The sequence below is a fragment of the Callospermophilus lateralis genome, chromosome 4 (assembly GCF_048772815.1).
Source record: "Callospermophilus lateralis isolate mCalLat2 chromosome 4, mCalLat2.hap1, whole genome shotgun sequence".
Classification (NCBI taxonomy): Eukaryota; Metazoa; Chordata; class Mammalia; order Rodentia; family Sciuridae; genus Callospermophilus; species Callospermophilus lateralis.
Window position 1 is genome coordinate 8893516 of NC_135308.1, and position 144179 is coordinate 9037694.

At 42.2% G+C, this 144179-nt stretch overlaps 2 protein-coding genes across 3 annotated transcripts; one reads left to right on the top strand and one right to left on the bottom strand.

Moving 5' to 3' along the window:
* Positions 1-5763: 5763 nt before the first annotated feature.
* Positions 5764-87975, bottom strand: Elp3 (elongator acetyltransferase complex subunit 3). 2 transcript variants are annotated; one of them, XM_076852270.1, is made up of 16 exons: positions 87848-87975; positions 85954-86144; positions 84756-84855; positions 81553-81691; positions 74191-74261; positions 73412-73475; positions 72316-72384; positions 69951-70105; positions 58361-58522; positions 56160-56286; positions 47103-47296; positions 33862-33952; positions 31815-31880; positions 30124-30351; positions 29014-29095; positions 5764-6942 (listed from the first exon to the last, which is right to left on the bottom strand). In XM_076852270.1, exons 3-16 carry the CDS (start codon positions 84830-84832, stop codon positions 6866-6868), a joined length of 1602 nt encoding a protein of 533 aa, XP_076708385.1. In that variant the 5' UTR covers positions 84833-84855; positions 85954-86144; positions 87848-87975; the 3' UTR covers positions 5764-6865. The 2 variants fall into 2 exon arrangements, with proteins under 2 accessions (XP_076708385.1, XP_076708384.1); XM_076852269.1 differs by lacking the exon at positions 85954-86144.
* Positions 87976-98521: 10546 nt separating this feature from the next.
* Positions 98522-135549, top strand: Nuggc (nuclear GTPase, germinal center associated). The gene is made up of 18 exons (XM_076852271.1): positions 98522-98598; positions 101301-101405; positions 101953-102061; positions 103359-103581; positions 103942-104172; positions 105402-105611; positions 109970-110145; positions 111745-111763; positions 111945-112034; positions 118907-119012; positions 119632-119765; positions 123527-123691; positions 127081-127238; positions 128684-128822; positions 129585-129693; positions 130324-130460; positions 132746-132836; positions 135261-135549. Exons 2-18 carry the CDS (start codon positions 101327-101329, stop codon positions 135392-135394), a joined length of 2310 nt encoding a protein of 769 aa, XP_076708386.1. The 5' UTR covers positions 98522-98598; positions 101301-101326; the 3' UTR covers positions 135395-135549.
* Positions 135550-144179: the final 8630 nt, after the last annotated feature.

Below are 144179 nucleotides of genomic sequence, written 5' to 3' on the forward strand. Positions count from 1 at the left end.
GGCTTCAACATGAATTTTGGAGGACACAGACGTTCAGACCATGGAGGTAGGCTTCCTGACTGTGAGTTTTGCTGTGGCACGGCCCTTCTGGCTTGTTTTTTGAGGAAATCTATATGCAGTATCTTTAGGTCCTTCTTCTAGGCTGGTCAGATTCTCCAGAAGAGCCTTTCAGTTTCCTGCCTGACCAGGACACATTGGGAAGATGGCCTGAGCCCAGGTGTTTGAGACCAGCCTTGGTCAGATAGCAAGACACCATGTTCAAAACGTAAACAGACAGGTAAACAATAAAACAAACTTCCTGCCTGTAGAGATGGGGTCTAGCTGCCAGCACTCTGAATCTGAGTTAGGAAGAGGGCTGAAATCCAGTTTGAACATCGGGTATAGGTAGGATCACTGAATCCTAGGTTCTGTTATCCACTCCCCTGGCCTTGACTCACTCAAATCCTGTTTGGGCCTTGCTGGAGAACAAGCCCAGCCTGCAGCAGTCACCCCCCACCCCCGGCCTGTGGTGTTCACTGCCGCGGGGGACTAATTCCTCCTGTGGGGCTCCCCGCAGTCTCTCTGCTGCCTGGTCCTCCTCGGGTGGGCAGACTGTCAGCTCTTGGGCTGCACTGGCTAGGGCCTCCTCTGCTGCCCACTCTCGGGGCTAAGTGGCTGTCCCGCGCTCCTCTGCTCTGCCATTCTCTGCCCCCTGTCTTCGTGGGTTCGATGTGTGCTTTTTCCACACTCATGCACAGTCCAGTCTTGTTGCTCTGGGAAGGAGCGTAACCCCAGGTGAATACTCAATCCTCCTTTTAACTCAGAAAGTTCCGTGATTTTCTGCCACAGTGACTTCCAGCGCCACTTCGTTTCAGCCTGTTTGGGCAGGCTGGTCACTGCCACGGCTCCTTGCACATGGTGCCCACTCCCATGCTCTCTGTTTGGGTGCAGGTCTGGGTTCATTGCTTCATGGAGCGATTTTCAAAGTGTGTATTGGCAGTTGTGGTGCCAAGAAGGGCTCAGGCAGGCGGGAGGGGCACACGGGGTCTGCAGGGCAATAGCTTCCAGACCAGTCCTTTCGCCAGCCCCTCGCCCTGGCCTTAGAAGCTCCAGAGCCCCCACTGCTGGCGGGCAGGAGTCCTTGACTGCACATCTGCCAACGTCAGCTGGCTGCCTTGGCACCCGGCTCTGCACCCACGCACTCTGTGGCTCCTTTGAACTATGATTCTGCTTTGCAAAAGGAGACCCCGGTTCCTACCTCTGAGGACTGTCGTGAGGGTGCTCCAGGAATGGCCACTGGACACACACGACTTCCCTTTGTCCCTGTCTCCTGTCTTTTCTTCCTCCAGGTAGACACAGGTGGCCCTGTGGCTGCTGCCCAGCATCGCAGACACTCAGTGACCCAGATCTGTCTGCAGGGTTGGGCCGAGGCAGAAGCAAGCCTGGAACCCCCAGAACCCTGGTGGCTGGACACTGGGCCACTTCCTGGGGACAGCAGTCCCAGTGCTGGGAGCCCATCCCCTGCCTGCCCTGACGGCACAGCCAGGGGATGTCAAGTCTTCCTGGAGCTCTCAAGTTCTAACCTCACAAACAGGAAGGACCCGGAGACCACAGGATGGCTCCTCTGCAGGGCTGTGGCTGCGCAGGAGCCAGCCTCCACAGCAAGGGAGGGAGGACAAGGAAAGGCCACCTCTGACCTCAGTAAGAGATGCTCACGCTCCAGCGCCTCGCAGCCAGCAGGCGGGCTGACATTTTGTGTGATGGGGTTGTTCTGCGGCTACCATCTGAATGAAAAAGGCCTAGCGCCAGAGAGCCCGCCCGCCCTCACCTCCACAGGGGTGTCAGGAGGGAGGCTGGAAAGCGTGGGGGGAGAACATCTCAAGGGAGGACACGGGGACACCGGCTTGGGTGCGTGAATGCTCGTAGATGACAACTGGAGGGAGCACGTCTTAGGATGGACTCCACACACCTGTGCCGCCTCCATGCTGACATGTGACAGGAAACGAAAGGGTCTGCGACACTGAAGACCTGCCTAAACAGATGGTGGCACTGTCCTATCTGCTGTGTGCTACTGCTGTGCCCTGAGACGGGGCGATTCATAAGGAAGAGGTTGGTTTCTCCCAGCTCTGGAGGCTGGAAGGCCAAGGTCCAGGGGCCGGCGCCTGAAAGGCCTTCTGGCTGCGACCTCTCAGGGTGGAAAGTACCAGGCGAGAAGCATGAGCGCGGGAGAGGAGGACAGGGGCCAAACATCCTCAGTTTAGGTTCCCACTCCCAGGACCACCAGCCCGCGGCCCACCTGGGGGCAGAGCCCAGTCTCCTCTGAGTCTCCAACGCTGTTGCATCGGGGGTTGTTTTTCCATGGCATGGACTTTGGGGGACACATTTGAGACATGGCGAGCCTGCAGACAGTGGACGGCAAGTGGTCACCTCTAAGGATGAAGTAGACCCGTTTGACACCCAAAGACACTCTCTTGACCGCTGACTGTGTGAAAGGCCGAGCAGCCCGCACAGTGTGTCCCATACGAAACTCGAGTGTCCACCTGGAGCGAGGGGCGGCCGGAAGGACCTCATCTGTGTTGACCACAGTGTCTCTGACGTGGGTTTCCAGGTGACCGTCTCGTATGCATTGTTATAATGAACATATGAATTTTTTAGAAGCCGATCAAGCTATTTTGATTTTTTTGAAGAGCAGACTCTTCTTTCCTTTGCCTTCTCTCGAGGAGGCCATTTGCTCTCTCCACTGCAACTGTGGAAACTGTGATGATGGCGGCAGCTCGTTCCTCACAGGCTGCTGTGCGGGTGGACGACCTGAAAACAGGAAGGGCAGACTTGCTGCTCACTTCCTGCTAGCACCCTCTTCAGCAGAGTTGACTGGAAGCTTTTTTCCCCTGAGAAAGGAAAAGTGGTGCAGAGTGGGCCGGGAACGGCCGAGTCACCGACCCGTGTTTGGATCCTTGGTCTTACCAGCATCTCAGTGGCTGAGACCAGGGCTGGTGAGCAGGGCCACTCGGGGACCTGCTCATGCTGCAGCACAGAGTCTACCACTGCAGGAACGGTGGTGACCGCCACTGGCAACACGGTGGCCGTCTGCCATCTCAGGCTTGGACACCAGGACACCAGCCTGTGCCCTCATCTGATAAGTGTAAGACACTATCCTTCACTTTGAGGATGGCCCTAAGGATTCCTTGAAATCGGAAGTCACCTTCAGGACCTGCGGCAGAGTCCAGGACATGGTGGGGCTTCAACCAATGCTTGTTCCTCCGAATGATGGTAAGAACATTTCCAGGCAGACAGCAGGGCATTCTAGGGCCAAGGCGGGACAGGAGCAGGAGATACAGCTGCCTGTAAGGGTAACAGGGACGAGAGGAGGACATAGAAAAGCAGCTGACCTGTTGCTTGATTCGAGTCTGGGTGTGATGATTTGTGTGTTTTAAAATCAATTTCCTTAAAAGGTTCGTCAATCTGCTTGTTGGATTGACGCTGCTGGTGCACACGACTCCAAAAACAGGCCTGCCCCTTGCCGTGGAAGGCAGCCCTGCTCCCTCGGCTCACATGGCAGGGGAGCAGGGCACACCGACATTGGACAAGCTCCCAGAGTTACAGTGGCATTTAAAGATGGTTTTGCCACTGTAATCCCAGCTAGTATCTTGTCCCCTAAGGCAAGTCTCTGACAGTCTGCAACCACAAACACTATGTGAACGAAGAGAAAGATCAACCAGCGGATGGAGGGGACAGACACGCTGTCTTTTTGACACTGGCTTCCAAGAAATTTAGGTTCCAGCAAAAAAAAAAAAAGGAGATTCTGTTTTGAGCAGATTTAAAACTCCCTCACTGAAGACACTGTGCCCAATATCACGCTTGTTAGATGGTAGCAATTAATGTCACACAGGCCCTGCTTGAAAAGCAGGAAACGAGCCCAGTTTATCCTCTCAAGTACGGAGGGCGGGAGGCACTGTTACCATTTTCATCCCACAGATGAGGAAACTTGCAGTTGATCTGCCCAAGGCCACACATCCATGGAGAAACTGCTCATTAGATGGCAACAGCTTTCATATAACTCTGGGGTTTATGTGCTGCCTTCAGACAGGACCACGTTTGACCCTCTCACCTGCCCAGGGCAATGGCTATTTTTCATTAGGAATGGGGGGACCGAAGCTCAAAAAGGTGAGGGACTCACCCAAAGCATCTCAGTTAGTGAGCCCAGGTCTCCAGCTCTGTCTGTAAGCTCAGGGTTCTTTTTTTATAGAACTCTCTGGCCTCCCACCCTCTGCTCCCCAAAGTGGGGAAAAAACCCAGGGGTGTTCTATCACTAAGCTATGTCCCCAGTCCTTTTTTTTTTTGAGAAGGGTTTCACTAAGTTGTTGAGGCTGGCCTCCAACTTGCCATCCTCCTGACTCAAACTCAAGTGCTAGGATTACAGGTGTGTGGTTTGTGAGTTCCTTAAGAACAAAACTTAATTTCTACTAGATGATAACCTGTAAAAATATATCCCCAAACACCTTTGGCTATGAAAATTTGGAATTAGAAGGATGTTTACATAGAAAGGCTTCGGATTTTAAGTTACATTTTTTTTTAGTACCCTTTCAGATCAATAGAGATGGAAAATGAGTCCATTTGTTCCTAAATCTGAGAAACAATTTATCAGCTCTTTTGTTTGGAAGTAAAATAGAATCTACTATTTCATTTTCTTTTTTTTAATTTATTTTTTAGTTTTCGGCGGACACAACATCTTTGTTTGTATGTGGTGCTGAGGATCAAACCTGGGCCGCACGCATGCCAGGCATTTCATTTTCTATCTAAACCTATCTGTTTTTGATATGGCTTGATTTTTTTAAAACAAGTCTTCGGTGACTTAGCTCAAACTTGCACTGAAAGCACAACTTCCCGACTTGCTGTGGGTGGCTGCTGGGATGTCATCACTGCACATCAGAAACAAGCCGCAGTTTTGCTGCTTTGCCCAAGGATCAGGCCCATCGGATGACTGGTCACGGGCTGCCTGAGGCTGAGCAGCACAGGGCTCAGGAGGGCTAGACTGGCCAGGCAGCAGCAGCACAAAGTGCCCCCCAGGAAATGCCCTGGCAGTCCCGGAAAGCTGGAGCTTCTCTGCTGCCGCTGTGCACAGCCACGAAGATTCCTGCCAAGGAGGGTGGAGGCCACCTGGGAAGTGTCTTCTGAGCCCAGAGGGGAAAATCAGGGTTCACCAGGGCCCAGCGCCACCACAAAGGAGTGGGCTCTTCAGCAATTTGGTTTTAAGATCTTGTTCCAAGTTGTCATCTTTTAAAATGAGCACCACACGGGCTGGGCTTGCCTTTGCCAGTTTCAAAAAGGGCTTTCTGGTATACTGTACATTTAGTTCCATTTGGGAAAACAGGGGATGAGAAGTGGAGGCCCAGAGATTCTTGTGTTCTTTGGGGCCCGCTGCAAGGGGCAGGCCTCAGCCCTGCCTGCTGGCCCAGCATGTTCCAGGCTCCTGAAATGTGTGTGTGACAGTGTGGGCTACGCTTTATTAGTTTAATAGTTTTATTTTTATAGGGGAAAAAACCCATCACTGAGAAGTAGCTAAATTCCCTCAACTACACTCACGGAAAGCCGCAGAGCCTCAGAAGACCTGCAGGAAAGCCACTGCCACTCGTCTCCGAGCAGCTTAATGAAATGGCAAACAGCACCCAGGAGGAAATGAACAGTGTCACAGGCTGGAAACTGAAACCTGTAAATTCATGACAAATGTCACTGCATTTAAAGGGAGAGGAAAAAGACCCCATAGGATTTCTTTGTATGTTAAAGACTTTATTTTCAGACCTTTTAGAGGAATCAATTCCATTAAACAAACCTTTGCAAGTGGCACAGGAGCCACGGGGTCTTGGGAAGCTGTGCTCTCAATTAGGAGCTGACCTGCTGAGTCGGGTCTTCTTCACAGATTACCTGGAAGTTTAGAGGCAGCTTTGTAAGACAAACCTTTGAAAAAATCCAATCTTTCCCCCATTTTTTGCTAAGGACCTATTTTAGTTTTTTTTTTTTTTGCTTTCTCCACTTAACACAAGCCAACATCCTTCTTAGAGAACTGACAGGTTTCTGAGATTGCAGGCAGGTCCTGATTTAGAGCCACACAGCCTCTGACCATGCAGGATGGACTGTCCATCAGGACAGACAATTGGACAGGCCAACACTTTCTGGAACCACACCTGGGGCTGCCCCCACTGTCTGCAGCCGTCATGGGTGTGGGAAGAACACAGACAATCACGACTGTGAAAAAGAGGCTCTGTGACGACAGGCTCAGGGTCGTCTGAGAATGTGAATATCATCACAAGCCACAGTCTCATTTCAAAACATCGGCACAGTGACCAGAATGATTTCCATGAAAACAAAAGCTCATTTTCTTAACTTGTGGGCAAATGCATATGTAGCTAAAGGCCAGAGGTTTAAGTCTGACAGTTTTCATATGTCCAACCTGACTTTTGTCCCTGGAGTATATAAATAACTACTCCTGAGGCTGCTCTTCAAATGACAGTCACGAGTCTTATTTCACAAGTTATGCTGTTCAAATGAATTGATATACTTTTGTCACTGTGTCTGAGCCAAAACAGGTCACTTGCAGGCCTCATGCAGAATGCAGAAATTGGATAAATGATTTAAGCCTCAAAAACTGAAGTGACTTCTTGGGGACACACAGGAGATGACTGCTGCAGGGCTCGGTCAGCAGACATCTGGCCCCAGCTCTGAAAGCAGTTTCCAGTCTCTGCAGCCACAGGATGAGGGTGAAGCTCCTTGCCAGGGGACAGTGTAGGTCCATGGGCTTTGTTCAGCCTCTCTGCTGAATTTTCAAGAACTCCTGCTTCTCTGTCTTCTGCCAGGGAGCAGACGGCATCAAGGTGGACTGGTGCAGCCATTATTTGAGCATCTTTACCATATATGGGCCTTGTAATCTGTAGCCAATCTTTCTATAGTAATTCCTGGTGCCAACCCCTGCAGAAAAACCAAAGTAAACAGCGTGAAATCAGCACAACTTTAGTAACACTCGAAAGTCAGCAACTGTGTCCTCAGCCTCCCCTCCCACTCCATTCACAAACCAAACTACTCCAGGCAGATCTCGGTTTTAACAAGCTTGGAACATTTTTATTACACTGAATTCAAGCTGTATGCAAATAGAGAAACTGCTGCCCACAGAGCAGCCAGCCTCCTCCCTGACTGCTAACACATGCACGTGCACGCTGGCAACTCTGGGGGCAGGGTACTGCTTTAGGTGCTCTGGTAAATAAGGAGGGAGATGTGGTGTGTGAGGAAGCCTGAGGATGCCACAGTTTCTGGGAAGTGAGGAGAGGTGGGAAAATAGGGTCTCCATGTAGGAGACCACATAGGTGGCAATGGTGCGTCTGCTCACCTAGGCTGGTGTCAGAACTGCAAAGAGGAGAGAGGCGGTCACAAGAGAGTGGGTTGCTGGGATGCGCTGGTGCACGGAAATGTGGCTTGTGGGGAGGAAGTGGGTTCCCACACCAAGTGATTCCTGATTCTCCGTGGACACCAACTGGGCGTCCTACAAGTTGACTCAACTCCAGTGCTGACTATGCTGAGCACAGAGCCCATGGTTAAGAGCTCAGGTCCATAAGACTGCCCCCAGGCGCAGACCTCCCTTGTGAATAGTGGGTCTACCAGGTGAGTTCTGTTCAACCTGGCTACATGGGGTTTCCAAATCCCATCTGATGAGAGGCTTTGCTATGATAGCTCAGAGAACTTGGGAAGCATTTACTTGATGTTTACTGGTTAAAGGATGTGTCAAAGGATACAGAAGAACAGGTGGATGAGGTGCATGGGGCGAGGTCTGAAAGGGTCCTAGAGCTTCTGTCTCTGTGAAGTCAGCAGGTGCCACCTTCCCGGCACATGGATGTGTTTGCCAAGCTGGAAAACCCTCTGGCCCCAGTCTTGGGGATTTTATGGAGGCTTTGTCTTATAGGCAGGATCAATTATTAACTCAATTTCCAGCCTTTCCCCTCCCCCTTGCTGAAGGTTCCAAGCTTTTAAGCCCAGTTTGATCTTTCTGGTGACCACCCATCAAGGAGCCCACTAAGAGCTGCCCCATTAGAACAACGGAAATTCCAAGGACCTTAGAAGTTCTGCGTCAGGAGGGGGACAGAAGCCAGTTATATGTTTCCTACTATGCCTGGGTATTTAAGGAAAATTAACTAATTTAAGCCAATGCCACCAGTCCCTGGAATTTGTTTTCCTTTAAAAGGGATCCATGTTTGGGAAATACTACCTTAAACAGTGCTTCTAAAACAAAAATGGGACGGCACCTGAGAAGCTGAACTTGCAGGGCAGAGCTGGCTTCCGCGCTGGGCACAGGGGCTTACGAGAAAGTGCTTGCTGACACGGACCCTGGTCCGAGACCCAGACCTGCCACTTTGGAGACGTGGTTACTCCCCTCCCTGAGCCTCCACCTCTTCCCTGGTGAGCTGGTACCTGTGTCTCTGGTGCTCTGAGGAGGAAACTGAGAGGAACCAGCCCTAGTCCAGAGCCAGTGAGCGCTGGCTGCTTGCTGTTATCCCAGAGTGCTCTGGGCACCACCTTCCCCACTGTGCTCCAGTCGAGCTGGAGTTCAGTCTCCAACCCCTCTGCCGACCCAGAATTTCTCCAGCTTCCAGTCTCTGCTCACGCTCTCCTCAGCTCCCTGTGGACCACGTTCCTGACACTGCTGCCCACCCCCGGCCCAGCCTACTGTGCCACTACGGCCAGTCTGCGGCTCTGGAGCACGGGTGCCTTCCCGTGCCGGGCTGCAGGGATCTGCTCGTCACTGTGCTCCCAGCGATCAGTGTTGTGCCCAGTAAACATTTACCCAACAGATCAAATGGAAGGCAGAAGGTTTCGCAGGAAACCAGTCCCCGGTCAGCTTTCTCAAGTCTATCGGAATCTTTAATCCAAACAGTCCGTATTCAGGAGTACAATTTCCCACCATATTTTGTTTTACAGCCACTTCAAAATTTAAATTTCAGGAAAATTTGAAGAAAGGTAAAGAAAGTGGGCCTGAAGCCAACATGATGGAGGCAACAGAACGGCACCAGGGACAGCAGGGCTTTCAGCAGGCCTTTCAGCCAAGATCACTCCGCTCCACCTGCACACTTCCACCTTCTGTCACCATCAGTGCTGCTCGCACGAGGCCGGGTGCAGACCAAGGGAGAGAACACTGACCGGCAGCGGGTGTGGGACAGCCCAGGCTCGGTGAATAATCGGGAAGACCCAGAGCCCCGGGACTGGCGCACCGTGCGTCCTCCTTTGCAGTATCTCCCTGAGTTCTAGGCCCCAGGCACACCCTCCCCCCAGCAATCACACTCTCCAGTGAAAAGAGAAATGCTGTGTCCCAACAGAAGACATGCGCCGAAAAGAAGTGACCCTCCTCCATGGGAAGAAGAGGGGTCACCTGGTAGATTCACTCAGGGAACCTGAAGGAGTGATGCAATGAATATAGAACTAACTGTGGGTGAAAGAAACCAGACACCAAACACTCTGCTTGCTGGGCACGGTGGCGCACACCTGTAATCCCAGCAGCTGGGGAGGCAGGAGGATCACAAGTTCAAAGCCAGCCTCAGCAAAAGCGAGGTGTTAAGCAACTCAGTGAGACCCTGTATCTAAATAAAATACAAAATAGGGCTGGGGGTGTGGCTCAGTGGTTGAGTGCCCCTGGTACAAAACAAACAAACAAATAAAAAACAACAAGCCACTGTGCACAAAGTTCAGATCCAGACAAAACTGATTTTATAGTTACAGAAGTCTCTCCAGAGAGTGGTCACATTTAAAAGTTGGCACAGGCTAGTTCAGGAGAGCCTTTCAAGGTGTTGACAACGTGATATCGACCTGAGTAGTGGTGACATGCACACATGGTATTGATCAAGCGGTCGACTTCAAATTTCACACTCATTCCATGTGTGTTACATTTCAATCAAGAATTCCTCTGGAGGGGGCACACCCTCTTTTTTTTTTTTAAAAGAGAGAGGGAGGGAGAGAGAGAGAGAGAGAGAGAGAGAGAGAGAGAATTTTTAATATTTATTTTTTAGTTTTCGGCGGACACAACATCTTTGTTTGTATGTGGTGCTGAGGATCGAACCCAGGCCGCACGCATGCCAGGCGAGCGCGCTACCGCTTGAGCCACATCCCCAGCCCACACCCTCTTAACAGGCATTTCAGTCAATGTGTTCGGGGAGCTCACTCTACCCAGAGAACTGGCACAAAGAGGCAGGAAGGAGCAGATCGAGAGGTGGCACTCAAGGCGCTGTCACCAGAATAGTCGTGGTGCGGTTCACAGTGCCCGAGTCATGCGTTGCAGTGCTCCCATGTCTGGAATCCTACCAGCCAGAAACTGAAGTTGGGTGGTTCCAAGCTGACTTTAGTTTCTTCTAAATCATAAGAATTGCAAGTTCTATGCTTGACTAAGTACAAAAAGGATCAACAGAGCTACCTGATGGACTTCCATCGGAAAGGGGTCCCTGTAACTGCAGCTTAGAGAACAGAGGAGAAGCTCCTGGTGGGGAGGGATTTTACTTTGACTTTGTTGAATGCAGAACTGCTGGTGCCTGGGCAAAACTCAAGCAACCAAGGGCAGAAACAGGAAGGCCAGTTAGGAGGTGACTGCGATAATCCATGTGAGAGGGGACAGTGGCCCAGGCACTGTCACAGTGGTGAAAGGGAGTTGGAGTCAGAGAGATGTTTTAAACACACAGGTAAAAGAACTTGTGGATGCATGTAGGGGTCTAAGAGGACTCCAAGGGGTTTAGCCCAAGTAAAGGAAGCGGCTGGAGACAGAGGAGTTGCCATCTGTTGAACTGGGAAAACTGGGAAGAAGAAGGGGAGGGAAACCAGGAGCTGGGTTTTGGTCATGGGACATGTGAAACGGCTGGGAGCCACCCAAGTGCAGATGCCAAGTACTGCGTGGCTCTGGGAATCCTGCTTAGCTCTCAGTAACAGACACAGGGACCGAAGGTCTCTTCTCCTGGACGCTCCCTTGGCAGTTCTGAAATTTCTGGATGGGACAGCTATCTTAACAGGGGATAAAGGGATATGCAGAGGTGGCAGAGAGAACATGGAAGCAGTTTGGCTTTTTGACAATGCTGAACCTTGAATTAACCAATCCCAAAGCTGCTCCACCTGCAGGTTTGCCATGAAATAATGTTTTTCCATTTGGTATAAGGCCTATTTTGTGGTGTTTTTTATTGTGATAAAATATACATAAAATTATCATTTTAACTACTTAAAAGTACAATCCAGTGGCATTACATACATTCACACTGCACAACCATGGCCACTCCCCAGTTCTGGAACTTTGTCATCCTAGAAAACTGAAACTGCATCCATGAAATAACCCCCCATCTACTCCCTGTCTCTATGAATGGCTCCAGGGGCGTCAGGAGTGGAATGGTGCAGTGCTCTCCCTTCTGCCTTTGGTGACTGGCTTATTTCACTTAGCACAATGTCTTCAACATTCAATCATGTTGAGTTTAAACCAGGTTATTAGTTCATTTTTCATCATCATAATGAAATAGCAGAGGCAGGCTAACTTTATAAAGAAAAGAGGTTTATTTGCTCACTGTTTTAGAGGTTCGAGGGCACTAACTCAGTTCTGGTGAGGACCTTCTTGGCTGTGTCACACTATGGTGGATGTCAGTGCAGAGGCAGAAGCTTAGTCAGAATGGGCAATCTCATCCCCAGACAAGGTGCCGGGGGAGAAGTGGATGGGGCCCAACTTGCTCTTTTTATAACAACTTTTTTCTCAAGATCTAACTTGGGGGTCCCACTTCAGAACCACACTAATCCTTTCCAAAGGCAGAGCACACAATGACCCGAGGCCTCTCCTCTTCCAGGTTCCATGTTCCCACATCAACTTCTTGGGGACCACACTTCCAACAGAGGAGCCTTTGAGGGGCACATGTAAAACAGCCAAACCCTAACAGTCATTTTGAGAAGAACTGTCTTTTCTTTGTAACTGGCATAAACCTGAGGACAGGAAAGGGAGGCTAAGGAGGGGAGGGAAACCAGGAGCTGGGTTTTGTTCATGAGCTAAGCCACGAGGTCACGACTTAGTCACCAATAAAATAGAAATCAGAGTCAAGGGTGAAATTTCTGACCGCACTACTTTCCAGTTTAGAATTGCTAAAGGCCTGTCCCAAGAAAAAGCTCCAATTCCTTAGTCTGAAACACGAGGTCTTTCACGGACCGACTTTTCAGCTTTGGTGCCTGCCAAAATGGACCTTCACTACATTTTAGTCCACGGCTAGAAAACCAGGCACAACATCACAAAGCTGATATCCCGGTGTGGCTGTTGCTCGTTCAGCGCTGCCCCGACACACTCCACTTGTCCTCCGATCCCCACTGTGGACACTACCAGACACCCTGGACAACCCCCAGCCCTGTAAGCTCGGTTCTGTTGCCCAGTCACCTCGCCCTGCTCCACCTGCCTGTGCACCTCTCCTCACAGAAGGTCAGCTCTTCAGTCAATGGCTTCTATCATCAGACTTACTGCAGCGTCTGGCACACAACCAAGACGCGGGAACTGTCTGCAGACCCATTACATGCTAGTTATTTTTACGTTGTGGACACACAGAGAAACGTGCTCCTGGAGGACATATTAAAAAACGTCTCTACCTAAGGTGCTGCTTGTTGTGGGAAGGACTCCATACCTAAGGCACAAAGGGTGGGGCTCCCTAACCTGACAAACTCCTACCTTGTTAGCCAAGAGACTTGAAAGCAGTTTTCTGATTTAGCACTATTATCTCTATCTAATAAAAACCACCCCAGGGCTGGGGATGCAGCTCAGGGGCAGAGCGCTTGCTGAGGATGTGTGAGTACCTGGTTCAATCCCCAGTGAAGCAAAAGAAAAAAACAAAACAAAACTGTACCCAAATCTTTCAGAAATAAAAGCTGATGTGTTCTGGGGAGGAAGCTCGACCTCTAGCCACTCTGGGCCCTGACCTCTTCTCACCTAAACAACGAACCAAAAATAATCTCCACATCTGTTTCTTTGTGCTGCTGGTGTGACACCAGCTTAGAAGGGAACACGCCATCACCTGGTGGGCGATGCCTCGCTCTGCTCCCATCTCCCCTCCGTGCTTCGGAGGCTCCTAGAAAGTCCTCCGTCACGGTAACTTTCCTTTTGTTAGTCAGCCAAGGAAAAGCAATTACCCTTCAGAGCTGACGTCAGCCAACCTCCTGGACTGACGTGCGCGGGCTGTCTCTGTCTCCCAGCCCTCAGCCTGGCTGCTGCCGCCTCCCCTGAGAAGAGGAACAGGCAGAGGGTGGTGGCCGTGCTCCGCCCGTCCATGGCCTGCGTGGGATGCTACCACATCCATGGGCTGGGAATGAGCAGGAACCAACCGTGTAGTGGGCCTCGGGGAGCCCTGCTGCAGAGCCTTCAGTTGTCACCACAGCATTAAGGGTGGGACGAGGGCGCAGTCCACACACTTGCTGTGGGGGAACAAGGAGACCTGGGGGTCCTGGGGGACAGGCGGTCCACCCTGTGCTGGGGGCTTCTTCCTGTTCTTAGGCAGGAGATACGTTTTTATCTTCACCGCTTTACCAGCTATGACGACGACAAAACAAGTGGAAAAAGAACATCCTGGAAGTGTCCAGAGTGATATTCTGAGATTTGGCTCTAGTGACCAGCCTCTCAGGTCACCTCTCTGACATCTGCCTCTGCCCAGGACTCACACCTCTTTTGGGAGAAGAAAATAAATGCTTTCGTGTGAACAGACTTTCCTGTGTACATTGCAAATTAAGCTAATAAAACAGCTCCAGCGGTGTCCCCCAACCTGGACTGAATGCAGACCCAGGGAAGGAGTTAATTAAAGGCAGAGGACACGGCTTGCCGCTGGATGGGATGAAGCACTGCTTAGCTTGGGGAGGGTCCCTTCCCACTGCTGATCTGTGAGACTGGCTGCCAAGATCTGCTGGCCTCTCAGGACTCCAGCCTGAAGGAGACCAGAGGGGCAGAATCCCTTTCTGAAATGAATGAACCTGAGACTCAAGTCCCCAAGGGGAAAGAACACCTCTGCTTTCCATTCCCTCTCCCTACCAGCAGCTCAGGACACAGGCTTCCCAAACGTAAGAAAGGAAGAACAAAGGAAATCGGGAAAGATGCCTCCGCCAACAGCCTCAGGCCCTGCTGAGGAAGCAGGCTGTGGATTCCAGGTTGCTCAGAGCTGTTTAAGTGTGTGGGTGGGGGGTGAGGGGCAGAGGGTTCATGAAGCTTACAAAGGTGAACCAAAGGCAGAATGGAGTGAATCCAGTGTTTGCTCAGTTCTGCTCCGATTCTGTTTTAGAAAGAAAATGTCAAGGAAGGGAGCGAGCAAACAACCAACGAACGGGTGGAAGTCGACTGCTCCTCTAAGTTACCACAGCTTTTACTATTAAGGGGATTAAATTCAACACTGAAGTCTCAGAACACTGAAGGTGAACACTTTTCCTTTAAAAGAGAAAATAAATCAAGAGTAGGAAATGAACCTAAATGCTACCAAGCTTGTGATTCTAACTCCATTTAAAAAAAAGGCGGGGGGGCTGGGATTGTGGCTCAGTGGTAGAGCGCTCGCCTCACATGTGTGAGACCCTGGGTTTGATCCTCAGCACCACATAAAAATAAATAAATGAAATAAAAGTATTGTGTTGAACTACAACTTAAAAAAAAAAAAAAAGAAAAAAGAACATAATAGCTGAGTGACTATAAGGTATAAAGCTAGGAGGGAAAGACAACCCTTCTGAGCACTTAAATGCGCACCAGGCACAGCAGAGTAGAGTAGGCACTCTACACATACCACCTTATTTAAAACCTAGAGAGGCTGGGGTCACCATCCAGCAGGAGTGAGAACTGCCAGGAAGCGGAAGAACTGCAGTCAGGACCAGCCTTTGTGGCCTGCCCGTCGGACCTCCCCCACGCTGCTCTCCAAGTGGAGTCCGCCACGGGTAAAGCACTCTCCTGGTGCAGTACGGGAAGCACTTCAGCTTGCCTTGATCACCTTAACTTTCTGTGTTTGTGTCTGGTTTTTTCAATGTCCTTTGATAAATCACTAGAGAAACAGACAGTGACCTTACTTTGATTTCAATAACAGGGATCAGTAAGAAACAGAAGAATAAATCATAAGAAGGGTCAGATAACACACACAGGCAATAAGAAACCTTACCAACAGATGTGGCTTACAAACGACAACTGCTGGAAAGGGGCGTCCTTTCCAGGAACGCCTGGATAAACTGAGGTAACCATTTTAAAAATCATAAGAACTACAATTTAGGTTTAGGGGGATTGTCTTTGTAACAAAGACGGTGAAATGATAGAAACTAGATACTAGAGCAAGGGCAGAAAAGCCGGAGGATTTAAGCTTATAGAAAAGATGACTTGGGCTTGACTGGGGAGACTAAATGGTTAGCAGGTTAACCAGCCCTCCAGCTGCTGACAATGAAAGTATGTGGGCAGAATTTACAATGTGTCCACTAAAAATCATCAAAGATTCGACATTTATTAATTATCAGGCTGAGAAAGGAGAGAATGTAAGCTTCCAGCAGGGAGTGGAGGCTCTTCTGCCTCAGCAGCTTTGCCAATTCAGGAAGGGCAGGAGACCCATGCAGGCTGGATGGGGACAAGTGGCCTGGCCAGGAGTAATGTGGCCACCAGAGCAGAGAACCAACAACTGCAACACCATGCTCTGGGAGGCAGAGAGGCACTGAGGGGCAGAGTTGCTTTAGAGGCTCAAGAGGCGAAAGAACGGAGGTCTGAATTCTGAGCGGGGACAGACCAAGACCTTCCAGGTGTACTCTGAAGAGCTCCACTTGAAGCTGGGGAGGGACTGCTGTGGGGTCTCCCCGATGACCTACAGAGACCAAAAGCCTTGGTCCTGGCCAAACAGCATGCTTAGGGGTGTAGTAAAGAAAGAAGAGTCCCTCCCTAGGGAGGACTAACACATCTAGGTCCCAAAGCATCCCTGCAGCAAATTCTCATGTAAAATGCTCAGAAAATTGTAAAACAAGATGAGGTACTTTGAGATAAGACATGGCAAGAAACCACAGAGTGTGGACAACAGATAGAAACCGTTGGACACAGACTGCAAAAGGGCAGTGCTTGCTATGTTCATAGGAGGCTGAATTTAAGTATGTTAAAAACAATGAGACCATCAAACAAGATGTGGCAGAGTTGGAAAAGAGCCCAAACAGGGAGTTTAAAGATAAGTAGGACAGAGGCACTGGCAGATGAGACACAGCTGAACCAGCAAACGGAAGGTGAGTCTCAGCAGTCACGGCACAGCACAGCACGTAGAACATCACGGAGGGGAGGGGACGGGACGTAGGGGATGGGACATAGAGGACGGCACAGCTGGAGCCCCGGAAGAGTGGAGAAGGGGAGCCTGTGTGTTATGAACTAGAGGCTGAAAACTACCCAAAACTGCTTAAGAAGAAGAAGAAGAAAAAAAAGAAAAATCAACCCACTGATTAAAGAAGCCTAAAGGCTCAAGAAGGGAGGTCCACACCTAGGCCACAGGGGGCTTAACCAGCGTGAACAAGGACAGTCTGAAATCAAAGTCATCGCAACATCCTGAGGAGTGTCCTCAAAGACAGGGCTTCGTAACTGTGACCTGCATTATTAAAAGCCAGAACATAGGATATAGATTCAAGGTGTGAAATAAAAACAACTGTAATTCCAGAATTCCCTACAGAAAACTTCCTTTAAGAATGAAGCAAAATAATGACATTTTTATTCAATCAAAACAGGAATAATTTGCTACCAGCAGAATATTACTAAATTAGTACTTGTGGACTTCAGGAAAACTGTCACAGCCACACTCACACAAGGGGGAACTTGAGAGGCCACCTAATGGCCCATGAAAACACGAGGAGACAGTCCTCAGGGGCAAATCAGAACTGCAAAGGAACACCCTAATACTCACCAGATTGCCCTAGCTGAAGCCATACAGCCCCGGTGAGAGAGAAACTGCTTGGCAGAACCTTCCAGCTGAACAATGTGCTCCCTGAACCCCAGCAATCCTATTTCTGGACACATATTCCACAGAAATGTATGTCTATATGTCCCAAATATATACACAAGAATATTCATAAGCTTAAACTAGGAACTACCCAAATATCCAATAAGAGTAGGACAAATTGTGGGACACGTGTATAACGGTGAAAATGAATGAACTAAGCATACAGAGGGACTCAGTTTTACAACGGCGCTAAGAAAACGTAGCAGAAATAAAAACTGCACCTCAATGATTCTGCTTATCTAAAATTAAAAACTTTAACTATATATCTAAGGGATACATGATTAAGTAGTGAAAATAAAGGCAAAAGAAAATACCAAAGAAGTTAGAGGAGTCTGGAGGAAAGGAAGGCAAAAGGGGGGAGAATCATGATTGGAAGGGCCACAGGGTGCTGCTGGGATGCCGGCTGCTCCTGATCTGTGTGGGGTTAGAGCTGCAGTCTGACTTGCACACTCCAGAGATAATGAGCTCTGCTCCACTGGGACAGAGGTAGGGCCTTTGGGAAGTGACTGGTCAAGTGCGCAGTCCTGTGAGTGGGATTAGCACCCCTACTGCCCTTTGTGAGGACTCACAGAGGAGCCATCCCTGAGGAAAGGCCCTCACCAGATGCCAAGCCTGCCGGTGCCTTGATCTCGGACTTCCCAGCCTCCGGCACTGTTAAGAAGTAAGTATCTACTGCTTATCAATTACTGGGCGTAAGGTCATCATTACAGTGGCCTGGTGGCCTAAACACAGGCGTGGCCAAACAAGTCACTGTTTAATGTTTATAGACTTTCCTGTCTTATGTAGTTTATAGGAAAAAAGTGAAAAAAAAAGGGCAAGATTAAGTAATTTTAGCTATGTGAGTCCTTGTTTAAATGGGAAATAAATCAATCTTTCATACCTATAGAAAAACAAACAAAAGAGATTTGGGTTGTGATTCCAAATGGACAAAGAAGGAACACAGAATTGTAAATGTAATTAACACAGGAAGAAATAACAAAGAAAGTTTGATCAAGTATTTACTGGAAACTGATTTTACCTCCTGGAATTCCTCAAGAAAAGAAAAACTTGGGCCTCACAATTCAGACATTCTTGTGCTGACACAGGAAAGGGAGTGAGACAGCCGGAGGTATGCTCCTGTTCTTGACAATTTCTTTGCTAGGACACCAGACCGCCCTTTATCACTAGTCAGGTGTTAGTAGACCAAATTCAAATTTAGCCCACATTATACTTTCACTGCCTAATTTGAAAAGAGAGAGGAAAAATGTGCTAAATCTATCCTTTGAAACGTAAATCTGATTTTTTATTAGACATAAAAGATTTAAATGACGATTCATGGTTGTTTTATAAAAAATTTAGTGGAATAAAAACAAATTATAGAAATTATTTTAATTACTTTTGGTTCAATTAATCAACTATTTATTGAGTGATATATGCCTAGCAGCATTAATACAAGGAAATATATTCATTAGTTTCATTTATTTGCTATTGAATCGAGAGTTTATTACATCTCATTGATCTCCTGGAAGGACGGCAATATTTTATTATTCAACAACGCACACTGATATAAAAGATGGGGAAAGGTTTTGTTCTGAATGTTTAAAAATGAACCAATTAACTCAGAGACCCTAAATCTTTTTTCCTGTTCTGTTAAAAAAACCCCACAAACTTACAAGGATGATAAAGGTTACCCACAGGCAATCTTGGCTCTTCAAAGCTACTGGTTATGCAAGTCACCAACAGATCATTCTCCACCACCTTGGATATGTACAGTGCATCTCAAAGAAGTCTGCTACCCAGAGGCCTAAAGATTCCCCTGTGCATTTTGAAAGGGCTATATCAAGACAACAGCAGAGTAAAAATGAACAACAACAATGAAAAGGCAGATAACTTATAAAGGAGCTATAGGGGATCTAACAGAAGCCATGGCAGTGATTTACAGGCGGGTGATGCGGTGGGTCCTCTGACAACACTCATTTCCTCTTATCAGGGAGTCTAAGGTGGAGGTCCACTGTCTCACAAGAGGAGTGGCCCTGTTGTCACCAGTGCAGGATGTGTGCTGTGGCACAGATCATTCTTACTACTGTGCTCATGGCCCAAATACCTAGGGTGTCTCCGAGAAGTTAAAGTCTGTGCTATCTTACAGCCTGGTAGGAAGAGCGATCCTTTCTACTGATCATCCCTTTAAATATAGACTTTAAGAGGAAAAATGGGGCAGGTAGCAGTGGCACTCTCCTATAATCCCAATGACTTGGGAGACTGAGGTAGGAGGATCAAGTTTGAGACCAGTGTTGGGAATTCAATGAGATCCTTTCTTAAAATAAAAACCAAAAAGGGCTGGACAAATAGCTCAGTGGCAAAGGGCCCCTGGTTCAACCCTCAGGAACCACACCCTAAAAAAGGAAAAAATGGCAAAGTAAGAGTTTTCTGAGGTGAGTTCCTCCACTGAAACAACCAGTCAGTAGAGAAACAACTATGCTGGAATGCTGGAGCCCGTTGAAACACGTATAACTACTAGAGGTGTGGTTGGAGAAGAGAGAGGCTGCTGAAATGGGGTCAGAGAGCAGAGTGCACAACCACCTACCATCCCATTCCTTGGCCCCATCACAGCCGCAGGGATTGCAGCCTGTGCTCCTTGGGCAGCTGCCTGGGACAAGGGTGGGCAGAAATCCCCCAGGCTGTGCATTTTGTTCAGTTTGGAGGGACCAGTGAAAAATTTTTTGTTTTGGATCCCTCTGGCTGCACTGGCTTCCCTGGTAAGGTCTACTGGAAGATCTGAATAGACACATACCCTGATTGTTGGATACAGATAGTTAAGGAAATCCCTCTTAGGTCACAGGCTGATCACAGAGATAAGAACAGACATTTCAGTGACCACGCAGACAAAGAATATAGGCACTGCAAAAATAGTTTGGAAAAGGCACTAGACAAATGGATGAATGCAAAAAAATCTGATTTCCAGAATTAGCATATTATATACTAAAATGTCCAGTTCTCAACAATAAATTATAAAGCATACAAAGAACTTGACTCATTCACAAGAGAAAAGAATTTGACTATTCCTCAGACTTTGAAATTACCAAACATTAAGTCAACTATATTAATGCTCCAGGAGCTAAAGGAAACCTTGGACAAAGAACTAAATGATAACAGGGAAACACTGTATGAACAAAGAGAGAATGTCAATAAAGGGATTATAACAAGAAACCAAACAAAAATTCTAGAGTAGAGAGTTAAAATAGCTAAAAAGAAAAAATTCACTAGAGGGCTTTTGATGGCAGTTATGAGTAGCCAGAAGGCAGAATCATTACACCTAAGGATAATGCAATTGAACTGATCTACTCTGAGAAGCAGAAAGTAAAAAGAATTTAGAAAAATGTGAGCAGAACCCCAGGGACCAGTGGGTCACCATCAAGGATACCAACATATGCATCATTGGAGTATCGGGGAAGATGAGGCATAAGATGTAGGAAAAAACAGTAAAGAAATGATTGAAAACATAAAAGACAGAAATCTATATGTTCAAGAAGCTTAGCAAATCCCAAGCAGGATAAACTCAAAGAGATTATAAATCTATGTTAATTGACACGTAGGTATATAATCTGTGACAATAACAAAGGGAGAGGGACAGAGATGTACTGGAGCAGAGTGCTTGCCTACTATGCAGAGCATGCCACCATCAACAACAGAACACACATCTTTCACAAGTGCACAGAGGGTGTTCGTTCTCCAGGACAGATCATATGTCAGTCCATAAAAAGAGTTTCAACAAATTTAAAAAGACTGAAACCAGACAAAGTACCTTTTCCAATTACAATGGAATGAACTAGAAATCAACAGATGGAAAGGTGAAAAACTCATAAACATGTGAAAATTAAATACCATCTTAAATAGCCAAAGAAGACATTATGAGGAAAACATTTTGAACAAATGAAGAGAAAAAACACAACATTCCAAAACTTAAGAAATGAAGCAAAAGCAGTGCTCAGGGAGAAATTTATAGCTATAATTGCTTATGTTGAAAGAAAAAAAGTCTCAAATCAGTAACCTACCCTCTACCTTAAGGAACTAGAAAAATAATAAACTAAACTAAAGCTAGCAGAAGGAAGGCATTAATACAGGTTAGTTATAAACATAGAATAGAAAAGCAACAGAGAAAGTAAAAAAAATAAAAAGTTCCTTCTTAATGAAACTGGCAAGGCCTTATCTTAGGTTGGCCTCCCAAAACCAAAAAAGAAACTTATTGCTAAAATAGAAATCAAAGAGAGGGCTGTACTATTGACTTTACAGAAATAAAAAGAATCCTAAGAGACTATTATGAACTCTGTAAACTAACACATTGGATTACCTAGTGTTATGGACAAATTCCCAGAAACCAACTATAAAAACTGACTCTAGAAGAAATAGAAAGTCTAAATAGACTATAACAAGTAGAGACTAAATCAGCAATCAAAACTTTTCCAACCAAAAAAGGGGCCATGATCAAATGGCTTTACTGGTGTAAATTCTATTAAACAATTACAAAAGAATTAATATCAATTCTTCCAAAGAGGAAGGATACTTTTTCTTTGGTATTAGAGTAGAGAAGACAAGTCAAAAAGAATCAAGGTGTTTTTCCTAAGCCACCCCAGCTGAGACCCTCAACATCATGGGACACAGAGGAACCATCTCTTTCACGCCTTGCTGAATTTCTCTATAAGAGTTATTAAGTGTGCAAGCACACACACACAAATAGGTTGCTATTTGAAGGCTCTAAATTTTGGGGTGGTACATTATACACCAATACATAACTAAAACAACCAGTAATTGGTATAATACACAATAAAAAGCAATGAACTACACGGGGTACAGATGTGGGGCTTCTTGGGCTGTCATACTGAATATTTCTTTTTCTTTTTTTTTTTTTAATATTTATTTTTCAGTTTTCAGTGGACACAACGTCTTTGTTTGTATGTGGTGCTGAAGATCTAACCCGGGCCGCATGCATGCCAAGCGAGCGTGCTACCGCTTGAGCCACATCCCCAGCCCCATACTGAATATTTCTAAGGGACAGACAATCTAGAAAACCAGCTGCTTAGAGAAGCTCAGGTGAGATGCATAAGGAAATTATCCAATGGCCACAATCTAAAATCCTAAATCCAACACTTTAAGCCAGAATGCCTGAGTTAAAAATTCCCTTGTATGACCTGTTGATATTGAAATCTCTAAATTTATAGGCTCTATAAAGTCACTATCTTGAAGGCTGCTATGGAAGTAGCACCAATATTTTAAGCATGATTTAATATCACCTAAAGGGGAAAAATCTGTCAAATTCCTGCTTCTACAGGATCTAATATGAAATGCCTTTATGAAACTAAATGGGTTAAGACAATGTCAAGTGTTTAGAGAATAGGACAGTACTATTCCTAGGAGAGTTATGCAGCAGTGAGGAGCATGGCAGCAAGCCATTAAAACAAACTTCCTGATGGACAGGTATGCAGGAAAGGCCACCTTTGAAGAGGGGCTTCCTTACTCAGAGAAGTCTGTGAAGTATCCAACTTCATAAAAGTGGCAATCATTTATCTTTAAGCTCCCAGACTTTGCAGGAATGTTATCAGAGACCACGTGATGTGCCCTGTCTCCTAGGCTAAAGCTCAAAACCATCATTCCAATATTCATAAGCAAAGAGGAACAAGACAGGGGAGAGAAAGTCTAGGAGAGCAAGGCTAGCCTTTGAGACTTTCAGGTACATATTTCTGAAACAGAAGAAGGCTAGACTGCATGGATTGGGAATCAGCAACAGCACTTGCCAAAGGCTGTTCTTCAGGTTCTGACAGGCCACTACAAATTGATATCACTAGCTTTTGCCAAGGAAGTGTCATGAAAAATTCAGATGCCTACAAGATCAAATAGCAAAAACTCACTGGTGGCCTATTCAGAAATATTCAAAACGTGTGCTAATGAATAGCGTCATGTGATGCCAAGTGAGGAATGGTTTAATGCATTTGACATGCAAAGTACTACAACTGGTACCTGATTCACCTATAAATGAATAAGTGTCAACCAGGGAATAAGAATTCCTGAGAGGAGACATGCAACAATGTCCCCATGTGGAGCCACAACACAGACATCAATTAGCAAATATGTAGCTAACTCGTTATCTAGCAAAGTCGAATTCTCCACTATCAATGCCAGTCTGATTAATAATGATGCTGAAATTAATATAGATCTTATAGTATCATCTTTATGTTGTATCTATTGTTTTTTAAAAGAAAGATACTAATAATGATTTTAAAAAGTCTTATTGGAACATGTGTTGAGAAAGAAATATGTATGATCATTTTGAGAATACCAAAATGAAAGGAAGGAATGAACAAAATCCAGAAAATGTACATTTAATTAGGGGCCATTTAGGGGATAATTTATAAAAAGACAAATTATGTAAAGAGCTGAAGGAGAGTGAACAAAAGAGGAAACAATCTTTTCCTGTCCTTTCTGATAAGTCCCACATTAACACAAGACGCCTGTGGCATACACTGGTTTGCATTTGGCAGGTTTCCTGTGTCCATTAGCAAAGAGCTACGCCATAATGAAGAAAAGCTTTTCTAGGCACTTTGGTAAGGATTATGAGTCCATTATCAGACAGACCTAGCTACAAATGTACCCTTCCTTTCAACTAGACTATAATGCAAAGAATAAAACAACCTTCACCTGAAACTGAGAGAGATGTGTAGTAGCCTGGAATACAGGAGAAGTCTCTGGGGTCCAGCAAGTAAGTCTAAGACACTTGTAGTGTAAGGCAACAAAACTGCTATGTTCTGTTCACAATAATTTTATTAATCAGTGGCTATGGGGAACAAGACCATTAATTTGAGTCCTAGGAAGCCATACTGGATTATATAAGGCATAAGCACATTGATTTTTTGACTACTGGGAATTGTAGGCACAGCTTTAGGGCCATATGACTGTGTATCATGATTAAGAATGATCTCATCTCCATAGTGACTTGTTTAATCACCCTATATTTAAATTCTTCCCCCCTCCCTTGTTCTTGGGCTTTTTAATAGATTTAAACAAAATGGCTATCAGCTTCTGACTTCAGTGATTTCTGTCACTAACCATTCAGACGTTTCCCTCCTTTCTCACCATTACTGTGTGATCTATCAACCTTGTACCATTCTTGGCCAATGGCCATATTAATTTTCTACTTGAAAGAACACAAATAGAATCCTGCTTATGACGAAGGCACGGGGAGCTTGGGGAATAGCTGTTCATCTTACTGCATAGCAATTAGCTCGACAAATGAAACAGTGACATGACTCTGATACCTAGCCAAAATTGCCAGAACAAAAAACTCATTCTGTAGGGGGCGTTAAACGGCTTTTTGAATAGTGGCTATTGACAGTTACATTTGCTCTTTTAGAAATGGTATGGGGAGTATGACATAAGAGATCTCCAGTTTCCATGGTGATTATTAGTGATGGCATTTTAAATGTTGTGGCTAGCTTCTACAGTATAATTCTTGCACCTCACACTCTACATGAGGGAAGAAAAAAACTGCCTCATCTTGACAGGTCTGAAGGAAAGAATGAGATCATCCAAGCAGATAAACAACATGGTTTTTAAATAAATACGAACTGTTAATCTTAAATAGATGTATGTTGAATGAAGACACATGGGTAAATGGGCAGGAGATATTAAAGCATTGGACTGAATTGGGAAGAACTGCTTAGACACTCAGCAGTAATTTATTGTTATTTCCTGCTTATACATTATTCTACAAATTGGTCGTTCTTATGACACTGATTTACCCATTTCTACAAATAGGAAGAGATTATCTTCTTAGTCTGAAGCAAATTAATCCCATGTGGAGAAGTCATCTGGAGTCTAAGTAGGGAGAAAGTGGTCTTCCTCTGAAGGTGAAGACCCAGCCAGCCAGAGCCCCTGGGCGCTCCTGAGAGGCAGCAGGGCACCTCACACCTTCGTGCCTCTGCTTGCCCTTCAACACCTGCAGCAATGTTGATGTCATTTTTGTTTTATTTAACAATATTCACATTTAAAAATTATCAACTTTAAAACACAGTTTATTAAGACAATTATATGTAGAATGAATATACCTAAAAAACTCCTCTAAAGAAGTACTTCATTTGACTTTGATAAATGCAGAAGTTTTCAATTTTCTCATACAGATTAAAGGTAGTACTATTAGGTTTTTTTTTTTTTTTTTAAAAAGATGATCAGCTATAAAACATTCAGTGTATACCTATAAATAAATAAAATATACTGAGTTATATTTATTATACACTATAAATAAAATATCCTGAGGTAATACAGATAAAAAGCAATTTTGTTCCTTAACAGGGAAAGCAAGAATATAGTCATTCTGACTAGAGTTTCAAATGAGATCTACTGTGCAGTTAATATTGTTTAGAGTTAGAACCAAAGGTCATAAATCTAAACTAAGAAAATCTCCTGGCAAGATGAAGGGAAATTAAAATGAATCTGAACACAATTTTAAAAAATTGTACATAGTGCAGTACTTTTACAGACAGGGTAACCAAAATGACAAATGATTCTGTCTCTTCTTTACTCAAGTTATCAGTTATGCCAAGAGAGAACATCTAGGTCACCACTGTATATGACTTACAGGAAAGCTGGCAGACCCAGAACAAGGATGGATTTGCAAATTAAGGCCAAGGTCAGAGAAAAATGTAGGCCAAATAGGTCACAAAGTGTCACCAGCTGTGACCAACATTAATATATGTCCATGAATTGCAGACAGGATTAACTACCCATGAGAGACCTCAGCATCATCATTATCATCATCAAATGCCCAACCTACAATGGGACTGAGATTCATTACTGATGAAATTCAGGGTCCTCTAACATGCTCTCAGAAAAATAATCTACTTAAACTATAATTAGGAAAACTTAAGTGGTCATGTTGAGGAGTAAAGAAGTGAAGATTCTAAGGGACAGAATTCTAGATAGGTAGAAATGTACAAGATATCCTAATTCATTTGCTTTTAATAAGAAAATAAAGCCCATGGAGATCTAGTAAAATTATCCTAGGTCACAAGGAGGGCCACTGGCCAAGCAGGAATGGAATCCTGGCCCCCTGCTCCTCCCAACCCCCATCACTGTCTCTTTTTGTATGCTAGCTATAATCTAATGGGGCACTGTGAATATAATGTAGCCCATAAACACCAGTACTATCATAAAGAGGTTTTCATTATAAGGACTGACATACAGAGACTTTTTACACAAATTAAAACACACACACTCACTTCTCATAATTATTCTTAAATCAGAAGAACCAAAATCAAAGTAAAGAAACATGTAAAGAAAAAGAACACTGTACATAATAAACACTCCTTCAGGTTCTGAATAGACATCTCAGGTGTCTGAGGAGAAACCTGAACAGAACAGTAATATATTGCTAAACTGGAGAAATTAAACCCAACATCCACAAAGCAGAAGTTCTAGGTATTTTCACTAGAAGGATAACCAGAGCTTGAGTCAAACAGAAGAGTCAAGGCCTATGTGGTTCTCTACAGGGATCAATGGTGGAGCTCCCAGGCCAGAGTGACACCCGCTTTGTCCTTTTTTGGGAAGAACTAGAGTTCCAAGTGGGCATTCCAGGGCTCTTCACCTAGAATCCCACCGGCCAAAAGAAACCCCCTGAGCCGCACGCAGCAGAGCTGCTGTGCTAGCTGACACGGGGAGGCTCTTTCCTGTTACCGCGGAGGCCTCTTGTTATTTTACAAAGTCTCCATGAGGGTGATTTAAAACTGAGCTATCATTTAGATTTGGATAAAAAGCGGGAAAGGGACAGATGCTGATTTCCACTCGGAAAAACACCCTGCTCGGACAAGCAGAAACCGATCTGAGGCTCTTATGAGCCACTGGATGTGACCTCAGGCAAGTCAGGGGCCTGAAACATTTCAAAGAGAGACAGATGTCATGAAGACAGATAAAATAATGTCCAGCAGTGATGGAACATGGACACTCTTCAGCTTTAAAACTGATTAGGTTCCCACAGACACCAGAAAATCATGCAACTGCGTATCAGTCGCTCCCTTATCAGTAGTGCAGTGCTGCCAGGGTCACAGAGTCACCCCCACCGTGATGACTAGGGAAGGACATGTGGAAGTGAACACTAAAATCTTGCTACTCAAATGTATTCTGAAGACAATGATCAGAGGTATCACTCAGGAATGCTCAGAAACATAGGTCCTCACAGACCTAAGGAGTCTGGATCTGCATTTCAATAAGCTTTCCAGGTGATTGCTAAGCACAATCAAGTCCCAGAGTTCTTTAATGAAAACACTGATGGTGCTCTGGCAAAAAGACTCATGGAAATTTCAGGTGTTATCAACCCTACAGAGATGCACATGCAGAATGGGTTCAGTCAGTGTGGCCTTATCCTGGTATTATCCACAGGTAAAATGGCTGAGAGGTAAGCACTTTTTACTACAGGTATCAGTATCAGGTAAACCTCAATTAGACATCTTCTTTGTGTAATTAAGGTAACATAGAAACATACATATATACATATATATACATATATACATATATATACATACATATATATATATATATATATATATATATATATATATATATATATATATATAGCTAGAAATGGCAAGAAATGCTCTATTAACCTGGATAACACCAAAAGTCACAGCCAGACTAAATGACCAAGTGAACCTGTATGATTACATTTTCATAATTATAATCATTAAGACCTGGGAAAGGGTATGGATTTAATGATTGGCAAAAACATTGATTTTTTTTTAAACCTCATTTCAAATTTCATTTTCAGAAAGACTGTTTTCTCCGAAAGTGTGGTTAGCTTTTGGAATGTGGTAGTCTGATGGGAAAACAAAATACCACTGAGGAAAAATAACCTATATTGATCCTGGCTTTCACTATTTTGGCTACTACTACGAATCAGCCACTTTCTGTAGGGATACAATACTGAAGAATAGAAATGAAAGAGTGTTCATTCACATCAGAATTTCCTTTTCATGCCCCTTTCCCCAGTACTTGATGTCCTGGTTAAGGAACAGGGAAGTTCCTGATGAGGTTCAGAATGCACTACCCCCAGACTGGTGATTTGGCACTGAAAATTTTAAGCTGAAAAAAGATAAGAAAATAGCAGGTACAGGAAGGCCTCTCTGACCTTCCCCTACCCTTCTCCCCTGAAGCAGAGGTAAGGCCCGCCCTGAACTGGGGAATAGGAGCATCCTTACCTCTGAATGAACAGGGCTTGCTAAGTGCCCCTGCCCCCGTTTCTTACCTTTAGCTCATTCTCCCTTGTCCAATCATTTCCTCATGACTTTCCAATTTAAATCAAGTACCTAGTATCAAAACACTATATCAAGTAGCTAGTATAAAAACTCAGGCTTAATAATTTCTTTGGATCTTCATTTCCTTATGAAGGCTCCTGTGTTCTGCAAAATTTACACTCTATAAATCTGTATGTTCTTCCCCTATTAATTTGTCTTTGCTGGTTGAATTTCAGATCCAGCCAGGGAACCGAAGACAGGTGAGGAAAAGTTTGTCCTCCCCTGCCCTCCCAGACGGGGGAGCCCTTGCCCAGGAATGAATCACTGAGGACAGTACTGAAGGAGCAAGAACACTGCTTTTACCCATCTTACACTGACAACTGAGGCTCCATTTTAATTTTCTGAACAACACTGATAATCTCCACACTGATTTAAATTTTTCTTGAATCCATATCATCACATTCCATTTCCCTAGACAAAGTAACTGGGCACAAAGCACAAGAGAGATGCTGACCACAACGACCAGTGTGACAGATGGTGAAGAAGAGAGGATGCTGATAACTGGCTCTGCACTCTCAGAGAGGGAGCATTTCTGATAGTTCCAGTTCACCAAATTGCTTCCATGATTTTTCTGAGTGTTTAGGCACAAGTCCTTCATTGTCAGTCCCAATTTTAAACATAGTAATTATAAATGGGGCAAGAGAGCACTGAGGTAGACTTCATAATGCTACCAAATTTAAAATGTGGATGAATCACGAATTTCTCCTTCCCCAAGTTACCTGAAATAACAGCTATTTTCCCAGATCCGTGTTCTTCTCGAGCTATTCTTTCTGCCTCCTCCATCAGCAGCATGCCAAATCCCTAGAAGGAGCAATAAAGAGGTTGGGGGATTAAGAAGGGAGGAAGTCCATCAAAAGAAGTCCACAAAACAAGAAGGTTACAATTTTTTAGTTGCTAAAAAATCTACTTATGTGAGTAAGAAAGAAGAAACCATTCAATTATACCAATACTTGACAGCTGACAGATGGAAAAGGTTTAACTTTCCAACTAGAGCTACCAAATGGTATTCTGTGGAGGATATAATCTAGTCACAGCAAGGGGACAATGCCTCACAAGAGCCACATCTTTTCAGGTAAGTTCTAGGCAGTCTCCAGATGATGGAAGTCTGGGGCTGTAAGTCTGATTTGTCATCCTCCACTTTCTAAAGTGGTTTAGAAATCAGGCAAGGTCCTTTACTTCGCCAATTGTGGGGCTTACCCTAAATCCACTATTGGCACTTTTAACACATTTTTTCTGAATTTTAAAGAGTGAGTTACTAATTTTAGGTTGTCTGGGGTCAGAACAGGGTTCCACTGAATAAACTACAGCTTGCCATTTTTGAAGGGCTTCACTGTTCCTTATGTGCTTTCACGTCATCCTCTCACTTGAGTGCACAGTTGACTCATAAAATTGTCTGTATTATGAGTTCTGACTTCCACAAGCAGAAATTTCACATGGTTCAATCTGATATATTCAATTAGCTGAATCTGTTTGTCCTTCCTTTTGCCCCATCACTCCCCAGAGGGAGCAGTGTGGAGGGAAAACATGGTGGAACAACTGAAATGTTGATTCTTTTGTTCTTAATACTCCCCTTTCCCCTTGCCTCTGTCTCCAACACCATTCCTTTTCTCTTTTCCTACCTTGGGCAATTTCTTTTTTTCTTTTTTTTAAAAAAATATATTGTTTGAGTTGTTGATGAACCTTTATTTTATTCATTTATTTACATATGGTGCTGAGGATTGAACCTAGTGCCTCACACATGCCAGGCAAGTGTTCTACCACTGAGCCACGACCCCAGCCCTTGGGCAATTTCTGAATTATAAGCCAAACAAAACCAGAATACAGGATACCTGATGCTGAAATTTAGTAGGATCCCGGCTGCTCACAGGGACTACACTTCCATACACATGCAGTTCCCGGACTATGGACACACCTCCACCCAACTCAAAACGGAAAGTTTCCTCTGAGCACTTTCGTAATCGCAGAAGGCCAATCAGAATGTCTTGATCAGGATCTTCATATGACAAGAATGTTTCCCAGCCTCCATTTGCAACATAATCTCTCCTTACCAATTCAACCTATTGATCAGAAAGTGCACAAAAATATTTTTCAAAATTAAAAACCAAGTTCATTTTTATAATCGTATGTATTTATTTAGGCTAATATTCAGTTAGGAAAAAAGAATGAATCATCGTTAATTATGTTCTTTTTACTGGTCTCCTCTCAAACAGTACCAATAAATAAGAGTTCATGCCTTGATCATGAACTGTTATAAATGGAAAACCATTTAACAAATATTTGAAGTTCATTAACCTGAGATTCTTCCAGAAATCCAGCTCAGTTAATGCTTCTATGTATTTAAATCTTTGATCTTCCATGAACAGTCTCTAAGATAAAATTATAAATTATGTCTTAGGAGCACTTGTTTAGTTCCAAATTCTCCGATGTTCAGTGGTTTCCTTTTCTTTTTGGTACTGGGGATTTAACCCAGTGGCACTTAACCAATGAGTTACATCACAAGCCCCCTCCCCATTTTTTAAAAATATTTTTTTACTTGTCAATGGATCTTTATTTTATTTATTTATGTGGTGCTGAGAATCAAACCCAGTGCCTCACGCATGCCAGGCAAGCACTCCACCACTGAGCCACAACCCCAGCCCCACCATGAGCCCTTTTTGAAACAGAGTCTTGCTAAGTTACTGAGGCTGGCTTTGAACTCACAATCCTCCTGTCAGCCTCCCAGCTGCTGGGATTACAGGTGTGCACCAACACTCCTGGCAGTGGTTTAATTTTCTAGATCTTACTTCCTTCACTAGAACCTGTTGCGGGGGTTGGGGGTAATCCCTTGTATTGTGATGAGGTTTAAGAAAGTATGACATCTCACAGAGATCTTAAATCGTACCTAGTTATGGAACAATTATATTAAAGAAAGTTCAATCACTGGGCAGAAGATTTTACGGCAAGTGTTGTGGTGGGAATCTATAAAGAGTTATGACTCTTCAAACTCATTGTACAAATGGCTCTGATACTTTGCATAAAAATGAGCAGTATGCAATAATATGCATATACCCAGAAATCTACACGTTTGGATATAGGTACAGCATCTCTTCATTTGTTTATTCCCCAATGGGCAAGAGTTGATAAGCTCTACCAGAAGGTAGCCACTACAGATGTGTGGCTATCTACATTTGAATTAATTCAATAAAACTAAACCTTCAGTTCCTTATTTGTACTAACTGCATTTCAAGTGCTCAAAAGTCACATTTGACTAGTGGCTACCATATTGGACAACTCAGATCACAGAACATTCCCTGTACTACAAGTGAATTCTGATAGACAGTAGTGATCTAGAATAAGATGGAGTCTTGTTTTTCCTAATTGGCTCTTCTATAATTCAGTTACCTTCATATTTGGCTTTCCTAGCTTGACATCTGTATCTAATCTTCAGTTATTCTCTGCTCTGAGTTATTCATTGACTTTTAGGACTTGATACTCTCTATAAGACGGTGGGGGTCCAGGCTCGGCAAAGACATAAACTGACCTGATAGGGCCGTACTTTGTGATGAATTTCTTGGATTCCAACCTCTCTGGTTCTCACATCTCGACACTGCAAAAACAAAACAAAAATAAAAAAAAATCAGCAGAGATTGCAGGAGAAATTAGAGAAATTAAATCTGCAACTAATTCATTGTTTATTTAAACTTCTCTTATTTAAGCCAAACCCTGGGCTGAAAATTAAGTTTGGATACAATTTACACTGAGATAAAGTAACTGAACTTAAAAAGGCCCATCTTTAATAAATTTGAGAATGGAGGAAACCAGAATGACAAATTTATGAATTTGTATTGTTTTACTTTTAAACTAAATTTAGACTTTAATTTTGCTCAAGGGATATAACTATTATGTTCCTCTGACTTAAGAACCAACTACAACCTATTGTATTAATATATTTCTGAAGGACTGTGACATGTGTGAAATTCCATGAAGAAATAAGAGTTCATTATTTAGTTTTCAAAAAACAAAGCTCCTTCCAGTTAGGAAGGAAACCCCAGGAAGCAGCCCAAGATAATATTCTGTTGATGCAGACTGCAAACAGGTTATCACTTCCTGTAATTACTGATCTGTACAGCAGCTTGTATGTGGATGTGTTATAGTTACATGCTCTCGATGAACACTGCTATTGCTTTCTTGCATGCTTTTTTTAAAGGCAGAGATAGTCTGTGCTTACTTTCTGGGAAAGTCGTTGCCTATGGGTACTACGCGTCTTTGACTCTGATTGAATACTAGTCTTCAGACTCAATCTCAGTCTACTTAATGAGCTAGCGAGGCAGGAAGGGTTAAAGAAGAGGAACGGACAAGGACATTGTCAGTCACCAGGCCCTGCAGTGCCCTCAGCAGCGGTACTCTTAGAAGCCAGAGACGTAGAACAAGGACGGCTGAAGAACAGAGTAGGCACACAATCTTGTTTAATCACTCTAAATGCATTTACTTCTTTTATAGAACTTAAAATTGTTATTTTATTTATTTATTTTTTTTTGTAGAATAAGCCAATGTTGTTTACAGACTTTCTTTGGACAAAAAAATCTTCGGAAAAAATTTCTTTTCTTTTTTTTTTTTTTTAAAGAATTTTAATATTTATTTTTTAGTTTTTGGCGGACACAACATCTTTGTTTGTATGTGGTGCTGAGGATCGAACCCGGGCCACACGCATGCCAGGTGAGCGCGCTACCGCTTGAGCCACATCCCAAGCCCTGAAAAATTTTCTTAATAATTATTTGAGAGAAAATACAAACTATCTTAGGCAAGTCCACAATGTGAAATTCTTGGAACAGAGTTTCTCAAAGCATGGTCTAGGCTTGAACTGTGCATGAGAGCCAGGTACATAGTGCAGTGGATGCCTGCGCCATATCCCCACCCACTGAATCCAAATCTCTGAAGACAGAACCAGCCACCAGTGCCTTGGGTAGACCCACTCCTGTCCTCTCTTCAGCAGCTCTAAGAAGTATCTAGGGCACTGAATTTCAAACCTTCCTCTGACTTAAGAACCAACTACAAGGAGAGAGACTGTTAAGTTACAAATTCCTCTGTTCTTCCAGCACCAGCAGAGAGGAGGTGATTAGTAAACATTTGTAAAATAATAAGTGACTTAAATAAACATGGATGGGGTGAAGGAGCAGGTTATGTGGGGCAACAGCACTGTTTGGTAATTATTTCCTACACATAATCCTTGTTTCTTCAAATTTCTTTGGGGAACCACATCTTATTCTTCTACAGCCTGAACACCTAATACTTCAGAAGAAAAATGCTTTTGAAAGCAGGAGTTGAACACATAGTTGGCAATCAAAGCAGGTAGGAAAAACAACCATTCAACTGAAAAGCCTATAGAGGAAGGCAGAGGGGATGAGGGACAGAGTGCAGCCTTCACCGCTGTGTTTTTACGCTTCCAGGTTACACAGAACACCTTCCGTGCATGCAGGTGTTCTAACCTGCCTGGTAGGAGCAGTCTGTAAGAGGACTGTCACAGAGCGTTTGCCTGTGAGGTTCCTTTTTCCTCAACAGTGATGGACTGACAGCCAAATCACTCTCACCTGTATTCCAAGGTCCTTCATTCTTGCAAACGCCAGCTCCCTCAGGTTGCCATGCTCCACTCCTGAGCTGACCAAGGGCATGGGAATATCTCTGCAGGAGAAAAACATCAGCTGTAGCAAAATATAAATCCTTTTCCATCACAGTAAGACAGTGGTATTAAAAAAAAGAAAAAGCAAAGAAAAGAAGCAAAAACCCTATTTGCTTATTCTTCAATTTGTTTTGTTTTTAAATATTTTATTAGTTTTTAATGGACCTTTATTCATTTATATATGGTATTATATTATAAGCACTCTACAACTGACCCACAATCCCAGCCCCTTGGTTTTTTTTTTTTTTTTTTTTGCTTTTTTAAAATCTTAGACACTGTATCTTTTATATACTGATTTTTTTTTTTTTTTTCTCCAGGAGGGTGTTGGGGCGACTAAAATGGAACTCACAATTTCAGTTTTTGATTGACATCTCCATGATGCCTGGCACTTTATACCAATGCTAGAAATTAAATTTTATCTCTTCTCATCTTTAGGCAATATGCTGTTCTTCTAATGAGTCACTTCTAATTTCAAATGAAATTAGAAACAGACAAGAAAACAGGCTGAATATCAAAATAAGAAGTAGAATCAGAGCTGCCCTGTACCTCAGTTTTCCATCCATAAAACCAGTTTTCATCAACTTCTTGGTTTTCTGTGAGAGACATCTGACAGAAATCATTTTATAATATCACAAAGTACAAAACCAAGCCCAAAAGCCTAATAACCATTAGTACAGATTTTTAGCTGAAGAGACATTTGTACTAAATAAAACAAGAAATAATTTTTTTAAAAAATAAACTTCAATTTGTTTAATGAGGAGAAATAGCAACTTCTATTAATGCACTGCTTTATAGCTTACATTTTCCCACATAGTAACTGAATGACAAAAGTAACCAGGAAGCTCAAAAGCCCAGTAATGATTGGTCTCAAAGAATATTTTTTCACCTCATTTCACAAAAATAGAAATTAGAAGTGATGCATTAGAAGAATATCATATTGCCTAAAGATGAGAAGAGATAAAATTTAATTCCTGGCATTGGTATAAAATGCCAGGTATCAAGGAGATGTCAATCAAAAACTGAAATCATGAGTTTCATTTTAGTCATCCCAATATCCTCCTGGAGAAAACAAAAAAATAAGCAAACAAAAAAAATCAGTATATAAAGATGCAGTATCTAAGATTTTAAAAAAATAAAAATAAAAATAAACAAAAATACCCAAATTGAAGAATATGCTTAGCACGTCCGCTTTCTATTCAAAGACAAACCTCAAATTTGTTTTGTCTAATATTTGGTTGATCAGAAGAAAGATGAAAGAATATGTCAATTATCTTCTATTCTCATGTTGCTTTTGAATAGTGTCAATTTTCACCTGTCTTCGTATGTTAAATACAATTAGCTAATTTATCTACTTGATTCTAATAAGATATTCCTTACTCACAAGTATCAAAAGCCAATCAATTTGCACAATGAGCTATACACAATTAAGTTTATTAGGCTCTGGAAGCCAGCAGAGTTTTCATAAAACACTATAAAGACAAAGAGGAACGGGGGTTCAAAGTTTAGAGTGATATCACACACACACACACACACACACACACACACACACACACACACGCATGCACACACACGAGTGATCAAGTTTTAGAGTAGAGTGATATAATAGTATATGTGGTTGACATATAGGTTTTAGTGAAATAACTTTCTATTTTCAGAACTATAATTCCTTAAAATCAAATATATTTTAAAGTTAGTAATCAGATGAAACTGAATGAAAGCTATTAAGGTAAAAAGTATGTTTTAGCAAGGAATATATATATATATGTTTATATATATAAGTAAATATATATTGCTTTATATATTTTGCTGTTTCATATTATATATGCCAAAGGTAAAGTCCTCTACATGTCCTTTTTCACCCTTAAATAGTTTATAAAGAATTCACAAACATATGAATATATTAAACATAGAACTACACATCATGTAAATAAACACAGAAAACAAGAAACACCAGCAGCTTGGAGTAAATTTTCAAATGTTTGTATAGTGGTGTGAAATTAACCTGATAACATCAATGGCAATTACACATTTGTGTCTTGCTGTTCGTGGTAGTGAGATGTTAAACCTGCTATGAACACTGACCCAGATGACCCTGAAGCACTGCTCCTGGGGAATGCAAGGGCTGGGTTCCTGTGTGCCCCTCAATGCTGCCTTCAACTGACCAGGACTTAACTTTGTTTTACGTGTGCCTCTGTTAAAGGCACCTATCTGGCACACAGCTGACTCAATAACACGAACTTGTTATCATAGCACTATAACTCATGCCTCAAAGAAGCCCACTTAACACACATTTTTTTCTTGAAGGCACATGAAGATGGCATGTTAAGAACAGGGGAATGTAAGTAGAAAGATGGAAATCCAAATAAAGAACTAAAAATAAAATGTTAAGAGATCCAAAATACTGTAACAAATTAAGAATACATTTCATGGGATTATGAGTAGTGGATAGGGTTGAGGGAAAAAAAAAAACTTTGAGCCAAAGAATATATCAACAGAAACTTCAAAAACTGAAAAGAAAGGAAGGAAGGAAGGAAGGAAATCCAAAGACTGTGAAACAACTACAAAAGATGTACTTATGTGCACTGTGAGAATAGAGAAAAGAACAGGGGAAATATTTGAACAATATTAAAATAATTTCTCCAAATTAATGTCAGACATTGAACTACAGATCTAGGAAGCTCAGAGAACACTAAACAGGACAAATTCTCCCAAACCTACATGTAGGCTTGCCATTTTCAACATATAGAAAATTGAAGATAATGAAAATGTCCTGAAAGAAGCCAGAGGGGAAAAACACTACCTACCAAGGAACAAGAGTTATACCTAACTTCTCTTTAGAAACCATGCAATCAAGTATAGAGTGGAGCAAAATATTTAAAAACCATCAACTTAGAATCCTGTGTTGCATGACATCATCCTTCAAAAGGATAAAAGTGGGGCTGGGGATATAGCTCAGTTGGTAGAGTGCTTGCCTCACATGCACAAGGCCTGGGTTAAATCCCCAACACCACAGGTGGGGAAAAAGGGGGTAAAAGAGAAGTAAAGACTTTCTCAAACAAAAATTGAGGGAATTCATTGCTAATTGATCTGTTCCACAAGACATATTCTAACGCAACTACTAAATAAAGTAAAAAAAAAGAAGTACAACTGATATAGTAAGAAAGAAGAAATGATGAAATTGTATAAAAAGATCAATTAAAACCATAAAAGGCAGAAAAGGAATGGAAAACAAAAATAGGAGCAAAGAATAAGGGCAATAAAATCAGTGTTTAGAGGAAAAATTTAAGCATTGAAAAGAAGGGAAAAAAATCTGTTTCCACCTTAGGAAATGAGATAAAGAGCACATTAAATTCAAAGTAAGCAGAGGAACAGAAATAACTAAAATTAGAGCAGAAATCAATGAAATTCCAACAGGAAATCAATAAGAAAACAAAACCGAAAGCTGGCTCTTTGAGAAGATCAATCAAATAAATCAACATCTAGCTAGAGTAACTTTTGGGAAAAGAGGAGGGCAGAAACGACTATCAGAATGAAAGAGGGGGCATCACTGACAGATCCTGTAGACACTGAAAGTATAAGGGAATTCTCCATGCGCTATGGTTTGGATAAGGCTTGAATGTGCCACAAGGTTCCACTGTGATTGGAGGCTAGGTCTGGGGAGTGAAACTGGGAGGTGGCAGAACCTTAAAGAGGTGGGGCCTTGTGGAAGTTAAGGTCATTGGGGTGTGCCCTTGGGTGGTAGTTCTCCCAGGAGGAATATCAGAATGAGCAAACCTGACCCCATCTGGTTCCAGATGTTCCCACACATACTCCTGCCACTGCTCTCTACACCATGAGGTGATGCAACCAAGGATGGCCTTATAATGAGCCAGTGTTCTGCCACTGCCTCTAGATCCTGTTGCTATACAAACTAAGACATTTGTGTATGTGTATCCACATTTATATGCACACACATAAATATATATATGTAACTACTACATATATATAAATTTGAAAATCTGCAGGATCATACTGATAATTCCAATGCTAAATTAGCACCTCAGGGATCTTTTCAGTCTTGCACTTTTAATGTTCAGAAATCCCTTCAGATAGTGAGAAAGAAGTCTCTCATTATCTTCAGCACATTTACTGATCTGATAAATCAAGTAACTTATCTGTTCAATGTAACCAATCTTCCAAGACCTCCAGCTTCATCTCTGCACTCCTGCTTTACCTCTCAGCTGTGTCAGAAGCCAGGAACACAGTGTCAGCCACCTCTGTGGCACTGCTTCCACAGGCAATGGGAAGGCAAGAGAAAATGGACTTGACAAATATATATAGATTTATTTATTTTTCCTTTTTTATTTATATATGACAGAATGCATTACAATTCTTATTACACAGAGCATAATTTTTCATATCTCTGGTTGTATACAAAGTCAAATATATTTTAACAACAAACTAGTGTTTTTTAAAAAGACATTAGGGCTGGGATGTAGCTCACTGGTAGAGCACTTGCTTAGCACGTATGAGACCCTGGGTTTGATTCCCAGTATCACATTAATAAATGGCACAAAAAATCTCAAGAGAAGTAAACTCTCTTTATAAGACAGTGATGGTACCCAGCAGACTGCTACATAACTTGTGGGACAGTGCAAAATGAGAATACATGGCCCCTGATTAAAAAAATTATTAACAATTCCAAGATGGTGATGGTACAGCATTAAGCCAAGTGCAAGACCCACAAAACTGCACAGGGAACATGTTCTTGAGGCTGGCCCTGATGACCATAGAGGACCTGGTGACACAAGGATTTACAATGATGCTGACAGTTCATAAATGTCCTTAAATTTATGTTTGTCACTACAAAAATGGTCTTTGGCAGTGACATGCCTTGAGTATACCAGATGGAAATTTTCCTTATTAAGAACAGAAATGTGGCAACTGCCATTTTAGTGAAAAAGTCTTTTTTCATTGAAACCAAGGGAAAACAATTCTACATAGGCTGAGCATCTTCTATATGCAAAATACCACGTGAAGCAATCCAAACCATATACTCAGACACTGTTACAATCATCCAGGAACTCAAACCCAACGAGAGATTACTCACCATTTGAAATTACTATACCCATCTAGGGAAGAGTTAAAATTAGTTTTGGGTTTCTCGATTTAATTCAATCTAGTTTTGCTTTCTGGGCTTTGAGAGGTTACATATGAGAATATTCTTTTTCTAATCCTATGGGTAACATCTCCAGCTTGGAGGTGCTGATATTTGCAATTTGCTTATCACAAACCCTTCAAAGTGATGTCGAGAGCTGTTTTTGTCGGAAGTTTCTCACTTTTCTGGCATGTTTTGGTTGCAAATTGGTATTCCTATTCTAATGCCTCACAGTGATTTAAATATCATATCAAGGCAGACAGCTGTCGAATGGCCTGTGGGCAGCAGCAGTTTAATGTGGCTCCATCATGTGCCTGGACAAATTTTTACACTTAATCACTGAATGCACCCTTGGGAGTGAGAATACAGAATCTCCTATAAGGATGCTGCTTCATAAAAATACCCAGAAAGATGCATTGACTCACTTGTCATGAAATTAAAAAGTGAGAGGAAGGAGAGACAGGCATGCTGTGGAAAATAACCAATTAAAAGCATCAAGTAATCTATTAGAAAATACAGTAAACAAATGAGAGAAGTAACATTACATTCTCACTTGATCATCTTCCTGTCCTTGGTTCCTTTAGACACTGCCTGAAAAACAATTCCCCTCCCCAGTCAGAAGGACCCCCAGCCACCTGACTCTGCTGATCCCAGCCTCCCCCCACTCCTCTGCATGTTAGCTTTCAGTGACCATTAACACTTTCCTTGCTACTAGTATTTCAAAATTCACCCTCCAGATCTTGGTACAAGTTTCTTTCTAGGTGTTCAGACATAACAAATTCTCTCTATGTCCAAGTGCAAATTTTAAAAAATTTGAAATGAAATAGAAGGTTTTTAAACATATATGACACTGTTTTACTAGAACACAGACATCCAATTGTTCTTAAGTGCTAATAGTACTATATAAATGTGGATGTGGCCTTTTGATTTCCCAGTTTCTAGGTGAGAGGAGAGAATTCAAAATGAGGGGCAGTATTAAGAACTTTTATGAGCTATCTCCATAAAAAACACCATTTTTGTGATCCAAACTCTACGACTGGCAAATTCAATAGAATCAATAGAAGAAGCAATACAACTTTTACAAGGTAAAAAAGTTAATCCTTGCTCATACTGGGAAAATACATTAACACCATTAATTAAATAAAATTAAAAATATAGGGATCCGATTTTGTAGAGGATGTGATAAAACCATTAACTATTTACTCTAAATTGGTATAAACTCTTTGGAAATCTTACCAATTTTGTCAATACACATAGCAAAAATTCATATTTATTTATACTTTGCTGGTATTAGAAATTATTATTTTTTTTAAGAGAGAGAGAGAAGAGAGAGGGGGGGGGAGGGAGGGAGAGGGAGAGGGAGGGGGAGAGGGGGGGAGGGAGGGAGGATTTTTTAAATACTTATTATTCAGTTTTCGGTGCACACAACATCTTTATTTTCTTTTAGGTGGTGCTGAGGGTCGAACCCAGTGCCCCACGCATGCCAGGCGAGTGTGTTACCACTTGAGCCACATCCCCAGCCGCAGAAAATTATTTAAAAAGAGAAAAGATGCTTAGATCTTTCCCCAGTAGGAATTCTCAAAGATGATAGTACTGTAAGTACAGCAGTAAAAAGTTGCATGCACATAAATTTTAGTGGAAGCTAGGATGATAACTTTTGCAAAAGTAAAGAAACAGCTATTGAGGGGAAAACAAAACAAAACAAAACAAACCCTAACTAAACCCTCTAGCTTCATTTGTTCTTAATGGACTTTAAAAAAAATCTCTACTTTTGGAGACCACATAGCTGGAGGGTGCATTATTAGTCTCCCACTAGCTCTGCTCTCTCTCTCACCTCTGATTTGTGGATTAAGATGACTAACAGTTGCCTAGGTTACTCTTTGGGATCCTGAAAACCGCTTTTGAGGAAAACACTGACTCTTCACTTGGGCCTCCAGATTTTCCAAGGGTGACTAAACGGGAGGGAAAGGCGTGGATCTTGGCCTCCATGTTGAGTCTGTTTCCTTTATTGCCTTAACTTTTGTCTACTCAGGACTGCACACAGACACATTGATCATTTAAGATGTGTCATGTCCAAAACTATAATATATGGTTAACTAGACCTAGATATGCCTAGTCTTCCCTGGTCCCCTTGAGACAAAAGACACCTATACTGTCATGAGCAGAAACACCAGACCACGAAAGGAACAACAAGAGCCGAGTTCCTGGGGGATCTTCACTTGCTCCCAGTAAAGACATGATTACCCCTTCCCTTTACTGGCCTATCCCTCTCCTTCCTTATTCCTATCCTCCATAGTAGCCCCTCAACCCCATGGAATTGAGAAGATGATTTGTGAGCAAAGCTCCCTCTTCTCCATTCTCTGGCCACTGAATAAAGGAATAAAGCCTTTCTTTCTCCCTAACACTTGTCTCTCAAATGGACATTGGTTTTGCTGTGGGATCAGTCTCTGAACCTGGGTTAGGTAACAAAACCCAGAAGAAACCTAAATGTCTAACAATGGGAATATTTACTGAATGAGAAAAATGTAAACGACAGACTATTATGTTGTCTTTAAAATTATAACCATGATAATTATTCTAAATCTTTTTTTGCATTTCAGAATATTTTAATTGATAATAACTATACATATACATGGGGTACAATGTGATGTTTTGATACATGTATACATCGTGAAAAGATCAAATCAGGGTATTTAGCATATCCACCCCCTCAAACATTTATTATTTCTTTGTGATGAAAACATTCAAAAACCTCTCTTCCTATAATCTTAAGATCGTTTTTTAAAAACTATTATTTCCCACTGTGCAATAAAACACCAGAACTTATTCCTCCTAATTTTGTACCAATTTCTTTTTACTCCTTGCCCCCGAACTCCCCAGATTCTGGAAGCCACTGTTCTACTCTGTGTTTCTGTAACGTTAGCTGCTTCAGATCTCAAAGATGAGGGATATCATGCAATATCTCCCTTTCTGTACCTGGTTTATATCACTTAACATATCTTTAATAAGAACTAGAATGCAAAAACACAAATAGCATATTTGCCAGCATATAAAATGTATTGCCATGTAAGATGCATCCCGAACACACAAGAAAATTTTTGGAAAAATAACATGACCTTGTTGTTAACACATATAGTGAAGTAGTTTTTTAGAAAAAAAAAAAAAAAAAAAATATATATATATATATATATATCTATATCTATCTCCATATGACCAGAAGGGAGGAAGAAAATATAAATTCTGGATATTAGTAGTATATTATAAATTGTTGGAAATAAAGTATAAGAGGACATGATTAAATAAGAAATGTATGGAGGTCACCTGACAGTGGTACACAGCAGAAACACTTGGCTCTAGGCATTCACTAGTAAATGAGATCTTCAGGCTACACCTTGGCACTGCACAAGCCTAGTCTAAAATTTCAGTGATTACTGAGCAAAAAGCCAGTCAGAGTATAAGTTAAACGTGAATCATTTTTTAATGTAGTATAGTCATCCCTCATTATCTGTGAGGGACTGGTTTCAGGATTCCCCATAGATAGTCCAATTTGCAGATGCTCAAGTTCCTCGTATCAAATGTTGTGATATACAGATGTATAACCTCATGTAGACTTTGAATCATCTCCAGATGGTTCTGATGCCTAATAAAATGTCTATGTAAATAGCTGTTATTCAGTATCATTTAGGGGAAAATGTCAAGAAAAAAATTCTATATGTGTTCATTACAGATAGTTTTTTCCCCATATGAAAGGCCAACTATATATACAAAGTAAATTATATATATATCAAAATATAATAAATATGAATTCCTAGATAGCACCTTTAACAGTTCAGCAATATCTAATGCAAAACATCAAATAATATATTTGAAGGAATTCTTCTCATGCTTACCAAAAAGCAAATGCTCTAGTGAATAACAGTCTACAGTAAACTACATTAAAAAAAAAAAAAAAAAAAAAACCCAATGAATTCTAATGTAAACTTGTGTAACAATAAATATAAGCTATATTAAGAGCATCAAAAATATAAAATAAATTGGACAGCACTATAAAGATTTTTTTTTGTCTTTGTACTAAACATTCTAGCAAAGGATCACCTTTAAAGTTAAGTCGCTGGTCAGCCCAAAGTGTGAAAATCCAACCCTCACAGCTGGACTGCAGGACTGGCCAGCACACTTGCTGTCAGTCATCACTCTCTTCAAACCAGACCCGCCCAGGACATTACTAATTCACACTTTTAAAAAGACTTCACACTACCTCTTGCTGCACCGCCCTCCTTCAGGTCTTAGCTCACCCCTGTATCCGTGGAACAACCTCACATCTGGGTACATCTGGCAGCACCTCCCTCCGATGTTTTAGCTGAGATTTGCTGCCTTTGTTCCTCTGAATCCTTGTTTTCTCAATCGTGGGTGGGCCAGGATAATGACTCTAGTAATATTTCACAGTGTCCGTAAAAATAAGCTTTTAATGTCTCTGTTACTCTTGACTTGCTGTTGTAGCAGTGAGAAATTTCAAGCTGAAAACTTTAGAGGGAAAGAGCACACTCTCTCCCGTGATCCACGCCAGCCACACTGGGAAAGACTGGTTCTCTGGATGTCTATTCTGTGACAGCTGCTGTCACGAAGTGTCCTCACTCTTCTCTGGTAGTACACGTCAGTTAAACATCAATGACCTTTTTTTTTTTTGTCTCTACTAATGCTATTTATTGCATCTTTGTTTCCTTCTGCGGAAACAATTTTTTTGAAAAAGAAAATTTCAAAGTCACAGAAAAAATGCAAGTAACTATTTTCCCGAACTATTTGAAAGTAAGTGGTGAATGACATGTACCAACACTCTCAGAATACTTTAAACATTTCCTCAAGGATATTCTATTACAAAGCGACAAAACAACCATCTAAATCAGGACATTAACATTGATTCTTCCCTACTGTCTAATCTTTGACTCCATTTGAATTTCTTCAGGATTTCAAAAAGCACAGCAAAAGCACCCAGTTCAGAAGACTGTATTGTATTGCTGTATTGTAACTGTCAAGTTTCTTTAGTCTCCGAAATGGAACCAAATGCCCTGATTGTAATACTTTCAAAATGAATGTTCCTCCATTTGGGTTGTCAGTGCTGCCTTCTGATTAATTCAGGGATGGACTTCTGACTGAAGAACACAGAGGTGACACTGTGTTCTCAACCTGTCCTAGCAGGTGGCACATGACTGTGCTTTACACAATTTCTGATAATGTTCACTGTGATCAGCTGTTAAGTTATTCTTTCCACTTTGTTTTTAATATATTGTGTGTACAGTCAATTCTCATCAGGTTAGTAGGCAGTAAGTAATTGGTAGGTAATTATGTTCTTCAAAGTTACCACCAAAGAAGAAAACCCTGAGTCACTGATGCTATGGAAAATAGAGCATTGGATTCCTGTGAGCCTTTGGCCACATTATGTCTATCATTCATTAATACATAATCTTGCTTTATCTCTTTCAAGGCACTTTACTTAAATGTATACTGTGGCCGAATATCATATATTGTGGTTTTATATTTACTGAACTCATGGCCAGCAGCTCTGGACCAAGTTTTCCTCTCCATAAGGCAGAGCACCGTCTTTCTGCATTCAGGAGCAATAGACAGGACTTTTAACACTGTTTGGGGCTGTTTTAAAAAGCAAATCCCTAATAAACTGGACGAAATTTTTAAAAATGTAGCACTAAGTAAAACTATAAAAGGAACACCAGATCACAGTGTGAGAACTAGAAAAGGAAGATAGAGCCTCGCCTTGTTTGACCTTGGCCGAGAACATGTTTGGGGGTGACTCAATTTTTTCACTGCTCTTCATGTTTGAGAATAATTTTTGGCCAAAGAACTGCAAGTGTTGATTCTGAGTCACAGATTTTATCATCAAGTAGGCAAATATGGAATCTGCTTATACTTAAGATTGACTGTTGATATTATGTTCTTGACTCACACTTAGAAATCATTGATCTCATTAGGTACATCACTATGGACTCGTGAATTCCTATTTTATTTAGTTGGTTGTAATCTGTTAATATCAATGCTTATTTTGCTGTTCAAATTTGGCCAACAGGAACCCTCAAGCTGGCTTCCTCATCACTCTTTGAACACTTCTTTACTTCCTGACATAAAAGGTTCTAGGTTCATCTTGTACTTTCCTTGCCCAAGGGCTACAATCAGCCATTTCTCCAAGGAGCTCTAGCTCCTTTTAGCAGAGCAGGATATTTAGAAACCAAGATCTGGAAACTGGCATGCTCACTGCTGTAAACCCACCTTGGACACACACTGTATTTATTGTTATTTGTTACATTTGTATCTACTTATATGTTGAGAACCATGAGTCACACCTGTACCTTCTTTCCAAAATCACAACGTTCACTTGAATTTTCTTCTTTTTCACATGTGTAACTGCTTTCTCAGATAAAAAATTGAACATCTATCTAGGCTGGGTATGGTAGTGCACTCCTATAATCCCAGCAGCTTGGGAGGCCGAGGCAGGAGGATTGTGAGTTCAAAGCCAGCTTCAGCAGTTTAGCGAGGTGCTAAGCAATTCAGTGAGACCCTGTCTCTAAATAAAATACAATATAGGGCTGGGGATATGGCTAGGTGGTGCCCCTCGAGTTCAATCCCTGGTATCCGCCCCTACCCCCCTCAAAAAATTGAGCACCTATCTTCCTTAATATATCTACTCATTTGATCAACTCCCCTAAGTAACCAATCTTTTGTTGCTATCCCCTCTTCTTTGTACTGCTCTCCCCACCAGAGACATCCTCCATACCCTGCTCCACTATGACATTGTACCGACTGGCTCTCTGGGGAGTGAAAGCCCCGTGCACCATACACACTCCATTAGCTTGATCCATGCCACTGCCTGCTCCGCTTGAGGCACCACACTCCCCCAAAAATCCTCCCAACATGTGGACGCCTATGTTGCTTGGGCCCATCTAATGTCTTTCTTACTGAATTTTTCCAGAAGGGTTAAAAAGAAAGGAAAAGACAATATAGGTGATCTTAATAGCCAACTTTTCTATGTACTATCTCCTGAATATTTTCCTGCTATATTTCTAAAAATAAGAGATAATACAGGCAATTTAGAACCTAGAATTAGTCTACTGATTTACAAATTTTGAGAAATCAATACGCCGTACCAAAAGTACAGTGTAAATATCCTTTGACCCATTAAGAGAATCCATTATTTTATTTGTACTCTTAATAATTTTCCTTAAGTAGCTGATACTTTTCTTTCCTTAAGTAGCCTGTTCTTAGCATTCACAGTTCCACGTTACCCATGACATGATTTGGTGCTCAGGGGCTGGCTGTGTTCCCACTTACCTGTCACCTTTGGCCTTAAACGTATCATAGGGGAACATGGGCAGTTTTTGGCAGGGTGGGGGGAATGTATCATAATGACTAAAAAAGTTCAGGAATAACTTTGTTAGGATAGGAGATACACAGGCAACTTTATAGTGTTAAAACTTTTTTCAATGTTATAATCCTAGTTTTAAGCAATTATTAAAGGTATACAACTGTAAATGGTTTTCTTTTTCTCTCCTCGGAAGAAACGAATCATCTTACTTTCTTCCTGCCATCAAGAATTGCCATCTGTTCTCCACGTACACATGAACTATTTATACAGAACGACACAGCTTCCTTTTCTTGAGGCTCCAGACATGGCTACGCTCCTTCTCGCATTCCCGTTACATCATCCACACTAAAGCAGTCCTGCCAGAGGAAACCTGCACGCGACCATAAGCTCCTTAGACACAAATATCATGCCTACTGGCCTTCATGACACCATCTCCGGGCTCATGAATAAATGGATGGATGAATAAATAGGTACCAACAGTGTGGCTGGGCATGTTGTGCTTTGGCTTCCCTCCCTCTCTACTTACACAGAGCATTCCAGATATTTCAATTAAAAAAAATCACCCTCAATATGAAATCAGACTATTTCTGTTAGAAATTATTAAGATAGTCACCAATTATTTTGGGAATAAAAGACAACACCCTACCTCTGCACTCGGTACACTCGAGTCCATGGAGGCACAAGGGCTAGGATTCGAGCCACCAGTTCAATCAGGTCACTAGGAGAATAACTCTTGTATCTTCCCGATTTCCAAAGCTCATATAGCCCAGTTCCACGAATGACCAGGGTAGGGTACAGCTTCAAACCATCAGGACGAAAAGCAGGGTTTTCAAAAAACTCCTGTGAATACAGAACACAAACTGATTCTTCCATTTCTTATACAAGCATCAACCAGGGTGAAGTCTCAATTCTGGGCCAGCTTCTCGCACACTCCAGCAGGCCCCGAGGCTGCTCTTCATTTCTGTACATGGACAGGACAAGAACTCATTGTTCCCTCAGCCCCCCTGGAGCAGAACACATGTGTGCTAGACCAGGGGTCTACTCATCCATCCACATCTATGGCTACCATCTGATCTCAGGCCCTTTACCTTTGCAAAGGCAATTCCCTCTGACTGCAAAGTTCACTGTTTTTTTCATCCAGCTAACTTCATGTCTCAGCCTGACGGCTACTCATCAGAGGTCCTCCTGACCTTCAAACACCAGCTGCCCCACTTAAAAAAATAATAATAATGAACTCTGTTTGTATTACGTCTTTTGTAACAGCATCATCCTGACAATTTATTTCATGTCTTTTACTTCCAGACTATAGCCTTCTTTAACAATGCAATATATTTAATTATTTAAACTTTAAAAAAGTTTTCACAAAAACAAAGGATACAACAAAAAAGGAAAAAAGGGAAGAAACAAAATTTGTGACAAAGGCCATCTGGCTTATAAAAACCTACCATGTTTGTTACACAGCCCTTTATAGAAAAGTTGGCTGATCTCTAGATTACCTATTTCATCCTGTTTTTCAGGCCAATTAGCATCATCCTTAATTTGGGCTGCACACTGTCCATTTGTTTTCTGGACGCTGAGTAATACATCTAATTCATCTGCTTTTGACACATGGTCATATTTTGTACTACAACGTTCCCACTGGCTGCCTTATTTCTTTACTTGGATGCAGCAAGAAACATGAGGCACTCTCCTTGACATGACTTTGCTCTAATTTTGATTTTGCATGTTTCTAAAAAATCTTTTGTAACATTATTCTTGCAAAACATTCCATTGTTTAATTTGCTTTACAAAGAAATGCAAGTAGAGTTTTTGATCTTTCTCATTGATTTGGCACTCTAATATGCTCTATTCTTTATGCACCACATGGTCTTATAGATATTCTTCTGTAATTTTCTCTATAACATATATTTTAAAGATTCATTAGGTGTTTAATATATATTCTAGTCACCCAAAAACAGCACATAGAAAGCAATCTCCACCTAGAATCCACCTTTGAACATCAGGCTTCAGAAAACTACTTCAGGTTCCTGGAGACATGTAAACTGATAACACTCCTTTTGTAAAAATGAAGACAGATTCAATTGATTCTGGGATTTTGGTTAAACATAGAAAATGTTAAACATAAAAAATGTGTTTCTCTCCCTCCAAAACCACAATAAAATAACACCAAAGATCTTAAAGACGTATAAAGTTACAAGAATAAAGAGAGCAAAGGAGATAAGAGTGGGGAAAAGTGATGGCAGCATATTTGTTGAAAATGGAATAAGAATGGAAAACTCTAAACGGCTTTGCAAGTGAAGAAAAATACTAAGGAGATACTAGTGAAAGGCTACTCAGTCACATGAGAGTCCCAGAAAGGCTTAAAGATCAGAAGTACCAGGAACTGAGCAGGATGAAAGGAAGACATGGAAATAGAAAAGGGGCACCGGATCAGAGTCTGCAAAGAGGGATTTATCCCTTACTCCTGTACAGGCAGAAGAGAAAGTTCATTCCCTGGAGAGTTAGAGAGCCTCTGTACTCCAACATTCCAGGCCCAAAGAAAGGCCTGGGTGAGTGCCAAGGCTGACAATGGGAGGGAAGCCAACATATTTACTGGTGAAGCCTCTTCCCTGCTCTGTGGATGTCAGCAGCCAATTTCCTGTGACTTACCCATGCCACCCACCAGTCAAGTAAGAACTGGAGAGTTCATCTCTGCATTTATCAAATGGTCCTACATAAGGGTTCAAGATATACATTAGGAATCTTCTAAAGAAGAGTTTATTACATGAACATTTTTCAGTGAAGCATACCAGTGGCCAGCCACTCACAGCTTGCAATCTGTTTTTCAGCCTTTCATTCTTAAAGCATGAACATTTGACTAAGGATCACCAGAAAGTTGGGGAAAGCCCAGGACATGATGGAACACCAAAAGAAAAAGAAAAAAAAATGGAAATAGAGGCATTACATAAAGAAAAAAAAAAAAAAAACCAACTATAATTCCTTCAGTGAGATAAAAAAATCCATTACCTCTATAAATAAGAACAGGATGCTATTAAAAAAAAATCAAACCACCAAGATATAAGAGATTAAAACTACAAAAAAAAAAAAAAAGCATTTAGTACAAAGGTTGAAAGGTGAAGTTGAGAAAATAGTAGAAAAGCAGAATAAGAAAAAAAAAATAGATGCAAAAGAGAAAACATAAGAATATTAGATGATCAATCTGGTAAATACAATGTTTGCTTAACAGACATTTTAGAAAGAGAACAGAGACAATGAAAGGAGGGACATTATCCAGGAAAGTTTTACAGGAAAGTTTCCCTAATGGCAGGGTCTTTCAATGTCTAGTACAACTGGGGAAAGAAATCTAGGGTATATACATTTTAAGATTAAAGACTAAGGAATATAGGGGTTGGGGCTGGGGCTCAGCAGTAGAGCACTCGCCTAGCATGTGCGAGGTGCTGGGTTCGATCCTCAGCACCATATATAAAGGCATTAAAAAAATCACATCGATCTTAAAAAAAATGACTAAGAAATATAGGACTAGGAATCAAAATATTGGGTTCCATAAGAGTAATATTAATAACCAAAAAACACTAGTGTAATTCCCTAGAAAAATCTGAGGGAAAACAATTGTCTTCCTTGAATTCTGTGTAAAGTAGACCGACATTTTCAACATGCAAAAGATTTATTTCCCATGGTGATTTTTTTTTTTTTAAAGGAAAAATTTCTGCTGGAAAATGTGCTGCAGAAAAATGAGGGAGAAAACAAAGAAGATAATCTGAGGTCTCAAAAATAAAGGATCTAAGCCAAGAAAGCAGAGAAGCCCGAAGAACACACTTGTGTATGAGAAAGAGCTTTCTAGTCCATTTTGGAGCTGGAAGATAGGACCCGTGAGAGGTAAGTCTCTAGGAGCTAAGAACTTACTAACACTAAAAAGGAACTAAGAATATCTGTGTGACAAGATAATCCACTAAGGGGGCTTTAACATTGCATGGATACATTTGAAAGTTACAGGTACACAGAATACTGCACAAGTTAAAAAGAACAAGTAATGGGATGGGGCTGGGGCTCAGAGGTAGAATGCTCGCCTAGCATGTGTGAGGCACTGGGTTCGATCCTCAGCACCATATAAAAATAAAATAAAGGTGTCCACATACAACTAAAAAAAATGTTTAAAAAAAAGAACAAGTAAGGCAACTGGTAATCCTAGAAATAAATTAGGTCACTCATGAAATCTTCCTGTCACTTTTGGCTAAGTATATACAATTACATAATAAGTAGGTATAGTACATTACTTGTATGTGAACAATAATGTATATAGAAATTAAAATGTAAACACTGACTAGTAATATAACTTTAAAAAGTGATATAAAAATATTGGGAGAACAGGAAGAAAGGATAAACGTATTACATTTTCAACTATCATAACAGCAAGACAAGTGATCTACCTAAAATTGAAAAATCAAGAAACAGCAATCTAAGTACAGGATTAAGAAATGTAGAGGTAAGTATGAGGAAAAGAAAAACAAAACCCACATATGAAACTTGAGAACAGCAGAGGACTCCTACTCTTTGATATACTCTTTTTAGTATTATTGGATTTTCAAATATTATTTATCAAAGCTTTTATTACATAATATATAATAAAGATAAACATGAATTTAACAGTGATGAGTCTGGTGGCCATGTGAATGACACATAGGAAGGGAACATGGCTGGCAGCAGGGTGACTAGTTAGGAAGAGCAGGGGACCTAAGGAGAGCCTGAACCCAAGCTGTCACAATGGGGGTGAAAAGGAGGGTAACTATGAAAGGGGGCAATGCACAGGAGGGGAATGAAAGCAGCTGCTGGTATGATGTGCCAGGCATTTCCTGTGTGCTCAGTTAATCTTCCTAAGAGGTGAGACTGTAATTAGCCTCAGCGTAGGGAGGTGAGGCAGCAGGAGCTGGGGCATTGTAAGAAACAGGCTATACTCAGTTAAGGAGAAAGGGTCCTACTTTTCACTACATTTAGACTTTCATAGTTTATTTTGATACAAATAAAAAATAACTGAAAAAAAAAGAGGGAGTTTTGAAGTAGATCTATGACCTTACCGCTGAGGATTTCCTATGGATCATTCAGGCCACATGCAGTCATTCACAGTAAATCAGACTGCCTTACCTGAGAGGCAAACTCAGGCAGGCAGGGCAAGAGTGCTGGGCTAAGAGCCTGGGCTCCACCTGAGACTGAACTCTGACCCTGTAGTTCCTTAACCTCCTAAGGCCCAGCTTCCTCCTCTGCTGAGGCTACTCCAGGTGGTTTTTTCTGCTATAAAATCTGTAGTAACTCTACTCCAAGATACCACTTTCAGTGATAAGCTTTTACATTAAAAAACAAACAGCAACAAACACTATAGCACCCCAGCTAAACTCTGACTTCACTGCTTTGGCTTTTTGGGGAAAAACAGCTCAGTGAAGATGAAAGAACTGTTGAGTATCACAAGAGCAAGAAAAATGTTAACTAAGACTAAAAGATTTCTAATTATTAAAAGATTGCTGGAGATAAATTTTTCCTCAAAAGAAGGAAACACTGTTTGAACATTTTCAGCAACCCTTAGCTTGGTCATGCAGGAGTACTCTGATTTTAAAAAAATAAAATACCAAAACAGCTAAAAGTTATTTTGAGTAACAAATAGGCCCTAACTGAGGATAAATGGGAAGGATGAAGATAATGCATATCAGACAAATTCCTTGATATTAAACATTCGCCATCAAAAAAGAGAGACTTTCAGCTTTATAAGAAAAATAAATCTGATCAAGTCATCTTACTATAGTGACACATGCATACCCATGTTTATGGCAGCACAATTCATAGTAGCTAAACTATGGAACTAGCCTTGGTGTCCATCAATGGATGAATGCATAAAGAAAATGTGGTATATATATATATATATATATATATATATATATATATATATATATATATACACACACACACACACACACACAATGGAGTTTTATTCAGCCATAAAGAAGAATGAAATTATGCCATTTGTTGGAAAATGGATGGAACTAGAGACCATAATGTTAAGTGAAATAAGTCAAAACTCAGAAGGCCAGGGTTGTATGATTTTGTTTACATGGGGAAGCTAGAGAGGAAAAGGAAAAGAAAGGTGGGAGTGGATTTCATGAAAATCAAAGAGAGATCAGTAAAGGAAAGGGACCAGAGATGAGGGGTGGAAAGGGAGGGGGGAAGTGCTGAGGAGTGATACTGGCCATATCATATTATTATATTGTGTGCATGTGTGGATATGTAACAACAAATCCCATCCTATGTACAACCATAATGTACCAATAAAAATAAGGGAAAAAATCTGAGTTACTGGAAAATATAAGCAGCTGTTATTATAATATATAGCTATAATCACTGTACTTATCATTATCTAAGAATGTGAAAAAAATAATTTCTGGGGTTCTACTACACAGTAGGGAGACCAAAGATAATGACAGTATATTATATAGTCCACAAAAGCTAGAAGAAAGGATTTTGAATATTTTTACCACAAAGAAATGATAAATATTTGAGGAGACACATAATATTTACTCTGACTTGGACATAATACAATATATACTTATACTGAAACATGACATGTTATCTTAGAAATAAATGCGATTTTTAGGTGTCAATTTTTTTTAAATGTGAATTTACAAGAAACTGATGCAAATGAATATGATTATACTCTTAGTGATGCAGAACTGACCTACACAATAAAGTATGAGACATAAGCCACTTCTTAACTAACACATGCAGCTTAACTACATCTTAGTGGGCTGGGCAGCGGTTTGATGGACCCATACCAGGCCAAGTGATTCATCCTCTGCAGAGATAAAATGTTGCAGACTTGTGCAATTACACAAGCAGACGCTTGACTTAGCAACCCTTCCTGTGGAACAAAACACATTAAAGGAAATACATCTGTGGTTGTTAATAAGGAATTCCGGGCAAATGTGACAAAGCAGGGGGAAACACATTTTTTTTTAAATGCAAAAATCAGGGGCTGGGGTTGTGGCTCAGTGGCAGAGTGCTTGCCTAGCATATGTGAGGCCCTGGGTTCAATCCTCAGCACCATATAAAATAAATAAAACAAAGGTATTGTGTCCTTGTACAACTTAAAAATTTTTTTTTAAAAATGCCAAAATCAGTGCCTATTAGGTCAGGATAAGTTGTGAATTTCAAATAGGCCAAACAAGATTTTCTAAGCAAAAAACCCACAGTTTTGAAACTTTTCATGTAGACTTTCTATTGGGTTTTCACAGAAAAATATTAAAATCATAAGTGCACATCTTGACAATTTTTACAAAGCTTATAATTAGCACCTAGTCACTCAATTCAAGAAAAAGAACATTATCAGAATCTCACAACTCCACCTTATACCTATTTCCAGTTACCAAACAGGAAACAGTTACCAAACTTCACCCAAAGTTTCTGAGTTCACACGAATGGCTTTGTGTGCTAGGTAGTCTTCTGAATTTGACTTCCCGTGCTCAATCTTATGTTGAATAGAATTGGCCATGTTGTTGCATGAAGTTGTAATTAGTTCATTCTTATTTCCTCACATGATTACATCAATATTTATGGACTGTACTGCTAATGAATATTCAAGTAATTTGATGATATTATACACACTTCTGTTGGATGTACCTGTGGGAGATTTGATGGGCCATGCAAGATACATTTAGTTTTAGCAGATTCTGAACAGTTTTCTATCACAACCAAGATGGGGGATTATTAACGGGGATATCTGTGAATTAATGCAATCTTGTAAACAGGCTTCAGCTGTAGTCTAATAACTTGACAAATAATAAAAATTAACTTTAAAAGGAAAGGAAGAATCAATAACTTTACATGCAACATAAAATGAACTCCACTTTCTGAACAGAGCAAAATAAAAGTATTTTTGTAGATGACATAACTTGATAAATATTGTCTTTTCTCTAAAAGGATATCCCTAAAACATACTTTCCTTGTTTGAAAATTCAAAGAAAAACAAAAGGCCCAACCAATCTCATTTTCCCAAACAAAATTAACATGGAACATGGAACATGAAACTATCAAACAAACAAACCAACAAACCTCAAAGTTACAGTTACATATTAAAATTCAAAGAACTGAAAGGTTAGAAGAAAATAAAAAGGCAGTCTAAGCTCAGAAGCTAGAAAAAAAAAGAAAGATCAGTTTGACAAATGAAGGAAAAGATAAGACCACAATAGGTTGGAGAAAATACATGCAACAAATATAAAAAAACGAGCCCATAATATCTTTACTGAAAAAAAAATCATGAAATTAAAATAAAAATATTCATATCCTGGGTTGAGGATGTAGTTCAGTGGTGGAGCACTTTCCCAACGTGCACAAGGCCCTGGGTTAAATCCCCAAAACCCATGGGGGGAAAAAAGCATTCATATCCTAATAGAATAATTGGTCAGAGGAGAAAACAATTCCAAAACATGAAAGACATATAATTAGTAAATACAATCCAAAAATACAATTTAAGAATGTAAGTTTAAGTGGCACTTTTATCCATTAAATTAACATATTTTAATAATTAACATATTTTAATTTAATGGACAAAAGTGCCACTTAAACTTTACAATCTTAAATTGTATTTTTGGATTGTATTTACTAATTACATGCCTTTCATGTTTATATATAGAAAATAAACACAAGAGGATTATTTGGGGAAAAAGGAAGTCCTACTGAAAATGATGCAAAACTGTTAGAAACCTCTGAAAAGCAACTGAGTAATACAGTGAGATTCTTAAAATGTTCGTACCTTCATTAGATAATTGTACTCCAATGAATTTATCATAAAGAAATAAACCTAGGGCTGGGGATGTGGCTCAAGCGGTAGCGCGCTCGCCTGGCATGCGTGCGGCCCGGGTTCGATCCTCAGCACCACATACAAACAAAGATGTTGTGTCCGCCGATAACTAAAAAATAAATATTAAAATTCTCTCTCTCTCCCCCTCTCTCACTCTCTCTTTAAAAAAGAAAAAAAAAAAAAAAAAAAGAAATAAACCTAGCCGGGCACAGTGGTGCACGCTTGTAATCCCAGCAGCTGGGGAGGCTGAGGCAGGAGGATCATGAGTTTAAAGCCAACCTCAGCCAAAGTGAGGCACTAAACAACTCAGTGAGACCCTATCTCTAAATAAAATACAAAACAGGGCTGGGGATGTGGCTCAGTGGTCAAGTGCCTCTGAGTTCAATACCTGAAACAAAAGAAATAAACCTAAATGCTATAAAAAGTTATAAAGTTGTTTATCTGCACGGTTATTCATAATATCGAAAACTGGTGATGTCCTAAATTTTGAGAGCTTTGGAAGTAGTGAAGCAAAGCATGACAGATTACATTTAATATGTAAACATCTTAACAGAAATCAGGATGCAACTGGATAAATTCTTCTTACAACGTTAAGTGAAAAAGCTATGAAAGAATTACCATCTCTACACAACTAAGCATAAGGGTGCCGGTGTCATTATGTGCATAAACAACCTCAGCCCTAAGAAAGCCTAAGCATTAAAAGATCCTGGGAAGAACATACAAAACAGAGTGTGTCTGGGCTCTGGGGACTTCTCTTTGCATTTCTATTGTTCTACGGTGAGGAGGTGCTGCCTCATTACACAAAGAGGGTATGAGGAGCATGCAGAGGCATCCTACATTGGCCTGGGAGGAGGGTACACTTACTGTAAACTGCTCAATGTCTCTTTCTAGTCCCACATTTGGCAGATCAGGCATCATATGAGCTACAACTTTGAATCCGGAATCTTTGGCCAGGTGGAACGACTCACATACTGCCTTCACAGTGTGGCCCCTGAGGGAAGAAAATTCATTACCTGTTACACAAATAAACGGACATCAAAGTTTACAGGGGAGCACAGGAAAACAATATATAAGCTCAAGAATCACATGGTTGAGGACACAGAATCTTATTATAAAGCCATTTTCTTTACATCCCTATCTCTGAAGGGGTCTAGAAATAAATCTTTTTACTTCTGAGATATTTCTCAAAAATTTCTTTATGCACCTATTCAAAGTTCTGGGAATAAATACTGGACTAACAAGAATTAACATATAATAAAGTTATCTGACTTAGTATCTCTATCAAAACAAGCTTACTAATGTAAATACCTATATTAAAACAAGAACAATGAGCTCAAAACCATGCAGAAGCTGCAGCTTGCTAAAGATCCCTTCCTTTAAGACTTGTGAAATTAATGGTAGAGAGAGGAAAAGTGAAACCTACAATACAAAATAGATTTAACTGATCTGTTTGGAGAGTCCTTAAAGAAAAAATAGAAGAGAGAATGGTCTAGGACAAGGTAGAATCATTTGGGGCCACGTGGGTGAATCCTCTTAGCATCTGAGTACCATACCCACAAAGGAAGTGTGCCTCAGTAACCATTAGGAGGCAACTGAAGATTGAAGCCTGTCAATCCCTTCTACCCCAGGACATTCCCACTCACCACACAAAGACCCTAGAAGCCTGGACTCCATTTCACACCCTCTGGATATTCCCATCTATTTCCATGGCTTCAATTTCTCATCTCCTTTTGCTAATGACTTCCAAAGTTCTATGACAAAGTTAGACCTCTCTTAAGACTTCTACACCCAAACCCAACACTTCAAAGTTACACTGTGCATTATGGCAGCCACTAGGTACATGTTGTTTTTCAAATTATTTAAATGGATTGAAAGGAAATATTGAAAGGAAAGTTCCTGAGTTGCATTATCCTACTGAAGAGTGCAGATATAGAACATTTTGATCCATGCAGTATGTTCTGCTGGCTAGCTCTGTTCTAAAGCAAAAACCTTCAACTGGTTGTTCAACAAAAACCTACGACTTAGCATATCCAAAATGAAACTCATCTTCTTTCTGTGCCTCTCTGACTTCCTATTCCCTCCTACTCTCATTTCCAATCAGTCACCAAACACTGCCCCTCACTTTTTTCCAGGACATCAGTATTTTCTGCTTAAATTACTCCAACAGCCTCCTAACCAGTCTGTCTCCCTTCAGCTTGCTTTTTGCTAATCTACCTCCCATACTGGAACTAAAGTGAGCTTTCTGAAATGCAGACCCGTTCCTATCTTAGCTCACAGCCTGCCTGCTGATTAGGGCCTGGCTCTGGAGGCCATCTCTCACGGCTCCTCCTAATTAGTCCTCTGCTTGCCATGCAGTTCCATCCTCAGGAATCTGATGGTATTTTCTTTCTGCCTAAAATAACCTTCCTCTACTACACAGAACTCCTCTCCTCCCTTTAAGTCCTAGTTTGGATATAATTTTCTTCAGAAAGTGTCCCTGACCTTGGAGAAACTCTCTTTGCCTCTCCAGAGACTTCTCTAGAGGGCAGCTCTTCAACAGTTTTTCTCTTCAGTTCAATGATGCATTTCTAGGGAAGAGAACTTCATTGGACTCTACCAACTCTTAATTCTTTCTTTTTTTTACACTTTCTAATTCATACCCATTGTCTCAAACTTTTTTCTACTTCCCTAACAAATGAAATCATTTTCACAAAAACCAATTTTTTTAAATGTTATCCAACTGCCTTCTTATCTAAACCCTTTTCTTTCTGCCAATTTTGCTGGCTTTCTCTCCTGCTACAGACCTACTGCTACTACTGACCTTGCATCCCATGTCCTGCTCCTCCACAGGAAAGGGCAGGGAGTGGTACCAGCATGTGTATAGGCTACTGGAAGAGGGTCCCCAGAGAAAGAATGAAAACAAAGGGAAGAGAGGATGGACTAAAGAGCGTGGACAGAAGGAAAGACTTGGAAAGGAGAAACCCAAACTTCTTTCTGAGCTAGCCAGAGAGAAGAGAGGACTGGTATGCATGCAGAGAGAACCAGTGGGAGAGGAAGGCTTGTGAAAGATCATTTGGCCACCTTACCTGTTGGTATCCCTGGCCACATCTTCATAGACACTCTGCACCCCAATCTCCAGCCTTGTGCAGCCATAGGTCAACATGTCACTTAGGTGCCGCTTCATGCAATAATCTGGTCTAGTCTCAATAGTAATTCCAATACACTTTGTGAGGCTTCTCTCAGAATATCTGTAGAGCAAATATAAAAACAACAAACCTGCTGCAGCTTTGGGTCATTTACTCCCACTCAGAGGACTGCCTTCTCTCGGTTCTATCAGTGTGAGACAATGGTTAAGAACATGGACTTGAGCCAGACTGCCTAGGTTCAAATCCTGGCCCTGCTATTCCTAACTACACAAATGGAATGCTATTAACCTCTCTGTGCTTTGGATCTTTATCTACAAAGTGCAGATAATAACGGAACTTGCACCTCACAGGATTGACATAAGTGACTAGCGCATTGTAATGTTATCTTCATTATCATTACTCTCCTCGTGCAGCATGCTGCAACAATCATCTCCTGGAAAACAGTGGTTTCAACTATGAAAACCTATTTTTCAATTCCTAGCAACCATTTTTCACATAAGTTAAAACCATCTGCGTTATTTATTTCCCATTCTGTATTTTAGAGTCATCTTAAAGAAACAAAAGGGAAAAGGGAGTTACGTGCAATGATCATAGCAATAATTTAGATTAAATGTCTTCTCTATACACAGAAATCTTTTTACCAAGTCTGTTTAATCTTAGCAATAACTTATAAAATTGGGAAACATTTTTAGTACTCATTAAAATTAGGCAACAGATTAGTATACCACTTTAGATTTAAGTTTTTTGAGTTAACAACTTTTGTGCTGGCACACAGAAGTCAGATCACTAGCTCAGTGCGTAGGTGAGGTGAGGGACAGGAGCTCACTTGGACAGAGGCCACCATCGGCCATACACTCATCAGTATGGAGTCTCCCACTAACTCTCTGTGGCATGCCCTGTCATCTCCATTCTACAGACAGACACTGAAGTTCAAAGGGAATAAATAGCTTGTCCAACCAAGGGTCTAGAGCTAATAAAATCCACACCAGGATCTGAAGCTGGGCCACCTCCTTTAAAAATCCTTGCCACATTGCTTAACACATTGCTCAGACAATGCAGCTGGGGATGCAGACCTTTCCTCCCCAACATCTCTGACCTCCTTCCTCTCAGTGCCCACTGTTACAACTTTCTCAATTCTTTGAAGAGGGTGAGAGAGACTTTCTTTTTTTAAAATTTTATTTATTCATTCATTTATTTATTTTTGCCTTTATTTCCTTCTTTCTAAAGAAGTTTGTAGCTCTTCGTGGAAAAAGTAAAAATCACAAAATTTCCCCAATTTTATAACTACTCAGGCTCATTTCTTCATCTTAATTGTTAGTAAAAACGAACTTATTTGAATATAAATAATAATTATTAAGACAGTTAAGAATCAGTGAATTGGAAGACTAACTCTAATTTAGACATTCAAACTCTTTGGCTTTTTATTTCTGTGTTACTCAGAGGCAACATGTCAAAAGGTAAACAATGAGTAGAGTTATTAAAAGATGAATTACTAGTCAAAAATGGGCTCACGTCTTATCAAATCTTGCCTAAGACAGGACACTCAGGCATTGACTTCTCTGAAACGAGAGAATGAGAAAGTTCCATGCCTCCCAAACAGGCAGGTACCACGACATCAGTAAGGAGAAGTACACAGTGCCACAGGATAAATGAAACACACCTTCCTCCAGAGCAATTACTGGGCTTGAGGGAAACTTTTTGAAAAAAATAAAAATAAATATGTACATATCATGGAGAAAGCAAACTACATGATGCTTGATGAAAACAGAAAGGGCAGAAAACTCTAAATGAGTATATTTTTAAAAGTAAATGAGAAATGTCATAAAATAGGCATTCTGAAATTATATCATAACCTCCCCTATTAACTGATATTTTTTAAAAAGCCTGCAGTATTTCTTATTTTCTTAAGTGATGCCCTTAAGTTAGCGAGCCAGGTGGCACAATACTAGTTTGTACCACTGGGATAAACTAGAGGGTAGGCAATTACACCAGCGGGAATTTGTCTAGAAGAAAGGGGAAACTTCCCAGCTAATCTTCCTGTTGCACAGGTCACCAAAGGCCCGGGAGAGGACACGTGGGGAAAGCTGCTGCAGGGATGATAAGGTCTCTTCACAAGTCAGAACACAGCAGCAAACCTCATTCTCAAATATTTAACACCATTTCAAAAATATCTTTACTCTGGGGAGGACATTATCTCCTGCAGGAAGCAGAAATGGAGGCAGAAACAAATAATTAAAGTTGCTAAAAGTCAAAATTTTAGGTTTCTTTTCAAAATTGTATTTTCACCTAAAATGCAACTAAGTAGAAATTCTTATCAAATCTGAACAACAAAAATAATGAAGGACATATTCTCCCAAAGAACACAGCTGAGGCCACGCCTCCCATAAGCTCACAGTATCTTTTTAAGAATATTTTAATGCTTTATATAGTCTAATAATTCATTAATTCTGCCAATTCCTCTATTTTCCCTAGGCCATAGACTTCTTAGGTTCTTGGGCATACAGGAAATGTATTAACTTCTAAGAGATGAAGCCAGGACTTTTCCTTCGTTAGTTATAATCTACAAACTTTTCAGTATCTATAGTCCCAAAGGACTTGTACTGGGGTGTTCTGATTCCAATTTCACTGTCTTTCTGTGGTACTACCTGGTCATTTTAATACACCTCCTATTGATGTGGGGTTATGCTGAATCCTATGCTATTTTTTTTGTATGCCACAGGAGTGATGGCGACTATAAGGATGCTTATGTTCTCTGGCAAGCATAACTTAAGTCAATAACTAATGGTAACAGAATTTTTGTATAATTAGAAGGTAGGAAGTAGGAGTGGAGAGAAATAGGACAATAACCTGGGAATTTAAAAGCAAACAAGACCTTGTTATCCAGTCTTCAAAACACAGATTAAATACACCTCTCCTATCATGCCGTCTTCCTAGAGCCCGGGTAAGAACTCTGTGCTTCCACTCCCAAAGCACCCTGTCATACTACAATAGCTTGCCTTGTTATTTATTTGTGGACACATCTTTCTCTCCACCTAGATAGGAAGCTCCTAATGGGCTCGAAGTCTAGAGAATGAATACCCAAATTAGGTGAAACTGGGGACAGAGGAGGTCTCTCCTCACTCCCACAGCAGCCTCTCTCAATCTTACCGGTTATCTTTCCTTTTATCCACCCTTAGAGAGGGACCCTCCCTAGGTCAGTGATACTGCAAACTAAAAATACACTACTTTTTAATCCCAGAAATGCTTGAAAAATCTAGCTGCAGGGATAAGACACAAAGAAAATTCTAAAAACCACTACAAAACAAAAAGCCAGAGTAGTGGAAATATAAATAGATACAGATGATTTCTTGGGAAGAGTGCTTCTATTTCTGGAAAGAGGCAAGCGGCCTGTAAAAGTAGCATCTATTATCACTTACTGTCTCCTGCACTAAAGGCCTCAAGCAGGGCACTGTTGGGAGACAGCACACTGCTTTTAAAATCCCTTTATCTTCTGGAAACCTCCTTTAGATTCTTTATAAGAAGGCTGTGGCATCAAAGAGAACCTCTCATTACTACCAATCTGCTGCAGTTCTTTCAAAACTTGGTCATTTCTGCTACTGGATGTGCCTTAGTCTAGGACTACCTGAAAGCTTAAGGAGCTCTAGGCCCAGGATCCCAAAAGGCCGACATGATGTTACCTACACAGACAACCCAAGCCCTCAAACTTAACTGCTCAAAGCAAACTGCGAAGTAAATAAATGGCACACAGAAGAAATATTTACCTTCGTTAGTCATAATCTACAAACTTTTCAGCATCTATAGTCCCAAAGTTAGTCAGTAGAATTTATAACTTCTGTGCAGAGCCAAAGTTGTCTGGATTGCAAAAAACACCTGTTTTTAATCCCTCAGTTGTAGCAAATTCCTTTTTTTGCTATGATTATATCTGGAAAATTCCTCAATAAACTATGGTGTTCCACCCAATGCTGGTTTGTGATATATGTGATTTAAGAACTGGGTATTTGATATGTTCAAGGAATTTAAGAATAACTCCCCACCCCTATTTTTTTGAGATATTGGTCAATTGGTCTTGCCCAACACAAGGTGAGGAAAAAGAGGAACAGAATCTTGGTTTTTAAATGAGTATTACCTATGAAAAACCAACCTGACGACACCGTAGCTTAGAATCTAAACTCATTATGCCTTACCCACGCTAGTCAACAAGGCTTATTATACAAAAACATCCCATGACATTTTTTATTCTCTTTCTACAGGACACACACACACACACACACACACACACACACACACCACTTTATAGTTCCAATCAACATGCTGATTAGAAAAGAAAAAACATCAGATGTTACATTCTTTATTATAACCACATTGAAATTTGAAGTTTATACACATAAAAGCATTACAGAAAACTTGTCATTGTTAGAAAGTAACTGCTAAATGAAAAACAACTTGTAAACACATCTTTTAGATAAAAATTCTCATTTCAACAGAAATGTCTGAATCACAGATGTCAGAGACAGAATAATATCAGAGACAATTTAGTTCCACCTCATTTTTATGGATAAAGAAATACAGAGCAAATAAGTGATTTATACCAGGTAATAATGATAAGTAATAACAGAAATAAGCATGGCCAGATGTAGTGATGGGCACCTATAATCCCAGCTACTTAGGAGTCTGAGGCAGGAGGATGGCTTGAGCCCAGGAGTTTTAGAGACCAGCCTGGGCAACAGAGTGAGACTCCATCTCAAGGGGGAAAAAAAAAAAAAACCCATCTAAAAACTTAAGTTTCCTAATTCTTTTTTTTTTTTTTAAATTTTTTTCTTTTTATAGTTGTATATGGACAGAACACCTTTATTTTGTTTATTTTTACATGGTGCTTAGGATGGAACTCAGTGCCTCACACATGCTAGGCAAGCGCTCTACCACTGAGCCACAACCCTGGCCCTCCTAATTCTTAATACAAAGCTCTTTCCATTGCATTCAATTAACATTGAATTAATTAAGACATAAGAGATCCTCTTAAGACATAAGAGATCCTCTCTCTTAAGAAGACAGACCCTATTGAAAGATATAGGAAAAAATACATTATATGGAATTAGACAATAATGGTATTCATTAAAACATTATTCTTCCCACTGAAAACCAAAGTAAGAGTAAAATTAAACTAGCAGATGTAAATTCAACCATCAATATAAACTGATTTATCAATAATTACATCAACTGTTAACAGACTAACCATTCCAATAAAAAGACAACATCAAAATTTTGGACAAAATCCCCCACAAGACCCAAGTACTACAGACTACAGTCTCTAAGAAACCCACTGTCAGTATAAAGGTACACATGTGTGGAAAGTAAATGAACGGAACAAGATAACACAGGGCAACAGAAAGCACACAAGACTACCATGGCTGAATTAATATAAAATAAAGAAAACTTCAAGTCTAGGGTTACAAAAGGACATTTCGAAATTATAGTGTTAATTTTTATCCATAAATTAGAAACTCATAACAGTAATGTGTATTTACCTAATAACAAGCCTTCAAAATACATGAAGTAAAAAACTAAAATAACTAAAAGGAGAAATAAGCAATTCTTGAATAAGGGTTGGAGATTTGGAAATCCCTCTTTCTTAGCAATTGATAAAACTAGACAAGAGTAAAAAAATAAGGCAAAATCCCAAAGACCAGGACTATCTGCTACCACCCAACATTCCCCAAAGGCCCAAGTGAGAGGCCTGCTCCCCAGCTTGGCCCTGTTTGAAGCATGGCCCAGTGGAAGGCCTTCAGGTCACGGAGGGCTGCGCTCCAAGAACACTGTGGGATCGAGGACACTTCTTCCTCTTTTTTTTTTTTTTTTTTAGTTATAGATGGACACAATACCTTTATTTTATTTTACGTGGTGCCAGGGATTGAACCCAGTGCCTCAGCATGCTAGGCAAGCGCTCTACCACTAAGCCATAACCCTGGCCCCTTTTTCCTATCTTTTATGTCCTGACCAGGAGGCAGCAGCTTTGCTTAGCCACACTGTGTGCCAGGATGTGTTTCTTTGCCACAGTCCCAAAAGCAATGGGGCCAACTGACCAAGGTCTAAAACCTCCAAAACTCTTGAGCAAGCCCAAATCAACCTTTTCTCTTTGTGAGTGGATTACCCCAGGTGTTTGTTATAGTGAAGGCAACATATCGTCTGAATAATACCATCAACAACCTTGACTGAACTGATCCTTACAGAACTTAACACCTAAACCGTTAAATGTACATTCTTTTCAAATACACATGCCATATTCACCTAGAGAGACAATATATACTGTGCTACAAGATAAATCTTGATAAATTTTAAGAATGGAAATACTGAGTAGGCTTCAATTCATGGATATACAATTCATGGATCAAATAAGAAATATTTAGAAATGAATAATAATTAAAACACAAAGTATCAAAATGCAGGTATTCAGGTAAAGCAGTGCTTAGAGGGAAAAATAGCATTGTAAATATTTATAAGAAGAGAAAAAAGGTTGAAAACAATGGCCAGGCTTCTATACCCAACTTGTCACTAGAAAAGGAAGAGCACTGAAAACCCAAAGATAGTGAATAAAAATAAAAACAGAAATAAATGGAGAAGAAATAAACAACATCCAAAGAACAACAATCAAGAAAAAAAGAGAAGGTAATTGAATCAACACCAGGGCTGAAAGAGGGGTGATCACTAAGTTCCTACAGAGAGTAAGAACATTCTGAGAGAATACTATAAACATAATCCCCAAGTCTGACAACTTAGATGAAATAAACAAATTCCTTGAAAAACTTACTAAAAAGGACAGGCAGGGATGAAACAAAATCTGAGTAGCCCAGTATCTATCTGTTAAAGGAATTAGTGAATCACCTAAATCTCCCATAAGGCGAATTACAGCCCAGACAGTTTCACTGGGGAATTCCAGCAAACACTTGTGGAAGAAATAACATTGGCCTCACATGAGCTCCTCTAGAAGACAGAGGAGGAAACAATTTCTTACTTGCTTTGTTGAGGCTGCACAACACTGATACCAAAACCTGACCAAATCTGTATCCTGGCTGGCCAGACAATGTTAAGGACCCTTGTTGCCATCTATGAAAACCGAGGTAGCGATGGAAGGAAGTAATCAACACATCAGTGAGCGGGAAGGAGTACGGGAGGTTCTGAGGCCTGGCTGAAGAGGGCCGGTGCAGGGCCAGTCCCAGCTCTTTCAAGCCTACGTGGGTTGTTTGTGCTTCCTTCATAGCTGTGCAAGTCTATGAATCTGTCTTTGGGGCCTGGAACCCAGTATTCCCTAGCACTCTAGCTTTTCTAAGACATATAAGGACACAGTTGGAGGATTTAAAGTCATCGATGGGGGAAAAAAAAAGTTAAGGAACGGAAATCAATTAAAAATTCCAACGGAGAATGTGTGACTCACCACTTCTTAATGGGTAACTACCCTTTTAAATTGCATCTTATGAAAACAGCCAAGGAGCATTAAAGATGGAATGTAAAACTGCTTCTGGGCAGAGCTGATTAAAAAGGAATAAAACTCTTCTAAAAGGCTGTTCTGAGTTATTTGGCAACATATGCATTCTGGTGAATGGGTGATTCAGAGCCCACTGATGGTCCTTTTCCAGAGCCATGATTTTTAGGGGATGGTGGTCACCAGTGAAGGATGCTCTCCAGAGACTACAGGGGAGTCTCAGAGTAGCTGACAGCCATGAGTGGTCAGCACTTTGTTGATGCAGTGACTCCTCCCTGTCTGCTGTGTCCTTGAACAGACCTCTGGCACTAAGCTTTCCAATTTCTCTATCCACAGGGATATTGTGCACTGCTTGGTACTAACTTGCACAAATGATAACCAGACTCACCTTGTTGGGGCTTTCCCTGCCCTGACTCCTCTTGCATTAAGAAGTAGACCTTTACTCAGGTTAGACACAGGAAAACAGGAACACCTGAGCTAATAATGAAGCTGGGCCCTGTTTTGAATGAAAACTCTTTAAAAACTGTTGATTTGCTAGGGGCAGTGATCACACCTGTAATCCCAGTGACTTGGGAGGCTGAAGCAGGAGGATCGTGAGTTCAAAGCCAGCCTCAGCAGCATAGTGAGACCCTGTCTCAATATAAAAAATTAGGAGAAGAGCTGGCTATGTGGCCTACTGGTTAAGTACCCCTGGGTTCAATCCCCAGTACCAAATAAAACAACAAAATTAAAAACAAACGAACAAACAAAAAAACTATTTACTCATCAGCCACAATATGTAATTTTAACCTAGTTTAAAATGAATCTTTAAAAACACCCTTTTAGGCTTGTGAAAGTCAGTGTTACACCAGTGTGGTTAATAAGCAAAAACAACTAACGTCAATTAGCAATAAGATGAACCTGAAATTTATTACCTACATCCTTGAGGAAAGGGGCTTTCCTGAACACCCTCTATGCAAGGCAGCAACAGCAAGGTTAAATCCAAAGAATCTTAACAAAACATAGTATTTCAAAGACAGTTTTTTTCTGGGCTGTTCCTTATTTCCCAATGATGCTAAGATTTGAAAATAATTTTCTTTCTCCTGTTCTCTAGTGCTAATCAGACTACTACTTCTACAAATAACACAATTGTTTCTCTAAGAATGAATAACAACCCTATTACAGCAAAAACCCTATTAAAACAAAGCAACAAAGAGTCCAAAAATTGGCTTTTCCACATTGTCTCAGTGTATGGAGACCAGAGCAAAATATGGAGTGTGGGCTGGCAGACTCAGTATGACATTATGAAGGGTTTTATGGCTCCTGGATTGTACTTTTATTATTTCATAAGAGCCATTCATGAGATCTGTCACAATGAGGGCTCAAATCATATACAAATTTTTATCTGAAAGTAAAGTGTGTGTTGCCCTCTTGAGGTAAACTCAAGAACAGAAATAACAATGCTGGCTTTGCCTCACTTGCCACTGAAAGAGGCTTTGTTCTCCAAGGGCTTTTTAGACAAACACACTGCCATCCAGAGTTAGCTAGCCATCACACAAAACCCCATTTTTACCCTAGTGACATATAACTTACACTCCGACACCACCTGAAACTAGAACATTTCTGCACATATAAAACTTCCCATAAATAAAGCAAAATTGTTAAAGGGTTTCAAATGATTAAAGTGTCAACTAGCTGCATCCTAGAGATCAAATTAGTTGGCTGCTTCAGATGATCAAGGGACCAAACTGCAGACTGTGGAAAGCTGTGTGTGGCAGACTTTTTGGAGGGGGCAGGCAAACATTTAAGATATTTATAGCTCAATTTTACTCAATATGCAAGATCATCGACTCAAGAAATCTACACTGAGAAAGGAGTGTATATATATAAGCTCAGGAAGAAAAATTAAATGGTCTTGACAGATCACACCCCCAGAGAATTTTCAGAGCTGAATGAATTTCCGTCAGTCACCTTCTGAGGTAATTGTTCCCTCAAGTCACATTTTTTTCTAAGCTATAGTTTGATCTTTCAGTATTAAGAGGAATGAGCTGGATTACATCATTACTCCTTAAAAGTTTGAAGACTTCAGCGTTTTACTAAGCATGACTCATATCCATGAATGATCAGGTTTTGAATGAGCAGTAAAAATAGTCATCATCTCATCCTGCTTCCAAGCCCCTGGGGAACAGATCACATGACTGAGGTCTCAGAACTCACCTGTCATATTCCCTAGGGTCAGCCGAATGAAAGGCTGCTTACCATGCACTGTCCAGTAGCGAGTTCCTCACACAGGCCCTGGAGCTACCCAAGATAGTAAATTTAAGAAAAAGCCCCTCTATTCTTTTTCTTTTACAAACTCGAGGACAGCTATAGGGGAAAGAGGGACAGTACACAAAGATAGCTATTATGGTTTGGATGTGAGGTGTCCCCCAAAAGCTCGCATGCAAGACAATGCAAGAAGGTTCAGAGGAGGAATGATCAGGTTGTATGAATCTTACCCAATCAGTGATTTAATCCCCTGATAGGGATTAACTGAGTGGTAACTGAAGGGGTAGGGTGTGGCTGGAAGAGATGAGAATTGGGGCATGGCTTTGGGCATATATTTGTGTCTGGAGAGTGGAGTTTCTCTCTCTGCTTCCTGATCACTGTGACGTGAGCTGCTTCCCTCTGGCACCCTGCCATGATGTCAGCCTCACTTTGAGGCCTGAGGAATGGAGCCAGCCTTCTACTGACCAAGACCTCTGAAACCAGGAGCCCTCAAATAAACTCTTCCTCCTCTATAATTGTGTTGGTTGGGTCCTTTAGCTACAGCAGCAAAAAAGCTGACTAAAACAATATCCCTATCCCCATTTCCAAGAGGCAAACCTACCAAGGTCATTTGATCATTCCTTCAAAAGCCTCTCACAAGTTTACCTAAGCCTACTATGTGCCAAGAATTGCTTTCATATGGGTAATAAGGCTACCCTTAGTTCCACTTAAAATCTGGTCCTACTTACCATCACAAAAAAGTCTAGGAGGGGCACTATTTGAACAACCATGTAATTAGCTATATAATACTCCCTAACCTTTTATAAAAGAAAAGCCAGAAAATACTGAGGTGGTGGATACATCAGAAAAACCGAGCATTTCCTTCCAATAGTTTCAAGCCCTGATGACGCACATGTGTGCACGCACACACAAAGCCACTCATTTCGATTTTTCCACCTAGCAGATTCTACCACTGCAGTAAGTTCAGGCTCTGAAGCACAACTGCCTACAGTGTAGTCCCCAATCCTCCACCAATGACTTGTGCAACTCTGGGCAAGGTGCCTCAGTTTCTTCATCTGAAGAACAGAGATAATCTGAATACTTAACTCAAGGCTTACTATTAGTATTAAATAAGTGAATCAAACAGCTATCACAATGCCTGTGCACAGAGCAAATGGAAATATCTTCCCTTATTCCATTCCTCATGTCCCTTCCTCCTCAGCTCTGATATAGACCCATGATGACCATGGTGGTGACATGGCAAGAAGGTCTTTTCCAGATGCTGGCACCTTTATACTAGACATCCCAGTCCCCAGAGCAATGAAACAATAAACTTTTGTTCATCATAAAGTACTTAGTGTCAGGTATTGTTATAGCAGCATGAAACAGAGCCCATTCATAAACAGAAATTACTAATACTAACAGTCACTGATAACTTAAGTTTTTAAATGACAGTCATTAGATTTTATAACAGCTAAATGTCTCTGATAGTAAGTACCCAGTCCTCTTATTAGGTGGGCTGAAAAGTCCAGTTCAATCAAAGGAAGTCTTAGTTGAGACCCTATAGTTTTAGATCAGCCTAAGTCTGAAAAGATCTTCTAGAGACCACATTCTGTGACTCTATTTGAGAACACTACTACATCAATGGGCCGAATTCAATTTTTTTTAAAAGATTATTTCAATGAAAATAATCCTTTTACACAAAACAGGAGAAAGTACAGGAAATAAGACCATGGATGAAGGCTAAAAAGCGTTCTCAGAGGCTGCTGCTAGGAGGACAAAATGACAATTACTTTGGACAGGGTAAAAAAAATAAGAATTTCTTACTTGACAGCCTCGTAAATATTGTTGGAGGTATGTCCCGATAAGGCATCATGTAAATTTCGAATAAAATAATCTCTGTATTCTTCTGGAAGGGCCATAAATGTTCCTCCCATCACAATAAACTCCACTTTATCCACACTGTGACCAAGTTGTTTTAACTGAAAGAGAAATAAATTTATCATCAACATTAGAAAGATATAGGCAACTACTCTAAGGGGCTACTGCAAAATTTCTAATTTTATTTGGCAGTGTTTCACAATTATAGTTTAAAAATGAGATGCAATTAAACACACTTAACTAATTCTGTGTATAAGAAAACAGACTCAAGTCTGAAAGAAAAAAATTACTGATCAAATGAGTGAAGGTGAGAGTTAAAATAAGAGGCTTAATTCCAATACCTTCAGAGTTAAATGGAAATTAAAAACACCAGAAATATCATCTAGAAAGCAGTAAAGGTGATAAAATACAACACAAATATTCACTGATCATGTATTTTATGCCAGACTCTGGTATTCCTTGGAGACTAAGGAAGATGCGTTTATGACTATTAAACAATTATGCTTGTATGATTATACAACCTCATCAGGATATCAAGTAACAGGAGAAACAAAAACACTAGATTAGAAGGAAAATCAAGAAAGCAGTTTAAAATTGAAGATTATGGGCACAGGTGGCCTCTCAAGCCTGTTTTCTGGAGGAAAAAAATGAAAGTGTCTGATGAAAAAAAATACTATGTCTCTTCTTACTAAGGGACAGCATAATCTTTCATTTTGTCAATTACAATAAGTCAAGATTCTTTTTTAAAAACAGGTATTTAAGTTTCTTGTTCTATCTCAGGCTTGAGGAAATCAGAGTCAAAGAACCAAATTATGAACTAAAATTACCAAATAAAAAATGACTATAGTAACTGTAGACAAAGGCACCTTTAAAAATATTTGTTTCTGAAATGGCAAACAACAATCTATAAAAAACAACAACAATTGGATATGTATACATCTAGACTTTGACACTAAAAGAATACTCTACTTCTAAATCTATGGTTGTTTACAAGGGATATACATCAAAATCCCCTGGCAGCTTTTGCAAAATTTCTTGCCAGGAGGACCCTAAGCCAGATGTAAGCAATATCTCCAGAGGTACAGATCTGCCCCATGTCTTAGAAGTTACTCAGTTGATTCTAGTGGACCAACAGCTAAAAGAATTGTTCTGTTAGTTTCCAAATCTCTAAAACCCATGCTCCTCCCTCGGTTAGATCCTTAGCACCCAAATAAATGAATAAGATGCAAAAAACAACAATAATAACACAAAACCCATGCTCTTTTTTGGTGAACAAACATTCACATTCTATTGAAGCAGAGTTGTACATTTTACACAAGTATCATGGCTTAAAAAAAAAAAAAAAAAAAAGCCAAAGTCACTTCAGAACATACTTTTCCCAACTACTAGGCTTACCCAGGTGAGACCCTTTCCTACTGCTGACAATACTGTCCCACATATGCTTACGGGACAGTGACATGAAATGAGAACTGCAGGGTATTCACTAATAGAGTTAAATAAACCTGGAAGCAACTTATTGACTGAGGTATGTACTTTTCATTTTAGAGTTTAAGTTTGCCCTACCACATATATAACTATGACAACTGTGGTATTCATATTTTTAAAATTGGACAAGTTTAAAGTAAAATTATAAACAACCAAAAAAGTCCATTAATGTTCAGATTTCTTGAACAGTGCAGACTTATACAAAACTTGTTTTTAATCAGCAACACTGAGTTAATTATTTACAATAAAACCCACTAACCTCAAGTACACAATGAATGAAATCTGTTGCACATTTGAATTGTACAACCACTACCATGACCATGACATAAAACAATTTCATACCCCAAAAGTTTCTCACACCACTTTGCGTATTTCTCTGTCCTCACCCAGCAAACCAGTCATAATACTTCTTGACCAGGCTTATCGAAGCTAAAATTAACTCATTCACCAATTGTCTAAAAGCTTTCAAACACTTCATAAATGACTTTCTACAACCTGAAAGAAATTTAGAGAATATACAACCCTTAAAGAATATAATACTGTCTTTCAATAAAATAGATCTTTGACCAGGCTGTGCAACACTAAACAATCTCCCTCCCTCAGACAAATATTAAAAATTTCAAAGGGGGAAAACATAATTTTTATTTCATGCCAAACCCAAATAAAGCAACAATAATTTATTTTTTTTATGTGGTGCTGAGGATCAAACCAGTGCCTCACATGTGTGAGGCAAGCACTCCACCACTGAGCCACAATCCCAGCCCAAGCAAAAATACCTTATTAAGGACAAAAATCTAATTTAAAAGAATGCGTTTAAAAAATTTACCTGTTCTATCCGGTGTCTTGTCTGTAGATAAGGGTCATATCTAGCACGGATAGCTCGCATAGAGGTTGGCTAAGACGAAAAACGAAAAACATTCAATTATATCCACATCAAATTAAAAAACAAAAAGTAGTTCTGAAGGGTTGTATTAAAATTAAAATTCTCTATGGTTTGAATCTCATTTTTGCCTCCTTAGTCTTGTTAGGGTTCCAAATAATAACCTGAGAAGGATCTTGCTAGCCTTGTCCCCACCCAGTCTCCAGGACCTCAAAGGCAGGATGCCTCCTTGGATAACACTTGCCTTTTGTGGAAAGGCTTATGGAATCCCCAGGGTTATCAAAGGCTATATACTCATACAGATGTGTAACATACTCAAAATTTAGGTGGCAAAATAATCTTTGAACAAAGTTCTTAAATATATATGGTTTTCAATGCCTATACAAATAGCCTTAATGCTACCTGCTCACAATGGAATACTCTAGAGCCATCAAACATCGTAAAAGGTTCTGAGACAAGTTCTGAAATGAAAAGGGCAGGGTTCAGAACTATGTTTTGATATGCTCCTTTATATATAAAGAAGTAGGGTGAAAACATTCATATTCGCTAACCCATAAGATGTTTTTGCAGGATGTAGAGGAAACAGGTACCTCTGACCGACTGTTGTGGGGAAGAGCAGTAAAGGATGGTTAGGAGAGAGGAATGAGGGGACTTTGCACTGAATGACAGACTTGGTATTTTTAAAAATTTGAATCATGGCTGGGTGTAGTGGCACATACCGTAATAACAGTGACTAGGGAGGCTAAGGCAAGAGGATTTCCAGTTTGAAGCCTGCCTCAGCAATTTAGCAATACCTTGTCTCAAAATAAAAAATAAAAAAGGCCTGGAGACATAGCTTGGTGGCAAAATGGCCCAGAGTTAAATCCCCACCACCATAACAAAAAATTGAACCATGGAAAATATCTTGTCTGAATGAACAGCTTTTAGAATTAGGGGGAAAAATTAATTTAAAAAATATTTAAATAAAGTGAGTACTTATAAGACGATGCTATTGGTGAAAAATAATGTAACACTTGATCAGGAGAACCTCAAATTACTTTACCTCATATCCAGTGTAAGACTGTGTTGAATACTCAAAATCTGAATCAGGCCCACCAGGACAGTATCTGCCAATACCATGAAAGGACATGGAGGTCAGACACAAAACTATTTCAATAGTCCAGTTCAAGTACCTATAGTATCCATAAAATCCTGGCATGAAACAAGTTTCATTTTCAATCCTAATGGAACAGTCTTTGCAGTTTTCTACTGATAAGTGAGATTACTAGGTAAAGGAGCACTATTACATTAATCTACAAAATACCATAGTCACTATTATTTTAGAGGTTTATTTAACTTTTAGGGGAACATAACAAATTTTTCCATGTTGGACCAACCCGGTGCTTTCTTGGCAATCATGCCCAAGAAAAATCTCCCTCCTATTTTCACACCTGGAGTCACACATACACGCTGTTCATTCTTACAAATATCTAAGTAAAGTATTTATATGATAAATTTTTATTTTGATACTTTTCCGATCAGAATTCATTTTAAATTTCTGCAATTTATATTTCCATGGTTTGCTTAATCAGTTATGAGAGGGTCTGCTGTTCTGAGTTTCATAACCTATGTATTTGTTTCTGTAGATTGTAAAAAATTAAAATCTTTATGTATTCCACTTTTAAAGTACTGAAATATCCTATTAACAGTTGCTGCTTCAGAGAACCTATAAATCTATTAAATAAACATTTCAAATATTACCAGCATATACTAATCAAGGGTTTGGGGAATTTACTAGTTCAATTAAAAAATACCCATGCAACTTTTAAAAATTCTACTTACACACATATATTTCCTGTAAAACTGATGTGTGGACATCTGTGGGGTTTACACATCACAGCCACAACTGCAATCTATAAAAGGAAGATTAATACAAACTATTAAGGAAAAATTAACAAAAAATTCTGGAGAGTGGTCATCCCTCAGAAGAAACAAGAGGCATGTCATAAAAGTAGTGCGCAAAGAGCCTCAGTGGTATTAGTAATGCTGTACTCTTAAGGGGGTCTAAGGGTGATCTCTCATTTCAATATCAATAACTTTTAAAATGAATGTATGAATTGTATACGAGTTTTATACTACATTTCAAAGTAGCCACAGTGATTCTGATTCTCTCTCTGATTTACTGTTATACTAAAATAACCTACAGGAAAATAATCACTTTATGCAATGTTCTAAAATTATAAAAAACTTAACTTTTATAATCCAAATTCCTCATGGACACACTAGATCTCAGTATTCAGAGCAGAGACTATGAAGATAGGGTCTCGACTTACTCATAGACTGTGTACAAAGTATTCTGAGGGTCTGACTGAGCCAGATTGTGTGAGGAAAGTATCAGCCTGAGAAAGGAACAGGTGGCAGAGATGCAGGACTGGACACCTGAGGTGGTGGCCAGGTAAGGATATTCATTGAAGCTGATGCAAGCCAGGTATCTTACTGGGAGAAAGGGAGGGAAGCAGAGTGAACCCTGCAGCAGGATGAAATTAAAGGAATTTTTCTGAACTCAGCATTTTCAATATATACAGATCAAGACACCAATAAACATAGATGGAAATAAGTTATGTGCAACAGTGTGCATGTATGTATGTAGATTCACAGTTAACAACTCTGTGATGTTTCTGCCAAAGATGAATACCTGAGTCTAATTATGAAGAAATATTTGATTAATTCAAATTGAGGGACATGATAGAAGATAGCTCAAAATTTTCAGAAGGGTTAAGGTAAAGAAGTCAAGGAAAGACAGAGGAAGTGTCCAGATTCAAGAGACACGACAACTAAATGGCAGCTGGGTCCTGCCAGAGGTTATTGAGACAGCTGGTGAAACCTGAATGGGGTCTGACTGCAAGGTTTTGATGGCTACATTATGGTGATATGAGAAAACATTCTTGTTTGCAGAAAATATACACTGAAGTATCAGTTTTGTAATTTATTCTCAAATGGTTCAGGGGGGGGAAAGTTCCGTGTATTGTACTTTTCAATTTTTTGTAAATTTGTGATTATTTCTCACAATAAAACTTATTATAATTTAAATCACTAAATACTGATGTAAGGAAATCCCCAATAAGTAATTCTGCAAGAAACTCTTAAAAATTGGGAAACAAAAACTTGAGATTTTCTTTTTGTTGCTGTCATAGGGACTTTATTTAAATAGGTACTGGCAACATTTTAGCTCACTGCAAAGGCAATAGGAAGTGGTTACATAATTACAATGGTAAATACAGTATCTACTACTGTTAATTGTTGCAGTTATAAATTAATACTATATCTTTGTTTACGTTTCTCTTGACTGCAAATGATGCTATAAAAACTTGGGATTTTCAAGCAAATTTTTTAATTTAAAATGAGACAAACATATACCTCATTGGTGAAGTCAATAATCCAACAATCTTTTATTGAGGGGCTGCCTTATGGGCCAGTTCCAGATTACACAGTGCTCTGTGGACCCAAAGACTATAGAAGTGATAATGCACTGCCTGGGCCTTCTGAAATCATACTACTCAGCAGGGGAGAAGGACACAGATAGGCCATTTCAAAACAACAGGGTAAGAAGCTTGTAGAAAATGAGGACCATGCCCAAGGAAGGTCACAGGCTCTGGCCAGCAGGGTCAGGCAGCCTTTCTGAGGATGGAACATTCATGCTGAGTAAGTAAGCTGAGCCAAGAGGGTAAAGAAAGGAGGGCCAGGAAAGCAAGTCAGTGTTTCTCAAGTATTTTTAAAGTAATCACACTCTCCTTCAAGTAACATTTTACTTCGAATTCAATACACAAAAGAAATAAGAGCAACTGGACTGGGTGAGGGAGAGATGAGACCTGCTCCCACAGCTCCCCTGTCATTTCCCGTAGTACTTCCTAAAACACTTCAAAGAAACCCTGTAGTTTCACAGAAAAGCAATGACTTTGGAGTCGACGAGAAAGATCTAGGTTTAAATATTTTTTCTGCCCTTGCTATGTATTTTCCCATTTTTGTAAAATGAAGACAGTACTATCTAACCCTCAAGACTGCTATGAGGATCAAATTAGAAAACATACATAAAGTACCTGGCACAGTGGCTGATACATAAAGTAGCTATTGTTGTTATTATTACTAATATTGATACTATTAAGAATAACAACAATCAGAGTGTTCCACGCAGAAGAAGCAAACACTCAAAGAATACAAACTCCAACTGGATCATACACTGAATTATAAAATGCAAATCTATAAAACTTTCAGAAGGTAGAAAGATCTAGGTGACCTTGGGTCTCATAACAATAATACCCAAAATGTAATCCATTAAAAAAAATAAACTGGGAAGCTGCATTTCATTAAAACTTAAAAGTTGTGTTCTAAGAAAGACACTGTTAAGATAATAAAAGGTCAAGAGTCAGAATGGAATATTTGCACAATACACACAAAGAATTCTTAAAACTTAATAAGAAAACAACACCCAACACTATTAGAAATAGAACAAAAGATTTGAGCAGACACCTCCCCAAAGAAGATCTATAGATGGTAAATAAATCCATGTGAAAGTGCTCAAAATCCTATGTCATTAGGGAATTTTAAATTAAAACAATTAAGAGATATCATTACATAACTATCATCATGACTAAAATCCAAAATAACGATAACACTAAATGGTAAAAAGGCTACGGAACAACAAAAATGCTCATTTGTTGCTGGTGGGAATACAGAATCAAACAGCTTCTTTGGGAAAATAATTTGGCAGTTTCTTACAAAGCTAAACATACTTATACCATACAACTCAACAATCACACTCCCTGATATTTACTCAAATGAACTGAAATGTACATATATACAAAAATCTTGAGTGTTTACAGCAGCTATGTTCATAACTGCCAAGAACTAAAAGCAAACAAGATGCCCTTCAATAGGTAAACGGACAAAGGGCACATCCACATGATGGAACATCATTCAGCAATAAAAACCAATGTGCTACCAAGCCATGAAGACAAGGAGGAAACTTTTTTTAAAATTCTAATTTGTTATATGAGACAACAAAATGCACTACAATTCATATTTTACACATAGAGCCCAATTTTTCCTATCTCTGGTTGTACACAAAATAGAATCACACCATCATGTCTTCATACACATACTTAGGGTAATGATGTCCATCACATTCCACCGTCATTCCTACCCCCAGCCCCCCGACTCCCTCCCTCCCCTTTGCCCTATCTAGAGTTCATCTATTCCTCCTACATTCCCCTCCCCCAACTCCATTATGAATCAGCATCCCTATATCAGAGAAAACATTCAGCATTTGATTTTTTGGGATTGGCTTACTTCACTTAGCATTATATTCTCCAACTCCATCCATTTACCTACAAATGCCATGATTTTATTCTCTTTTAATGCTGAGTAATATTCCATTGTGTATATATACCACATTTTCTTTATCCATTTATCTACTGAAGGGCATCTAGATTGGTTCCACAGTTTAGTTATTGTGAATTGTGCTGCTATAAACATTGACGTGGCTGTTGTCCCTGTAGTATGCTGTTTTTAAGTCCTTGGGTATAGACTGAGGAGTGGGATAGCTGTGTCAAATGGTAGCTCCATTCCCAGTTTTCCAAGGAATCTCCATACTGCTTTCCATATTGGCTGCAGCAATTTGCAGTCCCACCAGCAAAGTATGAGTGTGCCTTTTTCCCCACTTCCTCACCAACAATTATTGTTGTTTGTATTCTTAATAGCTGCCATTCTAACAGGATTGAGATGAAATCTTAGTTTCGATTTGCATTTCTGAAATTGCTAGAGATGATGAACATTTTTTCATATATTTGTTGACTGATTATATATAATCTTCTTGAAGTGTCTGTTCAGTTCCTTGGCCCATTTATTGATTGGGTTATTTGTTTTTTTGGTGTTAAGGTTTTTGAGTGCTTTATATATCCTAGAGATTAGTGCTCTATCTGATGTACAAGTGGTAAAGATTTGCTCCCATTCTGTAGGCTCTCTATTCACCTCACTGAATAGAGATTGTTCGATTGTTTCTTTTGCTGAGAAGCAGCTTTTTAGTTTGAACCCATCCCATTCATTGGTTTCTGGTTTTAATTCTTGCGTTATAGGAGTCTTATTAAGAAAGTTGGGGCCTAATCCGACATGATGGAGATTTGGGCCTATTTTTCTTCCATTAGGGACAAGGTCTCTGGTTTAATTCATAGGTCCTTGATCCACTTTGATTTGAGTTTTGTTCATGGTGAGAGATAGAGGTTTAATTTCATTTTGTTACATGTGGATTTCCAGTTTTCCCAGCACCATTTGTTGAAGAGACTATCTTTTCTCTTACGTACGTTTCTGGCACCTTTGACTAATACAAGATAACTGTAGTTATGTGGGTTTGTCTCTGTGTCCCCTATTCTGTACCACCGGTCTACAATCTATTTTGGTGCCAATACCATGCAGTTTTGTTATTATTGTTCTGTAGTGTAGTTTAAGTCTGGTATAGTGATGCCACAGGCTTCACTCTTTTTGCTAAAGATTGTTTTAGCTATTCTGGGTCTCTTATTTTTCCAGATGAATTTCATGACTGCTTTTTCTAGTCCTATGAGGAATGTCATTGGTATTTTGATTGGAACTGCACTGAATCTGTATAGTGCTTTTGGTTATATGGTCATTTTGACAATATTAATTCTGCTTATCCAAGAACAAGATAGATCTTTTCATCTTCTAAGGTCTTCTTTCATTTCTTTCTTTAGTGTTCTGTAGTTTTTGTTGTAGAGGTCTTTCACCTCTTTTGTTAAGTTGATTCCCAAGTATTTTATTTTTTTGAGGTTATTGTAATAGGGCAATTTTCCTCGTTTCCCTTTCAGAGGGTTTGTCACTGATATACAGAAATGCCTTTGATTTATGGGTGTTGATTTTTATATCCCGATTCTTTGCTGAATTCATTTGAAGTTTTCTGGTGGAATTTTTTGGGGATCTTCTAGGTATAGAATCATATCATTGGCAAATGGTGCTAATTTGAGTTCTTCTTTTCACAAAGAGGAAACTTAAAAACACACTGCTAAGTCAAAATAGCCATTCTGAAAAGGCTCTACACCGTATTGTATGACTCCAATTATAAGACATTTTGGAAAAAGCAAAACTATGGAAGAACTAAATAGATCAGTGATTGTCAGATTAGATTTGGATCATCAGGAGGGAGGAATGAAAAGAGTTTGAGGGCAGTGAAACTAGTTCATACAGCACTGTATGGCTACGTGACATTATGCACTTGGTAAAACCCATCCAATGCAACAGAGAATGAACACTAATGCACACAATAGGTTTTAATTAATAATAACCTAGCAAAATTAATTCGTCAATTGTAACAAATGTATCAAACCAACACAGGGAAACCAGGGTGGGGAGGAAGGCATATATGGAAACTACTTTCTGCTCAGTTTTCCTATAAACCTATAACTGCTCTACCAAAAAAAAAAAAAAAAAAAAAAAAAAGAACCAAGTGCCTTTAGAGTAACAGCAAGAATAAATCACAAAGGTAAGAATGATGGCACATAAGGATAACTGTGTGCTTCTGGTATTTTTTTGATCAACTGCTCCAGTGATGTCAAAGATGGATTTGATGCACATAAGACAAAGTAGGACAGTTGGGAAATGACTGTAATAATCTAAAAAAGAAATAATAAAGGCCAAAACATTTCTACCAGTGGTGAGAGGAACAGATGATGCATTTCACATTTCTGGAAACTGAGTGGATGGTAACAAAGACCAATGGGCAAGTCCAAGGTTAGTTTTGGCTAAGCTGTACTTGAGACAATGGACAAATATCTATCAGGTAAGGCATGGTCTGAGGTTGAGGAAAGTTTGCAGCAGAGGGTTAGCACACAGCCATACTTAAAACATCAAATGAGCCAGACATGGTGGCACATGCCTGTAATCTCACAACAGGGGAGGCTTAGGCAGGAGGATTCCAAATTCAAGGTCAGTCTGAGCAACTCAGTGAGATTCTGTCTCATAATAAAAAATATAAAGGCCTAAGGATATAGCTTAGTGGTAAAGCCCTTGCCTAGCATGTTGAGACCCTAGGTTTAATCCCTGTACAAAAAAAGGAGAAATAAACAATTGAATCAGATTGCCAAGGAAAGCATGTAGTAGTCCTAAATACAATGCACCCAGGACTACAAGCAAAAACAAGAGTAGCCCTCCAAGAAAGGGACAGAAATGATCAGACAGAAAGAGAATTAGGCAAGTTGTTACCATGGAAGCCAGCTGGACAGGTTGTATTGAAAAGTTACTAAACCTTTGTCTTCCATAGTAGTAAGCTCATATGTAATGCTCAGACCTAAAATTCAAGCCATGTCTATAAAGTAAGTAAAGAAGTAAATGCTAAAACAATCTCTAAAATTTCTACACTTCATATAGAACTCAGACCAAAGTCTCCAAACAAGTCGTTCTGTTTCCAAACTACCCTGCATGCTGTATCCAGATTATTTTTCTGAAATCTACTGTTTATCATTCCTCTTCTCAGAATCCTTCTAAATTTCTGATTATCTAGCTTCTTTGCCAGATATTTAAGATCTTTCACAGCTGAACCCAAATTCATGTCCTGCTGCTTTTCCAAAAGAACCTTGGCTCCCATCAGTCTGATGTACTCAGTGGCCCTGCACATATCAGGCCCTCTGCATTACCCACCCTCTGCACATTGGTTCCCAGTACCCTTGCTCTCCTTACCGTTGGAGCCTGCTCTTGCCCACTTACCTGAGGATCACTTACAGGTCAAGCAAGCACCATGCTTTTTAGTAAGCCTCCCTTTAGTTCCATTTGCAGCAAGGACACCATTCTCCTCTTGATTCCCACAGTGCTCTCTATTGTGTTATCATTTCACAGTTACTATATACAAAACTACTATGCCCCAGTAACTTCCTTTTAAAAGTACTTTTATAAGTATTAATTATATTGAAAGCTATCAGTTTTAGTGGGCCAACATTTATCACAGTGATTATCACCAAGTCTCAATCTTTATTTTTAAAGACATCAAAACATCATCTATTCATTTAAGCACAATTAACCGGTTTCCTCTCTCTGCTCCTAACGTTCTGCATGTCTCCACTCTAGCACATAACAGACTTTCTGAGTCTGAATCACCCACCGCCAGCCTACTCCCTGTATCAATATTTCATGAGTTGAATTACTCACCCCACTGGCAGTCCTGATGGGTTTTGCCTTTAACTTGGGGACCAAGACCTTCCGATACTGAGGAGGGACTGCAGCGATGATGTCCACTAGGCGGGGCTGAGCTGAAAGGCCATATTTGGCAGCTGTTTTGGTTTTCACCCTGAAATTTCAGTAAAGCATCTAGCGTTATCAAGATGATGATATTTCAAGCACAAGCTACCGAAAGGATAACGTTTAAGTAACATCATTAATTCCTGCCACTTGCCTACCCTTCACCATGTGACCACAGAGGCTTTAAGATCTGTGAATATCAGGGAAACAAAAGAACAAAATTCATGAGTAAGCGACTTCTTCTTACCCTCAAACACCAGAAAGAAAACCAGAAGACTATGGTGGAGAGGTCCAAGATGAGGCACAATGCAGGTCTACTTCCAAACACTGCTCCGGCTTCTATTTTAGTGTACTCTAACTACCTTTTCTCAGCCTCCGCACATGGAACTTTGGGACTAGACGCTCTCTGGGTGGGAGTCTGCCTAGTGCACTGTATGATGTTTAGCAGCTTCTTTGACCTCCACTCACTAACCTCCCTCTTGGCATGTCTCTAGACATTGCCAAATATTTCTGGTTGAGAACAACTTTCTTAGACAAAATATTATATACTTATAAAATAGAGCATAAAACATAAATATACTTTATTAAATAATTATAAAGTAACCACTTCTGGGGGCTATTCCCTGATTGTAACCCTAACCCTAGCTCCCAGATGTAACCTTCATCATAAATAATGATTCCTTTGCTTTTCTCTAAAATTTTACCAGCTTTTCTTTTAATTGTGACTGCTAAGAAAAACCCTGACAGTCATCCTATCTTCCAATTTTAATCCATTTAGAGACATCTGTGGGGTGCTCACATCATTTTCAACTAATGTTAACCAAGTATGCAAAGTATGCACAGAGACTACCTAAGTGCCTGGTACATCAGAAGGTGCAAGGCACAAGGCATGGTCCTTTCAAGTACACTGTGATAAAATACATTTACCTGCCCCACACCAAGCACCAGTAAATGCTTCTAGAATTCAGACAGGATTTAATGTGTGCTGGAGAGATGGTCATGGAAAATGAACCCAAAAAAAGAGTGGGCTGCAGATATGCAATGCAGATAGAGATGAAGCTGAGAGCAGATATAAACACAGGATGCATGTAATTTGAGAACTATGGTAGACCAACTCAGTAGAAAGATGGAAACTTTCCCTGTAAAGGTACAGAAGTTTAAAAAGTTGGAAAAACAGGTTAAAGCCAGGCTGAAAGTCCATACATAATAGGCTAGGGACATCTGAGTAAAGGACAGTTTTAAGGAAAATGGCAAATTTAACTTTAGAAGTGCTCGATTAAGTGAAGGACAAAAATAGATAGTTTTTCAATATAATTGATACTTATAAAAGTACTTTTAAAAGGAAGTTACTGGGGCATAGTAGTTTTGTATACAGTAACTGTGAAATGATAACACAATAGAGAGCACTGTGGGAATCGAGAGGAGAATGGTGTTCGTGCTGCAAATGGAACTAAAGGGAGGCTTACTAGAAAGCATGGTGCTTGCTTGACAAAAATAGAATGTTCACTAGAAATTAACAATTATATAATTAGGGGCATAATCAACTAAAAGAGAAGTAAAACTACTAAAGTTATGAAAGGAAAATGAGTATAATATAATGAGTTCATACTCAAAGGGGGATAATTATTTACTTACTTATTTAGCAAATGTTTACTGAACATGATGTTTCAGGGAAGGGGCCAAGTATTATAGAAGCTTAAGTAAGAAGAGAACAGGATATAAGAATAGGTCATGCGTGTGGTGATTAAGTGACCTGAGTTGGGGTAGAACTCTTTCTTTAGGGCTGATCTATACACCGAATATACAATTTAAAAAAAAATGCAGAGATGAAAGACCATTCTCATTTGAGGGTATGGCAAAGACCAACATGAATATGATTATGGAAAGGAAGTGGATGCATGTGTCAACGAGGATCTAAAGAGGAGGGGGCTGGATTACAGCAAGGCCCAAAGGAAGTATTGTCCCCAAAGAACAGCTGCTTTCTCTGAGGCAGTAGGAAAGAGAAGTAGGATATAAAATGATGTAGCCCAGAAGATAAGAGCATGGACTCTGGAGACAGATGACCTAATTCCAAACCCCAGCTCTGCCAATTATTAGTTATTTACCTCTTTCTACTGAGTTGGTCTACCATAGTTCTCAAATTACATGCATCCTGTGTTTATATCTGCTCTCAGCTTCATCTCTATCTGCATTGCATATCTGCAGCCCACTCTTTTTTTGGGTTCATTTTACCTCTTTTTTTTTTTTAATATTTATTTTTTAGCTATTGTTGGACACAACATCTTTGTTTGTATGTGGTGCTGAGGATCGAACCCGGGCCACACCCATGCCAGGCGAGTGTGCTACCGCTTGAGCCACATCCCCAGCCCTGGACAAATTCTTTAACTTCTCTATGTCTCAGTTTACCCATCTGTCAAATAAGGATGACACCAGAACTCGGCCAATATTTTTGATAGGAACCGGTTTTGAGAGGATTAACTGAGCTATTACATACAATGCACAAATAACAGTACCTGAAATATAGAAAGTGCCCAATGAACATTAGAAACTATGAGTATTATTATACTACGAGACAATTTTGCCACAGACAAACAAGTGACAGAGCAAAGTAGAAAGCTATAGCTCTCAACTAAAATATGAAATAGGAAACAAGTAGTATTAGCTGAGCTCAGTGGCACATTCCTGTAATCTCAGCAACTGGGTAGGCTGAGGCAGAAGGACTGCAAGTTCAAGGCCAGCCTCAGCAACTTAATGAGCCCTGCACAATTAAGCAAGACCCTTAGCCAAACAAAACAAAAAAAGAGGGGGAAAAAAAAGAACTGGAGAGGCTGGGGTTCTGGCTTAGCAGTAGAACGCTCACCTAGCACGTGCAGGGCTCTGGGTTCGATCCTCAGTACCAAATAAAAATAAAATAAAGGCATTATGTCCAACTACAACCAAAAAGCAAAATATTAAAAAAAGAAAAGAAAAAAAAGGACTGGAGATTTAGCTCAGTAGTAAAGCACTCCTGGGTTCAATTGCCAGTACTAAACAAACAAAAAACAAGTATTATTGTAATTCTTTCAAAATGTGAACTACTACTTATGAACAAAACTACCTCTTTTTACACTTACTTATTAAGATCAATGTCCTTCCCCTGTTCATGGGCTTCGATCAGTTGTTTAATAACATCTCCTATAGTCAGCATCATAAGCTCAGCAGGGCTGAGATCTCCTGAAAAGATAAGATTCAATAGTAGTTTTTAAAAATACATTATTTAGGAAAGATTTTAAAATCTTATATAGTAGAAGTTTTTCTTCAAAATCAATCCAACTATGAGAGAGTAGCTCAAGTTTAGAAGACACTAAATATCTGTTGTTTACAATGTGATCATATCTTTTATATCTTTATTTTGAAACAAACCTGGCTTTACCTACACATGGGAAAAGGTCCCATTAGAAGCATATAACATTATGAGAATATTACAGTTAGATACAGGAAAAAATAAGCTAGAAAAAAGGCCCCAACCCCCTACTTGTACAGTAACTAAATATCTTGTTTTTAGCTTCAGATTAGTAATTACTAATTTTGCATACTTTACAGTTCATAGAGAACATTTAGATGCATTAATTCAACTGATACCTAGAATAAAGTGTGACAGACAGAACAATTGCCCATGAAGATATCACAAAGGGTGAAGCTGAAACTCAAATCTATCTTCTATTTGTAGTAGCAGCATTGCAAAGCAGGGCTGTAGGTTTTACACCATTAAGGTTAACATGTTTCTAAGATCCAGTCTGCCCACCGTCATTACCCTCTCCTGACAACTTGGGCTCCCCTTGTCATCCAGACACAGCAGAAGCTATCATGTTCTTATATGACCCCATCCTCAATCCCAGTTTACTGGTTCAAGGCCAATCTGAGTTCTTTTCCTCAAGGAAAAAGATGCCACTCTTTTTCAGTTTGGGGCTGTTGGCAAGCATGCTTCTGCCTGCACAGAAAGCTGGTATGCAGTGATAATGAAGTCATCACAGAAGGATAGATGAGAAAGCCCTGAAGCCCTTTCATTTACTTTGATTCCACTTGAAACACTGTAACATAAGTACTGTTGTCCCCTTTTACAGATAAAATCAGCAAAAGTAAGTTACAACATCTTTGTAAATGCACAGCTAAGACTCAAATCCAATCTTTTCACTATCATTTCCATGGTTCCCCCCGTCCCCCGCCACACTGTGCTACACACCTCTATTTAAGGAGACAAAACTAACACAAAAAAACAATTTGAGAGAAAAAGTCTGCCTACAGTCAGGGGCTAAATGCTTTCCAACTCACATAGTTCAGCACTTCAGAGTTTTACAAAGGTGCTTAAGGGGCCATGTAACTTCGGCTGGTGGTGGAGGCAGAGGAAGAAGTGAAGGGAAGGGAAGGGTCTCTCTCCATTACACCACAGCAGCTCTGTTTTCATCTCCTTATATACTGAGGTTCTGCAGAAAACTTTATTTGGAGGGTAAAAGGAGGCTGGGCTGATAAAAAATAGATTAAGATCTGAAAACCACTTGAATTAAATAGAGCAGTAATTTAGAGAAAGCTTCATAGAAGAAATGGCACGGGGTCTTTTTTCTGAACAGGGCAGGATCTGGACACAGAAAGCAATCTAGAAGGACTAATGTCATGCATAAGAGTGACCTATTTGTATGTGAAGGAGCACTGCCTAACTACAGCACAAGCTGCCGGACAGGGCTCAGGGTTGAGCAAAGGTCAGATAGCTGAGAGTACAATGGCACAAGACAAAGGCACATAAATAGAATGCAATATACAACAGAGAGTTTCATATTCTCAACTTTGGACACAAAAAGGTGAAAGTAGTGTTTTAAAAAAGTGAGAATGTCATACAAAGAATGATTTCAAAGGGGAAAAAGCATACATATAAACTGGACACTATGCAAAAGGCTCTTGAAAGGCAATAGTTAAAAGTCCACAAGATCTGAAATTAAAAACAAACAAACAAAAACCTTTAACAAGACAGATTCCAATCCCAACCTCTGTTGACTATGTGATAAAGGGAGGATCAAAGCCTTCTGAGTATCTATGTCCTTGTCTGTAAAATTGGTATAGTATGCACAAATCTCACAAGATCACATATATATGATAACATATATGAAAGCCAAAGTATTTTTCAAATATTAGTTATTGGTGAAAGCAGATTGGGATGACAGTGACCAAAATGAGAAGGGGTAAACTATTTCAAGTGTGACTTCTAAGTAACAGTATCAAGGTTTGATGTCAGATCAAGCTAAAATAATTAAGTTGTCTGGCCTGGCTGACTGAGAGGAGCAAGTTAGAGATAAGGACAAATTTAATTTGGGGCATGTCGAGTTTGATGTGACAAGATAGTAGACAACACTCAGGAGACTGGGAGCTGCTGCTTGGGAAGATAAATAGTAATTAATGCCAAGAAGCATAGTGATTAAGGACACACATTTACTTTTCATTTATGTTTTTGGGGTCACAGACACAGCCTGACCAACGAGCTCCCCATCTCCTATGTATAATTTTGGGTTGGGAAAGTTACTTAACTAAATCTCTTTATGCGTAAAATGGAGATGATAGTGACTTCAGAATGACTAGTAAAGACTCAATAAAAGTAGTTCTTATTCTGATAACCATTAGCATTATTAGACCAGTGAGCACATGGCGATAAGAACAGAACCTGGGAGGATGTCTAAAAATTTCACTCCTTTCTGTTGAGAAACTAAAGAAAAATGCTCCGAGCTAGCTCAGGAAATAGAAATGGGAGTCAACGCATGCACAACTGTTCCACAGACTTCAAGGATAATCCATGGCTTTTCATATTTAAGGCTTAAAAAGAAAATCTCAGCCACGTTAAATGCCTCGTAAAATAAACCTTAACGTGAGAGTCCGAGAAGGCGTTAAATGCACTAACCACGTTAACTCCTTGAAGAGCATACTTTGCTATAAAGCTCACCCTGCGACTTATGCAAAAGACACCAAGAGCCTGCCCGAGAGGCAGACTGAGAGTCAGCGTAGGCTAGTTTAAACAGCATCCCGAGGAAATGAGAAGGCGGGGGCTGGCATCCACACACCACCGACCCGGGGGGGCGAGAAGACTGGGTCGGGCAGCAGAATTCCCGCGGGGAAAGCTGGGTTTTGCACCTGACCGCCGGGGCGACCACCCTCCTTTCCCCCTCGCCCTCCCGGTAGGCACCTTTCCGCTTCTGCCTCATTTCTGCGCCGTCGGAGCTGATGCCACCACGACACTGTAGCTCAGACCACGGAGAAAGTTAACAGCCACAAAGCAACCCCGCCAGTCGTAAAAGGACAGCTACCACACCGTAAAGCTCTTCCCAGAAGTCTGCGCGCACACAGCCGCGCTCCGTCCCCAGGGCGGGGCGGGAAGAAGGGGCGGAGCGAGAGGGGAGGGCGCTAGGGGCGGGGCTCTGGAGGGGCGGGGCTCGACTGCGGCCCCGCAGGGTCTCTGGGCCCAGGCAGGAACTGAGTGGCAGCTTGGAAGCTGGAAAGATCTGCCTGGGCAGTGCAGCGATGGGGCAGAGCTTCTGCCCCAGGAGGCCTAAGTGAGAGCGGGTGGTCCCTGAATGGCGTGTGGGAGCTCATGTGGGAACGCGTGGGGAGACCGCAGGCCCATGTGGTGGAAGCCAGTTCAGAGCCTGGAAGACACCAGGCAGGAATCCAGTAATAACCGTCTGACCTGCAGGCTGTGAGGCCAGTCGGTCACTGTGGTCCCAGAAGAATGGCACATACCCTTCCTTTGGTAACCATCGTGAAAGCTGTGGCTGTCTCTCCAGAAAAACAAACATGTACATTTTGCAGAGTTTGGAGACAGGACTTGGGATAGTTTTTTCCAAAATCCCATCCAAGATCTCCTTTGTCCGCGGACTACAGGTTAAGAACTCTTTCATTAATAGAGGCGGGGATATGACCCCACTATGACACGACCTGACCTGTCAATGGTATCCGTACTTTTTGTCATCTTAAGACCGATGAAAATATTTTCCAAGAGACCTGGCATTTGGGTTTCCAATAGCAGATTCCAAGGTCTATCATAAAGAATTCAGGCATCTTTAAAAACGCTCAAAACTAGTTTAGTTCCTAAGTCACTTTGGAGCACTTCTGGTTAGGAATAGAGTTAACTGGTGAAGCAAAGAAATCGCCGGCAGAGGGAGAGCTGAGAGCGTGTGATATGAATGTCAGCCTGAAAGTGATTTTGCCCAGAGTGGGTAAGAAGATCCCGCACCAACGATGGCATTCATATGGATTTTCTTTGTTTTGAACTTTATATTGGCCCTTCTATGGTTTTCTTATGGAGGGGGTACATTATCTTGCTAAAAGTTCAAAGCAGTCTTTTAAGACTCACCTTCAGTAATCCCAGCAGCTCCGAAGGCTGAGACAGGAGGACAGAATTCAAAACCAGCTTCAGCAGTTTACCGAGGCAACTCAGTGAGTCCCTATCTCTAAATAAAATGTTTAAAAAATGGCTGGGAGTATGGCTCAGTGGTTAAGCACCTCTGGGTTCAATCCTCAGTACGGAAAAAAAAAAAAAAAAAGACTCACCTTCAGTTCTTTCCTCAGAAAAGATCCATTTACTCTCTACATCCCCACTTTGGACTAAGTACACAGCTAGAGTCCCTGAGTCCCTGAGAGGTGTCCTGGTGAGGAGCCAGTCAGCATTTGTAGGTAACACACAACCTGAAACTGAAGGTCAAAGTCTTTTCCCTGTAGTCAGAGTCATTATTTGGTTCCCAGGCACAGCACAGTGGAATAGGTTTTCTTCTCCTCTCTTCTCTAGTGGGCAGTACTTTAAAAATATCTGTTCTTAAAAATATGGATTTAAAACTGAAGTTCCAGAAAGAGTTATTTAAAGTGGCTTGCCATTCATTTCTCTAATCAAACAATCAAGTGTTAAATTTTTTATGGATTTTATTTTGGGTGAACTTCAGGACTTTTTGTCAAGAATTGGTTTATTTATACTGTCTCTTATTTTGGTGTCCAGAAACCAGCTCTTTATCTCTCTTGCAACTGGGACATTTTTCCATTCTGCTTAAGTGAGCCAGATCCACCTGAATAGTGTTCACCCTCCAAGAAAGAATGTTGCAGAGTGGATACTGCAATCAGGAGAATGTCAGCCTGAAAGTGATTTTGATACTACTGAACAGGAGAAGGACTAAGATCTTCCTGTTTATAGGAAGAGGGCAGAGAAGGGTGCATGAGCCTTCACATACAATTTAAGTTTAAATGAAAGTAGAAAATAGCATGTGTCCTATGAGGGAGGAGATTGTGGTGAATAGCCTCCGGATGGCAAGTTAGTTTCACTTCTGCTGTATAATGTGACTTTGTGACGGGCTGCAAGGTCCACGTACCCCTTATATAGCCGGTTCCAAATATCTGTACCAAGACAGAGCAGCTGCCCTCATATTTTTTTGTGGACTTCTAGAACCAAAGCAGAATTTTTTTTTTCTATTCAAAAACATCTGGTAAGTTATTTCTCTTATATAACTTACACTGTAACTTGTTGATGTTTTTTAAAAAGATTCTTTTCAGAGACTAGTTTTAGATTTACAGAAAAATTGAGAAAATAGAGTGTTTACATATAATCTATTCCTAATTTCCCTTATTATATCAGGGAAATGTGGTACATTTGTTAGAAGTAATGAGCCAATATTGATGCATTATTGTTAACCAAAGTCCATTTTATTCATGCTTCTTTGTATGTAATGCTATTTTTCTACTCTAGGATCCCCCCTCCCAAGATTCCACATTGCATTTAGTTGTCATTTCTTCTTAGGCTTTGCTTGAATGTAACATTTTCTCAGACTTTGCTTATTTTTTATGACCTTGACAATTTTGAGGAGAGCTGGTCAGGCACTGTGTAGGATTCTCCTCTGTGGGCATTTATCTGATGATTTTTTCATGATTACCCTGGAGTTATGATCTGGGGAGGAAGATCACAGAGTTAGCATGCTGTTTTGATCACATCAAATCAAGGGTGCTTACCATCACCGTGACCTATGACCGTTAGTGTTGACCTTGATCACCTGACTGAATAGTGCTGGTCAAGTTTCTCCACTGTTGAGTTACTCTTTTACCCTATTTCTTTACTGTGATCTTTGGAAGGAAGTTCTATGCAAATCATACACTTGAATAAAATGGACTTCAGTTAACAATAATGCATCAATATTGGCTTATTACTTATAACATTGATTTTTCTTTAAGTAAATTATTTCTTAGGGAAAGATAAATGTACCTTTCTGTTTGCATATGTGAGTTTTAAGGCTAGGTAAAGGCCAATGGACTAGAAATGGGGAGAATCTGGTTTGAGTTAGAGTTTTTTTTAACAGTACAATCTTAGGTAAGTCATTAATCATTTCTTCCAAAAGAAAACAGCTAGTGTTGACATTGAGTGTATGAGTGTATGAGTTCCTGATGAGGAGGGAAATGTTTTCTTATACCTCATTAGCTTTGACAAGCCTGGGAGAGCAATAAGATTAAAATTTATTTCCTTAGAAACTGCTAAAGCACATTATGAAAATATCTGCTTATTTATTCACCAATTCACATAAAAGAGAAGGCTGAGAAAAACCTGCCGTCCATCCACCCCACTGCCTCTCCTGCTTCTCTGACTGCCTCTGATGGCTACACTGCTAATGGCCAACAAGTTACCTGATGTGTTTATGCCAAAACACACCCCTTTTCAAATAGGGGTGTGAAGGCTTTCATTTCATATTTTGCTTTTGACCTAGTATGTTTAAATTGCTCTGTTGGGACGTCCCCAGTTTGGAAGAACAATATAATGTCCAATAAGGTGGTTAGGAAATGTTGCTTATCCTCCCAGGGCTGCAGACACCCAAGCACATTGTTTCCTGATCCCAAAGAAAGAATTTGGAGGACTCGACTGAGAGGTTTTGGATATTTTCTTACATGCTTCTGGGTGGCAACAGGCCGGATTACCAGGAGGGCACTCTGTGCCTACAAGCAGGGGCAACACCTAGGACAGACTGCTCGCCCACTGTGCAGTGGAGCCCTTCAGATTTTGGAATACATTCCTTAAACTTTACAACCTGGGTCACTCTGCTATGGTCCTCACCTCTAGGTTGGAGACAAGGGAAGTGGCCAGCTTCCTCTCTCCATTTCCTTCCTATCACATTCTTTAACGTCCTTATACGAGCTTTCCTAGGCACTGATTAGTGTTTACCCAACAGTTGCCCACACCAACCATACTTAAATCCAAACCTGAAACTTAAAAATAAAGAAAATAAGTCGTTAATTTTATCAATGTTCCATCATTTTGTGACCAATCTCCTGTTCTCTATTTCATTCTTTAGCCTACCTCCTTGTTGGAGGGAGGTGAAACTTAACCAAAGACCCACCGAGGAACATGGTATAGCCTCCTCTAAGTGACCCACCAGTGGAGACAAGAAGGGGAGTCAGTTTACCAGTGAAAGTGGCATTTGCCCCGACCAAACTAAATAGACCCGCCCCCGTGAATACTAGGACTGATTTCTAGTTTCGCTGCCTTTACAACATAGAAATAATACTTGTACGTATGTTTAAATGCCCACAGAGCATTGTTACGTTCATTTTCACAAGAAATTCCTGATAGGGCTGTTTTCACCATTCCTATTCCACAGGTGGAGAAACTGGGATTCAGAAAAATCAGGCAGTTTGTTCAGTGTTATATTGAAATACGAAATCTAAATATCCTGACTCAAAATCCTGGGCAGTGTCCAGTGTATCATTCAGACTGAGCTTGTGGGTTGCTCACCTTGCCCCTGCTGCTCTGCTGTACCACCAGGACCACTAACACCCAACTAATATTTGTTGAAAGAATGAAAAAATGAATAAAATAAATATAACCACCACCATTATTGATCTTACTACCTAAGATATAGTTAAAAGATGACCTTTGTTCAACAAACACTTATCCAGTACTTACTGTGTACCGAGAACTTACATATTTGTTAAAAGGAGGGAATAAGCCAGTGTTAAAAACCAAAATGCCCCCCAAAGAGACTTTGCTAATTTAAGCATTTAAAATTTTTCCTATTAATGCCACTTTGAGGAGAGTAATAGAAATGAAAAGAAAAAGAGATTAATGTTGGGAAGGGCAGATCATGGGAGCAAAGTAGGGTAAGAGGAGATTCTAACCAAAGGAAAACTAGGGTAAAAGAACAGGATGCTTATAATTTGCAATAAACACATTCAGTTCTGCATCAAACAGAACAAATGCAATAGAAGTATACTGCCCTGACATTTCTCTCTCTCTCTCTCTCTCTCTCTCTCTCTCTCTCTCTCTCTCTCTCTCTCTTCTGCCTTGTTTTACTCTGAGGATACCTTAGAATTTACAGGCAGCAGTTTGAGTCCCTATATATAATTATTTTCAAGTTTCCATGTTTCCTCCTCCTCAACAGCCTTTGTCTCCAAGAGATGCCTTTGTCATGCATTTGAGAGAACCCTCATTCATGGGCACTATTCCTTCTGTTCCCCTGTGCCCAAACTTCAGAAGTTTTAAGTAGTACCTACTACAGACTATGTAGTGTAATGAAAAGAACTTTGCCCTTGCCTTCAGGAACCTCACATCTGAGTCCTCATTGCCATTACCTTAATACATGCCCTGGGCCCAAATCCTTCCCCTCCCTGGGCCTTATTGTCCGTATCCCTAAAATACAGACGTCTGGCTCTAACCTTTATTCAATCCCAGTGTTTACAGCTGTTCTAGCATAGGGATGACTTGCACTTGTATCACCTCTGTTACTTTCCTGTTTGGAAAAAGATGGTAAGCAAACAAATAGAAGAAAGTGAGATGAGAGAAGCAAGAGTAACTGCCCAAAGTCACAATTACCTAACAGGAAGCCAGTTCTGAACAACCTCCCCATATCTAGCTAAACCTGCAGGGTCATAAAAGACGCTATTTTTGGGTTCAGTGCACATGAATGTAAATAAGTACTAAAAGCAAAACTTAAGTGCTAACCAAATAGTTGAAATACACGTAGAATAAACTACACGTGCAGAACCTTGCCTGCCTGAGCAATAAGTCTGGACTATTTTCTATTGCTTCTCAACACAAACCAAATTTTCATGATATGCACTACCTTCGCTACATCCCTCTGCAGGGAAGTGAACTCCAGCATTAGCTTAGGAGGGTTGATGCACCTGCAGGTCATTTTCTCTTTAATACAACAAACTTACCATTACAGTCTTCTCAGTTGTGCTACCTAGAAGACCCTAATCATTGGTACATTATTGGTTTCCATGACAAATGATATTTTAAAATGAGAATTTTCATTCTTTTAGCACCTATTTAAATCTAAAAACACTACAGTTCTTTTCATTGGTGGCAAAACCAGAAATAGAACATACCACATCTGGTTTCCAGTTTAATACTGTTCCCACCACATTGTTTTCAACCCAGTGACTCCATTCTGAGTAATGTACCAAACTACCACCTCTATTTGTTTACTGGTTATTTTCCTTTTTAAATGTCTGGTGTTTATTTTTTTCTACCTCCTTTCCCTTTTTGGAAATGATAGCCTTTCGATTTTCCAATGTCATGGTTTGTCAGATGACCTCTTCCTGCCAGTCTTCAAACACTGGCAGAAGGAATTTGAAGCCCAATTCTCTACAACCACATCTCAGATAATTTCCACTTTCTCAGATTTCAGTTAGGGGTTACATGGACTGGTACTGTGGGAGATGCTTTGGTTTGGTTGGTGCTTATGATTTGTTGTCTCCACTAGATGCAGCTAAACCTAATCCCACTCCAGATAGCTACAAGCTATGCTGATGACCTTTGCTTCCCTTTGTATTCTGTTGACTTAGTAACTGAAGTCAGAGAATTAAAGTTCTTGCATCCCTGAAAGGAGCCAAACCAGTACCTACATCCCAGAATTCAGTGAGCACATCTGATTCTCCTCTCTACTCTTCGTGCTTTTTATGTACTTTGATCTGCATTGCTTTCAGATTGAAGGGTTTTAGTCTCAAGATCACATTTTATTCAATTCTCCAGATTCTGCATTCACACTTGAAATATTTATTTAACCCAGTGGTGGTCTGGTGGTAATGCTTATCACTTCGGTTGATTAGTTCATTTGGGCTTCATCTGGCCCCAATGTCTCTTCCTGAAATATAAGTTCCAGGAGAGAAGTTTTCCTGGAGATCTACAGAGTTTTGTCCACTAATAAGACCATATATTTTATTTTATCATCAGTGTCCACCATGATGATATAATGCCTCATATTTTATGTGACAGTGGCTTTGAGCTGATGTCTTCAGGAAACAACAGATCTCTTTATCAATTCCTAGTTCTGTGGCTGAAGTTATGGGCAGGCATGACTGCATGCTTGCCCATCTAACAGTTCTTTCATCATTTTTATCTCCTCACTCATCTAGGCTTTGATATAGTTCAGCATTTCTGAGTGTTTCAAACAAGAAATTGCCGTGTCTCTTATGAAATTTAGTGATCTTGCAGAGTACTTCCATTACCAGCTTCTCTGGGGAACACTTCAAAAACTCAGAATCTTGAGAGTCAACGAAGCTCTAAGATTCATCTAGTCCGATCCCACTACCAGATGGTCATAGGGTTCCTGTTCAGACTCCTTTAGTGTCAGGAAATGCATTACTTCCTAAGGGATCTCATTCCATTTTGGACAACTTCGATTATAGTAATTCTGCCTTATCCTTGGAGAATTCATTCCAAGACTGCCACTGGAAACCTAAAACCACAGAGAGCACTGAATTCTACATTTACTGTTTTTTTTCCCCCTACAAATACATATTTATGATGAAGTTTAATTTATAAATTAGAGACAGAGTTTTGCAACAATAACATAATAAAAATAGCACTGTCATCAAAGTTATGTGAATGTGGTCTCTGTTTCTCAAAATACCATATTTTATTTTTACTTTTTCGCCAAAGGAAGCACTTTGTGGCTTTTTCTGGTCATATCCAAATTGCCAATATCACTACTCTCACAATTTGGGGTCATTACTAAGTAAAACAAAGATTACTCGAACACAAGCATTGAGATACTACAATGGTTGATCTGATAACCAAGAAGGCTGCTAAGTGACTAGTGGGCAGGTGTCATATACAGTATGGGTATGCTGGACAAAGGGACAATTCATGTCCTGGGCAGAATGGAGCTGGACATGTGAGATTTCATTATGCAACTCAAATGTTGTGTAATTTAAAACTTGTGCATTGCTTATTTCTGGAATTTTCCATTTAATATTTGTGGGGCCATAATTAACTGTGGGTAACTGAGATCTTGGAAAACAAAACCACAGAGAAGAGGGAAATTCTGAACTCAAGAATGTTAGGCCAGGAGCTGGGGATGTGGCTCAAGCGGTAGCGCGCTCGCCTGGCATGCGTGCGGCCCGGGTTCGATCCTCAGCACCACATACAAAAAAACAAAGATGTTGTGTTCGCCGAAAACTAAAAAAATAAATATTAAAATTCTCTCTCTCTCTCCCTCTCTCACTCTCTCTTTAAAAAAAAAAAAGTTAGGCCAAAATGCTTTGTTACTTTCCACCTAGTGGGTCTAGTTCTACCCTTTTGGAACCATAAAATTGATGCTTCACCTCACTTACCTGCCACTCTGGGTCATGCATTTGAAACCACTGTGAAGTCCCCTCCCATCTTCTGCCTCTGCCTACGTCTTCCCTTCCTCAGATCAAGCATTCCCAGTTCTTGAATGGTCTTCACCATTAATGCTGCTCCATTTGCTTACCTGCTGCTTTATACTCTTTAAGGCAGAACTCTAATCGCGTCAAAAACGTTTGGCTTTTAAACATCCTTTGGTGTGGAATCTGATCCATTAGTTTTTCATTCATTCAGCCATTCAGCTTTTACTGACAGTCATTGCACTTCTTGAAAGAAATGCAGTATTTTAAAAAAATGCAGTATTTAAAAAAGTGCAGTCCTCTGAATTCAAATAGCTGGTGGCTCAATGAAGAGAAGAAATATAGAAAGCATGGTCAACATTATAACAGTGGTGTCTGTGAGGCAGTGGGGACTTAGAAGGGGAAAGTCGAGAATCCAGGCACCATGTCACAGAGGAAATGCCAAAACAGGATCTTGAAGAATAGAAATTCACTGAGAAGAAGGGGCAAGGGCACCTGACAGGTGCTAAGAGGTTTGGGAGTTCGGTGGAATGCCCTGCACTGGAGAACTACCAGGGGTGTGGGGTGGCCTGAGGGTGGACTACAGGAGAGAATGGAGAGGTAAAGAGCTCTACCCGCTCAGGACTTTGCACATAGTAGGGGTTTGGACCACATTCCATCAACACACACTAAGTGCTACTTAGCCAGTTCTAATCAGCAAGCCAAACTAAGAATAAGAGACTGTTTCAACTGATGGGTTGTGATTTAAATTTGGGGTTAAAGTGCAAATGAGACAGTCTCCCTACAGCCTGTGGGACGAGTGTAAGTTGTCATGTCTGGAGGAATTTTGCATAGTTTAGAAGGGCTAGTGATTCTGGTTTTAAAATACATGCCTGAGTGCTCCCAACAGAAACAGCAGATATGGAAAGTACTCTGGGTGCTTCCTGCTTGTGTTCTCCTCTCTGGATGGGGACCAAGAAGTTTCAGCATAGTGTATTCCCACCCACTTGCTGCTGTGCCCTCTGTTCTGAGCCTCTAGGGGTCCATGGCTCTCCCTCTATGCTAGTTCCCTGTCTGCCATTGGGCTGGGTGCTTCCTCTGGAGATGCCTCCTTCTCTCTCCCCTGCAGACACTCCATGCCTTTGTGCTGCATGTAGCCTCCAAGTGGGGCTGACCTCTGGTGGAGGTGGGATGGGGCGGTGAAGAATGAAAGGAAAGTGACCATGACACTCGGAGCAACCAAGAGATCTTTATTGCGGCGGAGTCTGATTAACAGGGAAGGAAAAGAAAAAGAGAGAGAGAAAGAGAGAAAGAGAGACCAGGGAAAGAGAGAAGAAAAAGAGAGAGAGAGAGAGAGAGAAGAGAGGAGAGAGAGAGAGGGGTGAGAGGAGATTTTTTATAGCCAAAATCTAATGAGATCTCTGGGTCTTCAAGCTGCCTTGTTGGCGTATAGTGATTGGATCATACAATAGTTGCTAAGGGTCTCATCTTCTGCCCTCAGTGAGACCAGGCAGGGGATAGATGTGGGTTTCCTTTGCACCAGATGGGGATCAAGTGTTCAGCCTTGAGTGGGGTTGAATGTTCAGACTTGAGGCAAACAAGTGATAAGGAACCAGACGGATGAGGGTGAGGGCCAAGAGTTCCGCCCACCCTGCAGCTAACATTTGTTCAGCCTGCTCTGCAACTAACAAAGAAGGTTCATAGAATCTAGTTACTGCAACTCTCTCCTCCCCACTCAGTAACCTCCAGAGAAACTCCATAGGAGTGTCCACTGTTCAGCCACCTCCCTCCCAGGTTCTTGCTGAGGCTCTCTGGGACTGAACAGCCCTGGCCCAAGGGGTCAGGGCACACCTGACTGGAGCCCCAGGGCACAAAGCCGGGGAACTTCACCTGCACATTTCCAGCCTCCAGAGGTTCATTCTTGATTCAGAGTGGGCTGTCTTAAAGATCACAGCTTAAACTTCCAAAGACACAAGTTTGAAGGAAAACTAACGATCCCATATCAACCTTTGTCATTTAAGACAAAAGTCATTGGCACTAGATGTAATGAGGTATTCAAAGATAGAATGGACGCTGCTTTTTCGGAGCTTGGGATCCAGTGAGGAAAACAAAGCATAGACAGATGTATATATTCTTAGTTTCTGCTTTTTGTGTTTTTAATGTCTGCTGCTTTTCCCCTTGTACTTTGTGCATCCTTTTAGATCGGTTCTTCCAAGTGACAAAAGCAGGATTTCACATAATAAGAGATGGCAGAAACAGAGCCCAGGCCACACCCAGGTCATACACCTGCAGTGGTGTCCCCGGATGAAGCCCCAGGAACAGACTGCTGTTGTCTGGTTAAAGGTAATGGATGAGACTGCATCTAATCGTCTCTAATTGCTCTTCAGTCAGATGCTGCTTTCTCATGTCAAGTTTTAATAGTGAATGAATGCCCATTATTTCAACAATAACTAAAATAGCCTATTCATGATGAAGTGAACTGTTTGGCTGGCAATTCAGTTGTGGGGTTTTCTACCTTTTTTACAAAAAAGGTTACAGAACCTTCTTTTAGGACCCCCTGAAGATAGCCTCTCTTGCAGCAGAAAAGGTAGGGCCCTTGGAATGATGTTGGTAGCTTTCCTTAGAAGCAGAGATGTAGCCTATAAGGTCACTTTGGAGGGTGAATCTGTCACCTTTCTCATGCAGAGGACTGATGAAGGGCCCCTAGGAAGAGCTTTTCCTAGAAGATGGCAGGGAAGTAACCTCCATGTGCAGAAAATGGGGATTATAGTCCTTTGTGTTTTGAGATGTATGGAGAAATGCTTTTTCCTTCCCATGGAAAGAATTAGCTTAGGGGAAAGGAAAGCAAAGCCTCTGGGTCAGCAGGGTAGTGGCCAGCACCTGAAGCATGGCTGAGCCTGAAACAGAACGAACTCGGGGATCCGCTTCGTTGAGCTTAGTATTGAGGACTGGGATCATTTTGCTTGGAAGATCCTGAAGGCCTCTGGCAATGGTTTGGAGCAACAATAAATCTGCATCTCGCGTTGGACTGTTGGGGATCACTTTTCAAATGTGACACCTTGTGGCAGACAGAAGCAACAGCTGCAGTAGGATTTTTTGGTTTTTTTTTGTTTGTTTGTTTGTTTTCCTGGTCCTGTCTCCCTCCCCTTCTACTATCTTTCCTAGGATAACTCTATATAGAATGCTGGAAAACACAAATGCATGACTGAGCAATTAAAGGGAATAATAAGAGCTGTGATCTAAGTTCGGGCCAATACATTTCAAGTTATAATTCAATATGGAAATACTATCCATGCAAATACTATGAGTCCAAGATGCAATACTTTCTCCTTCCTAGGCAGTTTTTCACTTTGGAAATTAAAAAAAAAAAAAAGAAAGGAAGAAAAAAAAAGAGTTTTAAACTATGCTATTTTATCTACTTCTTAACCTTGCTTTTGTTGATAAATAAGCTTCCAGTCTGTTATCAGATTAATTGCCAGTCACTACAGAGTTGAAATAAGAGCCCTGAATATATGGGCTTATCACTTGTCACATGTGGATGAGAGACTAAGAAACATTGCTTACACAAAAGAGTCCCCAAGTTACAAATTGGATATCATTTTACATTCTTTCCCACACAGGTGGAGGAGACTTTCTGGCACTGAGCTGTTCAGCCTGCACCTGGCCCAGGTGCCTGAACAGCATGCTCTTTTCTTCTCTGCCTCTTCCTCTCCAGCCTCCAAGCCAGCAACCACTTGATATTTAGTTCTAATGCAGTCCTTAACCTGAGCCAGGGCGAATTCTTCCAGTTAAGCTTAGTCTTGAAGTGAGATGTCTGAGGTACAAGGTCTAAACTACAAGCTCTTTCAACAGTCCCTTCCTGAGCAGGAGATGGCAGAGGGACAGTATTTGGTATGTGGCTCTGTGCTAGAATACTTTGTGGGGTGTGAGCAGAATGGGTGCTGGAATTTGCAAGGTTGAACAGTGGAAGCTGCCTAAGCTGTCCAGGAGACCTACATCTGGAACCTAGGACAGAGGCTGGGCCTTCTGATGTGGCTGCCAATCCTGGGTCCCCAGTGGAATTCTTTAGGGAAAATGGCCTTTGTAGGTGACATTCAGTTTTGGAGCCTCAGCCCTCTTTATATAAAGTCTTCCAGTTCTTCCCATAGCTTTTTTCTAAGGCACAAGCCATCCCCAGGAGCACTGGGCTAAGATAATTACAAACAACTCTATCCCCTTTCTAACCAGGTGAGCACCACCACCGAGGTGTTTTTTAACCCTCCCCGCCACACTCACACATACACACAACTTTTTGATTAAACTTTCTTTTGGGTTATGGGCCCTACCAACCTCGCACCTGTAACCAAGGGGAAAACCTTGAGTGAGCGAGTCTGCAGAACAACAAAAATTTTACAAAGCTTTGCCTCTTGTGATGTCTGTTCTTGACTGTGGAAGGAGGCAGCTGCTAACGTCTCCAGGTGAAGAAGGGGAAAATGTTCCCTCTCAAAGGCACCCATGTTGGAGAGTACCATCCAAAGCTCCTCTAACGCATTTTTATCAGTTCTCTCATTTTACAGATTAAGAAGCTGCTGCTCAGGGGATTATTTATCCTGGGTACATGGCCCATGATCCCGCCCCCACCCCCATTCTGCTTCTGATCAGTTTCTTTCTTAGTCTGAAAAGGCTTCACCCACACTTAGCCCTGCCTTGGGATTTTCTCTCCACAGTGGGTTGATTTCCTAAAACTTGATATTTGGTAAAGAATGTCTAGCCACTTTGGTTTCTGAAAACCTCCAAATTGATGTCTTTCATGCGGGGAGATAATGTTGGATGCTACATTTTGGAATCAAATAAAAATAATAATAATAGTAATAATAATAAAACCCTGGGACAGAAGTAGGAACCAAATGGGATGAGCCACAGTGTCCTGTTCCGAATGAGCTTATGGGCAGACGGAGCTGCTGGTAGAGGTCCTCTCTTAGCCCTCAGAGCCTGTGCCGTGAGTGAGGTGAGGCAAGGATGCCGCGCCCCATACCTGTAACTGCGTAACCTCTGCTCCCCTCTAGCTGAAGACGATGTATTTAAAGAGCCAATGAAGAAAAGACGCCGGGCGGGCCCAGGCCAGCGATTCCGAGCCCTTCAGTCAGCCGAACAGTGCGCTCTTAAGGAATGTGAGTTTATAAAACTGCGCTGTAGCTTGTTTTAACCCGGCTCTGTCCTTCCTAACTGTGTTCAAATGCTCAGAGGAGAAGGATGAAAGGTCTTCAAATGAAGATGTGTCATCTGAAAGCTTGTCTCCAGATTGCTCTGGAAGAGGGGGTGATAGTATAAAAATAACCTCTTTCTGATTAGAACAAAGGCCGTGAAAATGGTGAATTTGGTGCTTTAGTGGGGGTTTGGATGGTGTTCTTACATTTTGGTCTCTTTATGACCACAGGAGAAAAGAGTCTAGGAGGTGCTAAAGCCCGTGGCAAAGCCTGAGATGGCTTCTGATCAGGAGTTGCAGAGAGGCTGGGCCCTCTGGAGTTGTCGGAATTGGTGCTGCCATCTCCATCAAGTGATAATCTCCCAGGGTCGCTCTCTTGCTCTCTAGTTTAAATGGCTTTTCATTTCATTTCTTTCCCCTTCTCTGCAATATTCAGCAGACTGCTCCTTTGGAGACCTAATACTCGATCCCTGCCAGGCACATCCCAGGTAATTCATTTCTATTGATTCCAGATGAGAAATTGGAGTCACGGACCAGAAGGGTTTTGAGCAACACTTACCAGAAACTTCTGCAGTGTGTCTTCTTGGATGACAGCATTCCTAACGGAGTCAAGTATCTCATGTGAGTCGAAACCCATACCCTTGACTCAGGCGCTGATGCCTTTCCCTAGGAGGCTCGGGTGCTTTCTCCCCCTCAACAGAAATAAGTTTTCAGGTAGAAACTAAGCAGAGAAGCCTGGGAGTTTCTGAAGCTGGGGGCCATTATCATTACCACTGATAGTTGCCATTCAGTGTGTTGTCCCTGTTGTCAGTGATTTGCTAAGTATCTTACATATGTTAAAGCTCACACCCCATAAAGAGGAGAGCTATTTTGATCTTCCCATTTTACTGAAATTGAGGCTCAGAGAGGTTGATGCACTGAGTAAACTGAGTAAACTCAAACTGTAGGTAAGAAAAAGGGCCTGAACCCGACCCAGGCTATGTGACTCTGAGCCTGTGCCCCACGCTATACTCGACATGAGGCACTTGAGAGGTGCCTAAGCCACAATCTCTCCTGCTCAGTTGTTGCAGAGAACAGATGAGGCAAGACACCAAAAAAGGAACAGGCATCAGGTTTATTTGGCTATAGCCAGGTTCAGAGGGTAAAGCTTTTGCTGTCATCAGTCAATCCCCCGAACCCTGAGTTCAGGTAGTTTCAGAACTTTATACCCAGCATGTAAGGGGAGGGGCTCAGAAGTTCACCGTCTGCAGAAGATCACATAAAAGCAGCCTTTTCTTTCACTGTTCTGGGCAAGTTGACCCTTCAAGAACAACCCCTGAGAAGGGGAGAGCTTCTTCTCCCCTTTCTTCCCTCCCCCTGCCAGCTGTTACCATGGAGCCCAGTTGGTAACTTCTCTTATCTTAGAAATGTAAACATCTCTGTGAGGCTCCAGCTCAAGACCAGAGGCCTTATTAAAGGATCTGTCTTTTTTAAATTTAATTTTATTTTTTTATCACACTTTGCATTTGCAAACACACTTCTACAAACTGGAGAAGCTTAGTTAAGATTTTCTGTGGAGAAGGGGGTGCCACTACACAGTAAGACTCTGGGTTGCTCCTAATACTGCTTTGCCTCTTCATAAGTTTTATTAGGGACAAGAATGTGTAATTTCTATTGAACACAAACAAGGTGCCTCACATCTGTATAGAATTATATTTACCAAGTATTTTTGCATAGTTTCATGCCCCCACCCCCACCCATTCGCTAACTCTGTGTAGCGAATGGCGAATAACATTTCCCTTTGACCAAGGAGAGAGTAGAGATTTTGAGGATGCAGTGACTTGCCCAGGATTAGAACTCAGTTCCTTGCATTCTGTTCTGATGGTCTCCCCACTACACCTGGATGATCATAAAAATGTGCATTTTATAATTAATACAGAAACAGGCTTCTTGCCTTGATTGAAAAGCCGTCATTGGATCCAATCTACATTGGCTTATTTGGAAGCACTGGGGCTGGGAAGAGCTCCCTGATCAATGCCATCATCCAGCAGGCAATGTTTCTGCCAGTGTCTGGAGAAAGCATTTGCACTTCTTGTATCGTCCAAGTGCGCTCGGGCTGCGGTGAGCAGTATGAGGCCAAAATCCACCTTCTCTCTGACCAGGCAAGTGTGTCCCTCGTCCTCTTCCCTCCCATCCTTCCTCCCCCCTCTCTGCCTTCCTTCCCTCTTCCTCCTCTCTGTTCCTTCTTTCTCCCTTCTCACTGTCTCACATCCCTTGCATACACAGCTCAGGCTTTTGTTGAGTGGAAAGACCGTATTGTGGAATGAGAAAGCTCGGTGGAGTGAGATGGGTACTGGCCGGGTCCTGTAAACTCTCTGTGGCACTTGGGACCAGCCATTTCCCCTTGGGGCCCTGTTTCCTCATCCACACAGCCAGGGGGCATGGTAGCTGATCTGAGAAGTCCTGATGATGCAGCCCGGGCCCTGTGTCACCAAGGGTGTGTCCCTGCTCTGCCTTGGCAGGAGTGGAAAGAGGAGCTGAAGAACTTGACTAAACTCCTGCACAGTGCAGAGGAGCCAGGCGGGGAAGAGGTGGACCCCTGGGATGAGGACAGAGCAGTGGAGGAGGCCATCTGGAAGCTAAGGATGGTCTATGGAACTGGGGCAGAAAGAAAGAACTATGAGGAGCTACTGAGGGCAAAGCCCAAAGGGAAGATTCCCACCTCCAGAGTCATCACTCTCAAGGCAGAAGAGGTAGGTAGCTTCAGGATTTGCTTTCTTCATTTTATCACGGGTCTTAAATATAACAGTGAGCCCATTTAGAGGACTTACCCGAGGTACAGTGTTTTTATGAGAAATAAATTGATGCCTGATTCAGAGTTATTCATGACCCAAGTTTTCTTTCATTCTGGCTGTTGAATAGAAATTTTTAGCATCTGAATGGAGGAGGTTGTATGCAGAGAAAATACCGTTTATAGTTAGTTAAGGATTAACTAAGGATACTATTTAGCTGCAAATGATAAAAATAAAGATATAGGATAGCTTAAACTTATAGGGGTTTATTCATCTTCTCATGTAAGCAGTCTGGGGGCAGCAGGGTCCTGGGTTGATGGAGAGGCTCAGCAGTGTCAGGTCAGCTTCTTGCAGAGTTCTTGGACTTTGTCACACTCACTGCCTTGTGGTTCCGAGGTCGCTACTGAAGTCCGTGCTAGACTTCACAGCTAGCCTCGTGGAAAGAAGTTGGAAAAGCTGGCACCTACCATATCTCCCCTTTCATTGGGAAATAAAATCTTCCCCAGAAACACCCTCAACAAATTTGTGTGTTGATTTCATTATGTAGAAGGGAGCCACGTGGTCTTTCCTAACTGAAGGGAGACCGACAAGAGGCAAGAAGCAGGCTTGTCCTGATTGGCTTAGACCCATTATCCTCCACTGCCTCCCCAGCAGACAGACGAAAACTCAGGGTGGTGCTATGGGAACTTTTTAAAATTTAATTTCCATATTAAAACAAAATATTGGTGGGAGCAACACTTAGTTTATTCAAGTTGTGCATTTAAAAACCTAGTTTTTCTTGTTAAAATTCATCCTTAAAGTATTGTTATTCTATTTAGAAACCTGGTGATTTTTGCACAAAATAAGAATAGTTGCTTATGTACATCCTAACATCTTATGTTCAATTATCCCCTGATTAACAAAGCAAATCCTTAAATATTTAATGCTACTTAGATATTTACAAATTTAAATTTCCTTAGATTTTTTTTGTATTATAATTAAAGTGTAATGTGTATGAGTCTGTCAGAATATTTTAAGCAGTTGATGGGCACATTGGAAGTCAAATGAATGAAACCTTTCAAAGCCCTTGCAGAGCAGACGACGGGCCTCCTGACATCCATTGGCCAGGCCTTCAACAGACCTGTGTCCAGTTGACCCAGGAGAAAAGAGCTGGGCGCACGCTGGTGTGTGACTGTGACCTTCCTTCTCAGGCAGGAGAACTGTCCGTCAAGCTGGACCCCTACATCCGGACTCAGAGGAGAGACGGGGACGAAGAATCAGCTGAAACCGGAATCTGGCCCTTGATCAAACACGTGGAAGTGACTCTCCCCAAATCCTCGCTGATTCCAGAAGGGGTGGTGCTGGTGGACATTCCAGGCACAGGTGACTTCAACAGCAAGAGGGATGAGATGTGGAAAAAGGTGATTCTCTTTCACTGAGCTTCTTTCCTCTTCCCTCACCTCCTCCATCCTTTCTAAGCCAAAAAAAAAAAAAAAAAAAAAAAAAAAAAAAAAAATTCTACTTCCAACTTAGAGGATTTTATGAGTTCACTGAGATTAAATTCTACTTTATATGGTCTGTGGACAGTCAGCTATAGAGAGACCTCAGAGTAAGCAGAGTAATCCAAGACAGAGTCGGGTAGGGAGAGAGGGCAGCGGGTGCAAGGCCCAACAGCTGCTCATGGAAGACCTAGAGGCTGCGGCCACGTTGATGAGGGACAGAAACCAGCTAAAGCAATACCAGATCAAGAGGGGTCATGGAAAGGACATCCGAGGACCTCAGGAGATCCGGTCGGGCCGCAGGAACACCCATCAGGGTTGAAGTAGCTGTTCTCTGTCATTCTCTGCCTGGCCTCCTCTGGCTGCCTCCCTTCCCACGGCTCTTCACAAAGACCTGCTTCTCTCTTAGTTTTCTTAGCCATTAGGATCCACATTGTCAAAAATGACCACCCTACCCCTGTCTCTAAATGCCCTTGAAGTTCATGGGCTTAGCACTGTCTTTATGTCTTTTTGCTCAAATTTCTTAGAGGAAAAATCTGATAGGTTACTGCCCAGCTAATGGATTAATTCTCTCCAGATTAGGTGTCCATCCCTAGTGCAGCCAGTTGTGGTGGAAGGCAGTGGTCTGGATGGAGGTCCATTCCTTCCACCAAAGGCTTGGGTCGGAGCTGGGTTCCCAGCAATGGAATGCTCAGTCACCTCCAGATGTGAGAACCAACAGAGAGTCAGCCTTAGGGGCAATTAGCAACTCACACCTAGTGACCAGAGGTTGAGGTGTTCTGCGGTATCTCATTGTTCATTCATTATCACACACATGCAATACACTAAGCCAGAGGAGGCAAAGGTCATAGCTAATAATGACAGCAGACATTTACTGAGCATTTATTCTGTGCCAGGCACTGTTCTAAGTGAAGTAAATTGCACCCATAACAGAACAGAGATTTTAGCCCTGGGGGGCTTCTGCTCTTAACTCTTACTCTGTTCTACAGTTCTCTCTGTGAATGAGAACTCAGAGAATGACCTATTACATTAAGAATCGCATACGCTCATCCCTCAGTGTCCATGGGGGCTGGTTCCAGGATGCCCTGTGGACACCAGACTCCTCAGATGCTCCAAGTTCCTCATATGAGATGGTGTAATACTTTCACATAATCTACGCATATCTGTCCATATACTTTAAATCATCTCCAGATGACTTACAGTACTATACAATGTTAATACAAATAGTAGTTGTATTGTTTTAGGGAATAATGACAAGAATGACATTCAGTAAAGATGCATATTTTTTTTTTTTGGTACTAGGGATTAAAACTAGGAGTGATCTACCCATGAGCTACATCCCCAGCTCTTTTTGTGTGTGTGTGTGGGGGGGGGGGGGGAGACTAGGCCTCCTTAAGTTGTTTAGGCTGGCCTCAAACTGTCTGGCCTCAAATCCTCCTACCTCTGCCTCCACATCTGTTGTGCACCACCATACCTGCCACAGTTTTTTAGAATATTTTCCCTCCATAGGTATTTGAGTCCTTGGTTGGGAAACTCATGGACATGCAGGGCTGTCTATATGTGTGTGTGTGTAATGTTTAAAATGTACAGCAGACAGTAGGGCCTGCCCTTCTGGGAGGATGCACCCCTACAGCTACAGACAGTTTCTGTGTTTACTGTCACTCTTTACTCATACTCCTGTATTGCTTGTGTATTTTGCACAAACATGTATGGTATTTACAACTAACACGTTGAAAGTAAACTATAAGGAGATTGAAGGAGAAGCAGAGCCTTCCCACAAGGGCCTTGGAGTCTCTTAGAAGAGGTAAAGCACACAGCACGCAGATGACAAGTGAACTGGAGGCCATGAGGCCCTTTCCCTGGATGGGGTGTGGTCAGATACGCTGGCCACTCATCACAGCCCACAGATCTGGCTGGAGAGGCGCTCTGAGGAGGTTGGCTGGAGAGGGAGATGGTTCCCAGGGTGCTCTGCTTGGCCGGGGCTCCCCTGCATTCCTGCGGTTTCATGATCGCTTCTCGTAAGGAATTTCTGAAGATTTCCCTGTTCAGGGAGAGGAGAGCTCAGGGACACATCTCTCTGGCTACCAGCTTTGCCTTCCCTAAAAACCATCACCAATTCAGACATCCTTGATCTGCCATCTACAAAATGGGTACTTTCAACACGTCACCTAACCCCTCCGAGGCCCATTCATCATGGGGAGATGGAAGTGGGGGTAGCAGGTACCATCGCACCCACTCCTGAGTCCAGTTGGTCTTGTTCTATAGATAAGATTTGTGTGTGTGTGTGTCTCCCATGGCTCTGACTTTATCAATCCTGGCAGTTGAGAGCTTGGTGTAAGCCCCCCAGTTAATGTGCTCTCCTTTTCAAATTCTCCACTTCAAATTCTGTCACAGATCACAGCCTTTTTTTGTTTGTTTGTTTGTTTTCTTGTGAACGTACATTTAGTAAGCACCTGTGGTTTATCAGAACCATAGGGAATGCAAGGGTCAAGAGGGCCTGCTCCCAAGGAGCTCCCAGCTGGTGTCCTTCATCTTCCTCACCCCATTGGATGGTTGCTGCCCTCCATGGACGCTGAGCCCAAAACTCTCTAAATTGACTATAATTTGTGAAGTGGGAGGGGGGCAGTGATTGGTTTTTTTTTCTCTTGTTTAAATGAAAATCCATACACAAATAGGTAAGGGCTGGAATCCATAGTCACAGGGTCCTAAGTAGTCTTTATCTCGCAGGGTCTGTCTTCTTCTCCCTAGTTCAAGGGTTTGTCTAACTCATAAAACCTAAGCTTTGAAAGCAACAATCTGTAGAGCCAAGAGGCTGTGGACCCAGGGTAGGGTGTATTGAGCAGATGGGGTCTCCAAGTCCCCCACTCTGAATTCCACCAGAGAAGTTGTTTTTAAAATAAGTTCATGTGTTGGGATTCTTTCCAACCCACTGACTCTGAGCTGGCTACAGACCCAAGGGAAGGATGCTGGAACTGCTTGGTGTTAAAGGAAGTGGATAAAGGGGACGTCCTACGAGGAGAGGGTGGCAGGTTGTGCCCCAGCCGGAAGTTAGGAAACATGCTCTCCACTTCAAATTCTGCCACTCACTAGCTGTGTGGTCATGGGCAAGATGAATTTGAAACACCCGCTGTAGGTTAATGTATCTCAACTTTGCTTCTTTTAGAGCTAGATAACAGGGTGCTATCTGAGCATGCAGGACATTTAGCCTTTACCCACTGTTACCCCATGTTGTCCCGATTAAAAATGTCTCCAGGGCTGGGGATGTGGCTCACTTGTAGAGTGCTTGTCCAGCATATGCAATGCCCACATTGCCAGATATCCTGTAGGGCACAAAAATCTCCATTAGTTTAAAACCACTGCCATAAAGCAAAATAATGATTTAATTATCAAATCACAAACTTATCATAGCTTTATGTGCAAAGTACTATCTTGTCTTGATCCCTGAGTTGGCTCAACTTTTCATTTATATGGAGATGAGAGAAGCAATACGACAAGAGAAGCATCAGAGGCAACCCACGATGGCTTGTCACATGAGAGTTGCACATTTAATAAAGTAGCATTTATGCTATTATGATGTGATATTACATATTCCTTTCTTTTGCAATTTATAATCCTAAAGTGCCTGGTTTCCTGCTGCCACATGGTGGCCATATGCTAGACATGCAGAGACCATCAAACCTCACACTGAAGCTGCAGGTGACAGACAGGTTTGGGGTAGATGCATAGATGCACTGCATTTTCCTTAGAGGACAATTGAGATGAAGCAAGTGAGTGACAGATTTGGGATGAGAGGACTTATTTCTTGAATTCTGTCACTCAGCCATACCACAGACATCTGCAAAGCTCTGGTAATGGCCAAACACGGTGCTTGGGGTGATGTGGATTCCAAGATGAAGGGTACAGACAGCCCCTTTCCTTCTTGGGGGCAGAGCTGGCCCTGCACAGTAACTGTCTGAGAGGAACTATGGCAGGCAAGTCCAGATGGTGTAGGATGCTGGGGAGAGGCAGCCAGCCCATCTGCCGTGGTCCCGAGTGGCCCTGAAGGATGAATGGAGGCTAAGCAGAGGTTGTGGCCAGTGTGGAGGCCCCTTGAGAGCTAAAGAGCAGGGACCTGCATGCAGCTCTGGCTGGCTGGTGCAGAGGGAGGAGGGAGGTGTGCGTGAGAGACAGGACAGGAGGCAGGGTGTCTGGGGAGTGGACACAGGTGATCCCCAAGGAATCATCCTCCAGAACCAAGCCACCATTCATGCTCTGACCCCTGCTGTGGGCATGTTCCACAGACCATTGATAAGTGCTCAGCGATCTGGGTGATCAGCGACATAGAAAGAGTTTCCGGAGGGAGAGCCCATGAAGACCTTCTGAATGAGAGCATCAAAGCCTGCCAGCGAGGCTTCTGCAGGGACGTTGCCCTAGTGGTCACCAAGACAGACAAGCTCCACCTGCCGGAATATCTAAGGTATAGTGCTGCGCTTGTGGGGAGGTGGGTCCCAGCTGGGGACTTTTCTCCCAGGTCCTGACGGTGATAAAGACAGAAGTTGACTTCACCTCCACTTCAGGAAATGACTGTTGGAGTGAAGGAGAAGCCTGGGTGACTTCCTGGGACATTAGGAGGTCCCGGGAATCTGAATCCTGGGTCTCTACCTTCCAGATAACTGCTTAGTGCTAAGCCAGCTGTCCCCTACCCAGCTCCAGGGTGTAGGCTTAGTGCTAAGCCAGCTGTCCCCTACACAGCTCCAGCACAGTGACGCACACCAGTCAGTGTGCAAACGGCACCCCTGGGTCGTGCAGCGTTGGCCTTTGCCCCACAGATATGGAACTTGTAGATGCCCCACAACTAGGAGTCCATTCTGTAAAACTGTCTGGCCTGGTACAGCTTTGAAGGATCAGGTTCTGTTTCAGATTTTTCTCCTCCTGAGATTTTTTAACTCATCTGCAAAAGGCCCTTAAAGTTTTAGAACATTGGCCCAAAGTGAAAGTGTTTTCTGAGAGTTACAGTCTAACAGCAAAGAATGAAAGGTGAGCAACATGGAGCCTGGTGGGGATTAACAGAGGTGGGTTTGCATGCAGATCTCTGATCCCCCAATGACTGCGGAGACTGTACCTTATCTTCCATATTGAGACACTTTGAGTAAAAGGTGGACCAACAGAGGATGGGTGGGTGTGCACTGCAATGCCCTGGGCACACTAACGTGGTCACCATGCAACCTTGTGGGTGCTTCGCTGCTCTCACAAGAGCTTCTTCGCCTGCCCCCTCCACTATCTCCCCCAGGCCCTCTGAAACTCAAGTCTGCCGCTCCAGGAAGTCACTTGGTCTCGGTTGGAATTTCAGCTTCATTTTTCTTCTCTGCAGTTCCTTCCCACCCTCCTCTCATCAACGAGTAGTGTCTCAAGCTTCCCCTTCCCAATGCCAACACTAAAACCTAAACAGAATTTAATCAGATTTAGTAACTGTTTATTGAACGCCATGGTGGGCTGCGGATTACCTCATCTCTGAGCTTACAGTCTCAAAGAGGGTTGAAGGTTGTATGAGAAGGAAAAGCAGAGCTCTGTGACCCCAGCCCAAGAGGATTGCCTTGTGGCTGGGACCGGGAGGGAGGTCACAGGAAATTTCGCAAAGGACATTAATAAATAAAGGCACTTTTTTCCAAATGGACACTGGAGGTAGATCAGAAGAAGGGGCTTTGCTAGGCACGGTGGCGCACACCAGTCATCCCAGCAGCTCAGGAGGCTGAGGCAGGAGGATTGGGAGTTCCAAGCCAGCCTCAGCACTTTAGCAAGGCACTAAGCAACTCAGTGAGACCCTCTCTTTCTAAATAAAATAGAAAAAAAAAGAAAAAAGGGCTGTGGATGTGGCTCAATGGCTAAGCAACCCTGGGCTCAATCCCCAGTATCAAACAAAACAAACAAATCAAAACAAAAAGAGGGGCCTTTGGACCAAGGAACTTATACAAAGCCACCGAGATGGCAGACCATACTGCTTTCAGGGAAAGTTAGAGGACTGCTGGGTCACGAGATGGAAGTTCAGTAATTGTGCGTTTTTCTGATTTTATTTCAGGGAAAGAAAGCTGGGAAATGTAAGTATGGACCAGTTGTTTTTAAATAATACTTTTTTTTATGCCTGATACTACATAATATTAATATATACGGATGTGACTGGGCCAAATGAAGATGGACCCATTAACGTGCAACCTGTCCCTCCATCACGATTGGAAATGCTGGCTTCTTTGCATGCTTTTATTTCTTTTTACTATCTAGCAAGCTGTTCAAAGTCAGCGAGAGGCTGTTTTGGAAAGAAATGAAATGATAAAGCAAAAGAGGAGTAGAAATCTCAAGGAAAAACTGAAGGTGAGTTTACCAATTTTCCTATGTATTTTTCTGCTTCACCAGATTTTGAGAAACAGATGTATATTTGGTCCTGCATGGTAGCAGGGTCATAGCTTTGGAGTGGACAATTTGAACTTCAACTCAGTCCTACTCCTCAATGTCTCTGTGACCTGAGGCAAGTGACATTACCTCTTACGCTTCTGCCTTCTCATCTATAAAATGGGGATCTAATCATATCTGTCTCTATGACTCTTGGAAAAATTGCATGAGGACATTGTCTATTGAGAAAGATGTCCCAGTAAGCCAGGGATCCCCATCCGGTTTGAGGTGCTCAAGGAGAAATTATGGAGCATTGTGGGAGCTCTGGAAAGATATCCACTCACATGGACAGTAGGTAGGGGTGGTCCTGGGAAAATGTCCCAGCCTCCTGAGCAGAATTTTAAAGAACCAATAGTCTTTAGTCAGGATAAGGCAGAGCGGAAGGTGTGCTCAGGGAACAGGTAAGAACATGTGGACATTGGTCGCTGTGTTTGGCTTCGTGCAGGTGGTTTTGAACAGCTCAGTAAAGGGAGTCCTGGGAGATGAGGCCAGCACTGTTTCCCCAGCTTGAAAAATCATTCTGTGGACTCTTTGTGTTTTCTTAAATTATTTTTGCTATTTTGTCACTAAAATTATGTAAACATAAAACTTCTTATTATGCAGTCTCAGCTATAAAACTGAAACCAATTTTAAGATGAAATGTACAAAAAAAAAAAAAAAAACCACCATAAACTATGTCAGATGATATGGATTTGCCAGAACCAAATCTTCAGTTCTAGGCTCAGTGGTAATGTTAAGGTGAGATTGCAATAAATCACCAAGTCCATCTTAAAGCAGGAGAAGGAAACTTTATTCACCAGTTGGTGGTCCGGATCCACCTGCTGGCAGGCCAAGGGGTAGGCTGCAAGTCTATACCCTTAGACCCCCTTCCAGGGTTTGAGTACACCTTTTATTTTTGCTATGTTGTCACTAAAATGCTGTGAACACAAAACTTCTTATTATAGCAGTCTCAGACAGCTATAAAACTTAAACCAATTTTAAGATGAAATGTACAAAAAACCACAGTAAACCTGCCAGAATAGGTCCAAAATCATATTAAAACATAAGTGGCTGTTGCTAGAATTCAAAACCATAAACAAGCATCATGAGATCTAAAATCATAAGCAGAAAAGAGAGTGGGCCAAAACATCCCTAGTTTTGTACAAGTTAAAAAATGGTTACTAACATCTAGACAATCAATCTCTGACAGGGTACATTGTCCAAGAAAAACGGGAACCAAAGAGAGAACACTTTTGCATTGTATAAGAAGAGTCATTTCGTGTTGACAAACATGCTATGCTTAGCAACTGTTGATGGATACAGAGGTGGGGCTTTTCCTGGGAGAAGCATTTCTTACATGATGTGGAGTTTCAGGGTAAAATGGAATCTATTTGGTCATTGCCCATATAGCCTGGCCATAACAGTAAAATATTTGACCGCCGTCAATATCTCTGTATTCAATAGCTTTCTGCATTGTGACTTCAATGCCATTGAGGCAGGACATGTTGCCTGTACTACATGGACTTAAGAAACTCAGAGCTTTTGTTTCTGGTTCAGGATGATAAGGCTACATATTTGAGCCAAAGCCTTCTGCCAAGCAATCAAATGCCAGTCTTCATGAGATGATAACTCAGCAAAGCTGTTCTTAATCTTCTGGTCTTGTTGGCATTAAAGAAATACCCATTTTATGGGGATCTAATCATATTATTTCTGGAACTAGAAATATAAAATACTTCGAGGCACAGTTCCTAACAGTTCTTTGTAAATAAACATGGCCACTCAGTGTGCAGGAGTGAAGTTCTGTGCAGCAGTGCCTTGGCTCCTGGGGCAGCTACATTTCTTGTTGAGGGATGCAAGTTCAGGTGTGCAACCCACATCTTGGGTGGCCAGGTAAAGCCTGAGTTTTCCAATCACTGTTCCTTTTTTTCTTTTTTTCATTACTAGGGATTGAACCCAGGGCCTTATACATACTAGGCAAGTGCTCTACCACTGAGCTACACCTCCAGTCCTTTTTATTTTACTTTGAGAGAAGGTCCTGCTAAGTTGCCCAAGCTGGCCTTGAACTTGAGATTCTCCTGCCTCAGCCTCCCTTTGCTGGGAACACAGGTGTGCACCACTGCGCCTGACTCCAGCCACGATGTTTGTTTGAACAATTGTGAAGCTTTTGCTTGTACTGCATGCCTTCACTTGGAGCAAATTTAATCTTAATCATAGGAAATATGAGGAAGAAGTGGGCTGACTACAAGGCAGTCATTCATGTAGCTATAGGTCAATATTTTTTTAAAAAATATAAAAATGAAAATTATAAACAGTAAGGAAAGAGCTTGCAGATCAAATGGGGACTCTGAAGGCATCAGAAGAGGGCCAGTGAGGTGAGGAGGGGGAGAAGAGAGTGAGGAAGGGAAGGGCTCAAGTTTCCACGCTGCAGAGAAGTCTTAGAGGAGGGACTAAAACTCCCTCACTGCTGCAAGTTACAAGGTCATGAGCATTCCTCATGCTGGATCTGAAGCTGGATTGCTGTGGACTGTGCCAGCTCCTCGCCCAGAAGCTGGGCGGCCAAGAGAAGAGGAGAGGGAAAGTCTCTCTCTGTCTCTCACACACACACACACACACACACGCACACACACACACACACACACATACACACATTTCCCCTCCTGCTATTCAAAGCAGCACTCGCTCTGGTGCTAGATGGAGGGAGTTGAAAGGGGCTCCCTGAAGGTGATCTGCTCTCACACCCTTTCTGCAAACCTTTTGAGACTCACATATTCCTTAGTCCATTTGGGCCGCTCTGACAGACACCATGGAGTAGATGATTCACAACCACAGAGGCGCATTTCTCACAGCTTCGGAGACTGGGAAGTCCAAGATCAAGGGGCTGGCACATTTGGTGTCTGGCGAACACCCGTGGAATGAAGGGCATCTTCTGGCTGTGTCCTCTGACAGTGGAGAGCATGCAGAGGCCCCCTGGGGCCTCTTTTATGGGGCACTAATCCCATTCCTGAGGGCTCCACCCCACAACCTAATCACTTCACAAAGACCTCCTCTGCAACCATCCCCTTGGGGCTAGGATTTGATGTATGGATTTTAGCAAATACAAATGTTCAGTCCAAAGCATCCAAAACGATTTGCTTCATTTTATCAAGAAAGTCTGTTCTCTAGTAAACATTTGAAATAGAAAATTAAATTTACTAGGAAAAAAATAATATTAGTATTTTTTTAAAAAGAAAAATATAGGATTTAACACTGTCTTTTCACCAGATAAACCTAGGAAAACTTTCCCTTATCCCCCCACAGTGGACGTGTGGAATTTCCTGGACTACAGGAGAGAACTATCATTAGATTTGACATTTGAAAGTTTTAGAGATCCAAGCAAAGTCCGGAAGACGGCCTTTCCTAATGTGTGCGATGAGGAGTGTGTGGAGGCCAGTCCTGATGGCCTCACAGCATGTGCCCTGGCCCTCACTGGCCTGTGGCTGGCTCTGAGAGGACCCTGTGCACACAGAGACTTCCTGGGCACACTCAGAACAGTCACGGACCAGGGATCTCCATTAGGCAAGTGCAGCACATACTACCTGCCAGAGTAGCTCACTGTGGAGGAAACACTGTGCTAGGGAGAGCAGAAAGGTGCCCCCTTGCCTGTAAGAGGGCATTTCAGGTCCCACCATCACAAACCACTCCTGCAGTTACTCCTGCAATGCAAACAAAATTGGTCATTCCCTGGTTCATTCAGCTCATTGTATGTTGTGCATAAATGACAAGTTGTCTGATTGAAATCATTTACATCAAACTGTCAAAATAATCAGGAGCCTTTACACTCACCTTACAAATCTTACTTGATTTTTTTGTGCTAAAATTCTTACTTTGATTAATGCTCTATTAGCATATAGAGGTGGATAGATTTGAATTCTTTATACAATTATACCATGTTTATAGCAAATTATATTTCTGAAAACACTGTAAACTGTAATCACAAGCTTTTGTCCTTCAAATAACCTTTAAAGGCAGGTGCAATATACACATATCATTGTATTTGCAAAGCATTTCTAAAACTCAACATAAAATAACTTATACAACGGGTTTGACTCATTTCATTATCACCTTTATAATTATTTTTACACCTTCTCAGGCTGCAAGCTTCCTCATAGCCTCCTGGGAAGCAAATATTCATGTTCCAAAAAAAATTCTAAGACATCATCAGTTTTAAAGCATACCATTGTTTTATATTTTTAGAAAGGAAAAAAATGCAATGAATTATGATATAATGCTTTGTTATTAGATTTTTATTTTATGTTATCAAAAGAGCAATATTAATTCTTTAACATGATTTTTAAAGATCATTTATACTCTTGTGCACTAAATATAATGAAAACAGCCAGGTGCAGGGATACACACTTGTAATCCCAGTGACTCCGGCGGCTGAGATAGGAGGATGGCAAGTCAAGACCAGCCTTGGAAACTTAGCGAGGCCCTAAGTAACATAGTAAGACTCTGTCTCAAAGTAAAAAAATTTAAAAAGCTGGGAATGTAGCTCACTAGTACCCAACACAAAACAAAAATCAGTAAAATATATTGGTTAAGGTATTTTTTTCACCACTTTTTCATTAGGAGTCCAACTCATCTAGGTCAAGTCTTAACTCCAAGTTCTTTCCCCTCTAAACCCTCCTCCTCATCCTTTATACCCTCAGGAACACTAGGGATGCTGCATTTCTTTTAAGAACACTCTACTGTGGTCTCTGGGATTTTTTCTCAGGCCATTGACCTGCCTCCTGCTAATTTTGATCTTGAAAATTTTTTGGCTGGGTGTGTGACAGGCAGTAGTCACTTTTCACCTATCTCAGTACCAAAACATAACCTGGCTTCATTCACATGAGGTGTCTCCCTTTCCTAGGTCTTAGGAGGTGCTAGTGTTGCTTGCAAGAAAACTTGGAATCAAGGTGCAGTTCACGAACCAGCGGTGTGTTTTTCACTAGTATCAAGAGTACTCTACACTTTTCTGTTCCTAGGCCTTTGTTGTAAATACATTTCAATGCTGAATTCTAAAATAATCTCCTTGAAGACATTTTAAATAGCATATAAATATAGAGTCGCACCAACAACATGCCCAGCTCATTTGAGGGAGGGTGATAGGTATAGCTGTGACCAAGTGTAGTGACCGGTGTGTTACTGCTAGGGCTGCAGTAACAAAGTACCATAAAATGTGTGACTTGGGACAACAGAAGTTTGTTCTCTCACAGTTCTGGAAGTCAGAAATCCAAAATCAAGGGATTGGCAGGGCTGTGCTCCCCCTGAAGGCCCAAGGGTGTGTCTGTGCCAGGCCTGTCTCCCAGCTTCTGGTGGTTCCTTGGCTTGGGGAGGCACAACTTCAGCTGTCACATGGCACTCCCAGTGTGTGACTGATGTACATCTGCAGCCAGATTTCCCCTTCTTGTAAGGACACCAGTTTTATTGGGTTAGGAGCTCAGCCCACTCCAGTGTGACCACATCTCCATTAATTTCATCTGCAATGACCCTGTTTCCTTAAAAGGTGACATTTCAAGGTACTGGTATGTAGGACCTTAACATATAAATTTTGGGAGGCCACGATTCAACCCACAACATGGGGGTTTTTGGCGAAATGTGTTACCAGTGTGTTTACAAGTTGCCGGAGGTTTGGTTTCTCACCAGTCCCAGAGGACCAGAGTACCTCCACTCAGCGCTGTCATACCTTTATATTAGAAAGAGACCGACAGCTGTCTCATCCTCCACCTCTCTCAAGTACCCATGCACACCTTCTACTTTTTTTCTTTTAAGTAAGAAGAATGGAAGATTATGGAACAAAATTTACATGTGATTCTAGTGTGATTTCTGATGATGATATTTTACTAATGATAGATTTTTTTCTCACATAATTCTTAATTCCTTGACATTTAAAACCATCATGTATACTTAAACATTACTCTATATTAAAATGATTATTTTATATATGATTATCGTATATGATTATTCACTAACCACCTGGATAAGAAACTTTCACTTTTTAGTGTTGTACTAGGAAATATTTAAAAATCAGCTCTGTGTTCAAACAACAGCTAGCAAAACATCCAAAAACTCTGATTTGTTCCATTTGCTGATTTCTATGGTGTGAAGCCTCTTGCCATTGCCAATACCAAGCTACCAATGTGCTATTGCTGAAGCAGAGTTGGGAATCCACATGCCAGTTGGCTGTTGCCAGTGGTGGGCTTTTTGCTCACTTATTGATTGATGGATGGATGGAGTGATGGCTGGGAATGGAACCCAGGGCTTCTTGCAGTTTTAGCTCATGCTCCACCACTGAGCCATATCCCCAGCCCTGTGTTTCCCAGGCTTCTTTTTCCAAAAAGGATCCCAGTATTTCCCTCCTCTGAACACTCACATACACTTTTGAACCATTTTCTCTGTACATCTCCTTTGAGAATTAATTTTTTAAAACAATGTTTAGTTGTGGTGGACATAATACCTTTATTTAATTAATGTATTTTTTATGTGGTGCTGAGGATGGAACCCAGTGTCTCACACATGCTAGGCAAGTGCTTTCCCGGCCCACGAGAGTTGATATTTTTTAACTCCCAAGGAGTTAGCTCCAATGCAGTGAATTCCTCACAACCTCTGACCTGAGGAGTGGACTCTGGCAACACAGGACATTTAGAATAGGGCCCATCCCTTCCAGGTTCTTCCAGGTTCTGACAGAACTGAAGGTGGGTGAGCTGAAACTTGCCAAAGGCTCTCGTGAGGGCTGTGCCGCATTTCCTTTGCCACGGTGACTTACTCTGTTTCCTGTGTGCCTCTCACTTCAGAGAAAACTGCCGGCGGACTCCAAGGCTCTGGAAACCTCAGATCTGGTGTACACAGTCAGTGCCCAGGAGTACTGGCAGAAGACCCTCCTCACCGAGGAGGAAACTGGTAATGTATATTTCTTATCCCATCACTAAAGTTCTTTAGACTAAGTTTGGCACTCTGAATAACCTGCTCTAGAAATTTCTGTGCCACAGGAAAAAATTTCTCCAGCTTTCCAGTTCTATATCTATTAATACACACACACACACACACACACACACACACACACACACCACACCACACCCTATCAGAGGGTTAGGACAAAGACATGTTCTGCCTAAAATCCCACACGTCGGAGGTTCTTGTTGCTTGCTACAGCAAGCTTGGGTGTTCTGATGTTAAGGGTCACCCGGCTTAGGTAGAAAAACCTAGGAGAACCACAGAGTTAAGCGCCCTTGCTTCAACTCTGCAATGAATGCCAACCCAAAGAAAAATGCCCATTCTTTTTATAGCCAGTCTGTACTTTTCTATGAATTTTATTTTGAATAGCTAAACCAAATTAATATTCACCATTGCTGAGTTACCTTTCACTGTTGTTGATCCCAGATGTGAAAAAAATGTCCTTCAGAAAAGCTGCTTGAGGAGGCAGCCAGCTGCAAGGGCCCATTGATCTTTCAACATGTGTGAATTCTGTTCCATGCAAACTTGACCTTTTAAAATTGTCTGTGCCGTCTGTGAATTCCAGAAATCCCCAAGTTAAGAGAATACATCAGGAAAAGGCTCTTGGACGAGAAGAGGAGGATGGTGACCAAGTATGTTACTGAAGCCTTTGGCCTGCTGCTCCTCACAGACAGCTTCACCTCCACAGAAAACCTGCCGGTATGGAAGTCGCCTGGGCCGTCCATTCTCTCCCTCCCGCCTGGGCAGAACATTCCCTTTGCCTATTAGAAAACTGTGATGAGGGAGAGACAAAGCCCAGAGAATCTATGGGGACAAAAAGATAATGAAAGGGTTCTAACTGTAACATTTGGATAAAATGGACAGATGGGCCAAGGGGAAAATGTAAAAGCAGTCTGTGGTAGCTTTCACCTCTCCCAAGACCCAGGACGGAGTCTGTGCAGGATGGAGAGGGAGACTTCCATGGGACGCAGATGACTCTTGGCTGTCTTGGAGAGCCACGTCTGCACACACAACCCAAACACGACACATCTGTCCATGGGTTTCAGCAAAGTTCAGGCATTTATCTTCCCCGTCCAGAATGCAAGGCCTTTGAATGACCAGAGAAAAGTTACATTTCTCATGGCAACACATTTATCTCTCTGATGGATGACTTTTTAAAAACCCTAACATGAGAGGGATAAGCTACTAAATTAGAGGCTTAGGAGAGTTATAGATGAAACAATCCCTTCCTTTAATCAATCAAAGCAACCACTTTGTTTCTTCATAAGAGACGGAATACACAGACAACAGCAGACCATATATAAAAATGTCTGCACCCCACACCCTGCAGAAGCTGCCCAGCCGGCCACCCCCTTACTATAATAACCAGGCCAGGAAGCCGGTCTTGTACCACTAAGTCCGACTTACAGGAGGTCACACTGCCAGCTCTAGCAGTGAGCCAGGAAGCCACACAATAACTCCTGTCACAGTCAGTGCCTAAAGGCCACTACTTGATCAAAAGCTCCTCTAATCCTTACCCCTGCTTGCAACTTAGGGCCAGCTAGAGAAAGCCAGTGAGACCCTAAGCAATCACATGGATGTCAGGCCTCCCGCCTCCCAGGCCAACAGCCTCCGCTGAGGGCACACCCGCAGCCTTCCCTCTCCTCCACCATCAAGCTCTCCCTCCCCTTGGCCTGCCTTGGAGTCTCTGCCAAATCCAAGGCCTGGAGCCGCCCCCTCACTGCAGCCAGGGGAGTAAGCAGCCATGGCCTTTCCCACTTGGTTGATCCTTATTTATTCCACCTTGCCTTCACCTGTCAGATCAGCATAATCAAGTTGTCTGACTTCTTGCTGTGCCCAAACTGGGAAGGGCCAAGAAAGGTCCTGTAAGAGGTCAAGGGGCTGGTCCTGGAGCTGGCAAAGCCAGCCTGGGATGAGCTGCGGCTGCCAGGAGGGGTGGGTCCTGGAGACCCACTTCCATGGGATGTAAGCGATGCCAGCTGGAGAGCTTTGCAGTCTGGCCACCGGCCTGCACTTGAAAAGAGCTGGATAAACAGCGGCACGCGGGGCAGCATTTGCTGTCTCTTTCATCGAACACGGTGTGCTTTGTTTTGGCCTAGCTGTGTGAGACAAAAGCACAACTCCCGAAATCTGAGATTTTCTAATTTGACGTTTATGCTCTGAAATAGTTGAGGAAGGGTTTTACCTTCCATCTTTCTGGAAAGTTCTTCAGGGTGACAGCTGCCTCTCTGCCCAGCACAAGATTGCTCTTGGAAGTGCTGATGGAAAACAAATCAGCTATGGTGCTGTGTGTGGCTGGTTTATTTGTACATGCAGGACAGGGCATTTTACAGTCAAACCTAAGTGCCCTGCCCATGTGTTCTCTGCTAAATCAGGTGCAGCTGCCTAGGGGCTCACGCCCATCTCTGTGGCCAGAGCCAGGCCATGGAAGACACAGAGGAGGCAGGGCTGCTTGGCCTCTGTGATGGCCTCCTCACGGAGAGGCCGGCAGCTTTCCTCAAAATTCCTGGGCCTCTGACGTTGGTCTTGGTGTTGATTCTTTGATGGAAAGTTGGAAGGCAAGAGCTTTGTCAGTGCCTTTGACTTCTGAAAAGTCAAGTCTAAAAATATACATAATTGATGATTTCTTCAAGTGTGTGATCCAAACCCAAAGTTTAGAGTTGGGTAGTTAGTGCTTTTAAATGAGCCATCATTGCTTCTAAAAATCAATAGGAAGTTGATTATGAGGCCTCCCTGTCTCATGAGCCCTGAATTTATTCACACCAAGTGCCAGGCTTCCCCCTTGTTACTGTTCTCTCACACCCAGCTCTTCCCTCTCTTGCCCTTCTTACATTTAATCAGTGGGGACTTATAGTGAGACGCGAGGCTTTCTTTCCATGACCTCTGACTTCATTTTGATCACCAGCAACCCCACAAATTCTTAAGAATATAAAGGATATCCAGGGGAAAAAAAAGTTATGGCTTACCGAATCCTCACTAGTTAAGTCTAGGAGAATCCCCAGGTGCACCGGGAGGTCTACAGCCTGTGCCCTCAGAGCTGTGGAGCTGGAGGCTGTTTCCACCATCAGCCAGCTTGGTTCACTTGCTTTGAAGATGATGCTGTTGACAGGCAGGGGAGTCAATCGTCTGTGTGAGGTCGCACATCCACCCCACAGCTATTTCCATCTGTTTGGAATAGAATTGTAAATCCTGCATTATCTAGCATCTTCTCCGTATCTCTGGTTCACTGAGCACACGTTCATGGATCGTGCCCCCCATGCCATGCCCTGGGTTAAACAAACACCAATGAGAGTCTGTCCCTTCAGCTAGTGCCTAGTCCAGGAAGGAGCCAGGTGGGGTGAGGGAGACATGTCATAACACAGCAGTGTACCAAACATGAAGGCAGCTCAGATGGGGCCCAACCCTGATGGGGGGTGGGCAGTCGAAGCATCACAAGGGAGGTGACACTGAGCCTTGTCTTGAAGAATGAGAAAGGGGAATTTCTTGCACAAGGGCACAGGGCTAAGAGGGACAGTGTGTGGGGGAAATGGTAGCAAGCCAGGGGCAGGGACCTGGGAACCTGGGGAGATGTGTCAGGCAAACAGAGACAGTGGTGCTGGAGGGGTTTGTTGAGTGCCCACTGTGCAAAAGTGCCAAGCCAGGGAGTGGACCTTCCACCTGCTGCAGGCACTGTGGGGTGCACCAAGGTTCTCAACAGGACGAGTTCCCAGTTTGGAACCAAAGTCAAGGCTGGCCTTTGTGGTCACGCCCTTGTGGGCCTTACTTACTGACTTACTGATAGGGATACTCTCTGAGACAGGTGTGCTTAGCCAATGTCATCACTGTGTGAATGTGGTAGGGGTACCCACCTAGATGGTACAGACCCTGCACACGTGGGCTGTCCTAGAATCTTAGGCCACTGTCATGTATGCCCTCCATCATTGACCAAACCATTGTCAAGCCTGTGTGGCTACATATTTTTGTCCCTGACTAGACGGTACTCTTCTGTGAAGAAGGAACCATGACTTTATTTCCGTGGTTCTGTAGCTTTGCTGTTCAAAGTGTCATCAAGGGCCCAGAAGGTCAGCTCACCTGGGAGCTGGCTAGAATGCAGAATCCCAGACCCTTGGATTTTATGATTCCCCAATGATTGTATACACATTAACACTAGAGAAACACCATTCTCAAAACTGCTTTGTTTGTTTGTTAAGTCAGATGTCATTGGAAAAAATCTGTTTTAGTTAACAGTTGGATTGCTATTTGGATAATTACTTCCCCAAATAGCCTGGTGAATTTTACACCCAAAATAAGCTTCAGTGGGCATCTGTTGTTCTGCTCTCCAATCCCACAGAGCCTAAGGAGTTCTGTGCACTGAGGGGTGCCCTCTGGGGACAGCAAGGGGAAGTCACCTCCAGGCAATGATCTCAAACTTAATCTTGTGTTGGTGGCTGGCCTGATGCTCCTTGTGACCTCGCCCCTAGAATGAACATTTGCACTTGAGCGGCCTGCGGAGATTTGTGGAAGAGAGGACGGAGCTGCTGGAGAGGGCCATTGAGCAATGCTTTGCCCACATCGAGCGGCCTCTGCAAGAAGGGGTCCGGGTGGCCAGGACTTCCTACCGACGCATCCTCGGGGCATGCCTGGTGGTGAGTGACCCTTTCCATGGAAAACTTGTGCTACCTGGCGAGATCAACCTGATCCCCAAGCTCTTTTCACATGACCCCCTTGCTTTTAAAAGAAACAGGAGATAGAAGAGAGTCAGAGAGATTGAAAATTGCAAATACACCAGCACAGATCGGGGCTGCTCGCCTGGGCATGTGGGCACCAGGGCAAGTTTGCGGTTCAGCAGGGGCAGCGTTGGAATTTAGGGTCTGAGGATCTTGCTTTGAGCGCCACCTCCAGCAAACATCTACTACCCAGACCTGGGCAAGGTGCCCAACCACTTAAGACCTTACGTTCATAAAAAGCCTCTCACTCCTTTCTTCTGTAGAACTGGATGCTAAGAGCTTGCCCTACTTATCTTGTGCTATTGATGTCAGTGTCCATTACATTACACCAGAAGAAAGCATCTTGTAACCTCTTACTTGTGTGCAAATTGTGGTTTTCTTTCGTAATTAGCAGTTTGGGGTTCCTAAGGGAAAATACAAGCCTAAGGTAGTGTTGTAAGACTAGGAGGTGAAAGAGGCCCATGGTGTAGTCTGCTTGGGCTGCCATAACAAAACACCACAGACTGCGGGGCTTCAACAACAGACTTCCTTAGAGCAAGAGGCTGGAAGTCCAAGATCCAGGTGTTGGCTGGGTTTCTTTCTCCCAGGGCCTCTCCTTGCTCCTAGACGGCCACTTTCTCACTGTGTCCTTGCCTGGTCTTTCCTCTCTGCGCACCCGGCTGGTGTTTCTCTTCCTATGAGGACACCAGTCCTACTGAATGGGGGCCCTACCCCTTATGACCTCGCTTATTTTTAACCTCTACCTGAAAGGCCCTGTCTCCAAATATACTCACATTAGAGACTAGGACTGCAATACATGAACTTTCAGAGGAGCCATTCAGTCCACAGCACCCACCAAGAGTAAGGGGTAAGGAATGACACTGCCCATGTGGCAAGAATCACAAGTATGGTTCTAGGGCCAGGAGCAGGGCACAGATGGCATGTTGTAGCTGGTCTTAAAGAGATGGAAAGTGGGAACGTAACAGTGAGAAATACCTGAAAAGGTGTGTGAGGGGCTCTTCCATTTCAGTAAGCCTTTTCGTACTCTTGGTGATACTTGCTCTCCACGTGTTATTTCCTGTGTGTTTTGTGTAAAAGTTTGTTTTGATATCTAGATTAGTAAGAATGTGTGCTGCAGGGGGGATGCCAGAAAGCAGGAGATGCTTTTAGTGTGAAACAAAGAATGAGAGAGTGAATTCAATCGGATGATCCTGGGGCCAGCGGGGAGGACTCTAGGGCTTGGATTCTGGAAAATGAGGGCGGGGTGCCTCCCACCTGGCTGGGTGTGTAGTGAGTGCATGTGTGGTCATTCATTCAGCAAACGCGAGGAAAAGGCTCACTCTGGACCAGACACTACACACTATCCTAGTAAATCCTCACAACAACTCCTGTGGCCTACATCCTCATGAGTATATTGGTTGTACAACCTTAGACTGAAATACCACTGAAAGATCAGTGGTACTTCCATAGACAGAGCAATGGAGGGGAAGGGTGGACGTTCACGGGAGGACACATTTGGGAGCCTGCAGATGAATCAATCTAACTGTAACTTAAATTTCTCATTTTCCAATAAGAAAAGCAAGGTAGGAAAGCTTGTTAAGAAGGAAATCAGATATTCCTCAGGGATCAAGGAAAATTATGATGAAGAAAGGTCACTGGATTGGACCACTGAGTGTTGACCACAGAGTAGACAGCCTCCAAGATGGCACCCAAAGGTCCTCACTTCCTGCTGGGCCCCTTGTGGATTTTCCTCCCACACCTTGATGCAGGCTGGTCTCTGTGACCAGGAGAATGCTGCAGAGATGCCAGTGTGTGACTTCTGAGCTAGGTTAACAATGGCCACTGAAGCTTCTTTGGAGACCTCTGGGATCACTTGCTCAGGGGAGGCCAGCCTCCATGTGCCAAAGTCAAGTCACTGTGTGGAGGGGCCCATGGAGCAATGTGCTGAGGCCTTCTACCCAGGGCTGAGAGCCAGCACTGACTTGCCAGCTGCGATCCTTAGAAGCAAATCCTCCAGCCCCGATGACTTTAACCCCAGTCATAGCTGACTGACCCCCATGGGAAGCCCTAGACAGGAGTGGCCAGCCAAGGCATCCCAAATCCTGACCCATGGAATCATAATAAACATTTACTATTATTTTAAGCTACTCTTTGAGGTAATTTTTGTCCTGCAGCAATAGATAGCTAAGTTACAGGGAGAGAAGTGGTTCTATCTGGTGATGGAAGAATCCAGATCTCAGAGTGGATGATCAAGAGTGTGCCCAGAAGATGAGGCACAAAGGAGAGGCACGCTGAGAAGGAGAGGGGCACCAGTCATCTTCAGGCCTCCCAGGGACCATCCCCTGTCACTGCTGCTTTAGTGACTGCTTTTTCTGACCCCAGGCATGCCCAAGGGGCTCCTCTTTGATAAACAGTGTGCTTTTGTGCCCAGAAATTTGAGCAGTCATCTATATACTAACGTGATATTTTACTTAGCATAGTAAAATAGCCTGAATGTCTAAAAATTAGAGAAAGATAAAATGAATCATTCTTTGCCTACATGATAGTATATGGTTTAATAAAATGACTTTGGACTGCATTTAAAATAATTCTGGAGTGTGCTCATGTTTTAGTTATTAAGTAGAGAGAGAATATTATACAACTGTATCATGCTATACAGCCTTTCACTTAAAACATATTCCCTCCAAACACGTATCATCGATTAAAGATGATAAAGCCCTCCACCAAAATTTTAGCGAACATTTCTTTTCTCCTTGTTATTTATCACTATCTGGCTAAACTTGATTAGCTCATAGCTCTAACTATTATAATTTTTCTCTCATTTGTAAATTTGTTTCCCTGGGGAAGATATCACCAAGTTATACAAATCAAATAGTGTTTAATTAACTATTTAATAAAAATATACCAACTTTGAACTATCCTCAGGAAATCCAAGACATATACTCACTCTCAGGTCACAACACATTTTTTTCATTCATTTAACAAATACTTATTAAGTACCAGCTAAGTCAGTGCAGGCTTGGAGGACATAACCATGGGTGAGATACTGTTCCTGACACTCACAAGCAGATGGTCTAGGAGCCCAGCCATGAGGCTTGCCAGATAAAGAGCTGTATGGGAGGGTTGTGGTCCCAGTGAGGCCAGGGCACGTTGCTGGAGGTGTGACCTGGGTCCTCCTGGTCTAGCTTGATGACATGTTTAAAGACCATGTTTCTGCTCCTTCCTGTGGTTCTTGGTAATGACCGTTAGCCAAAGGCAATGCAGTTCTGATTCTGTGACTTTCTAGTTCATGCCAACTAACTCTGCTAATTCATCGTTTAATTTTCTAGAGGAGTAAAGGGAACCAGGGTTTTCACCAGACTCTGAAAGCTGTTTGCCTGAAGAATGGCATCTATGCCTCCAGGACTCTGGCAAGAATCGACCTGAACCAAGCCGTCACTCAGCCCATCTATGACCAGATTGACCCGGTTTTTGGAGGCATTTTTAGGTAAATGGTCTTTCATCTTGCTCCTGCATGAACAAACATCTGAAGAACGTCAAGCCAGAGTCTCAGTTTTAAGAATTGAGACTCTGGATCTGGAAGAGTAAAGAGTAGACTGTGACTCGAGGGCCGCTCTGCTCCGTCTTTGGCAAAACACAAAAGCAATCTTGGTTTGGTTGACTTAACCATCTCCCCTGGTGACCTGGGGTGGAGTGAGACGTTGCTTTCAGACTAATATTATGTTTCCCATTATTTTTCAAGTCTCTCCTACATGCAGCGGGGATGGTTTTCTTAGGGATCTGAGCCCAGGACAGGGTATTTTGATTGGAGAGCGTGGAATTAAGCAAACACATGGCCTTCGAACCTTTCCTGAATGCAAAAAGAGAAAGTGGCTCATGGAGTCTCAGACAGGTCGTGTGCTCACAAACATGGCATGAGCTGCAGCCAGGGGTGGACCTCCTTGTGCCCCTCCTGCAGTTCTGACCTCTAGCTCTTTCCTGTACCAACAGACAAAGGTTCTCCTAGCCCCCAGGGAAGCAGTCTCCCTCGTTCTTCTCCAGATTGCACCTGGTTCACCACCCCATGCTACAGAGGCCATTCTCCTGCCTTTGCTGACCTCCTCTGTGCCCATGTCCCTGCCCCTACCTTTCTGTAAACACTTCTTGGATCATGCCAATCCACGTTCCCCATCCTGCCCCTGGTGACAGCTCTGTAGGAGTCTCCAAATTCCCTAGGATGGCATTGAGCCATTGAGCCTTCAACTTGCCCTTCTGACCTAGCACTGCCCTGATGCCTGATGCCAGCTCTCTGCTGGAGTCAACGTGGGGGAAGCTGAGAGCCACCGAGAGGTCCCAGGCACGGTGCCAAGCATTCGCATGCCTTATCTCATCAAATGTGCTGGATAACACCACCAAGGGGCTTCTGCCTCTTTACATAGGAACAAAGGGAGATTCAGAAGAACTAACTGCAGTGGGCCCCCATTCATGAGTAGAGAGCGAGGGTTTAAAGCCCATGCTCTCTGAGTGCTCTATAATCCGCTGAGTCTTACACCTGGAATATTCTGAAACTTCATTCATTGCGTTGTCCCCTGGGAAATAATTCCCTTTCATTTTCTTCCCCAAATCTTACTTGCCTTTGAAAGTGTAGTTCAAGTCCGATTCTTTCAAGTGAAAGCACTTCGTCACAGGAGGACAAAGAGTGTTGAGGTTTAAAGCAGTGTTCAAAGCCTCCTACTCGCTGTGTGACCTTAGACACGTCAGCCACCTTCTCTGAGCCCCGATTTTCTCATCAGTAAACGGCCACCCTCACACTGCCTTCTTGGTTTTTAGGCCAATGACTTGGCCCAGGACAGCGCCTGGCACGTCACAGCAATTTGGTCATTGTCAGATTTCCTCTCTCTTCTCTTAAAGCGAACAAAAGGACAGTTTCACGCTTGTCTTGCTTTCTTGAAGGGCTGGGAAGCCTGCCGACTCAGCGCTGATGCCTCACATCGACGCTTTCAAGCATTCTCTGCAGGAGAAAATGGCAGAAATTGGGATAAGAAGTGGCTGGAAGTGTGATAGCTACAAAAAACGTTTCCTGATCCAGGAGGTAAGTTCCTCATAAAGTGAAGAGCACAGTGAGTGTGAGTGGTGGCTTTCTTCCCAGGCAGGAGCTGAAGGCTGCCCGTCTCTCCCCACTTGGACCCCTGGAGTGTCCAGGGTGTGGATGTGCCTCCTAGGAGGTGCGATGGACTATGAAACATAAGGGCTCCTGGGACCTCCAGGGAGGTGTAAGACACCGGCACGCTTTGTCCCACAGTGTGGCATCTGAGGTGCAGGCTGAGGTGGTAGGGCTGACTCAGCTTCCAGGAAGAACCTTCAAAGCATCCTTAGAGGTACGGAAAAGTGCCTCACCTTGTAATATTGTCACTGATTCGATCGTTTTTGCCAGTGCCATGAAGTAGCATCCAAAGCAGCAAAGCTTAAAGACCTCGGCCACGTTTTTGCAGGTCGCGTGTTAGTTTTGAGAACTCTGGACTCTCGTCTGGGACTCACTTTCTTCCAGGACCAGTCCAGATCGCATGGCGAGAGTAGGGAGATAGCTGATACCTCTGGCCCTCTAAAGATGGCCCCTGCTAGAACCCTGTCCATGCCTGGGTCGAACTCAGCACCTACTTACTGAGTAGTTTATAGGGACTGGGCGCTGTGGAAGCACTCTGGGGTGTTCAGAGGCTTAAGCAGATTTCTGTGTAGAGGAGCTCACAGCCAACCAGAATGTGAGGCAGAGGAAAGTGTGGCCACACCTGGCCACACCTGACCTGCCTCTGCCCGAGAAATGTCACAGAAGGCCTGTGTCAACGTGGCTTCTCAGATAAGCGCCATCCTGGGAGGCCTGGAAGGCTACGTGCTCAGAAGGAAGAGGAGGATCTACGAGTCTGTCGCCAGCTCCATTCAGAACGACCTGAAGCCCTATTATGAAGGTGGGGCTCCAGAGGCAGTGCTTCCTCTTCCTTTGGGGTCTTCCTGTCCCTCTTTTGGCATCCTGTCCCGGTGCTCCCTGTCCTTGGAGCAGTCTTCCTGCATCCTAAGTCCTGTAACACTTTCCAGCTACACAAGGAGATCAGATAACTGCAGGGAGCAGGGGGAGGTGATCGGGGACCTTTGTCCCCATGGTTCCCAGTTCCTCTGTCCTCCCCTTGTCTGGAACCCCCCCTCTACTCTCCACTCTGCTGCTGGGTATCCGGCTCTTGTTCTTCATTTCCTTTAAGTGTTTGTGGGCCCACTTTCAGGATCCTTCTTGGTTTGTTTTGTGGGGGGTAAGTTAGCAAGTTTCTGCTCAATTCATTTATTACACTTTCCAAATGATTTGTTTTCTAAATAGTGAATGATGTTATTTTTTAATGTAATGCATTTTATATACATATGTATGTGTGTGTTTGCACATGTGTACATATCTATATACGTATGTACATATTCCTATATACAAAAGTGCACACACACACACACACACACACACACACACTTTGTGTTCTTGCTTACTTATTTTTCTGATGCCAGAGAGTTCTGGCAAGTCCTTGCTGTGGTGTGATTGTGGCTATCATCTTTGCCAGAGGCAGCTCAGATCACTGGCAAAAAAGCATGTGAGAGGATGAAGGATGTCATCAGAAGAGGAGTGGAGCGGCAGGTGGCCGAGGGCATGTTTGAAAGGGCTCAAGAAAGAATGCAGCACCAGTTTCAGCAGCTGAAGGTATCTACGTCTGCAGTTGGAGTCCTAGCTCCTGGGGAGTTGAGGGAGCCAGTGCAGAAGGTGGAAGAAATAGTAGGCATTGGGCCCAGGTGCCGCTGGGTGCCTTCTGCCTGGTGAACCCAGCTGGGGGTTTCAGTGCTGGGAGAGGAAGCCCCTGCCACCGAGTGCTGGCAAAGCCCCTCCAGCTCTCCCCTGAGCCCTCTCCCTCCTGGGTCATCCATAGAACAACAGCCTTGATAGCTAGATGGGAGCTAAGTCTTCACAGACACTAGCTAGTTTACACCCACACCCCGCCAGTCTCTGAGTGAGCACTACTATTGTTCTCAATCTAAATGTAAGCAAGCTCAGAGAGGTGAATCAAGAGGCCACACACTAGTGAGATGCAGAGCTGGACTTCGGGACCAGGTATCTGCTCCAGCATCTCCAACAATAGTACAATCTCAAAACAGATTTTTTAAACAAGGGAAATGACCCATCTACATAAAATGCCAATAAGTGAATGTCAGTATGTGGCTGCAGGTCAGCCAATTACAGTACCCAGCATAGATTTAGGTTTGAGCTCATCCTCATTGCAAGATGTTTCTTTTGGGGCCTAAGTGCTGCTGTCAAGCACACTTGGACCATCTCACCCAGCTCTGGGTCTCCTGACTCTGCCCCTTCCTCTGAGTGATAGAATGCCTTCGTCTTAGTTCAAGCCCCTCACTGTCCACAGAGGTTCCAAGTTCTTCTGTCTCAGTCCAGACTTGGCTGATCCTCTCTCCTGATCATCTGAGGAAGCCAGGCAGGTAAAGCATGCCCACCAGTATCTGTCCCATTCAATTCTGGAGGTGCCTGTCTCCACAGTAAAAAGCAGGGAACCTCCCTTGGAGGAGGACAAGAGCGTCTCATTTCCCAGCAGCAGTTTGATTTCAGGCGTATTAGAATATCCTCACAGTCTACACATACATGCAGGAGATTGACAGAACTCTATAGAGCTGATTTCCATCCATCAAGTACAGAGAAATCAGATCCGGAGGTGCTTAAGAAAACAGTGCCCATAAACAGTGATCAGTATATTACCCAGGTACACAGTTACCTTAAATCATGGAAACATAGGTTGTTAAAAAAAATTCTGGGGGGAGTACCCAGAATTGAACCCAGGTGAACCACTGAGACACATCCCCAGCCCTTTTTATTTTTTATTTGAGACAAGACCTCACTAAGTTGCTGAGGCTGGCTTTGAACTTGTGATTCCCCTTCGTCAGACTCCTGAGTTGCTGGGATTATAGTTGTGCGCCACCACCTCATCCAGCAAGAATATCAGTTAGCTTTTAATTGTTTAAATTCTAAGTAATTTTAATTTAATTCTAAGTAATTTTAATTCTAAGTAATGGATGGAATTTATTTATATTCAACATATAAATTTATTTATATTTATTCAGCATATATTTATTTATATTCAAACATATATTTTATGTTGGAAGATTTATTGTCTTTTTTAAAAAATTACCTCTTCCCAGTGTTCTTATGACTTGGAGAATGGAGTTACGTTCTGCTGAACGTGCCCAGCAGCCTCCGTTGTATTAGGTGTGTGGTTGCTGACTTGTTTTCACTCTGCAGTGAGGAGGCTACTTTGGTTTTAGGAGCTGTGGATCTCTGTCTCCCTTATCTTAAAGACAACGAAGCTGGCCAGAAGGGCTTATGTCACCAGCTCAAGGCTGAGCTCCTGGCCTGGCATTGAAGAAAAATATGAGACAGGAGATCCAGGCTCAAACCTGGAATCCACCAAATTAGAGAAAGGATTCTGGTGTTTTCCAAAAGGAGGCAAGAGACAAAATAGAATGCTTTTAGTTGATAAAAGGATTGAGCGTAGCAAGAAATGACATTTCTCAGGCTGTGGGAGAGAAGAATCAGACCTGCCCCTGCGCAGAGCAGGTGCCCAGTACGCAGTAATCAGTGAATAAATGCAGGAGAGGACAGTGGGGTAGTGACCAGTGTGCTCCCTCCTTTCCATCCCTGTGGCTACTCTTCTCCCAACCCCCTTGCCTCATTAGCTCCTCATTCAGTTGCTCAGCACCAGAGGGACCCTCCCTGTGAGTCTTATAGGCAGGGAGGGACATGCAGAGACTGGGGGGAGCCCACGGAAGTGCGTCCCCGGCCCTCCAAAGTCCTTCACCCTTGGGCCTGACTTTGGCAACCCCAGTCTGGACCTTCTCCAGCTGGAGGACGGGGTGAGGTTCCCTGTCTAGGATTTGCTTCCCCTTGGAGCACGCCCATCTAACAGACTGAATGTCCTTGTCCTGTAGAATGGGATCACGGAGAAGGTGAAGGGCAGCATTGCCACCATGCTGACTCTCGTGTCGTCCCAGGGGGACGGTCTCTACAAGGAGCTTGCAGGTAAATATGGGAAACCTCTGGCTGTGGTTGCTCCTTCCTGAGTTTAAAGAAATCTCCAGAGCAAGGAATGGAGATGATGATGCTGGTATCGGCCGACCCTTTGCCACTCACCCGATGGAGACTTCGAGGGTGCTGTCCGTGGAATTCTCCCATTAGCCCTCAGGGATAGACGTTAGTGCTCCATTTTGCAGATGCAGAACTAGAGACTTGGATCAGATAATGTGCCCAAGGTTTCACAGCTGGCAAGTGGTGAGTTCCCATCCACAAAGTCTCCCTGCTCTCTCCGTAAAGCCTTTCTTTTAAGTTGATGCCTCCTTAGGAAAAACCCCATTGTCTGGTGGTAGTGGAGAAAGGTTCCTTTCAATCCCCTGGGACCTGGGGAAAGCAGTGCCAGCCATACGTGCCCATGGCGGGCAACCACCTCCTTGGCCTCCCAGGTGTGCCACCTGGCTACCCCGTGTGCACTGGAGACCATAGTAAGCTGGAGAGAGAAGCACTTGTGATATTTCTAGAAAAAATTAAAAATGTTATGCTTTGGTCCAGCAATCCTTCTTCTAGGAATTCATCCTGTCAATATCCTCCTGCATGGGCAATATGGCATATTGACAAGTTTTTTCAGGGTGCCATTGTTTGTAATAACACAGATTGGAACAACTCAAATATCTATTAATAGGACACTGGTTAAATTAAATTAGATACAAGACCAGTAGAGGAACGTGCACTGTTATAAAGAATAAAGCAGCTTTATGTGGTGTTCAGCAACATGAAATGATCTCCAAATGTATTTTAAAGAGAGAGAATTTAAAAAAAAAAAGTGTGTGGTTTGTGACAATTTTTGAAAGAAGCAAATGAAATACATACAATTATGTTTGTATAGGCATAAAAATCTCTGTGGAATACACAAGAAATTGATGACATTGGTGGCCTCTTAGAAGGGAGGAAGACAGGGTTATGGTGGAGATTTTGTGCCTTTTACATTTTAAAATATGTGCACAGCTGTTTGCTAGGAAAAAAAAAAAAAAAAACCATCGACCTGATACTATTGCTGAGTAACTGGGGTGAAAGTAGGCAGAGAAGTTACAGCTGCTGCTTCTAAACCTCTGACCTGTGCTTACCTACCTTCCTGGGCAGCACTGTCCCCATCCCAGCTGTGCGGATGAGCCTGGTCTTCACAGCCCCCAGGGATGGAGGAACAGCACTCTCACACTGACCCACCTAGGACCTTCTGCCCAGGTCTGTTTAAAGTCATAGTCACCCAAGTGTGTTTCCTACTTGCAGAAAGTCTTCCAACTGTCCGGTCTTGCAGACAGTTTGATGTAAATCGTGCCTGCCTAGTTGGACTCTGCTCCATTCTCTTCACCATCCACAACAAACATGCATAGTATAGGGAGACTGTGCAGGTGCCAGGGCTCTGAAGATACTCTGAAGATCAGGCTCTCAGGACTCACCTGATTGGTGAGAATGTCCGCAGACGGGACAGCCTGCATCCATTCACCAAGTGATGCCAGTTCGCACCAAGGCACTGAGGGCACAGTAGTGACCTTGACAGGACCTTCAAGGGGCTCTAGCCCATGGGCCGGAGGCAGGCAATACGCAAGCTAACAAGTGAAATACATGGCAGGGGAATCAGGCAGGAGAAAGGGAGGAATGCTGAGGGCAGGGGACAGGGGTCAAGAAAGGTCTCCCCAGGAACGGGACCCCTAAGTAAAGGCCCATGGGCAGGGACCCACTGGGGTGCCAGTTCTAGGTTCATCTGTTCTGGTGGCTCAGAAGACAGCAGTGGTTCAGGCTGGACACTGGGGAGCCTGCAATGAGCTGGGCCCTGGGGTAGACCTGAAGGTGGGTAGCAGGACTGGAGAGCAGCCAGCAGGAGGGAGGCCCCCAGTTAAGGCCCAGAGAGCGCCTTGGGTTCTGACTCCCCTCCTGGTCCTGGTCCCACTGCAGGCCAGGCTCAGGGTGGGCTTGTCCAGGTTGCCACTGAAATTTGAAACTGAAATTTGACCTCGTGTCTGGACACCGTGGCCTAGGCTAGTTGACATGAGATTCTAGGGAGGAGAGGGAACGGAGCGGGAGAGAGCACAGGCCTCACACAACAGGCCTCCCAGCGGGTGCCTGGAGACAGGGGAGGGGAGGGTTTATTGTGTCTCCTTCCAGCTGGCACTTGGCGCTCTGGACAGGCTTAGCCAGGACCCTCTGGGTCCCCCAGGGGTGGGGGGCATTGTTAGGTGGTAAGGCTCTTGATTCCTCTCAGGGTGACTCCCGCTGACACAGGCCTTCAGAGGGAGAATACCCGGTTTGATTCGGGTTGTTTATACCAGGAGACTGGACTGTCAGATCCTCCATTCTGGGACAAGGACGGGATTCTTGGGGGATCTGTTCTCTGGAGCCACTAACCCGCCATGTGTGCCCTCTACTCTTCCCTAGATGTCAGCAGTGAACACAGGGAGATGGAAAAGCTCCACAGGAGCCTGCGGGAGGTGGCGGAGAACGCGCAGCTGCGGAGGGGCATGCAGGACTTCCTGAGAATGTCCCCCAGCAAAGCCTCCCCCAGAACCTGACTGCTTCCTGGGCTCAGCATGGAGAATAAGCCCAGGGTAACCAGAATGACTTCGGTTTCCTTGAAATCCAATAAAGAACATTTCCCAACTGTTTGGGCTTTTTATACCCAATAGAAACCGAATACATTGTTGCTTCTCACATAATTTTATTTTATAGCTAAAAAAAAAGTCACCATATTGAAGCCCCAATGGAGTTCTAGAGCTTTAAGGAAAAGAGAATTTTGCTTCAATAAACATTGGAAAACTTATGTATTATGAAAAAAATTGCAACATAAAACTTTAGGGACTCGATTCTATTTCCCATTTTAATAGTGGGTAAGCAGGTAACGTTATCCCATGGAAGCAACGTGGTCTGGGAGAGAGAGAGACACAAGACCTGGACTTCTCACTTGCAGGGTGTTGTGTTCCGGGCATGTGCTTCTCAAACATTTTGTTACCCTTCAGAGGATCTCAAAAAGCTTTTGTTTATTTGGGTTGTACATATTGATAGTAATTGCATGAAATTAAAACTAAAAGAAATTTAAATATCTATACATTCAAATTTAAATGTGAATTAATTTAAAAGGACAATAATAAATCCATTACAGGTTTACATAAATAACATATTTTTGTGAAGAAAAAAAAAAGATATTTTCCAAAACATTGACTGAGAAGAGTGACATTGTTAGGCACTTTTCAAATCCTTCATCTCTGGCTTCTTGGTGACGGCCGGAGCCTCCTGACTGTTCCTGCCTCCCATCTGTTGTAGTATGTGTTTTGGGTTGATGGAGATGAAAACTGTCTCACATAGTTGGAATACAAAAAACTGTTTTTAGTTGCCCTTTTATCAAATTACTGAATATTCTTCTTTGATGCTACAATCTTGCAAAATGGTTGTTTCTCTAAAGGTTAGTTTTAGTATACAGTCTGAAACCCCATTAGTCAAACAAACAAACAAACAAACAATAAAAAAACTCTGTTGCATTAAAACCCATGGGTTTATCTTGAACTTTTTTGGATTTTTTTTAACCAAACCATGCTTTCATGGCATCAGACATTGATCATTTCAAAAATATTTGTTCATGGAGTTAAACAGGTATTTGAAATGCTGGCATATTTCATTGAACAATACAATTTATTAATATCCCCGCCAGTCTTATCAGGAGACTCTGGAGGTTTTGGGAAGCTTTCAAGCTCATAGTAGAGAATCCAAGTTTTATAAAACTTTGGGGGTTTTCCCCTAAAATCTCATCCTATCATTGGCAACAAATACTATTGGTTGTTTCCTTGAAGCGATAGGTTGATTTTGTTCATTTTCAAGAAAATGCTGAGCACATGCCCGTGTGTCATTAACCACAGCCTGTGAGTCCTTCTTTCAGGTGAAAATGATGTTCATGAAGACAGGGTCAAGTCCAGCTCGCAGCTCAGTCCACAGGGGATTTTCGTTTGAGGTGGTGGAAGTGCTCTTGTGTGCTTCCCATTTTGTCACACAGAATAATAAAATGGCATCAGTGGAGGGTCGACAGTTAGTATAGTCAGTAAGTACTATGCTCTTTTCACTGTTAGTGCAAGTGTCAAAAGAGCCAAATAATTCCCTTTGTCATGTTGTAGGTATAGTTATGTGATGGGATATGCACTTACATAATATTACCTGAAGGTAGAGTGTGACAAGTTAAGAATATGTAGTATAAGTCCTAGAGCAACCACTAAAGAACAAGAGGGCCATATCTAGTGAGCTATAGGAGATACAATGAAATGTTAAAAAGGTTCAAATAATCCAGAAAGAGGCAAAGAGAGTGGGGAAAAGAATAAATATCAGAAGGTACAAATAGAAAAAAAATAGCCAAACAGTAGACTTAAATCCAATCATATAAATAATCACATTAAATGTAACTGGTCTAAAACACTAATTCAGAAGGCAGGGATTATCAGGTTAGATTATTATATTTTAAAGTAAGCCCCAACTATAAGTTGTCTATAAGAAATCCACTTTAAATGGAAAAACACAAATAGGTTAAAAAGAAAAGTATGGAAAATCTGTATTTTCAAAAACTGAAGAGTTTATATATTAATATCAGACAAAGCAAATTTCAAAGAAAGGACTATTATGAGGGATAAAGAGGGCTATTGCATAGTGATAAAGTGGTTAATTCATCAAGAGTCATAATAATCCTAGTTGTACAGCTCATAAAATTTCAAAGCATGAGAAGCAAAAGCCAACAGAACTTAAAAGAGAAATAGCCAAATCCACAATTACAGTTGGAAATTTCAGCATCTCCTCTTGGTAATTGATAGAACAATAGAGAAACTCAGTAAGAATAGAGAAGACTTGGGGCAGAATATCGACTAACTTTACCTGACTGAGTTTTACAGAACATTCTGCTCTACTGGGCATCAGAGTTCACATTCATTTCTAGAGGACTTAGGACATTTACCGAAATAGACCGTATCCTGAGCCATAAAATAATTCTCAATAAATTTGAAAAGATGGAAATCATACAGAGTATGTTCTCTGACCACAATGGAATTATATTAGAAAATATATTTTCCATAACAGAAATATGGAAAATCTTCAAATACTTGGAAACTAAAGACACTTCTAAATAACTATATAACTACATGTTATACAAATATATCTAAAACATGTAGAACTAAAATGTATGACAAGAGAGGGATATGGACTGTTCTTATTGGATTTATATCTCTCTCCTCCAAATTTTAGTTTGTCCAATTCAAATTTCCTCGTTGGCATCAGGAGCCAAGGAGCTAATCCAGCCAATGCTTAGAGAATTTGGGCTGGCGCTGGCAGTGGGGTTTATGTTAACTGCCTGAAGAACACAATGAAGAGCTGCCCATCGGGAAGACCCCTCCACAGGAGAGTGGAACTGACATAAATCCCAGGGAGAAGTTCACACTGATCTGATCAAAGAGGGGAAAACTCGAATTCCATGGGCAGAGTCAAGAGGATTCACAACAGGAGACTCAGGAACAAGGGCTGCTGGTTCTGGAAGTCAGTATCTTGGTGCTGCTCAGTCTAGATGAAGTCTAGACCCTGACCCCCCTCCGGAAAGCGGGCAGTGGCTAGGAGAGGCAGGAAGCACGCTGGGGTCCACTTCAATAGTAGAGGAGAGGAGGAGAGAAGGTGTTATGAAGAATGTGAGGTGGGAGGGGTGCACCAGGAAAAACAATGTCTTTAAAAATAAGACTCCACAGAAGGCTTCTCCTCAGTGTGAAGCTGTTCCCACTCAATGTTGGTGTAGGTGCTCAGTTCAGAGCGTCTAACCCTGAATTCTGTTCTGTATATATCCTCCTAACTGTTGATTGTAGTGTTGGTTTTTTTGTTATCTTGAGGACTGATTCATACTTTTCCATTTGATATAAAGTTTTTTTGGGCTTAAAAAAACCCCACAAAAACAAGACTCTAAGTGACTACACAGTATTTTCACATATAGATGTATATCCATTTAACCATTATCCTGATTTTGGACATTTAGCTGATGCTATTTACCTCCATGGTAAACAACGTAGGAGAGAATATCCTTATTTGTAAAACTCTGTCCCATCTCTGATGTTTTACTCTAGGGTAAAATTTAAAGAATTCTGTTACAATATGTGTTAGCTTTCCATAAATAACAAATAGCTGAGAGAATCAACTTAAGGGAGAAGGATTATTTTGGCTCACAATTTTGGAGGTTCCAGTGTGTGATCAGGCAGACCCATTGCTTTTAGCCTCAGTGGGGGTGGCAAGCACATCAAGGCAGGAAGGGGTGGTATATGGTGGAACAAGCTGCTCACCCCATATACCAGGGAAGGGTGGGGGAGGAAGAGATGGGGATCGTTCAGTCCCTTTCAAGGGCACGCCCCCAATGACCTAAAAGCCTCCCACTAAACCCCACCTCTTAAAGGTCTACCATCTCCCAACAGCACCAAGCCTACAGCACAAGGTCTATGTGTAAGAGCATTTCAGTCTTAAATTGCTTTTCAGAAACACCACTTACTAGTAGAGAGGAGAGTTCCACGTCACTGTTCCTTTTCTGCAGTAGTTTAATGGGAAGAGTTTTAAAAGCACCATCTTTCACTGCTTGGGTTAGTGATGTTGAATATTTTTCATGTTATTTGATTTTTTTTCTCTATTTAATTGTTCCTTCCATGGTCTTTCTCTACCACTTTCCTTTTTACTTTAAAAAAAAAATCCAGACTTACAGAAAATGTTGCAATCGTAGTAAAAAGAACTCCCATGTCCACTGACTTGGCTGTTTAGCATCTCACACTTGCTTTGCTCTGCCATTCCTCCGGAGTATGTGCTGGTGTATTTGTGCAACTTTTTCTGAACAATTTCCAAGGATGTTGCCTATTCAATGACCCTTTGCCCTCTAACATTTCAGCATATTCCATGAAAAAAGTATGTTCCCTCACCTAACTCCAGTCCAACTATCAAATTCAGGAAATTCAACATCAATGCAACATCATCATCTTTATCTAAAATCCATATTCAAATGTCATCATTTATAGCCAGTTGCAGTCCATATATCCATCCCAGAATCATAAATTGCATTTATCTGTCCCATGTCAATGATTACTTGAATCTGGAACACATCCTCAGCCTTGATTTGTCACAACGTTTTTGACACGCACAAATTTTAATAAAACATCTCTTATTGACATTTTTGAGAAATACAGACAGGCGTTTTCTAAAATTTAGATCTGTCGATGTCTCTTCATGGTTGAGTTTAGAACACACATCTTTGGTGGAAGCAACCATGTAAATGCCTTGGTTCCCTTTTTAATAAAAAAGTGATTAATAAGAATTTACCGCTGCTAGCTTGACAAGGAGGGAGCAGAGCAGCTGTGAGAAGGGGTGCAGTCTAATGTGGTGTGGGGGCAGGTCCACTCTGCAGGGTGGCCCTCTCCAGTCAACCGGGGGAGAGTGTGTAGGGCAGGAGGTTGAAGGACATAAGTCTTTCAGGCCTGAACTGTCACCTGCCCATGGCTGCCAGTGTCCAGGGGTAGCATGTCTGAAGATAATTTTAAAGTGCGGTAGAGGAGGGGAGAGGTGGCAATAGAATCTTAGCTCCATTTCTGGAGACAAATACCCTCCTGCCTCCACTCTGCCCTTCCCTACCAGAGAGGCTGAACTGCAGAGAGGCCAGTGAGGCCTTTGGAGGTCCCTTCTCCCTGACATCTCCCTGTCTCTCCCCACAACCTCCCTCCTCCTAACAGCTCCTCGGGTCCCATGCCCACGCTCTACCTTTGGGAGCTCTGCCCTTTTCTACTCTCAGTGGAAAACTCCAGAGCTGAGGCTTCAACCAGAAGCGAACGGAGACCCTCCTCTGCCGGAATCCGTCAACTCTGATGCAGAGCGTCGGCCTCCCCCAGCTCACAGGTAATTTGCAAGCACATCTCTGCAAAGCAAGGGTTGTTACTATTTAGAAGAAAGGCTATCTCGTCTCACTCGGGGAAAGTTTACTCTCAGGACATGGTTTCTTGGCACGGTAGTGTCAGGAGGCCAAATCCACCCTGCTCTGGGCAGCCATCCCTAAAGCCACCCCTTGAACAGAGTTGACTGTCTTATCCATCAGACCCGGCAGTGCCAACCTCAAGGAGCTTCTGTCTGGCTCCTCCCTTGGGAGGTGTCATCTTTACGGTGTCACCACGTTACAATGATCACGAAGGTGGCTCTACTTCACACGCAGAGCTGATTTGTAACCAATGCACTCTGCTTAAGAAAGCGGGGAAATGATCGTTTCAGAAGGCACACCATTCAAGCTGGAATGATAAGAAAGTCCTCAGTGCTGAGTGATATCAGGGTGTGTGCTGTTTGTGGAGTGTCTGCTGAGGCCACCCTCCGCTCCCATGAGATGCTTTTTATCTTACAACATGCACCAGCATCGCCAGGTCAACGGGATGATTCGAAAAGGGACTCACGTTCCACTTCTCTGAAAGCATTTCCGCACGAGCAGTGTTAGTGCTGACCTTTGTTCTTCTGTTTCTCTTCCATTTCTTCCCATCCCCTCGAATTACTCAGAATAGCATAAGTTTATGCCTGTTTATTCTCTTCTGTCTAAATCCCATCTCAACCCTGTACATCGCCTGGCTCCCAACAGCACAGCTTAATCTAATTAGGGATCAAGAGAAAATTGATAATGACCCGTGAAACCCGGATAGGACTCTGTTTTAGATATTGTCTATCACCAAGGCCACTTGGAATCGCTGGGTTTTTTTAAATTTTTTTATTGGTTGTTCAAAACATTACAAAGCTCTTGACATATCATATTTCATACATTTGATTCAAGTGGGTTACGAACTCCCATTTTTACCCCAAATACAGATTGCAGAGTCACATCGGTTACACATCCACGTTTTTACATACTGCCATACTAGTGACTGGAATCGCTGTTTTAAAGACTCCCTGTCTAGTGTCTGTAAAAACTCCCCCAACTATGCTTTCTCCTGGAAGAAGCCCATGAGCCCTTGCTTTGGGAAGGGGACGAGTTATGGGAGCATGACCTTTCTCTTCAGGAGCCACTGTGGAGGAATTGGCAGCATCTGCCTCAAACCAGAAGACGAGAGCCCGTACTTAGCTGGTTGGAGAGAGTTGGTGACTGTTGACCAGGGCCAGGGCAATCAGACCTCTCTTCTCTTCCCCTCTCTCCCTCTCCCACCCTCTTCCTCTGCCCTCTTTTTCTCTCAGAAAAATCTATGTCTGTGGTAGAAGAAAGTTTATAAAATCTTGACAGAGCAGTCGAAACTCTGGGACCACCAGTGTCCTAGAAAAAGTCATCAGTGCTGATTAAGGACCTATTTAGCCATGTATTTCTTTACATCTTACTGAAACTATCTGATTTTTATCTTTTTTTTTTTTTTTTTTTTTTTGTACCAAGGATTGAACTCAGGGGCCCTCGGCCACTTAACATTTCCCCTTAACATTTCAGCATATTCCACATCCCCAGCTCTATTTTGTATTTTATGTAGAGACAGGGTCTCACTGAGTTGCTTAGTGCCTCGTTTTTACTGAGGCTGGCTTCGAACTCACGGTCCTGCTGCCTCCTGAGTCTCCTGAGCTGCTGGAAATACAGGCGTGCGCCAGTACCTGATTTTTGTCCTTTTGAGAATGGCACTCATTTGCACAATTTGGGTGGACCTCAGGGCAAACTTCTCATCTGTGGTTGCACTATTGAATTGTCCTGGGGAGCCCAAGTGGATCCTGCCCCACATACCAACTGGGTCAGAGTCTCTGGGAGTAGAACTTGGACATTAGGTGTTCCAAAAACCCCTGCCTTATGGAAGTGTAAATAAGAGTTCTGGAATCACATGAGTGGCATGCTTTGGGGACCCCGCAACATAGCACCCTAGACTACAGCACGCCAGCAGTGTGTGAAGGGGCTGAGGAAGCGTGGCGGGTAAGTCAGGTGAGAGCAGGGAGGTGGTGAGCGCCGCCACCACGGGGCCGCCTTCCTCGGGGGAACAGGGCAGTGCACGGGGAGGGCAGGGAGGCCAGGAAGATGGCCGCAAGGAGGACAGCCCAGATGGACACTTCAGGCTCCCTTCACCTGGCAGTCACATTCCCTGGCTCAAGATCTATTCTCCAAAGTCAGTGCTGGAGCTGTTCCACCAGGGGACGGAGAGAGAGGCGGTGAGCTTTCTCAGAGAGCAGAGCGATCAGAGACAGGGGAAAGAGGCCATTTGTCCCATAAACATGACAGGAAGGGGGTTCCCCAGCTGCCCCCAGCTCCTGTTCCTTCCCCACGGGCCCTGGATGAGCAGGTCTTCCTGGGACCAAGTTCTCAAATTCACAGCTAGACAGCAAACCTTTATTTTCAATTCCCTTGGTGTAAGGAACGGCCGCGGTTAATGGCTCTTAGGGATGCTGATTCTGAGGGTATCTAGGGCATGGTTTAGGAGAGAGGGGTGCTGGGCTCAGGCCCAGCCCCCATGGATGGCCAGCAAGACACCCTATTTGACTGGCTGAGAGTTGTACCTCCAACAACAGGTGTCTTCCCAGGGCTAGGAGTGCTTATCTTTCCCCCACTAAAAGAGCCAGTGCTGGGAGTCTGGGCCTGCTCTGTTTGGGGACACTGGAAGGAGAAAGAGGTAATCTTGGCCTCTCTGATCTGGAAAGAAACTAGAGGCAAGCCTATTGTGTTAGAATCACACCTGATTTTTAAAATCTATGGTTAAGGAGAGGCCAAATAGCTCACCAGCAGCTCCAGGGGTGCAGGAACAGACTCTCTGGCTAACATGGGCTGCGGGAGTCTAAATATGATTTGTGTCCTCTGAATACTCAAGGTGTATTCACAGTCCCTTTTGAAACTTCACCTGACTCTGGCATTTAGAGGTGGTGCCCTTGAGAGGCCATGGGGATTGGAGAAGGTCCCCAGGCTGGGGCTCCCTGGTTGAATCGTGGCACCTCTTAAGAAGATGGAGAGACCAGGGCACGTACACATGCTTCCCATGACTGCCATCCCATCTTGGTTCGCTTCTTCCACTCCAGAGACTGCAGAATTTCATTTCCTTGTATGGTAAACTGGCAATTCCAAAGAGAACTGCTGTATCCTTGAAGGATTTGGTATTTCTCCAGCTTCTCACTAGTGACAGGTCCCCTGAGCCCCTGAGAAGAGCCCTCCCCTCTTCATTGGAGAAGATTAAGCATCAAAAAAGCCCGGTGCCTGCCAGGGAAGCGTGGAGCCACTGTGCAGCCTGTGAGCCTGGGCCAAGCTATTCTAGTAACCTGAGACTGTGCTTGAACGTGCTGAACTGGATACTGGAATGTTAGCTCTCGCGGCCTGGGAAGGATGCGGGGATCCAG

Bases quoted from the DNA above. Each gene is read 5' to 3' on its own strand.
- Elp3 (XM_076852269.1), bottom strand. The intron at 56,287-58,360 runs GTAAGGTGGCCA...TTCTTCCCTCAG, and splicing joins GTGGCCAGGGATACCAACAG to GGGCCACACTGTGAAGGCAG. The intron at 47,297-56,159 runs GTAAGTGTACCC...CTGTATTCACAG, and splicing joins GAGACATTGAGCAGTTTACA to GAGTTTTTTGAAAACCCTGC.
- Nuggc (XM_076852271.1), top strand. From the start codon at position 101,327: ATGAAGAAAAGACGCCGGGCGGGCCCAGGCCAGCGATTCCGAGCCCTT. The intron at 128,823-129,584 runs GTAAGTTCCTCA...GTGGCTTCTCAG, and splicing joins AACGTTTCCTGATCCAGGAG to ATAAGCGCCATCCTGGGAGG. The intron at 129,694-130,323 runs GTGGGGCTCCAG...CATCTTTGCCAG, and splicing joins CCTGAAGCCCTATTATGAAG to AGGCAGCTCAGATCACTGGC.